This window comes from Drosophila teissieri, chromosome 2R (assembly GCF_016746235.2).
Source record: "Drosophila teissieri strain GT53w chromosome 2R, Prin_Dtei_1.1, whole genome shotgun sequence".
Lineage (NCBI taxonomy): Eukaryota > Metazoa > Arthropoda > Insecta > Diptera > Drosophilidae > Drosophila > Drosophila teissieri.
In genome coordinates this window covers 3,660,887-3,784,948 of record NC_053030.1, presented here as the reverse complement: position 1 = coordinate 3,784,948, position 124,062 = coordinate 3,660,887, and the positions used below count along the sequence as shown (strand labels likewise).

The 124,062-nt window shown below is 40.9% G+C and overlaps 29 protein-coding genes, 1 long non-coding RNA gene and 1 other non-coding gene across 67 annotated transcripts; 14 read left to right on the top strand and 17 right to left on the bottom strand.

The window, feature by feature from the left end:
- The first annotated feature begins 2,502 nt into the window (after nucleotides 1–2,502).
- On the top strand, nucleotides 2,503–8,281 carry LOC122613103. The gene is made up of 9 exons (XM_043787111.1): nucleotides 2,503–2,795; nucleotides 4,408–4,553; nucleotides 4,613–4,807; nucleotides 5,213–5,304; nucleotides 5,378–5,515; nucleotides 6,180–6,334; nucleotides 6,532–7,198; nucleotides 7,279–7,377; nucleotides 7,443–8,281. The coding sequence occupies exons 1-9, from the start codon at nucleotides 2,782–2,784 to the stop codon at nucleotides 7,992–7,994; spliced, it is 2,058 nt and encodes a 685-aa protein (XP_043643046.1). The 5' UTR covers nucleotides 2,503–2,781; the 3' UTR covers nucleotides 7,995–8,281.
- A 67-nt stretch (nucleotides 8,282–8,348) lies between these two features.
- LOC122612836 lies at nucleotides 8,349–9,967 on the bottom strand. Its single transcript, XM_043786688.1, has 3 exons — nucleotides 9,465–9,967; nucleotides 9,130–9,398; nucleotides 8,349–9,071 (listed from the first exon to the last, which is right to left on the bottom strand). Exons 1-3 carry the CDS (start codon nucleotides 9,778–9,780, stop codon nucleotides 8,409–8,411), a joined length of 1,248 nt encoding a protein of 415 aa, XP_043642623.1. The 5' UTR covers nucleotides 9,781–9,967; the 3' UTR covers nucleotides 8,349–8,408.
- Nucleotides 9,968–10,122: 155 nt separating this feature from the next.
- On the bottom strand, nucleotides 10,123–12,002 carry LOC122612835. Of its 2 annotated transcripts, none has more exons than XM_043786687.1 (3): nucleotides 11,893–12,002; nucleotides 10,855–11,129; nucleotides 10,123–10,794 (listed from the first exon to the last, which is right to left on the bottom strand). In XM_043786687.1, exons 2-3 carry the CDS (start codon nucleotides 11,074–11,076, stop codon nucleotides 10,141–10,143), a joined length of 876 nt encoding a protein of 291 aa, XP_043642622.1. In that variant the 5' UTR covers nucleotides 11,077–11,129; nucleotides 11,893–12,002; the 3' UTR covers nucleotides 10,123–10,140. The 2 variants fall into 2 exon arrangements, with proteins under 2 accessions (XP_043642622.1, XP_043642621.1); XM_043786686.1 differs by lacking the exon at nucleotides 11,893–12,002 and adding an exon at nucleotides 11,182–11,748.
- Nucleotides 11,808–13,431, bottom strand: LOC122612837. The gene is made up of 3 exons (XM_043786689.1): nucleotides 13,132–13,431; nucleotides 12,859–12,997; nucleotides 11,808–12,803 (listed from the first exon to the last, which is right to left on the bottom strand). Exons 1-3 carry the CDS (start codon nucleotides 13,282–13,284, stop codon nucleotides 11,923–11,925), a joined length of 1,173 nt encoding a protein of 390 aa, XP_043642624.1. The 5' UTR covers nucleotides 13,285–13,431; the 3' UTR covers nucleotides 11,808–11,922.
- Nucleotides 13,432–13,786: 355 nt separating this feature from the next.
- LOC122612376 (sodium channel protein Nach) lies at nucleotides 13,787–16,261 on the bottom strand. 2 transcript variants are annotated; one of them, XM_043785946.1, is made up of 8 exons: nucleotides 15,862–16,261; nucleotides 15,438–15,787; nucleotides 15,245–15,371; nucleotides 14,890–15,174; nucleotides 14,739–14,826; nucleotides 14,538–14,623; nucleotides 14,001–14,482; nucleotides 13,787–13,938 (listed from the first exon to the last, which is right to left on the bottom strand). In XM_043785946.1, the coding sequence occupies exons 2-8, from the start codon at nucleotides 15,598–15,600 to the stop codon at nucleotides 13,787–13,789; spliced, it is 1,383 nt and encodes a 460-aa protein (XP_043641881.1). In that variant the 5' UTR covers nucleotides 15,601–15,787; nucleotides 15,862–16,261. The 2 variants fall into 2 exon arrangements, with proteins under 2 accessions (XP_043641881.1, XP_043641882.1); XM_043785947.1 differs by lacking the exon at nucleotides 13,787–13,938 and having other exon boundaries at nucleotides 14,403–14,623; nucleotides 15,438–15,589; nucleotides 15,673–15,787.
- A 27-nt stretch (nucleotides 16,262–16,288) lies between these two features.
- LOC122612377 lies at nucleotides 16,289–17,709 on the top strand. The gene has a single exon (XM_043785948.1). The coding sequence runs from the start codon at nucleotides 16,311–16,313 to the stop codon at nucleotides 17,574–17,576; it is 1,266 nt and encodes a 421-aa protein (XP_043641883.1). The 5' UTR covers nucleotides 16,289–16,310; the 3' UTR covers nucleotides 17,577–17,709.
- A 205-nt stretch (nucleotides 17,710–17,914) lies between these two features.
- Nucleotides 17,915–21,729, top strand: LOC122614349. Its single transcript, XM_043788918.1, has 3 exons — nucleotides 17,915–18,164; nucleotides 21,238–21,466; nucleotides 21,565–21,729. Coding segments are annotated over exons 1-3 (324 nt in total). The 5' UTR covers nucleotides 17,915–18,162; the 3' UTR covers nucleotides 21,658–21,729.
- A 90-nt stretch (nucleotides 21,730–21,819) lies between these two features.
- LOC122612201 (WD repeat-containing protein 75) lies at nucleotides 21,820–29,199 on the bottom strand. Its single transcript, XM_043785648.1, has 7 exons — nucleotides 28,945–29,199; nucleotides 28,498–28,881; nucleotides 27,720–28,374; nucleotides 27,478–27,656; nucleotides 26,240–27,414; nucleotides 25,809–26,179; nucleotides 21,820–22,268 (listed from the first exon to the last, which is right to left on the bottom strand). The coding sequence occupies exons 1-7, from the start codon at nucleotides 29,034–29,036 to the stop codon at nucleotides 21,909–21,911; spliced, it is 3,216 nt and encodes a 1,071-aa protein (XP_043641583.1). The 5' UTR covers nucleotides 29,037–29,199; the 3' UTR covers nucleotides 21,820–21,908.
- On the top strand, nucleotides 23,695–25,659 carry LOC122612202. Its single transcript, XM_043785649.1, has 2 exons — nucleotides 23,695–24,042; nucleotides 25,307–25,659. Exons 1-2 carry the CDS (start codon nucleotides 23,953–23,955, stop codon nucleotides 25,448–25,450), a joined length of 234 nt encoding a protein of 77 aa, XP_043641584.1. The 5' UTR covers nucleotides 23,695–23,952; the 3' UTR covers nucleotides 25,451–25,659.
- Nucleotides 29,200–29,547: 348 nt separating the features above from the next.
- Nucleotides 29,548–30,877, top strand: LOC122613358 (malectin-A). Its single transcript, XM_043787496.1, has one exon. It carries the CDS (start codon nucleotides 29,739–29,741, stop codon nucleotides 30,768–30,770), a length of 1,032 nt encoding a protein of 343 aa, XP_043643431.1. The 5' UTR covers nucleotides 29,548–29,738; the 3' UTR covers nucleotides 30,771–30,877.
- Nucleotides 30,878–31,468: 591 nt separating this feature from the next.
- Nucleotides 31,469–31,627, top strand: LOC122613754. Its single transcript, XM_043788119.1, has one exon. It carries the CDS (start codon nucleotides 31,476–31,478, stop codon nucleotides 31,602–31,604), a length of 129 nt encoding a protein of 42 aa, XP_043644054.1. The 5' UTR covers nucleotides 31,469–31,475; the 3' UTR covers nucleotides 31,605–31,627.
- An 86-nt stretch (nucleotides 31,628–31,713) lies between these two features.
- Nucleotides 31,714–59,895, top strand: LOC122613750 (sodium/hydrogen exchanger 3). 26 transcript variants are annotated; one of them, XR_006325703.1, is made up of 23 exons: nucleotides 37,091–37,523; nucleotides 42,021–42,500; nucleotides 43,216–43,432; nucleotides 45,296–45,559; nucleotides 47,564–47,763; nucleotides 47,867–47,987; nucleotides 48,173–48,311; nucleotides 48,370–48,587; nucleotides 48,650–48,942; nucleotides 49,005–49,130; nucleotides 49,471–49,658; nucleotides 50,091–50,229; nucleotides 50,709–50,723; nucleotides 51,843–51,899; nucleotides 51,992–52,078; nucleotides 52,145–52,226; nucleotides 52,995–53,117; nucleotides 53,827–54,042; nucleotides 55,505–55,717; nucleotides 56,306–56,648; nucleotides 57,408–57,674; nucleotides 58,582–58,812; nucleotides 59,390–59,518. XR_006325703.1 is itself a non-coding variant. In XM_043788091.1 (22 exons), exons 3-22 carry the CDS (start codon nucleotides 42,105–42,107, stop codon nucleotides 59,880–59,882), a joined length of 3,930 nt encoding a protein of 1,309 aa, XP_043644026.1. In that variant the 5' UTR covers nucleotides 37,091–37,523; nucleotides 37,584–37,610; nucleotides 42,021–42,104; the 3' UTR covers nucleotides 59,883–59,895. The 26 variants fall into 26 exon arrangements, 22 of the variants coding, with proteins under 22 accessions (XP_043644028.1, XP_043644026.1, XP_043644032.1 ...); XR_006325705.1 differs by lacking the exon at nucleotides 57,408–57,674; XM_043788091.1 differs by lacking the exons at nucleotides 57,408–57,674; nucleotides 58,582–58,812 and adding an exon at nucleotides 37,584–37,610 and having other exon boundaries at nucleotides 59,390–59,895.
- Nucleotides 59,896–62,016: 2,121 nt separating this feature from the next.
- On the bottom strand, nucleotides 62,017–70,031 carry LOC122613753 (intersectin-1). 5 transcript variants are annotated; one of them, XM_043788113.1, is made up of 12 exons: nucleotides 69,915–70,031; nucleotides 69,303–69,693; nucleotides 68,842–69,231; nucleotides 68,235–68,674; nucleotides 67,886–68,159; nucleotides 67,679–67,826; nucleotides 67,350–67,616; nucleotides 66,371–67,261; nucleotides 65,835–66,083; nucleotides 65,480–65,753; nucleotides 65,249–65,422; nucleotides 62,017–62,345 (listed from the first exon to the last, which is right to left on the bottom strand). In XM_043788113.1, the coding sequence occupies exons 2-12, from the start codon at nucleotides 69,464–69,466 to the stop codon at nucleotides 62,017–62,019; spliced, it is 3,600 nt and encodes a 1,199-aa protein (XP_043644048.1). In that variant the 5' UTR covers nucleotides 69,467–69,693; nucleotides 69,915–70,031. The 5 variants fall into 5 exon arrangements, with proteins under 5 accessions (XP_043644048.1, XP_043644051.1, XP_043644049.1 ...); XM_043788118.1 differs by lacking the exon at nucleotides 62,017–62,345 and adding an exon at nucleotides 64,218–64,830; XM_043788116.1 differs by lacking the exon at nucleotides 65,835–66,083.
- Nucleotides 70,032–70,768: 737 nt separating this feature from the next.
- On the top strand, nucleotides 70,769–72,767 carry LOC122613444 (probable ATP-dependent RNA helicase DDX47). 2 transcript variants are annotated; one of them, XM_043787630.1, is made up of 4 exons: nucleotides 70,769–70,824; nucleotides 70,884–71,083; nucleotides 71,146–71,404; nucleotides 71,592–72,767. In XM_043787630.1, exon 4 carries the CDS (start codon nucleotides 71,633–71,635, stop codon nucleotides 72,680–72,682), a length of 1,050 nt encoding a protein of 349 aa, XP_043643565.1. In that variant the 5' UTR covers nucleotides 70,769–70,824; nucleotides 70,884–71,083; nucleotides 71,146–71,404; nucleotides 71,592–71,632; the 3' UTR covers nucleotides 72,683–72,767. The 2 variants fall into 2 exon arrangements, with proteins under 2 accessions (XP_043643565.1, XP_043643564.1); XM_043787629.1 differs by having other exon boundaries at nucleotides 70,776–71,083.
- A 138-nt stretch (nucleotides 72,768–72,905) lies between these two features.
- On the bottom strand, nucleotides 72,906–76,381 carry LOC122613442 (protein deadlock). 3 transcript variants are annotated; one of them, XM_043787627.1, is made up of 3 exons: nucleotides 76,162–76,381; nucleotides 74,816–76,099; nucleotides 72,906–74,761 (listed from the first exon to the last, which is right to left on the bottom strand). In XM_043787627.1, exons 1-3 carry the CDS (start codon nucleotides 76,330–76,332, stop codon nucleotides 72,929–72,931), a joined length of 3,288 nt encoding a protein of 1,095 aa, XP_043643562.1. In that variant the 5' UTR covers nucleotides 76,333–76,381; the 3' UTR covers nucleotides 72,906–72,928. The 3 variants fall into 3 exon arrangements, with proteins under 3 accessions (XP_043643562.1, XP_043643563.1, XP_043643561.1); XM_043787628.1 differs by having other exon boundaries at nucleotides 74,825–76,099; XM_043787626.1 differs by having other exon boundaries at nucleotides 72,906–76,099.
- Nucleotides 76,382–76,753: 372 nt separating this feature from the next.
- Nucleotides 76,754–79,374, bottom strand: LOC122612577 (transcription factor E2F2). Its single transcript, XM_043786288.1, has 5 exons — nucleotides 78,873–79,374; nucleotides 78,701–78,810; nucleotides 77,627–77,885; nucleotides 77,116–77,455; nucleotides 76,754–77,049 (listed from the first exon to the last, which is right to left on the bottom strand). Exons 1-5 carry the CDS (start codon nucleotides 79,170–79,172, stop codon nucleotides 76,946–76,948), a joined length of 1,113 nt encoding a protein of 370 aa, XP_043642223.1. The 5' UTR covers nucleotides 79,173–79,374; the 3' UTR covers nucleotides 76,754–76,945.
- A 460-nt stretch (nucleotides 79,375–79,834) lies between these two features.
- LOC122612579 (M-phase phosphoprotein 6) lies at nucleotides 79,835–80,582 on the top strand. The gene has a single exon (XM_043786291.1). It carries the CDS (start codon nucleotides 80,032–80,034, stop codon nucleotides 80,518–80,520), a length of 489 nt encoding a protein of 162 aa, XP_043642226.1. The 5' UTR covers nucleotides 79,835–80,031; the 3' UTR covers nucleotides 80,521–80,582.
- Nucleotides 80,491–82,311, bottom strand: LOC122612578 (ubiquinone biosynthesis O-methyltransferase, mitochondrial). Its single transcript, XM_043786290.1, has 4 exons — nucleotides 82,152–82,311; nucleotides 81,920–82,096; nucleotides 81,328–81,860; nucleotides 80,491–80,704 (listed from the first exon to the last, which is right to left on the bottom strand). Exons 1-4 carry the CDS (start codon nucleotides 82,262–82,264, stop codon nucleotides 80,574–80,576), a joined length of 954 nt encoding a protein of 317 aa, XP_043642225.1. The 5' UTR covers nucleotides 82,265–82,311; the 3' UTR covers nucleotides 80,491–80,573.
- Nucleotides 82,312–82,355: 44 nt separating this feature from the next.
- LOC122612576 (5'-3' exonuclease PLD3) lies at nucleotides 82,356–84,184 on the top strand. The gene is made up of 3 exons (XM_043786287.1): nucleotides 82,356–82,485; nucleotides 82,610–82,797; nucleotides 82,885–84,184. Exons 1-3 carry the CDS (start codon nucleotides 82,452–82,454, stop codon nucleotides 84,178–84,180), a joined length of 1,518 nt encoding a protein of 505 aa, XP_043642222.1. The 5' UTR covers nucleotides 82,356–82,451; the 3' UTR covers nucleotides 84,181–84,184.
- Nucleotides 84,185–84,258: 74 nt separating this feature from the next.
- Nucleotides 84,259–86,706, bottom strand: LOC122612575 (exonuclease mut-7 homolog). The gene is made up of 3 exons (XM_043786286.1): nucleotides 85,884–86,706; nucleotides 84,835–85,814; nucleotides 84,259–84,771 (listed from the first exon to the last, which is right to left on the bottom strand). The coding sequence occupies exons 1-3, from the start codon at nucleotides 86,651–86,653 to the stop codon at nucleotides 84,644–84,646; spliced, it is 1,878 nt and encodes a 625-aa protein (XP_043642221.1). The 5' UTR covers nucleotides 86,654–86,706; the 3' UTR covers nucleotides 84,259–84,643.
- A 640-nt stretch (nucleotides 86,707–87,346) lies between these two features.
- LOC122615327 (nucleolar complex protein 2 homolog) lies at nucleotides 87,347–89,856 on the top strand. The gene is made up of 2 exons (XM_043790370.1): nucleotides 87,347–88,418; nucleotides 88,478–89,856. The coding sequence occupies exons 1-2, from the start codon at nucleotides 87,402–87,404 to the stop codon at nucleotides 89,750–89,752; spliced, it is 2,292 nt and encodes a 763-aa protein (XP_043646305.1). The 5' UTR covers nucleotides 87,347–87,401; the 3' UTR covers nucleotides 89,753–89,856.
- On the bottom strand, nucleotides 89,757–90,363 carry LOC122615329 (NADH dehydrogenase [ubiquinone] 1 alpha subcomplex assembly factor 2). The gene has a single exon (XM_043790373.1). The coding sequence runs from the start codon at nucleotides 90,259–90,261 to the stop codon at nucleotides 89,809–89,811; it is 453 nt and encodes a 150-aa protein (XP_043646308.1). The 5' UTR covers nucleotides 90,262–90,363; the 3' UTR covers nucleotides 89,757–89,808.
- On the bottom strand, nucleotides 90,255–92,084 carry LOC122615328 (5'-3' exonuclease PLD3). Its single transcript, XM_043790371.1, has 2 exons — nucleotides 90,728–92,084; nucleotides 90,255–90,670 (listed from the first exon to the last, which is right to left on the bottom strand). Exons 1-2 carry the CDS (start codon nucleotides 91,937–91,939, stop codon nucleotides 90,401–90,403), a joined length of 1,482 nt encoding a protein of 493 aa, XP_043646306.1. The 5' UTR covers nucleotides 91,940–92,084; the 3' UTR covers nucleotides 90,255–90,400.
- A 255-nt stretch (nucleotides 92,085–92,339) lies between these two features.
- LOC122613410 (probable aconitate hydratase, mitochondrial) lies at nucleotides 92,340–96,322 on the top strand. Its single transcript, XM_043787568.1, has 4 exons — nucleotides 92,340–92,493; nucleotides 93,610–95,247; nucleotides 95,313–95,816; nucleotides 95,882–96,322. The coding sequence occupies exons 1-4, from the start codon at nucleotides 92,461–92,463 to the stop codon at nucleotides 96,068–96,070; spliced, it is 2,364 nt and encodes a 787-aa protein (XP_043643503.1). The 5' UTR covers nucleotides 92,340–92,460; the 3' UTR covers nucleotides 96,071–96,322.
- Nucleotides 96,323–96,663: 341 nt separating this feature from the next.
- LOC122613411 lies at nucleotides 96,664–97,648 on the top strand. Its single transcript, XM_043787569.1, has 2 exons — nucleotides 96,664–97,298; nucleotides 97,361–97,648. The coding sequence occupies exons 1-2, from the start codon at nucleotides 96,744–96,746 to the stop codon at nucleotides 97,556–97,558; spliced, it is 753 nt and encodes a 250-aa protein (XP_043643504.1). The 5' UTR covers nucleotides 96,664–96,743; the 3' UTR covers nucleotides 97,559–97,648.
- A 21-nt stretch (nucleotides 97,649–97,669) lies between these two features.
- LOC122613412 (GMP synthase [glutamine-hydrolyzing]-like) lies at nucleotides 97,670–98,509 on the bottom strand. The gene is made up of 2 exons (XM_043787570.1): nucleotides 98,053–98,509; nucleotides 97,670–97,953 (listed from the first exon to the last, which is right to left on the bottom strand). The coding sequence occupies exon 1, from the start codon at nucleotides 98,415–98,417 to the stop codon at nucleotides 98,115–98,117; it is 303 nt and encodes a 100-aa protein (XP_043643505.1). The 5' UTR covers nucleotides 98,418–98,509; the 3' UTR covers nucleotides 97,670–97,953; nucleotides 98,053–98,114.
- A 46-nt stretch (nucleotides 98,510–98,555) lies between these two features.
- LOC122612332 (GMP synthase [glutamine-hydrolyzing]) lies at nucleotides 98,556–102,085 on the bottom strand. Its single transcript, XM_043785877.1, has 9 exons — nucleotides 101,978–102,085; nucleotides 101,612–101,916; nucleotides 101,078–101,378; nucleotides 100,916–101,012; nucleotides 100,401–100,770; nucleotides 100,137–100,329; nucleotides 99,676–100,077; nucleotides 99,423–99,614; nucleotides 98,556–99,365 (listed from the first exon to the last, which is right to left on the bottom strand). Exons 1-9 carry the CDS (start codon nucleotides 102,065–102,067, stop codon nucleotides 99,264–99,266), a joined length of 2,052 nt encoding a protein of 683 aa, XP_043641812.1. The 5' UTR covers nucleotides 102,068–102,085; the 3' UTR covers nucleotides 98,556–99,263.
- LOC122615352 lies at nucleotides 101,448–101,584 on the bottom strand. The gene has a single exon (XR_006325805.1).
- Nucleotides 102,086–103,260: 1,175 nt separating the features above from the next.
- LOC122612333 lies at nucleotides 103,261–104,094 on the bottom strand. The gene is made up of 2 exons (XR_006325609.1): nucleotides 103,755–104,094; nucleotides 103,261–103,578 (listed from the first exon to the last, which is right to left on the bottom strand). It is a non-coding gene; the product is annotated as an uncharacterized LOC122612333 (long non-coding RNA).
- A 261-nt stretch (nucleotides 104,095–104,355) lies between these two features.
- LOC122614046 (protein MCM10 homolog) lies at nucleotides 104,356–107,178 on the top strand. Of its 3 annotated transcripts, none has more exons than XM_043788508.1 (3): nucleotides 104,356–105,658; nucleotides 105,720–106,909; nucleotides 106,996–107,178. In XM_043788508.1, the coding sequence occupies exons 1-2, from the start codon at nucleotides 104,488–104,490 to the stop codon at nucleotides 106,886–106,888; spliced, it is 2,340 nt and encodes a 779-aa protein (XP_043644443.1). In that variant the 5' UTR covers nucleotides 104,356–104,487; the 3' UTR covers nucleotides 106,889–106,909; nucleotides 106,996–107,178. The 3 variants fall into 3 exon arrangements, with proteins under 3 accessions (XP_043644443.1, XP_043644442.1, XP_043644441.1); XM_043788507.1 differs by having other exon boundaries at nucleotides 106,977–107,178; XM_043788506.1 differs by having other exon boundaries at nucleotides 105,720–107,178.
- A 407-nt stretch (nucleotides 107,179–107,585) lies between these two features.
- On the bottom strand, nucleotides 107,586–123,020 carry LOC122614044 (proto-oncogene tyrosine-protein kinase receptor Ret). Its single transcript, XM_043788505.1, has 6 exons — nucleotides 122,701–123,020; nucleotides 112,768–113,540; nucleotides 110,649–110,814; nucleotides 108,863–110,571; nucleotides 108,666–108,806; nucleotides 107,586–108,605 (listed from the first exon to the last, which is right to left on the bottom strand). Exons 1-6 carry the CDS (start codon nucleotides 122,765–122,767, stop codon nucleotides 107,757–107,759), a joined length of 3,705 nt encoding a protein of 1,234 aa, XP_043644440.1. The 5' UTR covers nucleotides 122,768–123,020; the 3' UTR covers nucleotides 107,586–107,756.
- Between the last annotated feature and the right edge of the window lie 1,042 nt (nucleotides 123,021–124,062).

Genomic DNA, 124,062 nt, shown 5'->3' with positions numbered 1-124,062 from the left:
CGATGATTTCCATTGATCTGTTAACCATTGATCTGCCACAGCAAATCATAATTGTTTCGTCCAATAAAGTGCTATTTGTAAACCTGCCGAACAACTTCCGACTTCATAGAGCCACATTCCCAACGCCCGCAAGAGAAAAAAGACAAAAACGCACTAAACCTTATGGTTGATGCCGAAATGACATTGAATTTTGATTATATTGTCTCTGTCTTTCATTTCAATTAACATAAATGCTCTAAAGCCCTATCGTGAACATCTGTCATGTCTGCCCCTATGTAAAATGTTGTAAGAAATTCGATTGATCATTATCGTCGCTCTGGTGATTTCTTGCTTCAATACAGTACAGATTTACAAAGTAAGACAGATCTTAAGCCAATTAAACTTGTGAAGGCGGATTGAAACACTCATAAATTTTGCCAAAAGATTATTTACATATAAACCGAACAAGGCAGCCTTTACCATAAAGAGAAGAAACTTTATCTTTACTTGAATTAGTACATAAATCGCAAGTAAAAAGGCCAAACAACCGACAAATTTTGACCAAAAGCTGTTATATTTAGCCAGAAGGTCTATCTGTAGAAACTCGTTGATTTGACGAGAGCAGCCACTAAACCCCTCTATAGATACTTTGATGAAGTGCACACGTTCGAATTAAACGGCTTGTTATAAGTTAAGATAGTTTGCATTTTATTGCTTTGGTTTTAATGACCACGGTCTGCTTGATTGTCCACAGGAAACCAGTTTCATTTAAGACGAATTCGAAAAAGGCTTCTACAGCCAGCTTCACTAGTTATTAGTTTTTCACCGAAAATAGAACTCTCGATAGGATACGATTCTATGCTTTTAACCGTATGTTGATCTCGTTGATTACCACAAGGTCTCCGATCAGGCTTGAAGCCGTCTTAACTGTTTATTTTAGCCGTCTCTCGCATTTGTTTGTTTCAAATTTTAGCACAAGTTGCGGGAGTCGTTTGCACAAGTCAAGGTCGCCTTCTCAGGCAAATGCGAGATCTCACAACTTTGAATATAATATTCTTTTAGGTTCCGTTCTTCTCAGTATATAGAAGGTTGGTATTTTTAAAAGATGAGAATAATACTTTGTACCCAAAATATAATACAAGAATCCTAGCTTATGATACCTGATACCTGATTGGTTTGTTTTAACATTTTAAAAGTCACAATACAGAATTGTATGTACTTTTACTCATAACCACACAAGCAAAATTCTTTTATGTGTAAAAAGAATACAAAACGCCCTAACTATGTTTTTATTCGTCATCTAAGCTAGGCATCTTGATGATATTTGTATTACGTAACCTTAATTTTTGTTAGTTCTAATACTGGAAAGACAAAACCGCACACATACTTTACCTTAGAGAGGAGTAAAATATTTAAAATTGAGGAGTGGTATTTAGCAAAACCCTTGATTTATTGTCTTTTATCAAAAAAGTCTTTTTTTATACCCGTTACTCGTAGAGTAAAAGGGTATACTAGATTCGTTGAAAAGTATGTAACAGGCAGAAGGAAGCGTTTCCGACCATATAAAGTATATATATTCGTGATCAGGATCAGTAGCCGAGTCGATTTGGCCATGTCCGTCTGTCCGTCTGTCCGTCCGTATGAACGTCGAGATCTCATGAACTACAAAAGCTAGAAAGGTGGGATTAGGCTCACAGACTCCAGGGACATAGACGCAGCGCAAGTTTGTCGATTCATGTTGCCACGCCTACTCCAACGCTCACAAACCGCCCAAAACTGCCACTTTTGAAAAATGTTTCGATATTTTTTCATTTTTGTATTAGTCTTGTAAATTTCTATCGATTTGCCAAAAAACTTTTTGCAACGCCCACTCGAACGCCCACAAAACCGCCAAAAACTGTATGTGCTGAAGACTCTCCTTCGCACTTCGAATAGCTGAGTAACGGGTATCAGATAGTCGGGGAACTCGACTATAGCGCTCTCTCTTGTTTTGTATTGTAGTCTTGTTTGAATCATAAAAAGTTGTCTAGACATTAGTATTTAAAGATATATGCTATAACCAGACTTTCTAGCTTTGTCGAGTTGCACAAAGATATTCTAAAATATTAAGTAGGTATACGATTTATTAGCTTTGCTTAAAGGTTTCTTATATTTATTTCATTTTTGGTTTTAAAGAAATGAGTATATTTATAGCAGAAGGTGCAGTGAATTCAAAAATAAAGTGCATTTGCTATGTAAAACGATTGCACTTGTGCAGCTCTTGCGTAAACCAAATGCAGATACCCTCCGCATTTTTCACCCCACCCAACACACTTTCCCATTTCCCCACCAAAGAGCAGAAGGCAAGCCAACCAACTGTAAACGTAAACAACTTCCACTGCGCAGGACAGTTTGGGATTGAATCCGAATCTTTATCCGATTCCGAATCCGAGTCCGGTGGACAGCTGTGCGTCGGAATCGGGCGAAAGCTGCTTGGGCGGCGGAGGAAAAGCTTTAAGTGAACATTCAGTGGATTGCGGCCAATTTAATCGAGCGGTTACGCGTTACCTGTGTGTTTCCCTCATATTTTACCAGGTTACGTGTCGAAAGCAGAAGTTACCTCTTATACGTGTTGGCTAATTAGAGGCCAAAGCTGGAGTGCTCAAGAGTTGGAGTATCAAATAAAAAAAAATATAACACCTCTAAAAAATGGCAGACACTGTTGGCCACGTTCTGCCACAAGACGAGCAACAAATCACATTTTGAACGTGGGCGATTGCCAGCTGAGTGAAATCCCCAGTAACCTTAGCGACAGCGACAACAATGTCGAGTGGCAGGTAGGATTCTTTGTCCATATTCATTCATATGGCATATATGTACTCGTCAGCCATTTCGACCATATCTGGCCGTTGATTTGGCCGATATTTGTAATCAATAAATGGATTTTTGATTGCCATGTGTGTGGGTATTCTTCCTCGTTCTTGGACTCCTTGTTCTTGTTTTTCTGTTGTCTTCTGTCTGGTATTCGCTTTTCTTTTGTTTTTCCTCTGGCGGCGTCACACTGACTGGCTTTTTCGCTGCTTTTTTCCTTGGCACACTTAAGTGCCCGTCCAATGTGCGTATACTTGATATATTCATGCACAAGTTTTCTAATTCTATGAAGATACGGAGACAATTAGAGACACAATTTCTTGGTTTAAGATATAGGAAAATAGTTCTTGTATACTGTGTTAGTTCTTGTAGTTCTTGTAGTGTTAAGCTGTCTATAAAAAATGCGATTGCATTGGCTACCCCCATTTTAACATAATAAAATGAATACATTTTTTTCTCTTAACATGGTCCAAAATCAGTTCGGATAATTCCGAAATCTTAACTCATTACAAAAATTACCACTCCCAGCTCAGCAAGGCCTAAGAAACCTGAGAGCCTGCCAGCTGCTAACCATGTTATTGGGAAAATAATAAAATCCAGCTGCCTAAAATAAGCACGAAGAGCACACATAGTTAGAAGCAGCATAAATTGGCCATGAAAAGCAAGGAAAATGAACCGCCTCTGTGTAAGCTTCAATTCCAATGGTTTAAGAGGATATTCAAAAACAAACAAAAAATCAGGCTATGACTCATGGCATCCGAGAGGAGGCAGAGCCATCAGAGCCTCAGAGCCACTTTCCTCTTTTCATTCCTACATTCATTGCAACCACAACCATCTATTCAAATTTGTTCTAGGAAAGTTTATTAGTTTAGTAATTTTCCAATAAAATAAATAAGGATTTTTAAAACATTTTTACATTCTTAAAGTATAAAATCATTTTCTTTTAGTGTAATCCCTACCAATGTCAGATTGGCGCCCAAAAATTACAAGGCAATTGAAAATGTACTCGTCCTCCTGTTTGTGTGCTTGTAAACGTGGTTGCGGTCTCTTAAAGTTGTGTGGATTTTTGTGCGCCGTGTTTGTATGGGTGTCTAACCACAGAAGTCATATCCTGCCAAAGGTGACAGAGTCCTCAGTTTCATTAGCCTGGCAGGCAAATGCACTTTCGCGAGTAAACTCGGTCGAAAAAGTTAAGCCGAACCATATTTATTCTCGTCGGTATATTAAAACCAATCGAATTAAAATAAGCTGTGCGAACTTTGATCTACAAATTAAATGATTAATTTCAATTAAAAGTAAGCGGGCAATTTAGTCTTCATAAACGCTCAGAAAAAAATAATAATAATAAAAAGCTCATTTAGAGGCTCCCGCAACCACTTAGTTTTCTGGCAGCATATATAAACATATATATATACGAGTATATATATTTTTTCCCTGAGAGTCTTAAGCCATCAGAAAAGTATAAGGAAATCAGCAGCCTAATTCGCACGATTTGGTGGGCATTAGTTCATTTCGGCAGTTCCTCGCAGGCACTTTAATTTGATTTGCCTCCGTGCGTCCTTTGAATTATCCTTGCAGCCTGCTGGACGTGCTGTGCAGTGGGAGTGGCGCCCGTTTGGCACTCGGAGCCTCGGTAATCTCCTATCTGATTGTCTACAATGAGGCTTCCGCTCCCAGCCTGCTGGTGGCCGTTGTCTTGGCCACCGTTTATGGCACAATGTCAGGTGGGAGTCAGGTGGAAAACTTCGTGATTATTCCAAAGTAAGTTCATTTTTTGTTCCAGCCCGTTGCAAAACGAGTCTTCGCAGCCTGCAAATGCCGTATGTGAGGGCCACAAATAAATTCGACTTTGGCTGTTTGTTTTTGGCCATCTGGCTAGATGCACTGGCCGCCGTGTGTGCCTGCGCTGCTCTGGCCAGAACCCTCAGCGCCTGTTTGGATGCCATGACCGGGGGTCTGGCCAGGATTCTCATATTGGGTGAGTGGTAACAGATGTTTGCATATAAAGTAACAGCTACATTTGTTCAAGAAATAACAAAACCATTTAACAAGAGATACGGACCTTATAGTAAAGTGTTAATACACATTAATATTATGATCTTATGATATTATGAACATCATAACTGAAAATAATTAAATACCATATGACTTTCTAAGAATCAATATAATAAAATCAATCAATAAAAAAATTCTTTAAAATAAATATAGCTATTGAGTTTTGCATAAAAAAAAAACTTGAAGTTAAGTATCATACTAAGTATAAATCTTATACTAGTTTACACCTGCGTATTTTATTATCATACACCTTTTTGAGCATATGCTCAATATTTTGGCGCGAACTGTGCCGCCCGACCTGTAAAAATATAATGTTGCCTACTTTCAGGCCGCAATGCACCCACGAATGAGCCGTGGCCGGATGTTCTTGGCGTGTCGGTTGTCTTCCTCGTCACAGGGATGTTCATGCTGGGCCTGGAGGTGGGTACTCCTCCGAATCCGAGTCCAAATCCACCCACTTATCTCGACACTCATTGCAATTACGTATTCACAGCACTCGAGGGCATTTAGCCTCATTCTCACTCTTGGCATGTTTGGCTTGAACGCCATTTTAAGCGCCGTCGGCTGGTGGCGGGGCGACATGTTGGCCTGGTCTACGGATAGCTACTTTCAGCCCGATGGCATTAGCAGTGTAAGTGGACGTAGCCGTAAAGAGCCCATACCATCTAGAACTTCGATACTGGGTCAGTGCACTGTGCCAGTCTGCGCATTGTTTTTATTCGTTTTTTTTTTGTTTTTTGTTTGGTGGTTTCCCTTTCTTGTTTGTCAAGTCCCATCGATTTTCGCTGTCGTGACCGGGAACATTTGCGTGACCACAGCTGAATCCACAGGATACGGGCTTTTGATTATGACACGTACTGCTGCGTTTCGTTTTTGTTTTTTTGCCCCCTTTCAATGGCGTTCTTTGGCAGAAAGCCGCCAGTCAGACAGCAAAAACTCTGAACATTTATAGCTGCTCATTTTGCCACAATAAGTAATACTCTAAATTCTTGATATATGAGCTTTGTTTGAAAACGACAAACTACAGTATATACTTTATATTATTATTTGTATATATATATATTTACAGTATTTTCTACGTATTCTAATTTTTAAGTTCATTCTTTAGGATAGTACTCTCAAAATTATAAGTGCCTTTGAAAAACTTTTAAACATTTTCCCAAAATAGTATGTGCCCCTGTCTTATAGAGTACTCAATTTATGCACGGGCAAAACACAATGGTAGACTTGTTATTAGCTTAGCTGCTATTGGAATAATTATCCGGCTGATAACTGGTTCTAACCACCACCATCAGGTCTTCCTGGCCACTGCCCTGCTCACGTACTCCTTTCCCGGCGATTGGCCCCAACAACATCGAAGTGGACGATTCACGGCGACCCTAATTACGGGATTGGTCAGTACGTCGCTGCTGCTGACAGCCATTTGTCTCTCCACGGTGGTGCACTACAAGTGAGTCTGATTATGCGATAATATTGGAGGAAGAACAAATTAAACAACTGATATCAGTTTCTGTGCGAATATGTAGTATTTACCTTGAGCTTGTACCAGAGATATGTTTATATGTGATTTTATGTATTTGAACAATTAGAAGTGCTTGACTTAAATATTGATTGAAATATTTTAAAACTATAAAAACTTGCTTGCAGATCCCAGGAGGACTATGTAGCTGTGCCCTTATTCAATATTCTAGACGAAAACGGCTTCCATAAGTTGATTCCCGCCTCGGCTTGCATGTTGCTTCTAACAAGTTCGGCGGCATTTCTTGAGCTTTTTCCAGAACTATATGGAATCGTTGTGCGATTGGCCACCTCGGAGTGGAGGATACTGTCAAAGCAGATCAGTTATGAGAGCTCGGAGAGTGGTAACCCCGTGCTGGCTGTTTTCATCGCCGGCAGCATGTGTGCTATGTTGGCATTCGCCTGTCCACTGCAGCATCTCAGTTACACTTTAGCCGCTGGCCACATGGGTGGAGTATTCCTGCGGGTCCTTTATCTTCTATACATCCCTTACAGACCCAAGTATATGGCGCCCAGCAGCGAGTCTTCACTGTCGTACAGTCGTCTATCCACAGCACCGATTGCCAAGAGCAGCAGTTACAGCAGCGCCGCAACTTCCAGTTCGAGTCGCTTAAAGAGAAGTCTCTGGAAGATCGGTCTACCCAAGCACAGTAACCTAAAAAAGCCGAAAACCAAGTCCAGAAACAAACAGGAGGTTGAAAAGGAGTGGCTACTCCTGGGCGAACCCACCTCGCCATGTCCGCAACGAGAGGGCAGGGATGTGGAGTCCACCATTCTTTCCGATGGCGAGCCACCGGTGAGTGCTGTGTGTGATAAATCTAATATATATAAGGTATCAGTCAATTAAAAATACATATTCTTACATCTTGCATGAAGCCATCTGACTTTGAGTACCCAGATAAGTTCGATAAAAGTGACTCGGACACCTCCACCGATATTGATGCCATTGTGGATGAATATCGTGAGAAGATTAAGGTGAGAGCATGACATAAATGACTGTAAATAAAGTTACTAAATATAAAAATTTCCTTACATTCCAGGTAACCACTGCTGGTCCTTTGGAGCGCAGTGTTCGAGTGCCAACAGTGAGTTCCTGGCGCGTGACCATTTTCGCGATTGTGGTTATTGGATTGGGCATTGCGCTATGCATTGCCGGACTCATGATGCACTGGGCTCCGGCAGCGTTAACCGGAGGAATTGGGGTTCTTATCGTGACCATAATGATGGGTTTTATACCCAAATACACGGGCAGTGTGATCAACGTGAGCCCTGTGATTTGTGGAATGTCGCTGCTAATGGGCGTGATCCTGTTCAGTGGTTGTGCTATCCATTCCTGGCCGGGATTGCTTATCTGGCTGATGGCAGGACTCATACTGGTGATCAGATGCGATAAATACTGCTGTAATTGCTTCGAGCACACCACCATAATGAATGCCCACCTGATACCTAGTGTCTCGGGAAAAAGTAACCCCGGTTCCGCTACGGGATCGGCATCAAATTTAGCGGGTCCTTCCACCAGCATCCGGATAGCCAGACCGCCAAAGGGAATGGGTGGTGTTGGGTTGCCACAGCTCATCAACGAGCCCAGATGACAGTCGGAGTCCTCGGAGGAAGAAGGCGAAGACTTGTTCCACGAGGACTTCAATGTGCGCGACTTTGACGAGGAGGATGACGAAGATTGCTGGACTGACTAGCTTGCGCCTTTTAAAATCCACTTAGGAAAATATTTACTTGCTATGCGGATGCCCAGGATAATGGTCTAGCTTCGAGCCACATATGCCTACAATTTTCTAGCTATCTAAATTGATTGTCGAAATTTACCAATGTATTTAAAAATCTCTAGATAGGCGATTCTTTGTAACACTAGGTTCAGAATAAATGAAATTTTTCGAAACGAAAATGTATCTTTAATGTGTTTTATCATTTCACATAGTCAAAGTTCCAAATATATTTAAATTACCGAAAAGCTGCATTCCACTCTTATCTGAAGAGATTATAAAAGCGTTTTAAGTATATAAATTCTTATTCTCCATGAGGTAATCCACCAGTTCACTGATAGGCGTCATTATGGTCTCCTCGTAACCAGGTTGAATCTCGATTACTCTTAGTAATAATTCACTCCGATCGCAGTTGAGGTAATAGTCAAACTTCTCCGGTTCTTCGGATCGCAATCTATTTGAAATACTGGGTGACATTTTGGTCTGAGGTTCGGTAAGAGCCCAAATAAGAAGGGCTGCCAGCCGAGTTCTTTGGCACTCTTTTCTAAAGTCATTTTCTGTTATAAGATCCTTGTCCAAGCCCAGACGATCAAGGTGATGCTGTAGACACTTATAATAGTGCTCGAGGCACTCATCATAAATCGCCCTTCTGACTTCAGCAGAGGCTACTATATAGAGAAGAAATAAAACATCTAAGGTGGGAGAACAGTACTGAGTGAGTTGAAAATCCACTATGCAGCAGGCATTGGGTAATATTGAAGATTCATTGTCGAAATGGAACAAAATATTACGATCCCAAGTATCCCGATGACAGAGCACATTTCTTGTATCCTTTGAGGGTGCTACCAGTTCTTCAGCTTTAGTTAAAAGATTGTAGAGTTTATTTTGAATAAAACTCTGAGCTTTTTTTGTTTGAAAATGAGGATGACGTGCTGCTAAGAAAACAATAGCCTATGGAATTTTTAAAGAGTTATTTGCGGTTTTCATAATTTGTTACCCATTTACAAACCTTGAGTCCAGTTATGTACCAAGAGTTATTTGCATCCAAATGTAACTCGATAAGCACATTTTTGTAACTTTCGTAGATCTTTACATTTTCTTTTTCTTCCCAAGCAATACTAGCTGCATGTAATTCAGATATGTGTTCCAAAACCAGTTTATAATGATCTAGGGTATAGTTTTCATTGGCCTTAAGATGTCTGTAGTCCTGGGTTAGGTCTTCTAACACAAGGATATCATTCCGACTGTGGTAACATTTTGGATAAAGCTTCTTTGTGGCTAAATGGAATAAATGTTCGATAAATACGACTTTCTAAATTATATACGAATTTTTAATAGACTTACCATATTTCTGAATCTTAGGTAATAACTGGCAATATAAAGCCGACTCCTTTTGAAAAACTCCCTTGCGTTCGCATTCTTCTCTTTGTGGCATATTTTTACGGGGTAAGCTTTTAATAAAATAGTTTAGGAAATATTTCTTCTTGTCGCCTTTAACCTTCACTTCCAAATGCAATTTATAGTACTCTCCCATATATCCCATGAGATCTTTAGGTCCTGCATCCACATGTGAGCTTACAAGTGTCACATTCTGTTTCTGGACAACTGAAAGAGTTCTCTGAGCTATCAGAAGGCATTCCTCTGAACTTAGTAAATCCATATTTGCAGTAGAAAAATATATATCTTGTCCGCTGCGCTTCCAGATTTAAACTAGAATGGCTCCAGAACCTTACCGATATAACTTTAAAATTCTGGGATAAGATAACACCAGTTATCTTAACAGAAAATAAATTAGACAGATATCTGCCTCCATTTAGGGCAATGACCTACAAAAGCAATGGTACAAGTGTTTACGTTTATAAGTTTATGAACTTATAAACAAAAATCTTCAAAAGTAAGAGATAATATATTCGCATAAGGGAAGAATAATAATGGGCAAACAGATAGAGCTGCAACTGATAGGATCGCGAGTGTTACCAGGGGGACAGCAAAAGATAGCACGTAGGACAGAGTCGTTTATTCAGTTTAGTTTATGATATGTCAGGGCCAGTAAATCCCCCACACACTCGTACATATAATCTGCAAACTCTGGATAATCTTTCATCAAACGGAGAACATCTGCATTGCGATCCACATTGCAAAAGCGATGGAAGTCTTCCGGGAGTTTATCCTTTAGGTTTTTCAGATAATTCTCGGGCAGGCGGAGTACGGTAGCAGCTATGCAATTGTAAGTGACTCCAAATAAGGAAAAGTCCTTGAGAGATTGTTCAAATTCCTGTTTACTCAATTGCTCTTGATTGGGATCGATACCCATTTCTCGGCATTCCACAGCCAATGCGTCGTAGTACGTCTCGATTAGACTACCTATCATCTTTTTTCGGCTAGACGGTTCCAAATTAAGATAACTGACCAGGTGAAAATCCATAGCAGGTGGGCTATATCGGCAGAGTTGGAAGTCTACCAGCACGGACCTCTCTTCGTAGGGTTTTTCCTTGTGGTAGAATACATTCGCATTCCATGCATCGCGATGAACAAAGACGTTCCTATGAACTGGTGATGGATTCACCATCCAGTAAACCTTGTCCAGGCATTTAGGCAGCTCATGTGCTATAAACTCCTGCGCTTCCGGATTATCCAGGACATCAGGATGGGTGGCCGCAACTGCCAACACAGCCTGAGCAGATCAACATATTAAAACGTGATATGTAAATAATAAAAAGATGATCGTACATACCCTGAGGCCCGTGGTATACCATTCAACTCCCGGATCAACAGACACTTCCTTTAGCCACTTTCTGAACTCAACGCCAATGGTTTTTCCATTCTGCTTTTCGTAGGCAATACTACTGGCATGCAAGGTAGCCAAGGATTTCAGAATGGGTCCCATCTGGTTCTCATTTAGAAAATGAGTTCCAGAGGGTAGTGCAACATATCCCATGTCCTCCACATTTTGCATTACGAACAGATCTTCTCGGGTGAAATAGCACTTAGCACTCCACACATGGTTAGCTGAAATAATAGATATTATTATTTGGGCCGCAAAAGAAAAACGAAAGCTTACAAAATTTCTTCAGCTCGTTTAGCAAATCATAAAGCTTTATTTCCTTTTCAATGAGACCCATTTTTTCCATATATAATTCCATACTCGCATTTTGGAATATCACCGACTTGACAAACAGTCGAGAGGTCTGTACATCTTTCTGATCCTCCAACAGATACCGGAGGTACAAGTGAAAGTATTCACCCAAAAAACCAGTATGTTCCGTTGCGGGCACTATATCAAAATTAAGTAAGACACCCTGCTCGTTCTTATCGGCCAATAAATTTGCTAAAATCTTGTTACACTCTTCTAAAGAAAACAGCTCCGTGCGGCTTTTTCGCGTAAAAACGGTGCTATATGGTTCCTTACTCATTTTTAACGAATCAGAAAATACGATTGAACTGCTCTCGAGTTAATGTTATACTGGTTTCATTTCCATTTGGCTTTGCTGGCTTAAGAGTGGAATGTTACTCTACAATAATGGGGTTTATATGACTTAGTAAACAAAACATTCAAGAGAAACCATATTTTTTTCTATTGATACTATTTTTAATCGATGTCATTAAGACATATGTATATATATTCTTATTAAACTACTTCATATTCATACTAAAACTCTTTTCGTATGTAGCCTACATAAATAAAAGAGTATTAATGTTTCGTTGAGAGGTTATATTTTTCCTTTTTCTTACAATAAAGTGTTATCATCTAGCGCACTGGAGGAACTCTTACTTATCAGTAGTGTCGCTTAACGAGACTTCCTCACATGTTCGCCCTGGCCAAGGCCATTTCCATGACATCCACACAGCACTCTTCCATATAGGTAGCGAATTCTGGGTTAGTTTTCATATAAGAGATTATCACCTTACTGCGGTCCACATACTTAAAATCATTTGTTACGAAATCGGTGGGGACCTTTACGACCGTAGCAGCTACAGCTCTGTAGACCACTCCAAATAAACGCAATTCTTCGTATGATTCCAGCAGCTCTGACTTTGAGATCGCTAGTTCCTCAATGCCAAAATCTGAGAGATTCATCAACAAATTTGTATGGTAAAAATCGATGACTGTCTTCTCCATTTGCTGGCGTTTGCCTGAGCTCAAATTCATGTAAAGACAAAAATTGAGGTCTGATGCTGGGGGGGCGTAACGACAGGTCTGAAAATCAATCAGTAAAGCCGGTCCAGAATTTTCCGGAGGAAAGAAAATGTTTCCAGCCCAAAGATCTCGATGGCAAAGGACATTCCTGTATTTTTTTGAAGGTGCCGCTTGCTCATAGATTCTCTCCATTATGGCCAAAAGTTTGTTATCGATGAAAGCTTGCTCCCTATTTCCCTGATATTTGGAAAGACTTCGAACGACAGCTAGAACAGCAGAGAGTCCTGTAGTGAACCAGGCAATTTCAGAGGCTACTGTGATCTCTAACAAGTTATCACCATAGGTTTGACCTATATTGGTTTTGGTCTGATGTTCGTAGACCAAACTGGCAGAATGAAATGCGGCAACTGATTTCATTAATTGTTTCATGAAATCCCTATTAAGTTCTGCGGATCCAGCTGCTCTAAAACCCTTAAGCTTAATGTGCTCCAGAACCATTAGATCTTTTCGACTGTAAACGCAATCAGGACTCCATTTTACGTTGGCTAGAAAGGTGTTCGTCAACTTATTTAAATTTTTTGCGTATCTGAACTTACTTACAAAGGACTTGTAGTTTCTTTAGGAGAGTATCGTACAGCCAGGACTCCTTTTGGAAAATAATTTCTTTCGCCAGTTCTGCACTTTGCTGGGGCATAGCCTTTACGAATAGTTCTATTTCCCTAATAATTTCTTCTTCCTCCTAAGAGTAGGCAAGTGAATATTATTGATGTAAGTTACTGTTAATCGTTGGCTATCATTTACGATAGCCACACTTTGCCATTTGTATCTCCAAGAGATAAAACACTGACTTTGTAATGTCAACATCATACTTACCTGGCAATACCTTAGCGTCAGTGCGTAGTAGTCCCCCAGATAACCGATCGCACTGAGATCCCTGATCAAATGATAGTCCAACAGCTTGACTCTTCCTGCATGACTCTTAAATGCATTTTCCAATATTTCTTGACACTCTCGGCGACAAAGCATTATGTTGCGTATACGTAAGGTGGGCGTGTTACGTATACGTTAGGTTAAGCAGTCGCTCTCTTCGTTCTAGAAAGCTAATGGACTGAGGCGACTTTTCCGAAGCTTTCCACTCAGCCAGGTATAGCTGGCGTGCACAACTGAGCAGAAATAGAATTTCGTTCAGTTTTTATTTTCTCTCGGTAACATCTTTTCAATTATCAGCTGTTCAGCTTCAATTGTAGTAGAAATGAACTACAGTATAAATATTATCTGAGCGATAAGATTACGAGTGTGATATTCAATACAAGATTATCATTAAGTGTGGAAATAGTTGAAAAAAAGTTATAGTTAATTGGATTTAACATATTACATTGAAAGGAAAAAATATGTTTGCTGCTCTCTAAAAAGCAAAGAAGCGGATATGTCAGCTTTTTTAAGATTTTGAATCTTTTACAATGATTTTCAGATTAATATATCATTTAATGAAGCTTAAGTTTACTACAAGTAAATACTAAATGTTTATTCATTGAAATCTCTTGGGTATAATCAATCGCTTTAGTCGACGTTTCTCGTTTATATACGTCGTATAAGGGCGTATAGTGATGTAGTAAAAAATCTCCACAAAGCTGAGAAGACTGGCGCCCACAAACAAGCCAGTGGTGCCACCAATGGATACTAAAAAAAGGATGTTTAGTTTTTAGAATTTTAATGATATTACACACACTCATTTAACTCACCAACTAAATCCAGTTTGCCGCGTACCAAATTTCTTTTATAACGTTCCGTCGGTAATTCTATGAGGCCCACTTCGATCCTGGATATGGCGTTCTGACTTCCAGCCATATTTTCTTTGCTATCGTACACCGTAGTGATATCCACTTCCGTACAAGAGGGCAGGCAATCGCAGACCAGGCCCTTTCGACCACGGAGCTTCGACCATTTGGCGATGATGACCGAGAGATCCTCGTAATTGCGATTGAGGCACTCCAGACCCTCCATGTTGCACAGCTGCCAATCGGGGGAGTTCGGGGACAGGTGACTGGAGCAGTTGCACAACTCCATCTGGCGATCCTTCCGGCATTGGACCGTGCAGGCACTGTAGCTATAGAACTTGTGCACATCCAGAATGTTCTCATCGGCGAAACGACAATTCCTCTGATGGACACTGGTCTGGCGGATCTCTTCATCGTTCTCAATGTCGCGCTTAGTGATATAACGCCTGAAAATGAAAACCTTGCGCAAATGAATAGCCATGTTTCACGTCATCTACTTACACAAAGGAGATATATGGGCCTACAACTAGGAAATCCGTTTTAGGGGTTACCAGTGTGGGAACCTCTTCGGTGCCAAGAATAAAGACCTTTTAAAGAGAAAGCAATGCTTAGTTCATAAATACATTTGCTAATGTGAGCTTTTAAGTTTTCAAAGCACACTTTTAGGTTGTAATAAATTAATGTGTTACTAATTAACTTTACCGTGGCCTCAGTGTGCAGTTCCATTTTCAGGGCGCCCGGTCCACTATTCCGATTCGAATACATATTTAGCTTGGGCATTTTGTGTTTTCTAAAAGTGTAAAAAGCTTAATAAAAGTTTTAAATGTTTTTAAGTAACTTATTCCAAACCAACCCAGCTTGCATTGAATTAATGGCATAGCAAATCCCCAGCTCAGTTTCCATGCGATGAAAGTACTTGCAGCACTCAAATGGTTTATTATTCCACTCGCAATTGCTGATTGAGTCCAAACAACTGCTTCTAACTAATTCCGCATAATACGAGAAATTGGAGTAAAAGCATGAGGCAGTCACCTCCTCGCCACTGCATTCGTGGACTGTGTGGTAGGATTCACCGCGGAAGAAGGCAATCTCGCTAAGAACCTCCTCCAAAGTGAAGTCGTGATCAGCGCCCCACAGTCTTAAATTAATTTGATGATACTTTTAGCATTACCAATAGCACTACCAATTGTGGTCGATATTCCACTTACTGTTCAGCCACCTCTTGAATTCGATCCATATTCTTCGATTCGCAGACTATAATGGCAGGAAAATTGGTATTCCAATCGCGAAACGAACTCTCCACAACGAAACTGATGGCGTTGTTCTCAAATGCGCCTGAGAATAATACAAGTTAGATGGCTGGATGAGATCCCGGATCTGGCAGTATCTCCAGTCACTTACTTAATGAGGCTTTGATAAGCAACCAGGAGGCGTACCAAGAAGCAACGAGACAAATGACCCAAAACATCCTTTCTATCCAACTGGCATCCTTGTCCACTATAAACCGGGCTCCATGCAGAGTGGAGTTCTTCAGATACTCCTCTATAACTCGGCTAAATCTCATTACGATTGTGTCCCGTTGAAGTCCGTTCGATTAGTGTTTATTTCGAAACTATAACTGCAACTTCACATATACCTCATTAATGGACATAATCGGTTATTCATCTCAATCGATTCCCTCAGCTGTTGATTTTCCCAGACTTCCAACACGCACAAGTCCGAGTATTAAATTAACATTTGCCTACGAATTACTGTTAGGCGGATTAAACACTGTTTGGTCCACACAAATAACGCCCAAGATTCACAGATTTTTTGATAAACTTACCATATCAGCATTGTTTGTCGACAACTGAGAAGTCCCGTCGGGCTGCGTAGAAAGCATTATTTTTTTGGTTTGAATAAAATTATTATAAAGGAGTAGATATTCAACAAATTATTAAAAAGTATATTTGTATTATAAGCAATTATTTAGGAATTTACACGAAGTACAGCTTCATTACGTATTTTCACGAAATTCCTTTGGGTTTCATCAGGTAAGCGCCTGATTCGCTCACCCCAGAATCTGACCCCTAATTTCTCGATCCCAGTCTAGGCCAAAAGCAAACACCCCAACTTGGATTTCAGCTAACGCTTTTCAGAGGTTGCATTGCACACTTCTACTTCTATATTTGCTGACTTTATCTTGGAACGGTTTACAGCAGTAAAGATTATACTCGCACAGTGCGGATATAAAAGGTTAATGCCACCCTCGGAAGTCCAACAGTTGACTTGGAGATGGCAACTGCTTTGGAACTGAGTCCCACCGAGGTTCGCGGCCTGTGCCAGCAATACTTTTATCAAGATATTCCCAGTTCGGAAGCGGGCTTCGATGTAATCAACTACACTCTGAAGCCCACCTCGGATGCTCCAGCCGGATACTTGGGTAGCCACCTTTACCTGCACGTCACCCTGAAACTTCACAATTCCGAGGAGGTCAGGCAGCTCACATTTTTCTCGAAGTCGGCACCCGTTGGGAATGAGTCGCGAATGGAATACTTAGAGGATTTTGGAGTATTCCAAAAGGAAATCGCTGTTTATCAGAACGTTCTACCCGATCTTCACAAAGCCTGTGCGGAGGTGGCGCCAAAGTGCTATTACGCGGACAAGAATCTGCTGATCTTTGAGAACCTTGCAGATCAGGGCTATAGAATGGGTGCTGGACGGGATGGTCTGCTGACCTACGATCAGCTCCATTGCTGTCTAAAAACCTTGGCCGCCCTGCACGCGGGTTCCATAATCCACGAACAGAAGGGACAAAAAATAACACAGTCTCAGCCCAAATCGGTGGTGGAGAATTCATATCCCAGTGATGTGTCGCCGGAACATCTGAGGATGGTGAACTTTCAAAATGCCTGTCTGGTGCTCAAGGAGTTCATCAAACTGATACCCAAATATCAGTCCAAGTTGGATTACGTTTTGGAAAACTTTACTGAAAAGATGTCCTTCATTTTTGAGGCTGTCAAGACCTCGGATGTGTATCAAAATACCATACTTCACGGCGATTTGTGGGCCAATAATATCATGTTTCAGTATGGCAGATATGGCGAGGTTCCCCTGCAGTGTCGCCTTGTGGACTTCCAGTTGGCCAGATATGCCCCACCGGTCCTCGATGTGCTGACTGTTCTTACCATTCCTACTTCAAAGGAGTTCAGGGACGCCCATCTGAGTGAACTTCTGGCGGAATACTACCGATTCATGACCGAGTTCCTTAAGCGTGCTGATTTGGATATAGCTCGTTTTATTCCAGAACAGAGTTTCTATGAATCGGTGGAAAAGTTCCGAAGTGTTGGCCTGATCGAAAGCTGTTTGTTCAGTCACTTGGTTATTCTACCGCCTCACTGCACTCAGAAACTGACAAGTTCTGTCGATGGGTTTAACGACTTTTTCACTAAGAAACGCATTGAGATTTGCCTGGAGGCTTTTAACACAGATGAGTTGTACAGGAGTCGTTTGGTCGACATGATTGAAGACTTTGTAGATCAATTTGTTATACATAACTAGATTGGAACGAATTAGTTTTACAGAAGCCATTTGGTAAGCACGACTAACGATTTTGTAGATAAACTAACAACATTGTTCATATCCTGTGAATAAAATTATATACCTATACACGTTTTTTATACCATAAAATGAATCCTTAGTTTTGACACAATGGAAGAAATTGACTGTTTTCGTTAGAAATAAAAAAAAAAAGTGCAGTTTCGTGTTTATATATTATTTTTAGGTCTTTATTATCCGAAATTTAATTATAGGCCTACAATATTTGATAGCGAATTCCTCAACCCCTGCGAACTTAGCTTTTTCTCATGCTTCGTTGAGTTTCCGTTTCATTTTCGTTTAGCCTCTCTTTTTGTTTTAAAAACTTTCAAGTTGTGTCCAAACCTGCCAGACGATTTGCAGCTTCGGCCAGTCTCTGATTGTTGGTTAACTCAAATTCAAATTCAGTTGCCAATTGGCCGCATTGAAGTCAACAAGTGTCTTGGGCTCCTCGATAATCCAAACCGTCTATCCGATTTTTCGAACGAAAATCCATTCAACAAAAGCCGCCTTTGCAAATATTTTTATCGAGTTTGGACAAACTGACAAAATGTGAGTTTAATTCGGTGCTGCTTAATTGGATAAAAATGGTTTATTCAAAAAAAAAGTGCTCTTTAAAGTGTATCAATGTGATCAAATAAATGAAGCTTGATAAATTATTTTTATCATTATTCTTTCTTACCATTTGAGCAGCGAACACAACCGGAAAAACTATTTCCATCATTTTGAGATCTTACAAAATATTTCATAATTTTACCAAATCATTATTTAAAAATTTGATGCGCTTGTCACCCAAAGAGGCAAGAAAACTGACAGCTTGTGTCTACTACAACAGAAATTGAAAAAAACAACATAAACAACTTGACCTATCACAAGAGCAAAAGCAACTACAACAATGACTGACAAGCATAAAATGTAAAAAATACCCAAAGACGGGAGTACTCAACACATAATTTAGTTTAACGGTCACGTTTTTTTAACAAATGCACAAAAATGTCCAAGAAAAAAGCGTTGCTAAAAACCAAACCGAATTCATGAAAACCAGCCATAATAAACCTTAAAATAATAATAACAATAACGCAATGCACAAAAAACTGTTACGATTGTCATGCTGAGTAGTGCCTTCAACTAACCCGCGCGAACCCCCCAAAATAAATGCCAAAAGTCTAACCCACTTACGCCATTTGGCTAATAAATATGATCCACAACGAGCGCATATCAATATTGACCACATACGTTGCAAAGGGGCGTGGCAGTTAAGAGACGTGGGCGTGTCAAGGGGCAGAAAGGGGAGTTACGTTATGGTAGCGCATACTTGATCACAAAACCTGACACAGTATTTCTGTATCGGTTGCTATGAAATTAGTATCTGGGCTTTATTGAATACAAATACAAATATAATTTTACTATCATTCGACTCACTTTGTATTTTGCACAGTGATTAAACAATTAAGGCAATAATTTAACAAAACTAACAATAAAGATGTGTAAGTATGTCTTTATCTTCGTCAAACACTCTGAAGTAGTCGTTTTAAACAATTTTCATGGCAACACCCTTTTCGAAATATTACGAGGAACGTTAAGACGTGTAATACAAGAGGTTTAATTAAAAACTTTAACTCCGTGGGGAAACGAAGTGGACATAGACTAGGGAAACACCATCCTCGACGATGGCAACCTTGACACGGCTTAAAAAGTTCACACGTTCGAAAATTAACGATCACTTGCTTCAGTTGCCGGCTAACTTGTAATGAGCGTCTAGTGAACATGGCATTGGTCATCTGATCTGTCCCATTTTTCGGGCACCAGCGCCAGTTTCGCATCAAGGTTCCTGCGAACTTTCACCTCAACTGAGCTTAACCCCATTCTGAGACTCGGGGTTTTGATCCTACTCAATATGTAAGCTCTTAGAGAATTCTATCAGATGCGTGGAGCATATTTCCTCATCCTATGCAAAATAGTATAAACAAATTTGTGGACATTGTAGCACTGTAGCACAACAATGATACACAATACGTCAATCTTTGTCAATTAACCACATGACCCAAATTGGGAATGCTGGAATGGAATGGAGCGACGTGCTCACTATATCTATATACATATATCGTATATATACATATTGCTGCAAAAAGCGAAAACTGCAGCGACGCGACGCGACGCTGACGCCAATTGGATTCCATTGACCTAATCAGACCCAACAACAAACCTCGTAGTTGCAGATGACAAGTCAGTAGCCGGGGTCCCAGATCGGTATACAAAATAACCACGAAAACCTGAAAATGCCAACACATTTTGGACCGCGACTGGGAAGGCTGCGCTCTTTTCGCATTCGCAAAAAGGCAGAATTGCATAAGATGGCCGGTAAAGCGTCTTGTATAGCAACCGCAACCGAACTGCAGCCAGCAAGTCAGGGGACATCACTTGGGTGTGCTCACAGGGGCGCGGAAATGGGGGGATCCTGAGGAGGGTGGCTCACGCTACTGAAATGGGTGGGTGAAGATCAAGGGTTTTGAAAAAAGGCTGCCATCACGACAATTTGAGAAACTTCTTCAGACTTATGTGCATATTTTAAATCTGAGAACTAAGCCAAGAATGTAGATACCTGAATGTAGATATTATCATTGGGTCCTTTATTCCTTTTAATAAATGTATGCACGCACGGCAAACATATGCATTGAGTTGCATTGAGTTGCATCATTAAATTGTATACCCATATTTGAACGAATAAAATTATAATTACCATCCAGGCATTGGCGATCTCTTCGCCTTGTAAAGTGCTATGAACCATCGGCAAGCCATGAGTTGGCAGCTCGACCAAAGGGCGGCCAGTGAGCCGGACTTTTAGTTTAGCCAACTGCGAAAGCGCTTGTGCCGCAAGTGGCAATATCAAGTCCAAAACTTACATAATCGGCCAGAAACGAGCGGCGTCGGTCGCCACTGCCGGTTATCCAATGAAAAGCAAAGATCAGGGATCTTTTTTCAGCCATGACGCTGGAAAATGCATGTATATCTGCAGTATAGTTTTCCTCCTTGGAGCACGCGACACCTAGGAAATGGCAGTCACATGACAACTGAGTTTTGCAACAGCAGACAAACAGATATCTTCGAGTACCAGTAGTAGTCAGTCGCCGAGAAATCTTATAAAATCGATCAAAATATGAATGGATTTGTACAAATTAATCTAATTAGTCTTTGGCTACACATTTTTACGCCTAACATTTCACATAAAACATAAATTTGTTATAAAGGCACATTAAAAAACTATATATTTAGCATAATACGAATGTGCTACAAATGTATTAAATGCCTCTGTGTAAGCAAATCTGTAAATGCATTAGATCTTGGTTCGTCATACGGGCGTATGACTGTGATATATATATAAAGCCCCGTCAGCTGACTTGGTCAACAAGTTGTCCCGCTCCAGAAAATGAAAAGCGGTCATTTAGGCGTGGACTGGATGCGGGATTGTGCATGGGGGACATGCGTGTGTGTGCGTGACAGGCGGAAACGTGTATATGCACTTCACAATTATGTAATGATCATCGTGATAGTATCTTAAGCCAAGCAAGTGGAATCTACCAGTCAGCCGAACTCAAAGAGGCGTGATCTTCTCATCCCATTCAAGGTGCCTCCAGCCCAGTCGCTTTATCTGGTCAGCGTTCATTGTGACGGTGGTGGCTCTATCCGTAACGATTGAAGCCAGGCCCCAGAGGAATCTGCAGCACATCGCCGTGGTGGAGAATGCCGCCTGGGAAAAGTCCCTTCCGCAGCAGTTCCAGAACCCATTCTTCAATACCCCAAGGGTAAGGGATGCCCTGGCCAGATCGAGTTGGTTTGGACCCGGTGAGGATGTGGTGAGTGTCAAATGTTCTGTTGGTAGCATTACACCGTACATAAAATGGGAGTAGCATATAGTAATTATAATTAAAATATCTTCTAACTTTTCGTTTAGGTATATGACCGCCAGGCTGAAAAAATTCCCCGCATGGAAATCTACAATGTGTTGTCTCATGCTGGTCTGATACCACGACGGCGTTTCCTTTAAATTGTGAATATTTCAATACCACGTTTCTGCTATAAAATTATGAAAATAAAAGTCAGTCATTAGTTTAGGAAACATGAGTGGTATGATTTTGTGTTGGTATGTGGATCAGAATTTGCAACTACATGTCATATAGTGAACCTGGTTTCCATGTAAAAAAACAGCTTTTTGTATTAAAACTTGTATTGTCTTGTCATATACAAAAATAGAAGAATTAATAATTGTTTAGGAACAACTAGTATATTTGTTTACGTTCAAATCCTCAGTTTGGTTCTCAGCGCCGTGATGACTCTTAATCGGTTATCCAGACCCTGTATGTCAGTTTCTCCCTCCAGCGGCAAATCCACCAGCTTTTCATCTAGCTCCAGCAGCGTTTTCCGGGTGTCCAGCGTGTTCTTTGCCTCCTCACCCTGCTCCTCGTCGTCGTGCTCTTCATCACTGTCCCGGTGCGCCACTCCATTGCCATTGACGGTTCCCCCATTGGTCAAGAAGCCAGCTTTCGCGGCTGATGATGAGTGCCTCGAGTTGGAATCCGCCGGAATCAGCAGCGATTTAACGAATTCGCCACAAATCAGGCTCATGGCAGGCATAGTGTGGGCGGAAAGATTGACAAACTGTAACACAAAATAAATCATTAATTGACATTGACCTTGCTGAAGTTCAAAAGCTGTGATACTAGTGGCTAGTGCTTAAAAGTAGCTATATCTATCTGTACTTCCTTGTTTAAATTAATTAACATTAAATTTGTATAGTATTATTTATGAATAATTAGATTAACTACTCAAAAAATGTCCAATGCTATTAACGAAGTACTATTCCACGCTTGTGAATTAATTATTGACCTCATGTATTGCAGAACTCCATCAATGTTAGTATGCCTCGTTAAGAGCACTTTCACGAGTGCTCATAACTATTAATAAGGCGAAGAACCAGCACTATTGTCTGTAGGTAAAACTGGATTTTTTGGGTGTCGAGATTGCGGTTCAAGTTCACATGATTGTTGTTCGGCTTTCAGTTTTGTCATTGCTGAACGTCTTTTAAATGTGCCGAGTGATATGTGTCTATTAACCTTCGCGCAAGCGGTTGTCGCCTATGGATATCGTTGATCCATTTTAGTGCAGACAAAATTAGACAAAACAATCCAAGTGCACAAATGTCTGTCAGTTTGTAAAGTGGCAAAGTTGCAAAATTGCAAAATATTATTGTTTTTTCCAGGAAGAGGCACTCATTGATGACTCAAAGCGATAAGCCAGAGTTCAGTTCAGCTTAGTAACCGACTAAAACTGGTATAAATCCTCGAAGAAATACGGTAATTGGCGAAAGTAATTAAGGCAAGTAGCATTTTTCTCGTAGTAACAGTGACGTGAAAGTGTACAACGCCGAATTAAGTACTATTGGGGAAAACAAAAGTGTCTCAAGCACGCAATGGAAAATTATTACAATGGAAAGTACGAATCTCGAAATATGCTTTATTATATTTCAGAATAATAGACATGATATTTGGTTATTACAAATTATAGCATTGTATATTTAAGTACACTTACAATCCACAAAAAACAAACAGAAATCAGGAATCAGGAATAATTCAGTTTTAATTTCTTGTTTTTACTTAGCATAAACTTGACTTTAGAGACCGAAATTTCTTTTTTTAACAAGCATTGGCTCTTCGTAAATCATGTAATGTTTTTTCTACATTCTTTTAACCGAACGAAGGAAAAAGGTCTTCCGGATTTCAAAAAGAGAAGAGTAATATATACTGTTTTATGACACTGTATTCAGCATTGCATCCCACGGTGCAGCGGTGGGCAGTGCGTTTGCACCAGTCCCTCGTTGCCCATTCACAATGGAAGTAATGGCAAGTGCACAAGTCATCAGAGCAAAGAGCACAAAAGAGCGAGCTCGGCTCGACTCACAATAATAATAACATAACAAAGAATTCGGAGAGCGGACGAGGCCGAAGCTCGTGCCGAAGCCGAAGTGCGGAGCTGCGAGTATAAATTGCCGAGAGCCGCAGCGACAGCTCAACATTTTACCGTTGTGCTCCGCAGCAACAACCGTTATCCGGAAAGAAGACAGCCGGAAGCGCGTGCCACTAAAGTTTACGGAAATAAAGGCGGACAAAGGCTCATCCTCGCCTGCAACTGACAAAGTGCGAGAACCCAGATTAAACGATTTTCGAGCGACTAAAAAATAAACAACATTTCGAACGGTGCAGTGTGCAAGGCAAAGACATTGCAGAACTCCACAAACACTTCTCCTCTGCACCCGTATCCGGAAACGGATTGGGAAAATCGGAAAATGTGGCCCAACTTTGTAGCTGTCGTTTCCCTACTGTGTCTTGCATTCTTCGCATGGGCGAAAGCTGGACCTGTGCCAATTGTGAATGAGGTGAGCGGATGAGAGGGACCCAAAGGGCACGGCGAAAATGGAGTAGTACAGCAGGGGGCACGAATTTGGGGCAATGACTTCACTCGCGTTCCAAAATAAAATGGATGCCAGCTGCACTTTGCAGGCAGTGCAAACTAATCGCTAATTAAAAGTGGGTGTCGAGTACCTCGAGAAAAACAAAATGCAGAGTGCCATCTTAATTAAAAGATTGCTTTTGAACTAAAAACAGCGGGGGATTATAGCCATAATAAGAAAACATTACATAGCACGTCAAGGTTCAGCATACTAATAAATAATTTACGTAACATCTACCACACATTTCGTTTTTAAGAGAAACTCCAAAAAATATATACAAGCGGGGTTACTTCTACTTCCAAGATAAGCACTAGTATTCATTTCAAAGTTATTACTATATTTAAAACATAAAGCTGCAACCGTAGGAAATGATCATTACGTAAAGCCGATTTTAGAATAGAAGAAAAGGAAATTAGGGAAAGCATCTGTTATTATACCGTGTATGACAAACGTTTGTAACGTGTAATTAATCTTAAGTTCTAAATAAATATAGGAGAAAAGACTTTTTTCTTTTGAAAACACACCGAGACAGCCGTTTATATAATATTTTATATGGAAACGATCCCTTATCAATTCTCATGAAGACGACCCTTGATGGAATAAACAAAGCAATAAATTTATTATAAAAATAACAACTGATTACTGCAGTGATCTTTGGAAAGGACTACCCCAAATTTGTGGAATGTGCTCGAATGCTATGCAATATTTTTGGCTAATCATAGTCTCATTTAGGTATCATGTGAGAAAACGTCTACTGTTGAGATGCCCTCCAGCAGATATTTTCAAAAATCTTAACCACAAGAGCTTAAATCGCATATTATTCAGTTGCTAGGCTGCTTTAACTCACATCACTTACAAAAGACACAATTGAAAGGCGGTTCCAAAAATAAATCGCGCTTCGGGAAAACTACGTTATAAATCTGAATGGAAATTATTTAAATTGAGTTAAACGATGGTTGGGCGCAGATAACAAAACACAAAAGAACACCGCAACGAAAAAAAAAAGGCACAAAAATATGGTACTTTCGTGGTGAAAAACGTTGCCTTTAGATTGAGGGAAAACAACATGTAAATGCCATAGAAAAACACTTCTTCTCTCCTGACACATTTTCATAAAATTATATCGATCTTCAAATTACAATAGTACGATAAGATTAAGTTAAATTCCTCTATATAACGCCTCTTTCAGCACCAACAATTGATGCCAAAAGTGCCTCAATGGCACTGTCTGCGCTACTTTAAGCATGATGTCCTGATGATGCGTCGCTGTCGCCATTTACGAGTTCCTACGGCGCCGCGACTGGGCGATGTTCTCAAGCGAAAGAAGAAATAGTATAAGACCCACAGACAATCGTCCCCAATACTCAAAACGACTGAACCAAAAGATCAATTAAAATAGCATTTTTTAAAGGATTTCTAACCAGACCAAAGCTAAATCAAATATATACTACCAAATATACCATTTCTGAAACTTATAATAAGTCTTACAAATTGTACTTCATAGTTAAGTAAGATTTCAATAAAACGACTAAGAAAACTTGTTAAGCTTTAGAAATTTGAAATTTTGACTGGGTTGAAAGATCCTAACAATGGCAATAAAATCCATTAAAAGAAGGTGTTAATATACTTTGTACTAGTACTTAAATTGAATAAGATAACCGCATTCAAAGCATTTTAAAATGTAAACTTACCGCGCTGACGGCACTGTGTTCTTTCCTTCCCACGATCAGTGGACCGTGTTTCTCCAGGGACTCCCCGGAAACCTGCTGTGGCTTGATAACATGGATTCCGAAAGTCGCGTGCTTCAAAATAATATCCGTGGTGGCGGGCTGGGAAAAACAGATCGGTGTAGGCGCATCATCCGATGGACTCTGACCCGGTAGCGCCAGGTACGCGATCTCCTGCGAGTGGGTCAGCATTAGCAGCGTTGACTGCGCCTGCCAGTCCACATTGATGGAGCTCTGTCTAGGCTGTCTCCTAGGCAACCAGGCCAAACCATGTGTTTTGGGTAGATTACTGCGCTGATAGAGGGGCAGCGGAACACTTGGTTGGAACACATGCACTAAAGAATAAAACGTGATTGAAATTAATTAAAAACTTATAAAGGCCGAAATAAACTTACATTCATCATTTTTAGTTATTACAGCCATTAGGTTAGTGAGCGGATCAAAGGCCAGTTGACGTACAGATAGTTTTAAGCCCGCCTGCAATCGCAGCGTCAGCAAATTCCATATCAGAACCCTAGATTCAGTGCAGACTGCCACCAGATGAGCCTGATCCCCGGCTCCAAATTGCACGTGTGAAATCTGCGCCAGCCCTTGCAGGGGAGCCGCGTTTATAGGGATTTTCTTGGTTTTCATGTTGGCTTTACTACTGTCATTTAGCTTAGACTTGCCTTTTTTTTCCTTTTTTGGCTTACTACTCTCATCCAGCTTTAGGACACTGAACAGGTTCATAACATCTTGCGGCACCAAGTTCTCGAAATTCTGCCGCCGATTGTTGACATGACTTAGTCGCTGCTTAGCTTTGTAAAAGTGTCGCGGGTGCAGGCGATGCAGTCGAAACTCCAATTTGCGTAGTCTCAGCTTCGTGGCTTGTGGAATCACAGCTCTTTGCTGGAGATGCTGCAACAACCTATGCCGATGGGCATGTGGGACGGAACATTCAACTCCAAAGCGACGCAGCAGTTGCAATTTTTGATGCAAACCGAGTTCCGGCATTTTCATTATGTACTTAAATACCGTCTCCTTGCTGGAATTCTCTGGTTGACTAACAAGCTTGGCTTTGGCAGGAGGACCAACTATTAAATCCTTCGCCTGCTGTATTAAATTTTCATCATTACTATTTATCAGAGCCTTTAGCAGAGCCCACAATTGCTGCCTTTGCTGTGTAAATTCTTTTCTCGCGCCATTAATTTGAGTTTGGGCCAATCTCAGTTGAGCTTTGGATATAACACCATCTAAGCCAGGAGGGCAGCTGAGAGTTTGGAGGGGAAGCCGTGGGTTCCTCGCATCATAGAGCGCCAAAGTGTTGCCATAGCCAACGGCCAACAGAGACCCGTCCTGGGAAAAGCACAAGGAACCAATCGGAAGGTTTCGATAGCTAGTCTGCGCCAGACAACTCCACATTATTCCGCGCTTATAAATGTTTTCGGAATCCGTAAGGCCCCACACTTTAATTACGTTGTCTTCACCTGCGGTGGCACATCGCAAATTATCCACTTGGAACTGATTGGAAAAGATTATAGCCTTAAAACCATTTTCATGAGGCAGTTCAATTTCCGTGTTTAAAATGTAACTGCAAGGAAAAATATAAATTTATTGTTTATTGATCTAAATGAATTTTCAGCTTTAAAGTTACCTTTGTAGCCTTTCATTATATTGCCAGAATTTCAGGCGCACTTCCGCAAAGTTCACCAGATCATTGTACACCTCTCCGGTGGCCATCCAATTGATATTGAAAGCTGCTCTAGTAATACGCGTTTTGTAAATAATGTGATTTGCCTCCTCATTATGAACATTAGTATTCACCACACGAAGCTACGAAGAAAGATATATCATATTTAAATTAAAACGTATGCATGAAATTTAATAAGCACTCACATTATACAGCAAGCTCTTGGTGTAAGCCGAATAAAACTGTAAATGTCCTGATCGACCATTTAGTACCAAAGTATTGGTCCTTGGATTTAAACAGAGTCCCAAAGGGAACTTACTTTGTCCCGTCTTATCCTTGGTTTCGTACGTAAAATGCTGAACAGTGGATTTAATTATGCATTCACTACCGCTAATCAGCTGAATGGCATTGTCCTCCGTGCAAACCAGTACATTCTCGTTGTCATCGCTGACCACAATATGTCGGATCACACTGGACATTCTGGGCAGATACTTGCGATAGCCAGGCGAGGCCACAGCCCACTTGACCAAGACGCACTCATGTCCACCGCTGTAGATGCTCACGCCAGATGGCGAAAATGCGAGACTGGTCACCTCCGTGTGATGCCAGTGAAAGAGCGTGTTGGTCATCGAATCTTGTTTTTCAAAATCGCGCCAAACAAAGATCTGCCCCTCGGAATCTGCTGTTGCTGCCACCATTTCGCAGGGACTCATTTTCACACAGGTAATAGTATGTTGTTTGGCGCTCTTGTAACGGCAAAATGTCCAGTTCTCATAGTTTACGAAATATATGTAAAAGCCCTGAGCCAGAATAATGTTTTTGAACTGTCCTTTTCCCACGTCTACAAGGGGAACGCGAAGCCTGCAAATTTAAAAAATATTTAAAGCATGTCCAATATTCCAATATTTGTCAAATTATTAGTAATACTTTTTGATGCCTTAAGATAAGATATCACTCGGAAAAAATCCGAAGATGGGAACTCACTTCAGCTTCAATCCGCAGTTAACATCGATCTTTTCGCCCGTGCTCGTATTAATCACAAACCAGTTGACCTGTTCGCCAGCCTTCCCCTTAGCGGTGACAAAGGCGCAGGCAGTGTCGCCACCTTTGTACAGATTCATAAGGTGGCAGGTTAGAATAGTTTCTCCATTACCCAGCGTCAGGGACACGGTTTTTTTCAGCACACCAGCCCTCCAGTTCCAACGAAACAGCTCTCCGGTACTCGTACACCCTATCAGCAAATCCGGCTGCTTCAGATCCAATTCCAAACTGATCAGTGGCGCCGTGGCTTCATCCAGAACTCGCGTAAGTTCTCCCGTACTGGTGGCATATACCTGCACCTTTGTCAAACACCGCACGAACATGAATCTGTGGAACAAGAATCAGGGTGTTACATACTTAGTGCCATATAATACTAGTTTAAATAATAACCTTCCATCGGGAGAGAATACGGGCGCATGTTCCACAATGTTGCCGCCTGCCAGAAACTGCAGCTCCAAACGGTCTTCGTCGTCAAAGTTCATGATTTTCCAGCTAAGCACTTGATGCTCTGGTAATCCGCAGTGCTTCGCACTGTCTGTTGGCAGAAGTTTTACTAAATTAACGCTTTTTTAACCACTTTCCGTTGGTTATTCTACCAGCAAAATTCAATCACATCAATGCACGTGTGGCTCAGTGTGCCCGCAGAGTGGGCGCCAAGGAAATATACTGATGGCAATATACTGAAACATCTCAAATAGTGTTAATGGTCACTCTTGGGAGATCACAATATTAAAATTAAAATTAAATAATAATTAGGATAAAAAGTAAAACTCATTTTTCTGAAATGTTTCAATTTTTTTTTAACAATAGATACTGGAAGCAACTAGTATATGGACAAGAAATATGCCATTCAAGCAATACAAAAAATGCACGCGTTATTTTCTACATCAATATGTTATTTAATTACGCTACAATCTGTTCATTCCTTGATTAAAACAATATTGTTAGATATGTATTATGCGTATTAAACAATTTAGTAAAATACCGATGTTCAAAAGTACTAGTTCCAACGAACAGTTCTCTGGTTCGACTCTGAGAAAAGACTGCACTGTATAGAAATATATTTGTAAATGGATTTATTCCGGCCCCGAAAATCTTTCAGTAATAGATAGGCGACGGAATTTGTGGGGATTTCATACCGGAAAACTAGACGCCTAGAATAAAGGCTCCACGAAGCAAGGAAAATGCTCCGGCGCACAAAAACAACAACAAATGCTGGCATGTGCAACGTAGCATGCAATAAGGGGATTTTCCGAAACTACTTGCGAGCAAGTGGCCAAAGGACCTGGATGTCGGTGCTCCTGGTGCTAATCCTTATCGGTACCTGTGCAGTCGCGGAACCCTTGAAAGTTATATACGCGGTCAACGCTGGCGGGGATGAGCACACCGATCTTAATGGCGTTCAATATGATGCGGATCCTCTCAAAGGGGTTGGAATAGCTTCTGACTATGGCAAACACCTGCTGATGATCGGCCGGGTACAGGAACATGACGAGGTGCTCTACAGGACCGAGCGGTATCACACCACTACATTTGGGTACGATTTACCCAGTGATGGTGATGGAGATTACGCCTTGATAATGAAGTTCTGCGAGGTGTACTTCGATGCGCCACAGAAGAAGGTTTTCGATGTGCTCCTAAACCGCAAGCACACGGTAGTCCGTCAGCTGGACATATACAACCAGGTGGGCAGGGGCTCAGCACACGATGAGATCGTGTACTTCAAGATCAACAACGGACGGTTGAACTATGAGGGCGAGGTGTCCGATGTGCGAAATGGCCGCCTCCGACTGGACTTCATAAAAGGGGCACTGGATAATCCCAAGATCAATGCCTTCGCCTTGCTCAAGGGAGACATCTCCTTGGTTCCGCGAATGCATGCCTCCGAAGCGACTGAGAGGATCAAACCGGAGGGTAAGCTGAATGCAGAACCGAAGATAGGACAGCAGGCAGAAAGGGTGGTGCGCAACCAGCGGGACGACATCGATGAGGATGACGAGGATCTTGACGACGATGAGTTTGAGGAGGAGCTGTCTGAGCAGCAAGTCGACAAGCTGGGCGACGATCAGCCTTTTCAGCAATCGGACACAAAGAGGTCTTACAGTGGCCCCCGCCAGCCGAATCCGTACTCCATGGACGACTCATCGATCCTGCTACCAGTTTTCATCGCCATCGGAGCCTTTATACCACTGTTGTTCTGCCTCTGCAAGCTGTGATCTCTATCCGTTGCTCATTCAACGATCTCGGCCTGCGTTGATTTCCTGCTTAGTGATTTTGTGATTTTGATAAAAGACTTAATTATATACTTATCGCTTAGTTTGTACGTTGTGCACTCCATTGAGGTCGGTTCCCTTATTCCCAGGATGCAAAGCTCTCTTAACGCCCTGTACTTTCCATCTTTGATAAGATATTCTTTAGTGTTCTTCTCGGATACTTAATCGTTGAGTCACTTGATTGTTCTTGATGTTCCCGGATCGTTTGACCGCTTGACTCGGACAACGCGCGCACAAAGTAAAATCGGTGTTTGGGATGTGTTTTGCTTGGGAACTGTTAGTTTTGAATGACATTCAATAAAATTAGCCTTGTTTGTTATTGAACAAAAAGCTTACGATTATTATAATGGTGGCCTGGATTGTGCTGAAAATTGATTCGTTTGCTAATGGTGTTTCAGCCACATAAAGTCTTGAATCTATTTAGAGTTTTCGATAAATGACTTTCTGGGAGCCTAATATTAAATATGTATGTAAAATATTTGTTTCCGTGTACGACTGGTTCATTTTGCGAACCAATAGCCGGTCTATCGCAAAACAATCGGAGCGAGTGCCATTCCTGGCGGATGTCCTGTGGGGGCTGGAAAATCTAGAGTTGCGTCGCGAGGAAAATTCAGTCATCAGCGCGTCTCCATCGAATCGGCAGTGAAAATGTGCCAGCGGCGGTTCTTTAGCAGCAAGTACACCAGTTTCCACAAGAATCACATCAAGTTATTTGCCGTTTACATGAAAACGGCGAATTTGATGCAAAACTTCAACGTGCTAAAGCGTTCGCTGTAAGTGCCGCTGCCTCTGCCGTCGCCCCTCCCCCATGCAAAATAAAGAAAATTAACATAAAGTTGATTCCCGGCTGTGTGAGCTAGTGCTTTCAGCATAGTGCTAAATGCAAAATAAACCCCCTAACGGTGGAGTGCAAAGTTAAAAATGTTGGAACGAAATAACCCCAAAAAGCTGGTAAAAATCGTTGATAAGATATATTAGGAGTAAAAAATCCATTTAGGCGTGTCTAGTAAAATAACGGTAAGTTTCTTCCTCTCTTACATAATAATTAGCTTGTGTTTGATTGTGCCGCTTTGTTAAATGATATGAGAATTTCATAAAAACGGAACCCGAAGTTTTGTGTTACATTAACCGACTTTTCGTCTCGTTCCTTCACAATTTGACTTTGCCAAAAGCAATGTCCTCCGAAGAAATACATTCTGACATCAGGTGCAGAAAATTTTTTTATCGGTCTCTCCAATTTGCCGTTACTCTCTCCCAAGCGCCTTCCAAGGAAATCGGCAAACATATGTTTTTGGGGCTCTCCTGTGCGCATGTAACGGTGCCTAAGCTAAACAAAAACAAATTGTCCATGCCGACGCCATTTTTACGTCCAAGTTACCACTGCAACTCGAAACAATAACAAAAACAATAACATCTGCATTCAGCTCTCAAAAGCAGGCAACACTTCCTGTATTTTCGGTGGGTGTCTGGTGCGCGAGCAAGAGTGCGTGTGTGTGGGAGTTTTATATAATGCGGAAGACATCGCAAGCGATTTTTTATTGTCGTTGTTGTTGTTGTTGATGATGCGTTGTGTCATGCGGACAATGCACTATGGGGCGAACGACCACTTTTGGTGAAATAAACCCATTTTTTAAAAGTCGTTAAAAAAATTTGTTGTAAATTGAAATGTATTCAAAAAACATCAATCTATCATGTTGCGTACTTGAAATTTTAAAAGAGGGCGCCACTGTTCAGTGAACAGCTGTTTAGTCAGCTGTTTCGTTTGCGCTGCCACACCGATAACCGAAGTTTTGTTAATCGCTGAAAAATCTTTCAACTTTGAAGTGACAAAAAGTGCATAAACAAATATCAAAATTGTTACTTATAACATGAAATCCAATCCTTGTGGTTTGTAATATGTGTTTGTGATCGTCAAATGTTGAAATTAATTGTGGTGTCCCAATAATCTTCTGTAAGTTCTAACCCTAATAAAACACAACTTTTGTAGTGTATTCTAATTTTTAAATAGAGCTACAAAGTGAGTCCGGCTCTCTCCGGCTCTAAAACCTGTTATATGTTGTAGAGTTATCAATTCTTAGTATATGCTATAAGGATAAATGCACACTTTTGCACACTTTCTCCAAAATTTAACTTTTAAGGGACTAACCTCAAAGTGAAAAACAGCAAATTGTTCGAGAAATAGAAAGAAAAGACGACGAGTAATGCAAAAAATAACGCCCTTTTTAGTTGTTTTAAAGCTTTAATTCGTGGATGGCGATGAACGATAGGTGTGAAACATAAATATATTTATTACAATAAAATTCTAGTTCCGTAAATTTTAGGTTTTTTGGGAAACATTAGTTTTACAAACATATTTATGCTATTTTAAAGAAAAAAAACTGTGAAGCAAGAAGAAAAACTTCAATATTTTTTAAAAACAAGATAAGCAACCCCCAATTGTTACTTTATTGGTTTATTTAAAGATTATATTTTAAATTTTTTAGATCAAAAAATTTTTTTCTGTACACTCAAAAAAAATTTGTGTTGTTTTTTTTGTTTGAAGGCAAAACCACGCCCATTTTCCTCATTATATACTATTTTATCATGAACATAAATCAAAAACAGAACTTAAATATGTGCTTCGTTCTCGAGTTATTAATTAATTCACAAAGTGTCGTTCGCCCCATAGTGCAATGGCTTTAATAGAAAAGGCCACCTTCTGCTCTCAGCCGTTTGTAAATGCAGTAAATATACTGATATTGAAGTGACAAATTAATCTACATTTTATGCAACATTTAAAGAAAATAACATACATATGTATGTACACTGTACATAAAGCTTTCCTGAGTGAAACTCCAAGATGTGCTTTTATTCTTTGCTGTAACTATTAGCCAAGCAATAAAAACCTTCACTCTGTGAGCGAATATGGCTTTATATATTTTTTTATACAAAATCAGTCATTCCAAGCCAAGCGGTTTGTCTCCTGACAAATAGATTTTATTGTAGTTCACATTATATTGGTGCGCCAAATCCATAACTACGTCCACTTGTGTACTACACACAATGTGTAGCCCCAAAAAGTTAAAACCTGGTTGGCTTTTTCTATTTCAGTCAGTTTAGGGCAATAAATTAAAAATAATAAAAAAGACATGATAGTTTTGTTGTGTTTGATCATAAAGTGTTCTAATTTCGGAAATATTTCGATTGAAATACGATATACGATATTTCTTGAATGTTATAACAATTGTATTATTCGGCCAACATCAATTGTTACTTGAAGGGTTGTATCCAGACTTGTTTACTGCTGTGTTACTGTGTCCTTTGTCCTACTTCCATGGCCATTGGAAACGTGGTATGTGTTACAAAATTATTGTATTCTGTTACCCATGGCTTTCAATCTGTCTGATGAATGGTAGCAAAGGAGATGGAGGCGCTGTCTGATTTACTATTTCGGCTTGTTCTGCGGCGTGTCCTTGGGAAAATCCTGGGGCTTACATAATAGACGCTAGCGGGAAAGCTTTGAGGCTTGCTGGGCGTTATTACTATTATTGCTATCTTTTCAGCTGAAATTTTAAGCCGTACACACGAACAAAATATTAAGTCTAATGAACCTTTAGTGTATATGGGCTCTGCTCTTCAGCAACCACTTTCGGTAAAACTTTGACAGCTTTTCGTTCAAAGCGCTTTTATTTATTTTTATTTTTATTTTTATTTTTATTTTAACAAATTAAATTTAGAACTAAATTCTAAACCTAATATAAACTTAACGAGTGCTAACTGCTTGGGCCTTCGACTCGATTAAAGCGCTTTTGTTATCTTGCAATTGACTAAATTAATGCCTTTATGTGTTTTGAAAGGCTTTAATTTTAACACACATACTTTTTCTATACAATCGCCACTAGTTTTACAGTGTAATAATGGTCCATAAGATCATCGTTAGGGACATCCAATCAAGGCTGCAGACGACGAAGTTTCGCCAAATGATCCCCCATCCTTTGGATTCCATTAAGTGCACTTTGCTGCAGTCGTTCAAGTACAAGGATAATGTGCACGCCGCAGTCTCTGTTTCGTGTTTTCAGACCAAGATAATAGAGCTGCACCCACGCCATCAGCGGCCACTGTGGATCGATATTATTGAAATGCCACGTTATTGAAATGTTTGCATCAAAAGTGCCTCTCTCACTTACTTGCACCATGCCCCTTGCAATTAACAAGGAATTACAATCATGTTGTTATCCTTGCTCACAGACCTATCCTGTGCCACCAAAAAAAAACCATTTACATTGCAGGAATATCGGTTTTTCTACCCTTTGGTGGTCAACTTCACTGCAAAAAAAATGAACTACGCAACAGTGGCCACAATGCTAGGCCATTGCCAACAATGTTGTTTGAATTTAAGCGGGTTGGCTTGCGTTTGCCGTTATTTTGAGTTATTATAAGTTATTATATTATTATTAATAATTATAATTTATAATTATATATTATTATAACTATTATAACTATCATTTAGCCCCATAAACTAGTTTGAAACCTAATCAGTTGGGCTATATTTATACCCATTACTCGTATAGTAAAAGGGTATACTATATTCGATAAAGTATAAAGTATATATAAAGTATATATATTCTTGATCAGGATCAATAGCCGAGTCGATCTGGCCATGTCCGTCTGTCCGTCTGTCTGTCCGTATGAACGTCGAGATTAAGCATACAGACTCCAGAGACATAGACGCAGCGCAAGTTTGTCGATTCATGTTGCCACGCCCACTCTAACGCCCACAAACCGCCCAAAACTGCCACGCCCACACTTTAAAAAAATGTTTTGATATTTTTTCATTATTTTATTAGTCTTGTAAATTTCTAACGATTTGCCAAAAAAACTTTTTGCCACGCCCACTCTAACGCCCACAAACCGCCCAAAGCTGCCACGCCTACACTTTTGAAAAATGTTTTGATATTTTTTCATTTTTGTATTAGTCTTGAAAATTTCTATCGATTTGCCCAAAAACTTTTTGCCACGCCCACTCTCCCATGTGGTGTTTATTTGGGCTAGTTCTTGGTGAGCGGTTCTTCTCCAGGTTGCTCTTGGCCTTCCTACTCTCCTGCTTCCTTGGGGGTTCCAGTCTAGTGCCATCCTCACTATGCTACTCGGGTTTCTGCTGAGACCGTGCCCTATCCACATCCATTTTTTCTTCCTTATTTGGATGTGAATCGGGGACTCGTCTGTAACGCGCCACAGTTCTGTGTTGGCTATTCTGTTTGGCCAGAATACCCCACATATGACTCTCAGGCATTTGTTGCTGAAAGCCTGTAGCTTCTGCGTTATTTTCTTCGTGGCGAGCCATGTCTCACTTCCGTATAGCATTTCACACACGCATTGTAGATCCTGAGCGTTGTTCGTCGGCTGATTTGTCGGTCTCTCCATATGCGGTATAGTGTCCCAAATTCTGAGCGGGCTTTGCCAAGACGACTGGAGACATCATCATGCACTCCACCACTGTTGGATATGATGCTGCCAAGGTATCGGAAACTGGTAACGAACTCGATTGGGTTCCCATTTATGTTGATGTTTCCTTGGCTGGAGTGGTTGAAGCGCATAGCTTTTGTTTTCGCTATGTTTATCTCGAGCCCTACGCTGCTGGCTATCCTGACGAGGTCGTCACTTTTCCTCTGTATGACGCCGAGTCTGTGCGATATGAGACAGATGTCGTCTGCGTAGTCCAAGTCCTCAAGGTGTCTGGTGAGGCTCCACGTAATTCCGCGCTTGGAAGAGCATACTTCGCTCATTAACTCGTCGACTACGATGTTGAAGAGGGGTGGTGACAGCGGGCATCCTTGCCGAATTCCGGTGTTCGTCTGGAAAGGTGCACTAGTTTTTCCATTGTGCAGTACCGCCAGGTTGGCATCGTCATACATCGATTTGATGATGGCGATGAGATTTGCAGGTACTCCTTTTCTTGCAAGTGCTCGCCATATTGCAGCTCTTTCAACTGAGTCGAACGCCTTCTTGAAGTCGAGGAACAGGAGGTAAAGCGGGGGCTGTAATACAGCTTAGTAAATATAGTTAGATGGCTCAGCGATATTTACTAAATATTTATTGTTTACACTATTTTTTTGCCATTTGGTTTTATTTCTATACATATATTCGTACCCCTCTTCCTATATTTCTTCTAACAGCTGTTAAGCGAGTGTGACTTACAGACCCATGCTCTGCTAACAGCTGGAACACCTCTGTTATCGGACCGATTCTTTTGAATATATTTTCCTCCAATTCTCGCATTCCGTTCTCGGCTGTAGAGCGCGCAGCTGTTTATATATAACCGGCTAGGTCGCGAAATTCGATTTTATATTAGAAATTATTTGGGAACTATTCGGATACGTTTCGGGAAAATGGAAATATGTAAATCGAACCGAAAGCAAGCCGTGTTTTTTCTTTACTTTTGAGTTTGTGAGTTTTTGTAGTGTGAAAACAAGATACATATGTATGTATGTATGTATGTATCTGCGCCTCTTTAGTCAATAAATATTAATGCACATTGTGCAGTTGGACGGGCATGAATTAGAAAGCATTATTTATTGCAAACATCTGCAGTGCGAATCAAAACAAAATCGGAAGCGCTCCGAGTGAGAAAGAGGAGAGTGAGAAAAGCAGTGAAAACGAAATAACAGCCGGCTGATTTGTTGCGGAAAAGGAATACGAAGAAAGAAGAAGAAAAACGTGCGTAAAGATGATAAGTCTACACTGAAAACCAATATTAAAATTAATATTAATTAACAGTTTGTACTTATCAAATATATTCACGAGGTATGGTTAATATTGTACACATTCTGATGTAGTTTTTATTTTTTTAAGATACAATAACTGGAAAAATATCTTAAAAATACATTTTTCCAATGCAGATACCACGTAAGTAAGATAATATTGCGGGTTATACAGATGTTTGTGCTGTATTCCTCATGTATTTATAGAACAACTTCTATATTTTTCACGTTTCCACAAGACCGTTTTTACTCTATTACATATTTTCTGACGTCCTCAGTGAGTGCATTCGAGTTTATTTTGGTATTTTGCCGGCTCAATCGTTCTCCTTGTTTTCAGTTCTCCATTCGTCTTGCCCCACTTATACCTCCACGCTTTTAAATCCGAAATCCCAAAGTATGATTCTATGCACGGGTGTCTTTTTCACTACATACAAAACATTTGTAATTGTTGCTGTTGCGGCCTATATGTGCCTACATATTTGTTGTTGCCAGCCTGATAACATGGACCAGCATGGCATCATACTTATGTTTCTTGATTCGATGTTTTTCCACTGAGTCTTCCAATTTAAAAATGCTTGTATTACTAGATCTTAAAATTCTCATGCTAAGAGACCAACATTACTGTATGAGTCGAGAAACACGTTTCACTGTATATAGCTGTATATAGCGCAAACATAAATTCATACAATATGTATGTACATACATACATCAATATTGCGCATTGCTACACAGGCCTGTCAAAAAATTTTTCAGAATTAAATCGTCAATCAAGTTGATTTTATTATCAATTATCAGCCAATAAATTAAGATATGAGCTATGAAAATGAATGTAAACGGTATACATTTATTATCTAACGTGTTTCATTAATTATAAGCCCGTACCTGTGTAGGTGCTGGTCATTAGCCTTGTAAAAATGATAGCAATTATAATAACTCCGAGCAAAGGGAAAGAGCCATGAATTCCTAAGAAAATTGGTTCCTAGGTTCCTATTTGTTAAAAAACAATCCATTTCAATTGACATTTTAGAAACGTGTGGCTGCTGACCAGTGCATATCATTAACAACAGTAAGTACTATAAGTTCCAAACCTCATTTAGATAATACTGATAAAAGGTGACATGTCTTTGTACGACCACAAAATTCGATTTATCATAAGTCTACAACTTTGACTCTAAGTCATTAAGCCTTGGCCACAATCGAACAATAATTCCTTTTGTTTGACCTGTAAACAGTTGAGCAATATCTCAAGTAGTCCGATCGTATGCATTATATCCCGAAAATCCATTTAGGAATACGACGAAAAATATCGAAAATTGCCTTTTAAGCTTTTAATTACGTCCAGTCGCCCAAATGCAAGAAATATTTTATCAGAGCGGTGATCTCATTTAGGAATTTGCTTCCTTTCTAGATAATAACTAAAGTCACTCAAGTACGTTGGGTTTTAAACTTAATTTATAAACCAAATGCACAAGTAGAACGAGTGAGGTTTCTAAAATATGATTACAGGCTGTTAAAATAAGACATTTAAAATGTATTTTCAAATAAACAGGTGCTGCATGCAAAGTCAGTCATGCCAGCAAATAATCAATGTACACTTCCCCTGACTCTTGACTGCATAATGGCAAGAGATATTAAAACCGATCGTTGAAAATAAGCAATGCAAATATGTGTTCTTATCTCTCCAAACTGTTAACTGATAACAATAACGATACAATATGTCATTACCCGTTTGTTTACCACCTGCTGTCATCCGCTTTCCAATTTATTCCGTTCCAATGTATGTAAATACAATGGAATCGCAACAGTACATTTACATATTTTATTCAGAAGTTGTTCACGACTCTAAAATAATTTTCCTAGACCAATCGAATCCATCCACACATGGATAATTATTTAAACTCGTAAACCGTAAAGTTCAAGTTTGCTACGCCGCAATTTTAAGAAACCCATGTGTAGGAAAATGTATGGATTCAACGATATATTTTGTGCCTGCTAAGCGCAATAGTTTATTTTCCGGCCAAGTTAATAGTCCCCAAGTTCGCATTCTGTATAATCGCCTCTAACCGGTTCGAGGGGCTTTCGTTCAGTTCCATCTCTGCCGTGTGCACGCGCTGATGCACTTTTCAGAAATCAATTGGTTTTGATTTGTTTACAAATAATTTCGCCCTGCAACTGCGATGGCGTAAACCATATTCCCTTGATGCCCATGCTATCGATTAGTCTTTGCCGAAAGCGTAACCCCAAAACGGTTGGGCAAAGTTCAGGTACCTGTGCAAACAAACAAAGTTGACATTAACGTGCGGCACTGACAGCTGCAAAACATTTGCTTAACGATCCTTAACTAAAAGGTAAATTAGCGAAGAGAAATCAATAAAACTTTATATTTCTTTGTAGTAATCGAAAATTTCTTCCCGCTTGTAGTACAGTCACTGGAAACGCAACTCGTGCATGTACCTGTTATTGTAGAGTAAAAGGGTATCCTAGATTCGTTGTTAATTGTGTATGAGGTAAAAGGATAAATACAGAAATATATATTCTTCATCATCTTCATTACTAGCTAAGTAGTAGCTGGCCTTGTCCGTCCGTATAACTATAAAACTATATGAAACTATATATGTATGTACATATATGACTCCTTCGGTTTTCTAATTTATTTTTGAATTTTGCCACACCCACTCCAACGCTTGCAATTTTCAAATCTTAAATTTTCTAGATTCTGTACATTACAAAAATATTGGCATATTTAAATATCTTTGCCACCATATTTTCCTAAAAAGTCACTCAATTGGCTGCTGGCCAAAATATACTTAAGGCATATGCGTATTATATGTATGTATCTATATATTCCCAATTGGATATATTCAAAAATATAGTATAGTTCTATTTGAATACAACGACCTAATGTAAATGTAAATTAACCTTTCAAATGTAAATTAATTACCGCTGCCTAATCCTGAACTCAGATATTTACGTTTTTATCGATTAGTCGCCTTATGAGCAAAAATAAACATGTAAGTTTATGAAGGCGGTAGATAGCGGAAGGGCTTCGGCGGAGAAGCAATCCGATTTACATCTTAGCCCCAAGGTGGCTAAAAGTATAAAGTAAACTCAAATTAAATATTAACACATTTCGGTGGTGTCTGGTGGCTGGCGATGTGCGAAGAAATCAATTAAATCGTTGCTCAGTTCTTAAAAGCACAACGCTGTAAACGATTTTGAAAGTTTCATTCCACTTTTTATTTTCCGAAATTTTAGAAAATTTCAGTCTAGTTATAATTCGCAAATGATACTTTAGTTTATTGTCTTAAAGTTTTAAGACGCCTGCCTAAATACAAAATTTATTTTTTTTAAATTTCTATCAAAGTAAAGTAATAAATAAATTCTGCCGTCTGTTAAGCATTAACCTTTCCAAAAAAGTCGATCAGTTGCCCAACTGTTAGTGGATTGTAATCAACGTCACTGATTTTAAAATGGCCAATTGAACAATTGAATTTGGAGACGGGAAAAATGCATTGAGTTATCATCTAAAATTGACTACTAATTTTATATAATTAGGTGGCCGACACTTATCCCAGCAGATAGCGAAACAAACGGATGCAATTGCTCAAGTCGGGACAATTACAGAATCCGACTCGTACAATGCCCTCAGATTTATCAGCATCATCAATTACAATCGTTGTACAGACGAATTGCTCAATTGGGAACCTTCAGTTATTCGGCACCCGACAGATAAGCTTACTGCTGCTGCTAATAAATTTTCGCCAATAATGCAAATCAGGTCTTATCGCAGACCAACTGACAGTTGCCATTATATTTACTCATGTGTTTACCTCGCTTTATGGCCATATTGACTAATGGTATTAAGTCGCTAAATTTGCACGGCGCTAAGAGCACTGGATCTATCCAGTTCGAAAAGCAAATATTGTCTACATGAATGCCTGATAATTTCTTTTTAAAACTTTAAACAAGTACACAAACATTCGAATTAACATCGGAAATAACCAGGAGCCTTTTAAATTTGGATGAATGGAATAAACATAGGTTGCAGGCACAGATTAAATCATTTACCAACTAATATTACTTATGCATTGCAGACTTAACAGGGTTTATCATTAATTTTATTGTGAATGAAAAATCACGTGCCACACAGATAATTTAAAATGCGATTCGATTTTAGCACATTTTTATTTGCAACTGTTCCAAAGAGAAGGAGCCAACAAATCAAAGAGAGTTAAGAAAACCCCACGGGTGCTTGATAGATAAATATAAATGCGTTATTTAATGGAGTATATATGGATTTCGGCCAGAAGTCTTCATGGCCAGTGAAATCCGTGGGTTTTAACCAGTTTCAATTGGTTATTGTGGCAGGTCGGTCGACTTGAAGAGTGATAGTAATAAAAAGGAAGGCAAGATAAACTTATTGAAATTGATTTACTCTTTTTTCTCCTGGTAGGTAAGGAAACGTAACAGCTAAAAAATAAACCTGGCTAAGTAGCATGTAGTATGCCAGGATCATAAAAGTGAATATAGGATCATAATGAGCATCCGCACGGAGCAAGATTACGACAGTGCCACTCCGGCGCTGCAACAGCAAATGAATTTGGCCCGAAGAGCCTGCTGGAGGATCAAAACCTCCAGCTCGGAATCCCTCTTCAAAACTATAGTTTCTGCAATAACAGATACAGATACAGAAGCACCACTACCATCGAAAGATAAAAACAAAACGAGAATAGAGCCACAGACAGCGCCCGCAAACCGCAACACATCCTGCACATCCTCCAACTGGCGGGGTATGATCAGCAAAAGGATGCTGCTTATTTGCGCCCTAGTCCTGATCCTTGAAATTGCCCAGGCCCGGCCCAACACGATTGCTGTGGGAGTGGCTTCGGGAAAGGTCAGCCAGGATATTGTAGATGCGGTCACCCAGCTAAATGTGAGTACGGCAAAATTGCAGTCCAAAATTATAAAATAAAATTATATGCTGAACATGTATATAATCACAATTCATAACTATTGCAAAAATTATAATTTGATTAACCGAAGCTTAAGAATTAAATAACTAATTGTCGTGTGAATCTTAATTTACAGTCCCTCAAAGGTCGTAAACTATATTCTTAAGTGCACTCCGTAGACGGTGATGACACATGCACAATTTTATTTGGAAAATTGAAGTTTTATCTGATATATGCCACTGTAACACATTTTCAATTTTTTTTTTTATTTATGGGCTATATTGTTTTCTTTGTTTACTGACTCACCAAAACTGATTAACCCCAATTCGCAATTAAATATGCATTGATTGGCTGACATACATATGTATATCAAACATTCTGGCAGTTAGCTCACTGACCTAGATCAAAGTTTCAACCGAATTTGAATAGGAATTGTCGTCACTAATAATAATCATTTTCATTTTGAATGGCGTGTTACCAAACGGTTAACGGAACCCCTGATATTCCCAACCCAACTGATCTGGATATTATATTCCGCAATTTATACAACCATGTAAACATTTGATGTTTTCCTTTGTAGGTGTTGGTAATTTATTAGTTGCATCGCGCATTTATCCATTTTCCGCTCCGTGTTTGCCAATTAGAAACACCGCTAATATCCAAAATATTTCTCTCTTCCTTCCTGCCCAAAACCAGCTGCGCCGGTCGACGCCCGTCGATGCGGTGGATGTGGGCCTGGATCCAACGCCATCGGTGAGGCTGTTACGTGCCGAGCCATTGAAATCCGGTGACCAGGATGGCGGCGAAAGCCACAAAATGGAGCGGTATCCCCTCTCCAGTGTGGACTTTGCTCGTGTAAAGACGCCGTTCATCATCGGAATCTGGATCCTTTCGGCCAGTATAGCTAAAATCGGTAAGTAAACTATTCGCCTTGAAAATTGATTACTCTACAGCTGAACATTAAATTATTAGTAACACTTAAAGCCGCTTATTAGCAAAGGCTTTACAGTAATAATAAACATAATTTGCCAGGCAAGCCACGAGTCCATTTCCTGTGAAAGGAAATGCTCCTGGGCGTGGGTGACTTTTTTCCTTTTGCTCTTGTCATGCAAAATCAATATGGTTTATGTAATTCCTACGACGACGCCATCATGCAGATTTGCGTCAAGTCGGCGACGTAACAGCGTGGGCCGATGGGTGCGATTCGTGGCAGAAGGACATTACATAACCCCTCAGTGGATGTGTGCAACAAGCAGCAAGAATCGGGACCTTGACCTTGCCCCGAGCAACAATTGGGTCCAAAGGCTATGTATTAATCACTTACCTTGATTCTCGACCGCTTTCAGGCCTCTCGAGACTTCATTACCAATGCTTTCAGTTTTGGTTTATTTATTACTGTCCCCCGTGTCGGCAATTTAACACTGCCCCAGACAAGTTTATCGGTGGCCCTGTCCATAACCTTGACTGCAGGCGAGAGAAAATCCATTTTCCTCAACAAGGGCGCTTGCCATGTTTTTTCGGGTCCTTGTTTCCGATTTCATTTCTATTTTTGAGTGGACGAACGCTCGGATTTATTCGGCGCAATCGGATAAGGGCCAAAAATGTAGGCGAAAATAGACTGCAAATGCCAGTTGGCCAGAGCAAACTAGTGGGAAGGTCGATAGTAAGATGAGAGGCTTGGCACTTATCAAGGAAATGAGCTCCCCGATAAGATAAAACTTCTTCGAAACTATTAAATCATTGACAGATGTTTAATAATTTTAAATTATTCGTACAGTAAAAGGGTGTACTAGATTCGAAAAGTATACTAGAGTTGAAAAATGTTTTAATTTTATTTTAATTTTTTTATTTGTCTGGTAAAATTTTTCCGGTATACCAAAAACATTTCTTTGCGCGCCACTTCTTACGCTTAAAAAAACGCTTACAACGCCCACAATTTTGTCCTTTGTTGTGTTTTTTTATTTTAATATTTGTTTTGCAAATTTCGACCGATTTCCCAAAAAAATGACATTTCTCATTAGCACTTCCTCTAGCTGAGTAACGGGTATCTGATAATTAAGGAATCGTAAAGTAAAAGGGTATACTAGATTCGTTGAACTCTGATATCTTTGGAACAAATGCTTCGATTTAGATTTAGATATAGATTCAGATTTGACATTGAGTTTGGGTTTCTGGTCTCGGACATTACTTGTTAACGTGGCTGGTACACATTGATATATCGATTTAAATATATATATATTCCTCGCAAATGGAATTGGAATTCAAACTTCTTGTAATGATATTGCTTATGACAATTGTAGTTTTTGTGGCTTTTGCACACGTATATATATTGTTCCAGGTGACGTTGACTGGTACTGGAGAAGTACTGCACACGTTTGCGTCCTAATCCATCTTGCTAAACTAAAAATAAACTAAATGTCCGCCGGCGATCGCTGACTCCTCGGCAACGGCGTTTCCGACCTTAAATATTCTTAATCAGGATCAATAGCCTTGATTTGTTGACAAATCATAATTATCCCTTTACCCTTGAACCCAGCTGTCTAAAAAGCTTTAAAGGGTATAACTTAAAAGAGACCCTGGGAAAAAACAACAAACTTTATCAGTATTTTTATGGAAAGGTTAAATTGTAATTTGTATGCCAAGCGAGTATAGTAAATTAATGAAATATGTTTATTTTTAGTTACACCACCCACGCCATTTTAGCCATTGCGTTGTAGAATGTTCGTGTTTACCTAGTATATTTACCTTAACTTATATATCTAACAATTTATTTCAGGCTTCCATATGACGCCCAAACTGCATCTAATATTTCCGGAATCGTGCCTGCTAATTGTCGTGGGCGTGGTCATTGGCGTGGTGCTCTATTTCTGCACCGATGTTGCCGTCTCCCCGCTGACTCCCAATACCTTCTTCTTCTACATGCTGCCGCCGATTATCCTGGACGCAGGCTACTTTATGCCCAATAGATTGTTCTTCGACAACCTGGGCACCATCCTGCTGATGGCGGTGGTCGGAACCATCTTCAACATAGCCACCATCGGTGAGTGCGGTAACCCGAGATGGATTCGGTGCTAGCCCCGGGCGAGTTGTGCTGTCGTTTATTTGATGACTAAGTAAACAGAGGTGGCCGATTGGTTATACCATTCATCTAAGTCAATCCATTGAAGAATGGCCAACGAAGATGTCGTTTCAACTTGTCGATTGTGGGAGGTCATTTAATTTGTTTGCATTGTTAGGGGCAGTACATGAGTACACTCAACATAATTTTTTAATGGCCAACAAGGGTTTTATATAGTCTCCATTGGATTATAACAAGAATATCCAAGAAGAGATTGGCCTATTTAAAAAGCAAGATGTTTATGGAAACCACTCAATTAATATTTTATAATTATACCCGTTTCTTGTAGAGTAGTCGATTTCTCCATGTTCGTCTGTCCGTCCTACTGAACTATTAAAACTAGAAAAATAAGACTCAGCATGTAGATGCCCCGCCCACTTCAAACTGCCCAAAAAATGTTTTGAAAAATGTGTTAAAGTGTTTTCATTTTGTTATTTGTCATTTAAATTTCTATTGATATGCTACACCTTAGAAATTATTTTGATTTATTGTTTTTTTTTTGCCAATTCCTATCGATATGCCTATCGATATATGTTGAAGTTTCTCAGTCTCACTGACCATAGCTGAGTAATGGGTATCTGATATTCGAGTAACTCGACTATTGCGTTTTATCCTTGTTTTTATAACAAAACTTATAGAATTCTCTGTAAAAATGTAGTTTCTCTCAACTCAAGAAATTCCTCTCTAAAGTCAAGAAAAGGTTTCGTAAATCAAGAAAATTGTTCCTATTGAAGAAATTATTGATGACAAGCTTGTATTCAAGACAAAAAAGATGAATACAAATTTTTTCGATCTCCTAATATTTTCATGTCAACATTTGTGCTTTCAATTATTGGCACACTTGTTCACATGTGTTATTTGTACTTCCTGAAGTGTAGCAAACTACTGAAAAATAGAATTACAATATTTTAAATCAATTGAAGTACCCCCAATCTAGCAATTATGAAATGTGAACTGTGAACAGCACTTGTAAAATGGTTGACAATTACAAAGGTGTCAGCAACGCCAGCAATTGGACACCTGATACCGATGAGTAAACAGAAGCGGAATCATCCGAAATATACATTTTAAAGCGTCCGCCTTTTTGTATCCCCTGGAAAACAAAGTCATTGTCTAAGTGGGCGTATATTGTTTTCTACTTCCAATAAATTAGGCTACATCCGAGGGGGAATAGGGCGGCGGCCCTATTAGATTCCCGCTTTCACCAGATTTACACAGACTGTAGCGAAACATGCGATGTGAATACTAGTGCTGTAATAACAAAAAATAGGGAACAACGCCGGGTGGGTGGACAGGGGTGGTCGGCGTCAGTTAGATGACTGACCGAAACCGCAAACGGACCACGGGAAACACGTTTGAGTGGCCATAGTTACCCCAAAAAAATCCAGACTTGGCAATTACTTATGTTTAACAAACTGCATTACATATCAATGAGCACACAGCGCGATTCATTTGGAAAAGACCAAATTTCGCTTCAATTGTCAATTTAATAATATTTATTAACTTTTCTGTTTACTTAAAGGGTATCTCTAAAAAAAATTATTTATGATATGACTCAGATAAATATACATTTTGAAATAGTTTGTTAGCAACTAATTGACGACAAGTAAAATCGTTGGAAGGCTTTTGCAGCTTACATCATTTACTGGCGCCACAAATGGTGCTTATTGAAGCAATATTATTGCGAACATTCAATTTGCGTCTTTGCAAATTTAATTATTCTTGGAAGAACACGCTTATCAATTGACTTAAGTGACTTGGAGATGCATTTCGAAGACAACAATGCAATGCCAATGCCATCGATTGGCCAGTATCTAATTAAGTCTGAGAACGGCTTCGGCAAATTGATGGCTGGAAATGGATGACATACCCCCTACGCTCTCTGATTTTATTTATAATACCATCTACTGTTTTTCTCCCTTGAAGGTGGCTCGTTGTACGCCTGCGGAAAGATGGGAATTTACGGGGAAAGCGAGACTCCGGGTCTAATGGACGTGTTTCTATTTGCCTCACTGATATCCGCCGTGGATCCGGTGGCCGTTTTGGCCGTATTCGAGGAGATACATGTGAACGAGATCCTGTACATTGTCGTCTTTGGCGAGTCCTTGCTGAACGATGCTGTCACGGTAAGATGGGTTTATTGATTGCGATTGTGGGCTGGTTATGGTAGCAATTAAGTCAACAAGTTTACATGGTTAAGTGAATTTGAGTCTTCCTTCTGCCCACCAGGTTGTGATGTACCACATGATGGAGTCCTACAATGAGATAGGCTTGGACAAAATCATCGCCCAGGACATCGCCAGCGGTGTGGGTTCCTTTTTTGTGGTTGCACTGGGTGGCACTGCCATAGGTGAGTGCACGATTTTGACTCGGATTGCTAAATTAATTACACTTTGCCTAGCCAACCATACACAGAATAAATACTTGTCTAAATATTTTTAGTTGGTGATAGAACTTTTCAATCTCTGTCAATAAAATTAAATTTACCAATTAAAATCAAGAAGCACTTCATTTGATATTGTTCTACAATATTAGGCATCATCTGGGGCTTTCTTACTGGCTTGGTGACCAGATTCACCGATCACGTGCGTGTCATAGAACCCATTTTCATATTTGTGATGGCGTACTTGGCCTATCTTAATGCGGAAATATTCCACATGAGCGGCATTTTAGCGTGAGTTTTCTAAATATTCCAAACCTTTACCATTTTAGTAATAACACTTATTCCACAGCATCACTTTCTGTGGTATCACAATGAAAAACTATGTGGAATCGAATATTTCACAAAAGTCGCATACGACTGTTAAATATGCCTTAAAGATGTTATCCAGTTCGGCGGAGACCATTATATTTATGTTCCTAGGCGTGGCCACTGTGAACAACATGCACGTATGGAATACGTGGTTTGTGGTATTGACCATTGCCTTCTGTTCAGTTTTTCGTGTAATTGGTACGTATTTTACAATGTACAAAAACGAAGTTTATATTTAATTCTATTTAATTTTGGTTTAGGTGTCATTTTGCTATCGGCCCTTGCAAATCGCTTCCGTCTGCACAAATTGTCCCGGGTGGATCAGTTTGTGATGTCCTACGGAGGATTGCGTGGTGCTGTGGCCTTTGCCCTTGTACTGTTAGTGGACGAGAATGTGGTCAAGCAGAAGAACATGTTTGTTACCACAACGATAGCTGTGATTTACTTTACTGTCTTCCTGCAAGGAATCACTATTAAGCCGCTGGTGAAAATCCTTAATGTGAAGCGCGCTAATAAACGCAAGCCAACCATGAATGAGCGCATTCATGAACGGGTCAGTTATCTACACAGCTTTAGAGCACATCGATTCGTTTACTTAAGTTTGATTTCTTACAGTTCATGGATCACTTGATGGCTGGAATTGAGGATATAGTGGGCAAAACGGGCAACTACAATGTGCGTGATAAGTTCAAGCGTTTTGACAATCGCTTCATTCGTCCGCTGCTGATCAGAGATCTTAAGGTATTTTTACATCTAAGTTGATAGATGCGTTTAGAACGGTCAAAACTTTTAGAACATGAAATCTCTAAGCCTATACCTGAACTGCCATTAGGAAATTAATGAATTGCATTTATTGGACCACATTCCCATGCAAAGCTATGAACGAGCATTGAACAAGAAGAAAGGGGCGAGTACATCAAATGCAGATGAACAGAGCCGAAGGCAACGTCGCAATTCAAGTATATCTTTCAGAATGAACCCTTTTAGAAACATAAATGATATGATTTAGTAAAGGGAATATTAATAAAAGTGAAGTCGAGTTTGTACCGATTTATTTTTGTTGCTTTCCATTCTAATGTAGGGAGCTGAGCCGAAGATCATCGAGACGTACTCTAAACTGACAATGCGCGATGCCATGGAAGTCATGAGGCGAAATCCATCCACTATTGGCCAGATGACGGGAACCGAGTCGATGAGCGCCCTTTTCCGGAATTATACCAATAACTATATTGGCGGCAGGTGGGCACCGCCAACAATATACACCACCTGGTAAACGAATTTTGGATTGAATGATATCTTGCCTGTACTCACACCAAAACGATCGTATATTGCATGAGTACGAATAAATTCAAAATTTATGTAGATTATATACCCTGACTTGAGCATGAATTGCACAAATCTTTTGTTTAAGGAATTTGGCAACAAACAAATTGAACACAATGCAAGCAGGGGCGTCGCAAAAGTGTTTCATTCAAGCTCAAAATCAAAAAGCAGTTTGTCGTTTCTAGCTAAAATCGTAGTTTGTGAAACGCCTCTTTGTAAATCATTAAGTGTATTTCTATGTCTCCGTATATCTAAAATTCGTTTAACCACTTCTTTAGTTTTTACCTAAATCTAAAATCTAATCTAATATGTAAAATTAAACCTTTCTCTTTGATCATTAATTATCTTATACTGATACTTGTGTAAACCATTCTTCAGTCCCAGTCTAACAAATCTAGACAATACCTGTTCACGTAATCTGGACATGGCTGAGCTGGATTATAATCCATCTAAGAAGGATCTGACCGATGCCAGGATCCATCATCTTTTGGCCGAAGAACTGAAGCCTTATAGAAGGGTATGTATCGGACGAATTTTTTCTCACGTCATTTACAATTCACGTTTTGTAACAATAAACTTTTGGTTGGATAATCTAAAGCAACCAGTTCTACCTTAAAGCCCCCTAAGATAATCACAGACAAAAGTTATTTCCTTAAGTTGATACTCTATATCTGCCGATTAATGTCTCCACATCTTCGCTCTATAGTAGTCACATTCGATATTTCTTTTTTGTTATGTACTATGGGCATTTAGTTTTCCACACTCTTCGCTTATGGCTCTGAATATAAATATTTTCGTCTGCCTATACACATAGATGATAAATATAGAAATATTTCTATATAGATATACTTCTGATTAATCGATTATTTAATTTCTTTCCCGTTGTTTCGATACTCAACATCAACTACTCGACAACGTGTTTAAATAAATCAAAACTGCTTCAAACTTTCGTGTGCTTATCAAATCAAAAATAAAAATTTCAATATTGCGATAAAGGCCTCAATACAAATGGTACGAATAAATTGGTTAATGGTTTTGTGTTTAAATTCATTTGGTCTGTTTCCTGGTTAATTTTTATAAACTCCTTTCGTATTAACTAATAAAACTTGTTTGTTTAAATGTTACACGTTGTGTGTCTGTATTGGTGTTATTTTATATTAAATTATGCTAAGCTAATGAAACTAAAAGTAATTATGAGCTACAGCGTTTAAACTATTTTTTGAAACATAGGACAGCTAGTTTTAGTTTTTATTAATAATAATATTTCATAATGATAAATAATTTGTAATTTGTAATTTGTTCCTAGGAATAATAATTTACTTTAAAAAAAATTATAAACTATTAGAAATTTACTTAAAATCAATATAAAAATAAAAAAGATTTGAAATAGGATTCTTGCAGGTTTTTTTCAAATGCTATACTTGTTATAATGTACAAAATATTAGGAACGTTAACCAATTAGTTACTAGTGTTAAATATGAACTGGTCAACATTTTATATATAACTACTATCAAACATATTGAAGGTCTTGCTTGATTTTATTTTGATCTAATTAATAGAATTTTTAATTATGAACTTTACTCATTTTTGTGTCAATGCAGAATGTGAATGTGTATTAATAATAACACAACAATTGTTTCACAAGTTGTTTAACTAATTGTGTCGCAAGATATCTAATCTTAATGTATTGTTATTAAAAAACTATAATAAGTCACATTGGCTTATAATCTTGAATTTATCCTTTAAATACATTGTTTCCTTGATTTCTTTTTAATTTTTTAATCTCATTGTCCAAGCTACATCAATTATTAACATATTTTGTCTGGCAGCTTTCGCTGTGTTCACCACCCGTAAATCCTAAACACTGGAGAGGAATATAATTTTGGCTTAGCACATAATAAATATTATCTCTACTCGTAAGATGTACAAATGTTTATTGAAAGCCGTTACTTACTCAGTTCATGTTCACGTTAGTTAAAAGCAATTATCGTAACATATATTAAATTTATTAAAATGTATCTGTCTTATCCGGCAACCCAAGTAACCTGCAAGGCCACATCTCTCTAATTAAATTATTGTGCTGCCATTTTATGATTTCGATATTAATTTGCTTTGTCGATGTTTTTACAGCACCGTCGTCTTAGTTATAGCCGACACGCAGTAGATGACAGAGACTTGTCCACCCAGGTAAGTACCTGTTCACCCAAAACACCAGCAACTTCCTTCTGCCACTTTGTGAGAGTTGAACAAAGGCTAACCAAATTATTGCTCTCTTGCAGGTAAATTACAAGATGCAAATGAACTTCAGGCGCATGTTTAATGATCGAAAACATCACAAACGCAGCAAACGTGGTGCCAGCAACAAGGTAAGCGACTTAATTTATTTTGTACTCGAAGTATTCTTTTTTAATGGATATCGGCACTATCCACAGGAGGCCAAGGAGAACGTTAAGCAGAATCATGTATCTTTCCATGACTTTCAGCAGAACGGCACCACTAAGCAGCTGACCAATGGTACGGAATCGAGTTCAAACCATTCACGAAAAAAATCGTACAGAAAAAGACATACTCACAATTCACTTAACAAATATCGTAAATTAGAAATAGGTAAATGACGCTAAAATCAGCAACAAATTTTTATCCAATCGAACAGCATATTGTTTCAGTCAAAAACATCTCCAATCAGTTCGTAGAGTTAAATTTTATAAAGTTCATATTATTTTCTTTATGTTATTCATTGTACAATGACCAGCCTGCGTTATTTTTGAGCTATTCTTAGTTTGTAGTGAAAAGTGTAGTAAATTTTAAGTTTCCAGTACAGTTTCATGCGTCATACTAACCTAATTCACGATACTTTTAGTTTACTTGTAAAGCACCCTACTAGAACCCAGTTATAATATGTTCTTTATAAAGGAGTTTGTTGGGTGGATTTTGGCAAAACCACGTTGTTGTATCGCCTCATGAATTTTATTTCATTGTTAAAAAAATGAATACCTTATACAAATTCTTTAAGCCTATTTCCAAAATGAATTTTAAAGGGAAAAACATTGTAAAAATTGGTATTATTTTGGTAACTAATTTAATTTCATCCGAATCCTTCTCTTTCTCCCCTGCATATCGCTTCCTTTCAACTGATGCCGAAAAACCACACACATTTGGCCAAACACCAAACACGAAATTTGTGCACTAATCGAAATTAATAACCCACCCAACCTGCAATACACACACATAATTGTCCCGACTTGCCCAATTATTTGTTTACTCATCCCGAACCATACATAGACTATATTAACAATGTGCTTAATGAAACAGCCGAAGAGTGCCAACAGAATCCCAACGAGATCAATGTTGTTGGCCTGAGCGACGATTGGGATGATGGCCTGACGTTCACCGCCAAATCATCACGTAAGTGTTCTCATTACGCCCGTAAGCCATTCTTATTTGAAAAACAATTTTTTTTCTTCTAAAAACTAACATTTGTAAAGAGCAAAGAGGTTGTCTACATAGAGCATAGGCAGCCTCTAGGTGTTTATGGTTATCTGCCGACTTCTCTCTACACATATCCTTGCTTCAACTGCTCTGTGTGACCCACTTTTCTCTACATTGTTAGCTGTCATATGGCAATACTTGAAATTTTCCATATATTCTGTTTGCTGCCCACCTTGTTTGTTTTGATCACACAAAAATGCCATCATTTAAATAATCGAATCTATTTTTGACTGTAAAGAAAGAAAACTTTAAAGGTTGTATGAGTATTTGTACAAAAGTCGACTAGTTGAGTAGCGAAACACGGTTTCTGTAAAAGATGTTCTCAAACTAATTGAATAACACAGATTTAAGACCAAAGAATATTTTTGTGGGGAAAGCGTTGTTTGTCCTGTTCATTTTCTGTTTATTGATTTTATTTGTACTGTATTTTTCCATTTGTTTTTATCCTACCCCCTAAGAAGAACCTATAAAAAGCTATATCAACGAACTTTCTACATATATTTCTTGTTTTATGCCTTTCCAATTATCTCGAAAACCAATCACATAAAAAAACCAAACCTAAAAAATGTTGCTGGGCGCAAAAAATATACACATATATAAAATGATTCCAAAAAATTACGATTAGCTGACTCGGATCGTGCCAATAACAATTCCCTGATAGCCCACATCCAAAACCTGCCGGGTTTCGATGCCTCCAAGGCCCGTATCGTCGTCCAGCACTATGCGCCAAGGGCCGACGACAATCCGGACACAGATCTAGAGTCCCCGGAACAGGCCATTGGGCCCACGGCCGCCGAATTGATATTGCCGTGGCGGCGGGATCGTTCATACCAGAGCATTGGTAAAGACATCATATTCAGAGCAACCATTCCACCCACAAATAGATCAAAACAGCAACAACACCTGCAACAATCGTTTTGAATGCTATATATAGCTCACTTTTCGATCATTTGCGTGCTGAGATTCATGGTCATATTCGAACTGAAGCTTTCAAAACTAATTTGGAAAGATATTAACATCTTCAACTTTATTTTCCGATGATAAATACCAAGGCTTTTTTTTATAACTAACATACAAAAATATTTAACTTTTGTCGCTTACCACTAAGTCAAATCAAAATAACGGGTATAAAAAGTTTTTTAGGCCTTTGTTTTTTGCCTTAACATTACTTTGAAGCAAAACTCAAATGTTACATACCCAGGGTCCAATAAAATAGAAAATCATCGACTATCTCACCTACACACTCATGCATTTTACAGCATTACGTATTCTTAGAAATTATATGAAGCCATTACCTTGTTAAAAGAGTGTCTTTTACTTGGTTCAATCTAACTTACTCAGCAATGCGCAATTTCGTCGATATTTCTGTTACCTATTCTATTTCAGTTAATCATTTATTATTATATTTTCTCAACGCGATGAATTCTAATGCCTTTATTTCCATTCCCAACTTATAAGCCGTGTTTAGTGTTGCCTAACGTAGCTGCCCATACAATTAGTAATCATTACACTTTGTTTGTGCGTCGTTAACGTAAACTTACTCGTAGACGGCAATTGCCATTGATTGGTAGAAAATTCTAGTCCTCGAATTCAGTTGAAAGTTGTTATTGCCAAAGCTCGAAATAACCTGCATTTACCTCCATTACCTAAAACCACTTGAAAAGTCACATCAAGAAACAATTTAGTTATTACAAATTACTGAAAAAGAAGAAGCGTCGTAACAGAGCATGGCATTTTTGTGCATGACCAAATTTTTGTTTAATATTTTTAATTTGTTTTTACTCTTCGAAAACAAATTTATAATGTGTGGATGTTTTTCATGAAATGGTCCTCGGAGCATTAAACCTATGCAGAAATAACCCTTGCTTGGCAAAAAAAATCGCAAAATATCAACAAATTTAACTTAGCTTAAATGGGCCTGTCTGGGTAGACCCTTTATATATATAATGTAATATAATGCATATATAATGCAATATATATATATATACATATAATATAAATCAATCTGTCGCCAAGGAAAAGTGAAGACTTTCATTTTGTTCTGTGAAGCCTGATTTATCTTTAGTTACATGCACCTTTTTTGTCTTTTGCCTTATTCCTTGTGTCATCGACTACGCTTGAGTTTTAAATATGTTCAAAATATACGCAGAATTGGCCAACCACCAAGCAATCGACAGCTGAAAACCAAAACAACAGTTAAAACTGAACGCTGCATGCAAAGCAAAGCCAATAGTTTTATTTTTCCCTAAAATATAAACATTTTCATACATTCATATTTCTCGAAATTTGTGTTTGTGATTTAGTGGCCGAACATCCCATTCCCGAGGAGGATCGTAATCTGTCCCGCGAATCCGACGGAGAAAGGCGTGTGGCCACGCCCACCGCCACGGAATCCCAGTTGCCTTGGAAAAGGCAGGGTGACGAATGCACGGATGCAGTGCAGCAGAACGAGTTCCCCGCTTGGGCCTCCAACAAGGAGTACTTGGCCTACAATTCCCCCAGTGCAACATTCCTAGGTAATCAAAGGTTTTTTGTGACAATACACACAACAACTTCTAAATAGTTCTGAGAGGGCTCTTCTAAGATTCTTCTGTCTATACTGAATAATTATGTCCTCAGTTTATTACTCTTTGTGAATTGGCAAAACTACAGGAAAAAGAGTGCTACTTGATTTTGCATTATTTTTAATTTCTCTAGTTACCCAAGATACCTAAAACTTGGGAAATACATAACCCTAATCACATATAATAGATACAGAAACTTTAAATGTATAATTAATTCTACAAAGTTCCGTAAAGTTGTTTATTATCTATGTAAGCTCAAGCAAATTTTTATATATCAATGTGGCTTCTTACTTGTCTAAATGTAAAGTGATACCCGATGGCGAAATTGCACCCAATTTTTATGTGTCTTTACTGATTTGACGTTCATTTCGTTGGAGCTTTCCTAAATGTTCCTTTTTCTTTCTCTCTTTTCCCCGGATTGGTTTTCCCCGATAACTGTTGCCCACTTGTACACCCACAACCCACAACGTTTCACACGATACACGACACGTACTCCCTGTAAAAACTACTGAAAACGCGTTCAACGATCCCGCAACAAAGGTGGTATAAACAAGCCTAAACAGCCCAAGTCCGTCATAGGTCTCTTCCGACGTGAGAGTTCCAGTTCGAAGGCCGGGAGCGTTGGCATCGGAAGCACTGGAGCCATGGACTCTGCCGCCACTGGCTCCGACACGATGATGGTGCCCATGTCCAGCCAGCCGCCCAACACTCCATCGTCGTCCATGCACAATCCGCGGCTGGACAAGCGCTCCCAGTCGATTTCGTCCAGTTCTCTGGGCGCCGGAACGCATCAGATAGGTCCGGACGGTCATTCCGGCCCATTCCCGATTACGGCCAGTCACCGGCGGAACGTACGCAGGGGCTCCATGCTTGAGCTAAGCGGGTAAGTTCTATGTTCACTTCGTCAGACACCAAAAGTCTGCACACATTATTTTCAATCTTTATGGTTTTGTGGAAAAGTAATCAAGTTCTTTGCGTTTTCTATCAAACTGAAATGGGTCTTAGATAAAGCTAGCCTAGGCGTTCATTAAAAGGCCATAAATTAAACGGAGTAATATTTGTAAGCGTAATTCTAAATTAAATAAATCTTGCTACTAATCCTAAAATGGTAATATAAATATTGGTAATATTGTTCTTAAACTGGGTCATACATTCCGGGTAGAAAAGTCCTGTTGACGGAGTTCTGTGCACTTTTCCCAAAGTGCTAGCTAAAAAACCCATTTCAGCTATAGTTTCTTAATTTTACGCCTGTTCATTAAAAGCTTACAAATACTTGAAACACTATGATTTGTTATTGGCTTACCTTCAAATCTTAAAAGTATTTAGTAGCTTAGCTTTCATACTTTCCTGCTTTTAACCTTTTAACTATTTTAAAGTAGTACAAATTTTTATTTTTTCATTCTTAAGCTGTAATAATTATTCCAACCAGTTTTCAAGCGTATTTTCCCAGGTTCCGAATAATCTTTCCGCTTACTCTCCACGCCAACTTATCCACTTCTTTTCTTCAGTTGCACCCTTTGTCGCTAAGTAACAATATCGCTTACATTTTCAATATTATACTCCAGAAGCCCCTATTCAGTGTATGTGGATATTGTGTGGTTGAGCCTCGTCTGTGTCTTTTATTGTGATGATTATTTTACAGACTCATTGCAACTGGACGAAGGCCCAGTAGAATTTTACAATTTAGTACGGGAGCAACTAATTCACTAGGGTCAGCCATGATTACAAGCCCTTCTCCTCCACCTCCTACTACTTCAACAACAACAACTACAATAAAACCTACAAGCACATCAACCACCAAGAACAACACCACCAACAATTCAACAGATACAACATCAGCAAGCGCGACAAACTCGACGACAACCTCTCCGAAATCGGAGGAAAACGCTACATATACGTCCCATACAAAGTAAAGATCTAAAATGGCAGCGAACCCAAAATGTCTTGACCAACCAAACCGACCATTAACGAAATTCAATCCTTAGTGAAAAGAAAGTCAATTCCCAAATACCGCGTATACTGACGTGCATACGATAACTCCCGATTTTAACCACACTGTACTGTGTACTGTACTGTGTACTGTATATAGAGCCACAGATCAGTGCATATCATTGTAGAGTAACTGGTTGTACCCTTGTAGGATACATTTTGCCAACGCTCTCTTTTTTGACTTCAACCGAAATTACAGTACAGGAGACCTTACTTGAATCGATTCCGAAATATTAATCTTGCAATTGGCTTTAAACTTAATTTCCTGCACTCACTCAACACAGATATCTGAACTAGCCCAACAAATTTCGCCGTTTTACCTACTGTACATACATAACTTTGAAATCAGGTTGTTGTTAATTGGTGATGTGATCGATTGATTTAGTGACAGGCAATATTTTACTTTGCATAAATTATGCTGGGCTACTGCAGTTGTTGAATTTTGATTGAGTTGTACCCATTCTTTGTATAACAGTCCTAGTACAGTAATAAAACAAGTATGCGACTGTAGTACAACCTAATTATTTATTTTGTTCATTGAGTTTTGTGGTTGCACTTCGTTTAATATATTTTATACGAGCCCTGACCACTATTAATTCGCACGGCTGGTGTTTTTACGCATATGCAATGTTTAGCACACAATATATGTGAAGATAATGCAGATAACACATACAAACATATATTTTTCTGAAAGATAATTTACTTGTTTACTTGTTTGTGAGTAATTCCAATCGGGGAAAAAAAAATTCAAACTAAATCCCTAACTATAACTGGTTAATGAACAAACTAGATTGGTCAACAATTTGATGAAAAATTATACTTTTTAGCGGCGTCTTAATTGAATCTGATTAATTAAATCCGAAACGAGCACAGAGCCAGTGCACTTAACTAGGTACACTGTACACAAAATGCACAAACACACCATATCTCTACACGCACACAAGCACACACTGACACCAAACTGTTATACAATTGAGAACACCTGTGATAACTTTCCCTAGACACAATTTCTATGCCTAAGGTGTATCTATAAACGGCTTTAATCACACGAACTATGTGTAAGTATTAGAAGAAGTATCTATCCACAGTGTTATACGCATAAGACAGTGCCTAGGCTTAGCACAACTAACAATCGAACCTTATTAACGCCTACACTCTTCTCTGTGCTAATCCGAATTTTTTTACTTAATCTAAATTTACAATAAAAATTCAAACAGCGGACTCAAAAAAATTGTATCGTACCCATTTATAAAGTGCAGTAGTGCAAAAAGTTGAATGTTAAGTAGAACTGTTATACTGTGCCTTAAACATGACTTCCTTGTGAGTTTTTCTTACCATCTTCTTGTTCCACTTTAATTTGCTTAAATGTAGTGTTTAAAATATATTTAAAATATTTTATTATTAACTTATTATTAATTTACGTTTTTTACAAAGTTTTATATAAATATGCATACCTAAATTAGATATAGCCTCTCATGCTAGCATTCACCCATACGAATATCCAAAAGAAATCATTAGCCAAAATTTATCACAACTTTGACATTAACTTTTTTCGCCTTCTTTTCACATCATCCCACCATCGACCACCAACACCCTACAACCACCGCACACTCCACACGACACCTCCACCAACAGAGACACAATACCAGAGGAGTCGTCGTACCAGCATGGACACTCCAAGTCCTTGTGTGAGCCGGCGGACTCGGATGAATGGGAGGGAGCACCATTGTCCACAGCTGGTGGAGCGAACAGTGAGCTTTTAATGCGAATGAGCGGGAGGGAACCCCTCCTGTCACGCCCATCCAACACGCCTCGTGCTCAGATCCGTCGCATGAACGCCGGTGCGGTGGGCGGGGCTGGCGTGACTCATGCGGGCCGGAAAAACCAGGTGACCAAGGCGCTGTTGGACTACGAGGATTCCGAAACCGACTCCGATGAGAATGATGATGATGAGGACGAGGACTTTGATTCCTACGATGACGAAAACATTGTGGTCACCACTTTTACAACACCGGCCTCGGGCAGAAGATCGGGATCTAGTCCAGGATCCGGATCAGAAGCCAACACCGCCCCTACCACCACGACTAGCATTAGGCTGACCCGCAACAACGACGAAAGCATCATTTGAGTATCAAGCACGGATGGCGACGTGAAGGACGATCTGGAGGATGACGGGCCATCGGTCTCGGCACCACCATCTCACAATTCAAAAAGTTTGCGGCTGCGTTTATTCCCGTACGAAAAGTTCTACTAACTAACTCCTAAGCACACAATTAAATGACCTAGTTCATAAGAAAAAAAGTGGAAAAAAACGTTGAAAAATTGTTTCAAAAAAGGTTTATAACAAACAGCTTTATAATTATATTAACACATGAATCGGACAAATGCATATTTAAGGGAGTAGCAAAAATTGTATATAACACCAGATTTAAATATCTTAATTCATTTCTTCTTGGTCGTTTAAGTCGCTTTTCAGAATATTTAACTTCCATATTGTGTTTAGTCCCGATCAATTGTTATTATGTACCAGAAACATATATACAAAAAAATAATTTAGTAATTTCAGTTAATGTGTTTCATAATAACACGGAAGAAAATAAATTGTTTAATAATTAACACAGCGTAGCCAAAGTTCATATTAAGCTTACAACTAAAGTTTATTTCTTTACTTGTAATTTAGAAAAATTTACTAACTGAAAATCACATTGCGATTATGTGTTGCATACAGTACTTAGGCGCGTACTTTTGATAATGCAGAGTTTGGTTCCATTTTAGCCTTAGTTATTAAAGAGTTTTAAGCAATTAATTTGTAAATAACCGCAGAGTTAATACTAAAAATAATGCAGTAAAGTTGTTCTCAGCTGGAACTGTTACTAAACTTGCATCATTCATCACTATAAATAAAGTTTAGGAGTATTTCGAAACTGTTTTGGAAACAGCAATAACCTTTGGAACTGTATGAGTCGGAGACGGTGCTGAATAGACGGTTTTAAACAACAGTTTTTCTATTGTCTTTTCTATGAGATCTCACATCTTGTTGAATTTATCCAGCCTTCCTTTATTCCAGACTTCGTAGAGACAGTTCAGCAAAACTTTAACTTACCCTAACTATGAAATATATACAAGTAGAGTAACTGGTGTGGACAGGAAAACGGACAGAGTTATGTAATTTAAAATTATTTTTATAAACATTTACGAACGATAACGTTAAAATGCCCAATGGATCATGTTTGAACGAACGAGAGTTTTGCAAGAGCGTCTGTGTGGAACTTGACTGCATGACTAGGATTGAGCTTACCAAGCATAAAGGATATAAACGTGCTCAAAGCCCACGTAAAGACTAGGAATAGTTGAAACAAATAGATTTACTATGCTGACATAGATTTGAAGATGCATTAGAAGAACGAACTCTAATTACCAGACCAGACCCAACTGGACACACTGAGCCAACTGAGAACACAGTTGCCGATATCCAGAATGGGACATATGCTGGAACCTACCTACCTAAATATACTTGCGTGGACTGCTAACGGTAAAGAGTGGAAATGGAACACATACCTACCTACTACGATTAACACAAAATAAATATATATATTTTCACACTCACGGGCAACACGCATAGTACCGACCTTTGATTAATCCATCTACATACCTGTAAACGTAGTAGTTTGTAATCCCTTTAGGATCTATATAAGAATGCCTTTGGCCAAATCAGATAGAATTTGTTTTCTTAGTATTTCACATTTTATTTTTATCAGTAAGACAATAAGCAGCTAAAAGATAAGCTGACTCTTGGAAATTGTCATTTTGAAAGAAATCATTAGAGAGAAAACCTTAAAGTCAGAGCTGTGTTATAATATAAATAAAAAAAATAAATTTTTCAACAGAATTTCAAAGTCAACATCAATTGTGGTGTCAACATTTTTTATTATGGACGCTCGCTCATAAATTACTTGCTTAAGGAAACTAATATTGAATTCAATTCCTGACTAAATCGAGAACGTGTTTGCAATTTTCATAGCATAGGCCCTAAGTTGTGCATACTTAAAAACCATAAATAAATATTTTTAGCGCAAGATAAACAAAAATGTAGTAAAAACACTCGATGCAAAACCTAAACAAAGAATTGTAAATTGTTAAACTGATTTTAAATAATTTATAAGAAAATTTTACTAAAAATAAAATTACTGAGGAAAGCAAAACAAACTAAGCCGACGCTTGCAATTTATCAGCTGAAGATAGTTGTATAGGTGTGTTTTGTTTCACCAGCAACGCCACGGAGCAAATCGTTTTTTCTGCATTTCTGGCTGCCAGTCGACCACCACTGTTTTACCAACCAATTGATGCCCATTTTGCTTAAGTATGGACTTCGCCAACAGCTCATTGCACTTAAACCGGACATAGGCACATCCCATAAGTTGGCCATCCCGCCGCTTTGTTATGTGTACAGCTTGAATAGTGCCCTTCACCTTATTGTTGGATACATCTTCGTTCTCACAACCCTGGTCGGTATAACATCCGCGCCACTGTTGCCATAAGCGCTGCATTCCTTTGGATCTTCTATCACCGGCACCTTGACCCGGCTCAATCTCTGTGGGTTAACAGGCATTATTATTATGAGTACTCTTTTAAATGCATTAGTGGGTGTACAAACCATTAAGTTCGCAATTGCAATCAATGAATTCAATCTACTTATTTAACAAGAGGACGCTATAGTCGAATGTCACGACTATTACATACCCGTTACTCAGCTAGGATATGCAAAAGAGATGGAGATGTGCAAACAGGAAAGCGAGTGATGTAGCAGGCAGAAATCGATAGCTGCAGATGGCTCTTTTTAATTGCCTTTTAGGTATCTTGTAGAAGGCTTTTAATACCGATTGAACATGATTGATACGTAGATAAGAATTGGTGGTCTAAGCAAAATATCATTTCTTAAGAACATGAGCGTCAGCCATTCCTCACCGTAATGGACGATTGTCTTAAGAGTGCGTTACAATGGTTAAAACAAGCCTGCGCTGCGTAGGCCTTACTTGAATCTACATTCCTAATCTACTTCCCGAGATCTCGGTCACGAGATCTCGACAGCCGGACTGGTCATATCAACTGGTCTAAAGATCCTGAATGCACTCACTTTCTGGGGATGGAATCTCCTTCTACTTGTTACATACTCTTTAACGTATATACTAAACCTTTTAATTAATTGAATTGACCATTATAAAAACGTAAGCATTCTGTTTGAATTTCTTTTATACATTTATTGCACCAAGTATGTGTAATTTGTTATTTTCATATTTTAATTTAATATTTTTCCTCTTTTCATTTTATTTTTGTCTATCTTTGAAACTGATATTTTTCAATGCTTTATGGTATTTTTTGTTTTGTTTTTCTAGAAGAATTCACGTTATATTTACTCGAATGCATTGTGTGTCTGTAGAAGATTTCTTTAAGTTCTCCACAGCTCAGCTTGTATATAGGTAAATATATCGATGGTCACCATTTCGCATTTAAAGTGATTCCTAGTGTAGGTGAGTGTGCTTATGCATTTGATCGGGATTGCGCCTCGTCAGTAATTCCGCTTAAGCATTGTTTACAATAACAAACTTTTGTAACGATTAAACAAATACGCTTATATGTATGAGCATTATATGTATGCAGGAGTGTATATGCGGGACGCGGAATGTACGAATATCTCCATTAACATTTTTGCTTTGTTTTTTCTAAAGAAATTGTAGTATTTTCTGTATATATTATATTATGTATATGCTTCCTTTGTGGTTCATTTAAAGTTATTAGTACAATATATATGTGGAATTAAACAACCCAACATTTGCTACATAAAAATGTGTCTATGCTTGTAGAAGTTCCCCACCCAGCCGCCGATTAGTTGGGATTATAGCACCAACTGATCACAACCGTGCGGGGCTCATAACGATTCTTTACTTAGCTTTCATTTAATATAGTTATAGACGCATAAGTAGTCGTGGTATGCAATAACAAGTTACGATTAGGTAAGTCCATGTATGGTGACTGTTTGGTTATCATTTTTGAAAGGCATTCGATAGTGTTTCTTCATATGAACGGGATAGCGTAGATACATGTGGGTGATTTGTTAAATATACTAAATGTAACTAGCATAGAATAATTCGAACAGCATAACGTGGCTCTCTATAATATCCGACTGTCAATCCAATCAGGTTAAAAAAACTATGTGTGGATTTTGTACATACTTAACTTTTACATTGCAAACAAATGTAACATTTATCAATGAGACAACGCACGGTTAATTAATACAGTTATGGCAGTTGAGACAAGCACTTAACTTAGTCATTTAATCAAGTATGTTATTTTAAAATTTAAACTGAAGTTAAGCTACTACAAATATATTTCCCGTTATTTCCATTAATCTTGATGTCTTTATAATGATATAAGTAAATGGTCATCATGCTTAATATTTAGTTAACAATAATATTAACTCCCTCTTTTGGTTTTAATACTTTAAATATATACAATTACATTCGGATAATATATGAAAACTCAGAAAACCATCGTTATAGATACTATTTGCGTATTTGTGTAGCATTCGGAGAAAAAAAAACGGCTGAATATTCTGGATTTGATCGATAAACACAACTACATACAACGAAATTTCCAGTGTCATTTGATATCCTTATGTATATTGTAGTTTGCATATGCAGATTATTATATAAACCCTTTAAAATGTGACTTACTAGAATTCGGTTGTATTTTACGTTTGATTTGTTACGAACGTGAAAGGATTTTATAAATGATTTCAGAGGAGATTTGGTTACTAATTCTATCAAGTTAAGGGAATTTTACTCCGAATAGGATAAACATTTTGAATAATCTTTCAGGTTGAACGATGAAAGAAGCCAACTTCTTGGGCTTGCAGAATACTGTATTAATTCCGGCTAGGTAGTTACGGAGGATATTGATGCTGCTGATCTTAAGTTAACCCAATTCCGAAGGGATCGTGTAGGTTCTTTATCGGTATTTTTGTAAGCAAGTGCTTGCTGCCGCTTACAGGCCAAAACCGAGGCCTCGTTATACGTTTCCTGTTGGCCATTAAGATCGAAATTGCATTTAATTCTTTTAATTTATGTACAAAATACAAATATTAAAATACAAAATATAATTAAGCAGACTGAATAAATACATAAATGAATTGACACTAGAAATTAGCTAAACGAAAAAAAGAAGTCGCTAGGGATAAACTTAGGAGTAAATCTAAAAACTAAATAATCACAATTAACAATTAGATACATCTTGGGAATATTGCAACAAATAAAAACTAAAGAGGGGGGTTTCTATAGCGAAAGGCGAGAACTTATTGGCATTGATAATTCGAAAATAATAGTAAAAATAACGTAATATGTCTACGGAATGTGTAACTAGAGAACTGAGCTACGCAGAGAGCTGGATCGGCAGGTGAGATTCACTGTTTGGTGATGCCATTAGCTTTCGCTGGCTTACCGGACGTTACGAAGGGTCCCACATAATTGCTTGGGAAAAGGCCGGAAAGGCCATTCAGCTCGCCACGCCACCACTCTGGCTCATCCCGACCCAGAACGCTAATGATATCGTCTTTATCAAACGACAGCTCGTCATCATTTTGTGCTTTGTACGGATAGAGTGCAATGACCTTGTCTGTATGAAAAACGATTTAGATAAAATCAAAGATAAAATGAATATTACAAAACCAACCCAAGATCTGCTCAGTCATCTCTATACGACTTCCGGAAACTGGAGTATTTCGTCCGCTATTGCGGCCGCCTTGGAGAACTTTTACATAGGTGGCCGGGAACCATCCGATCTGGCGCCGGCGGCCCTTTGCCTGCAGCTCACCTTCCCACCAGCCGGAGTCCGTCTTCTTACGGATCATTATCAACTGGCCTCTCGTCAGGGAAAGCTGTTCTGTGCTGGTTGCCTCATAGGGCGCGATTACTTGTGCAATCTCAGACCGCTTGGCCCGCATTCCCTGAAAATTATTAAGAAAAAAATGCGGGTTAATCAAATGAAACTATAAATGAAATGGTAACGGGCTGTGTCAACTATTTACGGGTGTCATGGAAGAGGTGCGTGACATGGGTCGGCTGTAGCTCTCGGCAGGCTCGCTGCTTTGTGTTTTGGACTGTGTATTGATCTGGGAAACTTCAGTGTCGAGGTCTTCGTGCGCATCCTCAGCGCCAACGCCTGGGCTTGAAATCGCCTGTTCGCTGGGCTCCTGAACAGGCAGCGGCTCGTAAAGCTGCTCCTGTACCTCCACGGGAGCAGCGGTGTAAGCAGCGTTGCCGTTTAGCGTCGTCTCCTGGGTCAGTGCAAGTGTTACAACGGTGGCAAAAAGCACAGCACATGAAAAGCATTGGATTAGTAGATGAACATGAGGGCAACGGTTAGACACGACTCTGGACATTGGGAAACTACATTAATATTTCTCTTTTGAACATAAATAATATGAACAATGTTTTAATATAATAGAAAATGTACACGGTTTTGTGAACTTAGTATTCTTAGAATTCTTCATTCTAGTTCCAATCGATTTAAAAAGCAAATGGCTCCACACTAATCTATATTACTGATAAGCTATCCACTTACCTGGTCCATAGATTCTACCGGTTCTACAGCGACTGTGCTCGCTGTGCCCACATCTGCCTTCTGGACATAGTTTGAGGGGAACATGCCCGTGCGACTACCAATGGTACCTGTCCACCACTCACCCTCCTTCTTGATGACCATGACCATCTCACCGGCACCAAAGCTCAAATCGCCCTCCTCGGCGGACTCATAAGGATATGCGGCTATGTAATACTCGACATCGCCTTTGGCAATCGGATCTTCGGAAGCTGCTGAAACCGAGGTGGTATTGATATTGTCATTGTAGGTGTCAGCCACGGTAGCCCCTTGAACATCAACCGGAAGTTCGACAGCGGCTACAGGAGCAACTTCACCGACTTCTAGTTTCTCCACATAGGATTCAGGAAACCAGCCGGTGTGGCCATTTATCTCGCCAGCCAACCATCCCGGCTCAGCGTTCTGCTCCAATGGAACCAGAATAATGTCACCAGGCACGAAAGTAATCTCTTCGGCGTTGCGAGCGTTGAACTCGTATACTGCTTGATATTTGACGAATCCCTCTGGGGCCGGTCCACTTAAGTCCACAGCTGGAGCTGCCAGTGCGGAGATGTCATTGCTCACCACTGCATAAGGGTCGCTTGCAGTTGTTCCCGTCTCCCCCCAAGCACTGGAAGTGCCTGTGTCCCAGGCAGAGGTTACGCTACTCTCGTTCTTTCGATTGTACTTCAATTCCAGCACTGAGGTGCGCTGCACATCGTATTCCTTGTACAGATCTTCGCACTTTGTGATTAGGGCGGAAAGCTCGGCCTTGAGCTCAGACATCTGTTCTTCATTAGTGTTGATGTCCTCCTTCTTTGACTCAATATCTTTACTAATATTCACGACTTTGTCCTTTATTTGCTTGATAATTAACTGTTAAAAAAGAAATACATGTTTAAAGAAAATAATATTATGGAGATCCCGTTTAAAACTAAGACTTTTCGGATATGCCAAAGCTCACCTGCTTGTGGGCAAATGCTGCATTCAGTTGCTCTTGCTGCGCATTCTCCCCTCCCAAGGCAGCGCCGCTAGCCTTGCTCTTGGCATCCCACTTTGCTCTCTCCTGGGTGAGCTGAAGCAGTTTGGCGTTCTGCTCCTTAATGCGTGATTTTAGCTGCGACATTTCAGACATGGAAGTGTCGCGCTGGGTGCGCATCCCGTCGATTACGGTCTTTACGTTGGTCACGCCAGCGCGAGTGTCGCAAATTCTCTGCGAAAGTTCTTTGATCTGTAATAAGCCGCGTTAGTTAGATTATCCAGTCAAGCAGGTTAGTTATAACCGAATAATACTTTTTCATTTAGTGTGCTCAGCTCTACATTAAGCTGGGTGTTGTGTGCCTTCTGCTTAAGAACACGCTCTTGTTCCTTCTCCTTCTGTGCGTTCATTTCAGCAATTCTAGCCTGCTCCCATTCCTGCTGGCGCTGCTTCTCCAGCTCCCTGATGCAATAGAAAATGTATGAATTTATTGTCGCTCAAAGCAAGATTAATGTCCTCACTTTCTGGCCGCCTCCTTAGCCTCCAGTTCCCGCTTGCGCTGCTCCTCCTTCTCCATCTCAATTTCTCGTTGGCGTTGAAGCTGTCGCTCCAATTCCTCCTGCTGCTTACGCTCAGCCTCCAAACGAGCCTTTTCACGCTTATCAGCCTCTTCACGCTCCTTTCGCTCTCTTTCTTCCCGCTCCTTACGCTGCTGATCCTCCATGATTTTGCGCCTACGGTCCAACTCTGCTTGACCCCTAACATAGTTCTCCTTACGCTTGTCTTCGAAGGAAGCTGGGGAACGCATTATCACATGTGTTTATAAATGGACTATAAACAACTTGGCAAAGGAGTTAATTAAGCACTTACTTTGTCCAGGTAGTCCGGCTGTCGGGTCAGCATCGATGACTCCCACTCCGCCCTGGGACGACACAGATGCGTGTCGAGAGGCCGGCTGTGAGCCAGGACGGGACACTATCCCAGAGACCGATCCCGGCCGTGATTTTATCTTGCGCAAGTTCGGCGGTACCCAGTCTTGGGGCAAGGTAACCGGAATTTTCTCACCAGCCATGGCTTTCTCGCACAGAAACATGGCAAGAATAAACTCGTCGCAGTTCAACCGTCCATCGCCGTCGATATCAGACAGCGTCCAGATTTGGGCCAGCGTGACCTGGGGTAGCTTGCTCTGTACGAGAACGCCGCGTGCCTGGGATCCAGTTAAGTAACCAGATCGGGTGCGATCATTGGCATTGAACACCTGCGTGTATTTGCGCTTCTGGCCAGCTTGAACGGCCCATTCTCCTTGGTTGCTAAAGGGACAGAAAATTATTGAGGAGTTAAGAGCAGATACGATTTAATACATTTGTTTTTACTGATATTTTTTTTAATTAAAAAAATTAGTCATTCAATTCTAAAATTAAATTAATAATAATAATATTAAATCATAGATTGAATTTTAATTCTAAGTGATGCTTACACAGACTCGATAGAGGGCGCCCGCTCCGAAATGGACATGTGGCGACTAGGTGGATTGCTGGAGGGGGGTGTGGGGCCAGGAGGCACTGAGACTCCGGGTGGTGAGATGACAGCAGCCGCAGCCACCGGAGGAGCCACAACGGGTGCGGGAACAACTGTGGCGACTGCCGGACCCATTCCCTTGAGTGGATCCAATGGGCTCATGGAGCTTGTGGAGCCACGTGGCGTCAACGAGGGAGTGTTCTGGGCATCGCCGGAAAGGGACGTCAGCAGGCTAGGAGGTAGAACCTTGGGCACGTCCATGCCGCGCAGCTTGAGGTTGATAAGCTTGCAGGCTATGCTGAACTCATTGATGTTCATCTTGCCGTCGGAATCGGTGTCCGCCAGAGCCCTGGAGATAAGAAAATGAGTAAGAATTAAAACTGTAATCGTTAAATGATTCATGGGGCGTCATATACATACCAGATTTGGCCAAGGATCAGTGGCGGCAGCTGGGACTGCAGAAAGAATCCTTTAGCCTGAGCGCCGGTAACGAATCCTGCCTGCGGCTGGAGTGCCTTGAACTGTTCCTGGTACTTCAAACGCTCCCTCGGGGTCACCGCCCACGCATCCACCGCCGGGTTCATTTTGGACAAACACTTTATCCTAGTTTCCAGAGAAAGCTCTACCTCTTTATCGTCCTTGTTCCGTATGTGTGTGTATTAGTGCGCTCTTTTCGGCCACTTTTGAGTACACATCAAATACACGCTCTTTTGCTGCTCACTCTTTTCGCCGCTCTCTTTACTACGTCTATCTCCTATTAAGTATCCACCACCACCCCCACAAATTTTCACAATGGATTTTTATGGTTTACCTGTAAAGCATTTGCAAAAGTATTAAGCGATCTCAATGGACAGGATGTAATATTGGATCACCCCCTTTACTCGCTTTCAAAAGGTATTAGTTTCTCTTTAGTAGGCGTTTTCACTTTTCAACCGGATAGTCACAAACTGATAAGTGATGATTTGGTATGGTCTCTGCAACGCACAAGTTATTCCCATATATACCCCTTCTAACGTTAATTTTTGGGCTTACTTTGCATCGGTCAAGAAAATTTTGTATTTGCGTAAATTTAATCAATATTTTATATGATAGGACCCGATATTAAAGAACGATAGGCTCCGATAGGTTCAGACTAATAATCGAAGGAGGGTGACCGTCTATTAATTCTGTGATTGTGGCAAGCATGTGTTGGAAAACTCAGCAATCTAGTTAGTTGTGACCGTTCTGCATCGTTTTTGATATTGCTGCTAATCGATTTTTAAATAAATGAAACAAGTATTGGGTAAGCAATATCGTGAAACTCATAATTCATTTTGGGCACTAGTACGAATATTCTTCTTCAAAACTTCACCAAATCGTTAAAAATAGACAAAAAAAAATATGTACAGGGCAGTTTAACTATTAGAACTATTTATTCTTATATTAAATATTTTAAATTCCTAAGTAAGCAAAACATAAAATAAACCAGGACGCATTAAATTTTTTGAACGGACTTCATTTAAATATTAAAAACTGCATTAGATGGCAAAGAAGCAATTTTGTATGAAAACATCTAAATACTTAAGAATATTTATTAATATTAATCTGAAATCTATTACCAAACATTATCACAAATTGTAATAAAATGACAGAATCAAAATATTAAACCATTATTATTATCCTTTTGGTTTCCGAAAAATAACGATTTTTGTATATCACAGTTCCAATATCACAGTTTTCTTTCCGATAGTTTAATATCGTTGCGCTGTGTGAATGAGTTACAAGCATTATTAAGCGGCAGTGGGCATGAGCTATTTGCGAAAATAAGCTATCGAAATTAATCATGTATACCATAGTATCTGTAGAGCTTAAAAAACCCAATTATATCGATACTATCGTAAGTAATTTACTATTTCCATTTTACCGTCCCGATCTCTTTCATTTCGACCACGTGCTGGAACTGGTAATATCCGTATCGTGAAATTTGGTGAAACTCATGTAACAAAATGTCGGAAACTTCAGAGGACGAACAGACCCAATTGCAAACCAGTGGCGAAGAGGAGGATCTAAGTAGCGAGGAGGAGCAGGAAGATGAAATCGCAGATAACGATTATGAAGAAGAGGACGACGAGGCGGCACAAAATGGCGAATACGATCCATCAAAAGACTCCGACCCGGAGGACGACACAGCCGAGGATCAGAAGCTAACCTGGAAAGATCTCGTATGAGCCTTACTTCCAATTCACTTTCAAATTCATTATAATGTTCACATATTTTTTCGAAGGGTCTCAATGAGACTTTGTGTCAAGCATGTGACGAATTAAAGTGGAAGTCTCCTTCAAAGATCCAACGTGAAGCCATTCCTGTAGCCTTACAGGGCAAGGATGTGATTGGTCTGGCCGAGACCGGTTCCGGCAAGACGGGAGCCTTCGCTCTACCCATATTACATGCCCTTCTCGAGAATCCGCAGCGGTATTTTGCCCTCGTGTTAACTCCCACGAGGGAACTGGCCTTTCAAATTGGCGAGCAGTTTGAGGCCCTTGGTGAGTTTTCGCATAATTTATTTTCTTGTACTTCGCAGTGATGTTAAAACTGTTTTGATTTTGTATATCAACGAAAACATGAAATTATTATTTTCTTATTCGTCACTACCTCTGAGTAAAAAAACTTCCCATTTATCGTATTCTTAAATTGAAATCTGCCAAACTCATGCTAGCTCTGTTTTTCCAGGTAGTGGGATTGGCATAAAGTGCTGCGTGGTTGTCGGCGGCATGGACATGGTAGCCCAGGGCCTTCAATTGGCCAAGAAGCCGCATATTATTATTGCCACACCGGGTCGCTTGGTTGATCACCTAGAAAACATGAAAGGTTTTAACCTTAAATCTATTAAATACTTGGTCATGGACGAGGCGGATCGCATTCTTAACATGGATTTTGAGGTGGAACTGGACAAGATCCTGAAAGTATTACCACGTGAACGACGAACCTTTCTGTTCAGTGCGACTATGACCAAGAAGGTAAAAAAACTGCAGCGCGCCTCCCTCAAGGATCCCGTTAAGGTAGAGGTGTCTAACAAGTATCAGACGGTTGAGCAGCTGCAGCAATCATATTTGTTTATCCCTGTTAAATACAAGGATGTGTATTTGGTTCATATCCTCAATGAACTGGCAGGCAACAGTTTCATGATATTTTGCAGCACATGCAATAACACGGTTAAAACAGCATTGATTCTTCGTGCGTTGGGATTGGCTGCTATTCCGCTGCACGGTCAAATGTCGCAAAACAAGCGACTGGCTGCTTTAAACAAATTCAAGGCTAAAAATCGGTCAATACTCATTTCGACAGACGTGGCCTCCCGCGGCCTGGACATTCCTCATGTGGATGTTGTCGTCAATTTTGACATACCAACACACAGCAAAGACTACATCCACCGCGTGGGAAGAACAGCAAGAGCGGGTCGCTCCGGCAAAGCCATCACCCTCGTGAGCCAGTACGACATTGAGTTGTATCAGCGCATCGAACATCTGTTGGGGAAGCAACTACCACTGTATAAGTGCGAGGAGGATGAGGTGATGGCCCTTCAAGAGCGAGTGGCCGAGGCACAGCGCACCGCAAAACTGGAGCTAAAGGATCTGGAAGATACAAAGGGTGGCAAGGGTCACAAGAGGGGCGGGGACATCCACGATGATTCGGAGAACTTCACGGGCGCACGCAAACGCATTAAACCGATGGGCGCCGTTGGCGGCTCCCACAAGCCTGTGGGTGGTGGAAGAAAGAGTTTTGGCAAAAAAAACTGGAGCAAGGGCAAGCAGAAGAGATAGGTCTGATCTGTATAAAATATAAAGTCTCGATTTTAATTAGTGCTACTCTAACTATAATGTAATAAAAGTTGTTAATAGAAAATAATACTGAACTTTATTGATAGTTTCGATAATACAAAATATTTTTAAAAATCATGTAGGAATAATCATTTGATAACTTCATTGAGATTGGCGTTTATCAAGGGAGATGAAGAGATTATGATAAATGTCAAAACGGAGCAGATATTTTCCATTAATTTAATTAGCTCAATCATGGTATTTTTTATTGTTCGAATATTCATTGGAAAAATGAAAACTATGGTTCTCATTTGAGTTATAAGCGGCTATTGGCGGATGTCTAAAATTACACGGCTGAACGGCAGCAGATGGTGTAATAATCGAGGAAGGACCAGAATCCGCTCCTGGCGGCCCCTGACTTGCGCTCGTACTTTCATTCTGTCTGTAGCTTTTCGATGTGCTGCTTAGAATCGACATAATAGTTTCGTTGGTACAAATAGAATTTGGATGTAGGGTGATCAACTTAAGGGCGTTTGAAAATTTATCAGAGCGGTCTACGGAAGATTTGAGTATGGTGATCAAGTTTTTTTGGGGTATCTCAAAGTTATAATCCTGGTCCAGCTTCATGAGCTTATCGCAATAATCGTCCCAGTTAGCGTTGCACAGAATATTTAGCGTCATTAGCATAAAATCGCGATACTTATGCGCTTTGCATGGCAACCACACATACTCCATAATGCATTTCACAGCCTCTTTCTGCATGCCGCACTTATAGAGGGCTTCATAAGCGTGTACCAGGAGGGGAGCTGAAATGCTTTTGTACAACCGGCAGTCGGCCAGCATGATTAGCAGATGCTTCCACAGGTGGCGAAATTCGAAGATGTCTACAAACGAGGTGTAGTAGGTCTGAAACAGGAAAAAGCTTCGTATCGTCTGTCGGTAGAGGTTTACCAGGGTGTCCTCGTGCATTCTGAACAAACGTCTCTGGACTTCGCCCAAACTGCGCATTGTATGATCACAATTGAAAGAGATGCATCTGTTGTCCACGCTTTGCATGCACCTTATCCCAAAAACTTCTTCAATCCAGTTAACATCTTCTAGGTTGGAGGCTGACGTGGGAATGGGTACTTGTGGTATAAACTGTGGGCTGTTGGTGCACGATTCTGGTGCTACACGATATGGTGGAGCAAATACTGGCAATATTTCTTTGGACCGTCGGGCAGCGGTTGCTTCGTCGCGTTGCTTGCGATTGGATTCAGCGAACGGGGGATCCGCTAGTGAAGACGGCACAGCCACCTTGCTATTCTTTTCCAACTCCTCCATTTCGTAGAGATACCGCATCACGGAGGGGTGTGTCTTCAGATCTTCAGCACTTAGTTTTGGAATTCGAAACGATTTTATCTTTTGTACTTGTGGAGCATCTTCTTTTTCGATTGGCTTAAGTGTTTCTGTGGAAGGCTCGGGTTTGAGTATCTGCTCCGCCGTTTTCTCTATCGGTTCGAGCTCATCGTCGAGTCCATCCCAGGAGGCAGCCATCGAGAGCACATCGTCATCGTCGTCCTCGTAATCCAGCTCTTCATTTCCTCCCATAAATAAGTCCATCAATTCGGATTTGCCTACATCTGCTGTCGATGGTCTCGTCAGATTCTCGAAGAACTCGCTGGTGTGGACTAGCTGGGTATCGATCTCGCTGGGTGTTTTATTATTTAAATTCTCCAGACAGCGATCAATCTCCTCCACCTCACGGAATATCCCCATTGGTATGTCATACACGTCATCGTGTTTTAACTCGACGCTGGCCCCTTCGCCGCCCACGGGACTAGATAGTTTTATGGCGTCAACCAGTGGCTGATCCACATCCATTTTGTTTGGTGCGTAGTCTTGTGGTCTCCGGAAGTTATCCTCATCGCCAAACATATTGTAGTTGTGCTCGTAAAGCACATTGTATTGATATTTTGGACTCCCGCATGTACTATCGATTTTTTGGCCCAAATCCTTCTGAACGTGATCATGAATTTCTGAGCATTTCAAGTTGATCGCAGTCTGTGGCATATGGGCAGGCATCAACGTTTTGGCACTTATCTGCGGTAACAAAAGGAAGTTGTTAGGCAACGTAAATACCATAAAACTGCTTACTGATTTTACACCATTGTTCCTCATTTTGTTTGGCGGTGTGTTCCTTTGAACTTGAGATGTCGATGGCTTCTGCTGTCCAGATGCTTTATGGAAGTTTTTGGCCTGCTGACTGATCTTTTCGTGAATGGATTGCTTTCCCTTTGTCTTTGAAAGTTTTTGCAACTGAAGCAACGTTGTTTTTTTCTGATGTGGCCTTTTAAGCCTCTGTTTCAGCTGTTTGGGCTGTTTTTTAGGTGAATTTCGCAGTGGCTTTGCTTGAGTCGTCTCGCTTCTTGGTTTTATAGTTAGGAGCTCTGCTGAATGCTTACCCTGCTCGGTGAAATTAGTTTTTAATGATGGCAGCCTTGAAGGCTGTGCTTTTTTATTATGTGTGGGCCGTCCTCTTTTTCGCTTCACTTGCTCAGGTGCAGGACTGCAATATTTATGAGTCAACTCTATCTTGTGGGACAGATCAAGGGCTTTCGGTTTATCACGATTTATCTTTAGCAACCACTTTGAGAGCGGCAGTTGGTCATCGCAGTCGTCGCTTGATTCCTTGGACTCGTTGTTGCGCTTAGATGGCGGTGGAGGCTTGGGCTGCTGTTTGTTCTTAGGTTTGTCGCCTGAATTCTGTCCCTTACCGGTTTTTAGTTTTAAATATTGGGGATTATCTGTGGGAACACACGTGTTTCGACGCTTGATTATTTTGTCTGAAGGAGCTTTGTAATCTTGTGTGGGACTAAATGAATTTCGACGTTCTGTTGTCTTGGACGCACTGTTCTTGGGATTTAAGACAAGAACATCTGGAGAAGCACATGAATCTTTCGTCTGGATGGTACTTAAGATTGGAGCATGAGGCGATACGTCTCTACACTTGAAAACATTTCCATTGCCAGCACAAACACTTGATTCTCGGCTTCTGCCGACAGGTTCACATGTATCTTGGCGCCGCTTCGTACTTAAGAGTTTGGAATCTCTGCGCTTGGAAATTCCAGCTTTGTAGGAACTGACAGTCGAATGCCTTTTGCCCTGTTTCCAGATTTTAGCATATTCGGATGCACCAGGATTTTTATTCGAAACACTTGAAGATCTTTCTCTATTACCAGAATCAGAACCTGTTGAATTTACTACGGTATCACGGGACTTAATGGAACTTGGAACTTCACACGGAGGAAATTTTTTGGAACTGGTGGGTTCCAGGAAAACAGCGGACTCTGGAATTGTGGCCACCGATCCCGTATGGTTTCCCTGCAGATCTTTTCTCGGTCTGACCAAGAACTCTCGTCTTAGAGGTATGCTAGGATCCTGTTGATTGATTAGAAACAAATAAGCGAGTAGTCCTCGAATAAAATGTGCAGAGTTCTTACGCAGCTGGTTTGGATACAGTAGGGATTTAGCCAGCTATCAAGGAACCCTTTGAAAATAGTATTCCATTCCTGCTCTGACATGGAACTCGTTCCCAACGAGGTCAGAATTTGCTGCCAGCAGGCCAGTTTTTGGCGCATCCTCATTTTTGACGAGATTTTCACGATCACCATACAATACTCCTTTTTTCTTAAGACATGTGTTTGCAAATTAACACTAGCGGTTCTTTCCAGTGTGACCATGAACTCGTGCACAACGGTAGTTAAATACCAGATGATCAGAAGATGATCAGAAGGCCTTTTGCCATTTTATAAACAAATTTATCTAGTAAATAATTCAGAAATTTCAAATACTATATTATGACTAGTTAAGTTGAATCCTTATTAATTATTCTGACATCATTTGTATGTGTCCACCCACACACATCTTTAAAAGTTTTGGTTGTGCCGTAAAGATAAACTTAAAATAGAAAAGGTACATAAATATGCATTTCTTGAAAAATATTTGTACCAAGAGCATTCTAATTGCAAAAGACTTCCGCTTGAGTCAAATAAACCCCACACAACTTGAGTTTAAATCAAATACACAACCTACAATGTGTGCATTTATGAATATATTGGTTTTGCTGTTAGTGTGGTGAAATTACAAGTTATTAAACTAATTAAAAATTTCTAGACGATATATAGAAACCAAAAGTCAAAATTGTACTAATCATAAATATTTGCACAACGCACGCGGCCAGTTGCAGTGTAGCTACAGTCCTAAGGTGTACATCCCGCCCCACAGTTATGAGCACTGAACGTCAAACAGCTCACAGATACCTTCATCGCTTTTTAACGCAAAGTTGAAGTCTTCCTGCGGTGGATTAAGCTGAACCAGCGGGGGGTTTTCTGCAACATTGAACAGGATCAAGTAAAGCATGGGATCCTTGAAAATGGCAAGAAAACAAAACAAACCTAGATTCGGATCATCGGGATAAAATCGGCGAAGCGAGTGCCCGGACAGATAATTTTGAAAGATTATCTTTGCCGTTAGCTCGTTCTCCAAGAGTTTCATTTCATCCTTCATCTCGGGATTGCACGAGTAGCCGTGCTCGTCGGTGATCACGTTTCCCGTGCATACTGGAGTGTTACCATCCTCGCTCGAGTGCGACGACGTTGAAGGTGAAGGCGTGTCCAGACGGCGATAGTCAAAGAACCCGTCCGCATCGTACGGATTTGTGGTACTCTTTCCTTGGTTCGTCACCAGGCGAATGTCGATTGTGCTGCCATTATCCAGCGACACAGCCAGCTCGTACTGTAAAAATAATATTTTCTTTAATCACCTATTTTAAGAAAAATGTACACTTTCCTTCGTTGAAACCAATCGAAAAACACATAAAGTAGTTCAATGATCTTCAATATCAAAAAGTTTATACAAAGGAAGATTTTAAAAAGATTGTAGAATATAGCAGGAAGTTAAACCTACATGATTTCGCTTGATATCTACTTCCTCGTCATAATTCGGTATTGTGAATACGGAATCATCTCCAAAGATGTCCAGCAGATCATCACGTGTCACATATGCATACGACCTATTCGAGGGATCCTGCATAACATAACGCAGGTTGCGCTGTGCATACTCCAGTTGCCTGTCTAGGTCGTCCTCCACCATTTTTAGGTGATTAGTCCGGCTACGTGCCAGGTCGTAGTCCTCCTGGTCCTTGGCATTGTTGAAGCCCCCGCCACTAGAATATTCACATTTTTAATAATTTTTAATGAAATATTTAAGTGGAATTATACTTTAAACAAGAGAGAACGCTATAGTCGAGTTCGCCGACTATCTGATACCCGTTACTCAGATGGTGAAAGTGCGCAGGACACACAACACTCAAAGTTTTTGCGGTTTGTGGGCGTTAAAGTGGGCGTGGCAAAAAGTTTTTTGGCAAATCGATAGAATTTTACAAGACTAATACAAAAATGAAAAAATATCAAAACATTTTTCAAAAGTGTGGGCGTGGCAGCTTTTGGCGGTTTGTGGGCGTTAGGGTGGGCGTGGCAAATATTTTTTTGGCAAACCGATAGAAATTAAGGAGACTAACACAAAAATGAAAAAATATCGAAACATTTTTCAAAAGTGTGGGCGTGGCAGTTTTAGGCGGTTTGAGGGCGTTAGAGTGGGCGTGGCAACATGAATCGACAAACTTGCGCTGCTTCTATGTCTCTGGAGTCTGCATGCTGAATCTCAACTTTGTAGCTTTTGTAGTTCCTGAGATCTCGACGTTCATACGGACGGACAGACGGACATGGCCAGATCGACTCTGCTATTGATCCTGATCAAGAATATATATACTTTATATGGTTGGAAACGCTTCCTTCTGCCTGTTACATACTTTTCAACGAATCTAGTATACCCTTTTACTCTACGAGTAACGGGTATAAAAATATGAAAGTAAATTCCACCTGTTTGTATAGTATTTTGAAGTGCTGAAAAGCTACACCTCATTTTGTTTCTGCATTAACATGTTTAGTTAGAGTTCGCAAAATGCAAATGATGTCTTACCGCCAGCGCACTAGGGAGCAGTGTCTGCCCTTATCTATTAGTCCAATGCCCTCCAACACATTGGTAATATCGTATATTCGGCGCTTCTGCACGTCCAAGATTTTGGTTGCCTGCAGAGGGAAAAATTAGACGATATTAAAGATAAGCACTTAATGGTAAGCAGTTATAGTACCGCTTTCAGGTCGATGGAGCCGTCGTTGGCTTTCATGAGATCCACGAACTTCTGTGTGAGCAGGACCAGTGAGCCCACGGAGCGCTGTTGTCCAGGCTGCGATTGCGATTGTAAATGCGAAGGGGACTTAATTGGCGTGGGTGGATCTGGAGAAGTGTCCATGCTAACGGGTGTGGACTCGTAGCTCTGCGACCGGACCGAAGCTTCAGCGGAATCCACCTTCATCATCATAACCGAAGAGGAGGTGCCCGCTGCGGAGTTGTCTCTTTTAACAATACTCGCGGTTTTGCGCTTGTACATGACCCACAATCGACAAGATGGCTAAATTCCCGTCCTGGTAACTCTTTGTGTGGCTGCAATCGATATGCAGCGATCAACAAGCCGGAATTAATTGCACTTTGGAGCGAAAATTAAATGAAAATACGAATGTTGGCGCTAGGTTTGCTTTCCGCCATTTATGTCATTTTTTTCATTCTCCCTCTATTCTTCGTGTGCACTACGCAGTGTGGCAAAGCGACGCTGCCACGACGATAGTAAATCGATTAATCGATGTTTGTGCACATGTACAACACTATATTTGAAACAGGACAAAATTGTATATTTTCTGTTATTTGATTTATCTTTATCTGCAGTGCATTTAATACCTGTATTACACTTAGTATTCGTCTTCAGTCACACAGATCATCCAGTAATTTCTACTTGGTCGCAAAATTAATTTGTATTAAAAAAATGTATCTTAAAATGTTTATAATAATTTTTTCGTATATCAATGGTTAGCTAGTCCTTAAGATGTATTGTCTGATAATACTGCTTCTTGTTTCTTTTTAGGATCTCCGTTGCTTTCTCCGCAAAAGACAACAAGGTATTTGCATTATTGTATTTGTATTAATTAATTACTCGAATATTTGTCACTGCTTAAAAGTTAGCCAAAAAACGAAAGGTTTTCAAAGGTAATTTGAATATTTACTTTAAACATCGCATCAACAAAAGGGAGCGCCACGTTTTCTAGCTAAGCTAAACAACGCTTTGCAGCACTGGCTATACCCGTTTGTTTTGTTCGGTCATTCTGCTTTGAAAAAAAATAAACGTGCCTAAGGTTTTCGCACTTATATTTAAGGTGAAAGGTCTTTCTACTTTATTGTTAAAATATAATAAGAAAATGCCAGCCAAATCAAAGCCAAGACTTTCGCGTGGTGTCCTGGACATGAAGTTTATGCAGCGCACAAAAAATAAAGTAGAAAAGGAGGCAGACGATGAACAGAGTAGAGCACTGTACTCCAACGAGATCAACCAAAAGATGCTTAATTCCACCTCGAATTTTATGGTGGAGTCCAGCTACTCAATATGCGCAGGCCTGATAGACGGACGCCTCAGTTTCCGGGGTATGAATCCGGAGCTGGAAATTCTCATGGAACAGGAGCTGGCAGAAAAAGAGGGCCGCGCGAGGCCGGAGCAGCCCAAGGAGGTCTCCGACCAAGACATGGTGAAGGCTTATTATGCCAACAAGGCGCCGACGGTCACCGGCAGCATGAGCAAAAAGTTTAACACCAAAAAGGACTTTAAAAGAAAGAAGATCGGCGAAGACAGTGGAAATCCACATTCCACGAGGAAGCAAAACTTTAAGAAACCACGATCGGATGACGATTAGTTTACTACTTAGTTTACTACTGACTTAGCTCTTAGTTAAATAAAAATACGAATTCAATTGTATTCGCGCTGTGGTTGTTTCACCGCATGCAGGGCATAGCACATCTGGTTGTTGTTGATCCAGCGCCATGTGTTGCTCCAAAAATCGTAGGTGCTTCCATTTACCATCACCGTCTGACAATTCACTGCAGGTAAACAAAAGAAAAATAGTATTGGAGTTGGTAAAAGGAAAGACAAAACAAGAGAGAACGCTGTAGTCAAGTTCCCCGACTATCTGATACCCGTTACTCAGCTAGTGGAAGTGTGAAGAAGAGTCTTCATCACTGACAGTTTTTGACGGTTTGTGGGCGTTAGAGTGGGCGTGGCAAAAAGTTTTTTGGCAAATCGATAGAAATTTACAAGACTAATACAAAAATGAAAAAATATTAAAACATTTTTCAAAAGTGTGGCCGTGGCAGTTTTGGGCGGTTTGTGGGCGTTAGAGGGGGCGTGGCAACATGAATCGACAAACTTGCGCTGCGTCTATGTCTCTGGAGTCTGTATGCTTATTCTCAACATTCTAGCTTTTATAGTTCCTGAGATCTCGACGTTCATACGGACGGACAGACAGACAGACAGACGGACGGACAGACGGACATGGTCAGATCGACTCGGCTATTGATCCTGATCAAGAATATATATACTTTATATGGTCGGAATCGCTTCCTTCTGCCTGTTACATACTTTTCAACGAATCTAGTATACCCTTTTACTCTACGAGTAACGGGTATAACTATCCTGACTATAAAGCCTTATTAGATAAACTTACTTGTATCCAAGATGCGCTGAACGTCCAATGGCGAAATCAATTTGTCCCAGTGATGTGTTCCTCTGGGTACCAGACCTAGAACATACTCGCTAAGGACTACGCCGCCGAACCAACTGGGTATAGTTTTGTTCAGAGTGGTGATGAAGATGGATCCTCCAGGCTTTAAGGTGCGTATACTGGCCTCCAGCAGTGCCACTTTATCGTTGACGTGCTCCAGAACTTCTGACACTATCACCGCATCATAGCATTCGCAATTGGTCTTGGCATGTTGATCCACAGGCTCCATTTTGTACACCACTCTGTTGGCCAACTCTGGACTGGAGCATTTGACGTGCTCGCGAGCCGCCTGTATTAACTTCTCGCCAAGATCTATGCCAGTCACCTGGGCACCAAGGCGCGCCAAGTGTTCTGTGAGCAATCCTCCGCCACATCCGACCTCCAGAATATTTTGACCAAACAACACCTTGGTGGTCTTTACGTAACCTGGCTTAACAGTGCCACGCGAAATGATGCCATCTCTGATGAAGGGAACCCTGAAAGGTGCAAAGGTCTAATCAATAAACCTTTTGGACATAAAATCTGTATAGCTTACCTAATCTCATTCAGGGCATGTAGAGCACTCATGGCTCCATTTTGGTTCCACCACTCTGAGGCGTGATTCTCATGGTGCCGCACTTCCTTTTGGGTGACAGCATCCAGTGGCTTCGCCGTGCTGCTGCTCCTTGTCAATTTGGGCAGGATAGCAATTGCTGGCAAATGTCTTAGCTTGCTGGAATGCAAACATGTAATGTAATCTATTATCGCAGTTTCAAAAATAGAATTACCTGCTTTCAAACAATGAATTTCGCAGCATTTTTGCGAGAAAAAAAAACTGTGATAAAAAACAGCTGACTTTGTTTCGTTGCCACAACAAACGCATGGGCGCACCCAAAAACATGAAGGGGCTTGACGACTGGCAAAATTAAAAGTTATTTATTATTTGGCATTTTCTATTAATTCTAGGTCATTTTATTCTGTTAAAAGTGTATATATATATTTATAAAGACAGAAAAACTACGCCCCTTTTTCCCATACGCAAGTACGCAGTTAAGGAATGAAATTTCTGTGAGAAAGGAACAAATGGAATGGAAACGGGGCACTGTTTACAGTTCCGATCGGGTTAGTTATTTATCATTCTTTCTAGCGCCTATCAAAAAGAAAACCCCAAGCTCTATCAATCACTTGCCATAGCGATAAGGATAAGCAAACTTTTGTGGCTAATCGCAGGTCTTGCTATTTGTAGACATGCCGGAATACAAGAAGCTTGAGGACCAAGAGCCAGATGTGGAGAATGCCACTTGCACTGTCCAGAACACTGCTCCCGTTCAGGACGCCGGGGAGGGACAGAGGCCGGCGGCAAACCAGCAAGCGGGACAAATGGTGACGGTGTCCTTGTTCATGCTTCTTTTCCTTGGCAGCTCCTACTTCCAGGTATATACATACATATGTACATACTTTATATAAGATTTCATACGTTAGCATTTTTTTTATTTAAACCACTTATTACTTTTTCTGCAGCCGCGGCCACGACTGCATCAATACAAAGGGGGTAGGGGTCATGGTCTGCAGGAGAAGTTTGACTGCAACATACAACTGGTAGAATCCATACCCATTGGACTAACATATCCCGACGGCAGTCCGCGGTTCCTGAGCACCTACGAAGCTTGGCTGAAGTTATTGGAGGGCGCAAAGACCTCACTAGACATAGCTTCCTTCTATTGGACACTGAAGGCCGAGGATACGCCCGGGGTGTCCGATAACAGCACTCGGCCGGGCGAGGATGTCTTCTCAAGACTCTTAGCCAACGGAAATGGCGGAAGCAGGTCGCCCAGGATCAAAATTCGCATTGCCCAGAGCGAACCCTCTAGTGTGTCACCCAATTTGAACACAAAGTTGTTAGCCAGCGCTGGTGCTGCCGAAGTTGTGAGCATCTCGTTTCCTAAGTACTTTGGCAGTGGAGTGCTTCACACCAAGCTGTGGGTGGTTGACAACCAGCACTTTTATCTGGGCAGCGCCAATATGGATTGGCGGGCACTGACCCAAGTCAAGGAGATGGGCGTGCTAGTCCAGAACTGCCCAAGACTGACCAATGATGTGGCCAAGATCTTTGGAGAGTACTGGTACCTAGGCAACAGTGAAAGTTCTCGCATTCCCAACTGGGACTGGAATTACTCGACCGGCTACAATTTGAAACAGCCCATGCAGCTGCGTGTAAACACAAATATTACTATGGAGGGCTTCCTATCTAGCTCACCCCCTCCCCTTTCAGCCTCGGGACGAACAAACGACCTGGACGCTATCCTTAACACTATTAACTCAGCCATAACTTACGTAAATATTGCGGTTATGGACTATTATCCACTGATCATTTACGAAAAGAATCACCACTATTGGCCGTTTATTGACGACGCTCTGCGAAAGGCAGCTGTAGACCGGGGCGTGGCTGTGAAGCTCCTTATTTCGTGGTGGAAGCACTCCAATCCCAGTGAGGACCGGTATCTCAGGTCACTGCAGGACTTGGCTTCCAAAGAAGACAAAATTGATATACAAATACGTCGATTTATAGTGCCGACTGATGCGAGCCAGGAAAAGATTCCCTTTGGTCGTGTGAATCACAACAAGTATATGGTTACAGATCGAGTGGCTTACATCGGAACTTCCAACTGGAGTGGAGACTACTTTACGGACACCGCTGGTATTGGCCTGGTGCTAAGTGAAACCCTTGAGACCGAGTCCACTAATACCCTTAGAAGCGATCTGCGAAATGTTTTCGAGCGAGACTGGAATAGCAAGTACGCCACACCGCTGGGATAATCACGCAATGTCGTTATTTGACTCCATTTATATTATTTCTCCCAATGTTATTGAAAGTAATTTAGCACTCCACATTTGTTCAATCCTATTTATTGCTTTTATTCCGTTTTGATTATGCGGGAGAGTAAACAAGAGGCTCGTTTTACGGCCTTAACAGAAAATACAAATAATACACGTATTTATGATTTGGAATAATGTAAGTATTTAAAGTAAGGAGATACAGTGAGCATGAAATCATAACGTAATAAAATTCATTTTTTCATATCCGACTTGTCACATAGTTTCTTTCTGATTTGTAAAATGTGAACAAACTGCCTGGCTATCACTAAATATATGTTAAATACTCTTTGTAACTACATATAACATTTGGACTTAATTTAAGTTGGGCGAACGCCTTTGTCGTTTTCGTGAGAATCGCTATCCCTTAAAAGGGGCATGAATATAACAGGGACCAGCCTCTCAATCACTTAAAATTGGCACCCCGCCTGAGAAAGTTATTGCTAGCGATGCTCTTTTCGATAGCCACATGTATGGAGGAAACGCGTGAAATGAGCGTGTTGTAGATCAGCAGCAAACATCGCGCATCCATGGCTGGAAAAAAGTAAAGTAGTAAATTAGTCTTGCTAGATTCTGGGGAGCCAATCCCCGACTCACCGGCATAAAGAATCTGCTCGCGACGCAGCGGTCGATTGGCCCAGTTTGAACACTGGTTTGATTTGTTCAGTTTCTTGCCAAGGCATGCCAATGAGAGATCCGTGAGGGCGTCTCCTGCCCGGTTTACATTGCCAAAGGGAAGCTCAACGCCGAAGCGCTGCTTTTTCAACTCCAGCCATAGGCTGCGAAGGTCCAAGTAGTGGTGAGGCATTTGAAGGCGCAGATGCAGGGGCAATGAGCGCTGCAATACACTGAGATCACTGACCATAGAGAAGCCAACCTTACGGATGTTCACGTTGTTGAAGATATTAGCGCCCAGCAAGCGCCAGTGTTCCGAGCATAGGCTCTCCCTTGCCAGGCAGTCGATCAGGTAGACATTGTGGCCGGTGGCGATCTGTAGCACGCACAACTGATTATCTCCGCAAACGCTCTGCATCCATTCAGAATCCAGGTATATGACGTACTCCTGCTGCAGATGGTACAACATGCGATCGAACTGTTCAGCCTTGTCCACAATGATAAGGCACTCGTCGGGCAGGTCCATGGTCAGGTACATATCACATCTACTTGCGGCGCAGCGGTCCTCGCTGAGGGATTCCCAGCCTGACGATTTTCCAGCGCCATTTTGCAAGACCTGCGTCTTGATCTCCAGCGGACAATCTTTCGGATCAATATTAAACTCCTTGTACCAATAGATGGCCTCAGAATGAGCTCCAGCCGAGGCCATATACATTACGAAGTCCGTGCGCAGCGCGTAGTCATAGGCATGGACGCTCACCAGCTCGCGGAAACTGGCCAGGTTGATGCGCGCCTTCTCGTACTCGCGGTAAAGGTAATGCAAATAGCTGCACGTTTTTGTGAACTTATAGTTGGGCGTGACAGTGTCGTCGAAACCATACTTCTTGGCTAGACGCGCCACAATCTTGGCAATAGGACGATAGCTGAGCACGTGATGAGAGATTTTAAGATTCTTGTACCGACTGCAGGTTAAAGAGACCATAAGACCATAAAATTAGCTCAATTTCAAGACCACTTAAGTATATACTTACTGGAGTAGATGCTCACAGAGCTCTATAACTGGCTTTTCCTTGTGCAGCAACGAATCCAAAAACTTGACAAAGGGCAGCCGCTGATGTGTGGCATAGTCTAGATACTCCTCGGCTAGTGGTAGTTTCTCGATTGCAATCAACGGGAATGCCAGTTCCATCATGTCGAACTCGTGCGTCAACTGCAGACTGATGGACCACTGGGTTACCTCTTTGTACAACCCGTTGTCCAGGAGTTCGCGCAACTTGGGAAGCAGTAGGTCGCGGATCTGGCGTAGACTGTAGGCATGGATCACAGCATTGTTAAGTGCCAGCAAGCCGGACGTCTTGACAAAGTTAAAGGCTATCATGCTGGTGTTGGGATCACAGCCCTCGCCAAGCTGCGGAAAATCTTTGTGGAGCTTGCATACCGTGTCCAGCACAAAATGGGACAAGCTCTTCGGCTTGATGTTGCTGCTGTCGGGGCAGTTAGCGAAGATCTTTAGGGCCAGCAGTAGGGGATCCTGATGGCCCATTAAAGCCTTTCCAAATTCCTGGCGCAGATGCGGCGACTTCTTCTTGCTATACATGTTCCACATATCGCGGAAAAGCTTGAAAAACTCTTCCGCCTTTACGTCTAAAGTGGCGTCAAAGTTACAGCCGTCGATTCCAGCACCTGTCGTGATGTCCTCCAGGCGCTTTATCTTCAGATTGGTCATTAGATTCTCCATCTCCTCCTCGTCCGACTCCATGCCGGCGGGTATTGCGTTGTACATGTGGCTCTTGAGTGCCATTTTTCACTACTAAGCGAAGCAAGTGCAATTGCCAATTGCAAATGCAATTGACTGTAGAGGTGATAAAACATCGATGAAACCATCGATTTAAAAAATTATCGAAAATCATCGAAGTTTTAGTATTTGCCTGCGACTTATGTACCTAGTCACCCACAACAACAAAGCCGTCGGTAGTTCTGGATATTTGGCGGATTTTCTGTTTTTTTAAGAACAAAAGTTTTTTGCAGTGTATTGCGTTCGTTATTGGTAGAACACAACATATACATATACATATGTATGCTTCTATTTATAAATAGCAATTGTTTATACAGTAATATAAGGATTTTTCTCTAAATGATAGCTACATATGTACATATACGAATTACGAACTACGTACTTTTAATTATAAAATGTATTTATTGGTAATGTTTGGAAACTTGCATTTTTATTTATTTGTATAACTTTAAGCAAACAAATTGCTAAGACCATTATATACCAACTTATAAATATTTCAGTTACTATAATTTATTGCTAAAGACTCAAGGTGGCTGATAACTCAATCGAAAAATTTTATAAACAGTGTAAATATTGTTAAGCAAATAGCTTGCATTTTAATGAAATTGTTAAAGCTTGCTTATTTTTTGTTTCATTTCTTAGCTGCATATTAGTAGTAATTTCCCAACACAATGGCAACACTCCACATTTCACCAAAGTGGCAACTTCGTTGAACGGCACACGTGCATTTTTGTTTTAGTTTGCACGTTGAAAAATGAAGCTGGCTACGAAAAAAGTAAAGACCCTTGGCAAATCCAAGCCTGAATTAAACAAAAAGAAGCTCGCCAAGGATGCCTCCAGGAAGACGAAACCCCCAAAATCCTCTGCATCGAAAGTTATCTCTAAAAACCCGAAGCAGAAAGTCGCCGACCCAGTTAACAATGAGAAGCCCACAAAAAAGAGAACCAAGAGATCCCACAAAGAGCAGCTCGAAGGGCTAAAAGATATAGACCCAGAGTTCTACGATTTCTTGAAAAAGAATGATAAAAAGCTACTGGACTTTAATCTACTGGACACAGATGATGATGATGAAGAGGGGGAGGTAGACAATGAAAACACAGCGACAAAGAAAAATAAAGACGAGGATGATAACGAGCAGTACCATAAACCCACCGAAGATTTGGAGGTGGCCAGCGATGAAAGTGACTTTGAGAACGAGGAAGATGATGATGCGGCAGCTGGAAGCATCCAAAAGATCACCCTCAACCTGTTGCATCAGTGGGAACAGCAATTGGGCCAGGCTAACGTATCCATTGACATTGTCCGCAAGGTTATCCAGGCTTTCAATTCAGCCCTGGCCAGTATCTCTGCCGACGGAGTAGACGGAGGAGAGAACCAGCCTAATGCTGCCGCATTTAAGGTAGTGGGGGCAGCTGCATTTAATGGAGTAATTCAGCTCTGCGTAATCCACCTGCAGCCTGCCATTATTCGATTGCTGGGTGTTAGACCCAACAGCAGCCTACCGCTGCACAAGCACAAAAAGTGGGTTAAGGTGCGCGGCTGTTTGCGCTACTACCTCACGGATTTGATTCGTCTGGTGGAGCAGGTGTCTAGTCCAAATATCTTGGGCGTGTTGCTGAAGCATCTGCATCAAATGTCCGGCATGGTGGTCCCATTTTCGGCACTTGGAAAGACCATATTAAAGCACCTGGTTGTCTTATGGTCCACTGGAGATGAAACAGTTCGAGTTCTGGCCTTCCTCTGCATTTTAAAGATAACGAGGAAACAGCAGGTAAATTCTTTGAACTAGCTAATTTTTGTATCCCCTGCTAATGCCAATGAATCTTCTAGGCGACTATGCTGAACCACGTTCTAAAAGCCATGTACCTGGCCTACGTGCGCAATTCGAAGTTCGTGTCTCCAAACACTTTGCCAGGAATCAACTTTATGCGCCGCTCGCTGGTGGAAATGTTTGCATTGGATTTAAACGTCAGTTATCAACATGCCTTTCTCTACATCCGTCAGTTGGCCATTCACCTGCGAAACGCAGTGATCCTTAAGAAAAAGGACAGTTTTCAAACGGTTTACAACTGGCAATTCATTAACTCGTTGCGCTTGTGGGCGGATCTCCTGGGCGCAAGTGCGAATAAACCACAGCTGCAGCCTCTGATTTACCCCCTTGTTACCATTGCCACCGGAGTGATTCGGCTGATACCCACCGCTCAGTACTTCCCATTGCGATTCCACTGTCTTCAGACCCTAATTTCTCTGTCCAAAGAGACGAACACATATGTGCCGGTGCTTCCACTCATTGTGGAGGTATTAAAGAGCAACACCTTTAACTGCAAGCACTCGGCGGTATCCATGAAGCCACTGCAGTTTACCTGCGTCCTTAGACTTAACAAAGGACAGTTGGCGGAAAATGGCTTCCGTGACGAAGTAATCGAGCAAGTGTTTGGGCTTCTGTTGGAATATCTCGCTCACGAGTCCGCCTCACTGGCCTTTAGCGATTTGGTGGTGCCCACTGTCATGGCCATCAAAACGTACCTTAAAGATTGCAGGAATGCCAATTATGCTCGGAAACTTAAACAGCTTCTTGAGAAGATTCAGGAAAGCGGCCGCTTCATAGAGCAGCAACGTGGTAAGAGTAGCGTCAGCTTTGACATAAAGGATGCACAGGCGGTCGTCGCTTGGGAGCAGCAGCTCCATCTTAAGCGCACTCCACTGGACGTCTACTATGCCAGCTGGCTGAAGACACACGAGACCAAGAAGCGACGACAGGCGGCGCAAACGGATGAAATTAATGCGGACTATGATGTGCCCAAGCTTAAGAAACTACCGGCCAAAACCGGAGTACCTGTGAGGAATGAAAACGGCGAGGTAGAACTCTTCCCCTCGGACTCGGAAGATGATGACAATGATGGCCTACATTTGGGATCAGATGATGATGACGATGAGGATGTACAGAATGAGGGGGAGGTAGAAGTTGAGCAGCCTAAAGCCAAAAAGAAGAAGAAGGAGATGCCCGAAAAACAGAAATTGCGGCTAGCAACTGTGGACGATGAATACGATGAGGCGGGTGGAGCCGTGGATATTGTTAAAGACTTAGATTTGAACGAATGGTAGAACATTTAAGATCAATTTAACTATATTTACACATTAAATTAACAAAAAAATAATAGTTATTTCTCCGGCGGCTCCTTGCCAGGAATAAACTCATACTCCTTGTATTTAGGAAAGGTTCCAATGGTAGGTCCGTCTACCTGCTTGGGCAGTGCCTTGTCGTCCTTGCCCTTGGCGTATGTTGCTTCCAATTCGGCGGCGTTGCGTTTCTTCATGTCCATAATCTGAAGATTTTTCACCAGCTCCTCACGGGTGGGCGGCTCTTCCCGGCGACCACGTAGCCACGCCTCCCATTCGGCTGTCAGCTCCTGGTCAAAGGCTTCCTTATCCACTGGTTCAAACCACCGGGAAGCCTTCCTCTTCCCAATCGAAGGATTTGCAGGAATTTCGTAGTACTTATTCCCGAAATAGTCTTCCCCAATATAGTCCCCACGAAACTGACGAGGTCGAAGGGATTTCCAAAAATTCTTGAAGATGATGCCGATTACATCGCGCGTCGGCTTGTTGGCCATGCTTAAATGTTAGCTTTATTTTAACTCGATGGTGTGGAACTTAAATTTACTTTAGGTTTTGAGGTTAGGTCTGACGATTGTTATGACATGAACAGCTGATGGCTGTGTTGCAAAATGCCGGCGGGTTTAAAAGCGGAATTCAAATTCGTAAAGTTGGTTTCAGGGGCAGGGCATAGGGACTAAACCAATCCCGCAGAAAAATTGACATTAAATCTGTACGGAGACTATTATTGTTGAAGTCCATCTCCTGGAGGACTAATCCAATGCCAGCTGAGTAAGTAAAATGCTCTCCCGACAAGCTAGAGGTGCCAATAAAGGCAACGCTATCGGTGACTAAGTACGAGTTGCAGTTAACCCTTCCGCCGGAAATCTTTTCCAGTTCATCAGTAGTTGGCACAACAAATCGTCGCTGCAAGAGCAAAGCATTTCTTAAAAAACCTGGCAGTACATTGTATAAACCCATTACCATTTGTATATCCACTTTCTCCGTCATTTTGTTGAGCGCCTGTAGAGACCTTAAGAAGTGATCCTCACTGGGATCGGAATACTTCCACCACGAAATAAGCACCTTAATGGCCACACCCCTTTCCAAGGCAGCTTTACGCAAGGCATTGTCTATCACCGGCCAGTATTCCATTTTGTCACTGCGTCTTAACCGAGGAGAATATTCCATTAAGGAAAGGTGTATAACATCAGTCGCCTTGTCGATAGCTTCTAAAATGGCATCTAGCTCTTGGGTCCTTCCAGTGGCTATCAACTCAGGTGGCGAGGTGGATAAATAGGCTCTCATTGTATGTTTTTTGTTGATGCTTAGCAAAGAGGGTCTTCTTTGATTAATGTGCGTGTGGTACATCCACGGCCACTTCTCTGGGACTTCATTGTTGCCCAGGTACCAATAGGCCTTGAAGATCTTGCCCAGATCTTGAGCAAGATGAGGACAATTCCTGGCCAGCACACCTAGTTCCTTGCGTTGTGTAAGCGACCGCCAGTCCATGCTGGCTGTGCCCAAGTAGAAGTGCTCCCCGTCCACTAGCCAGAGTTTAGAGTGCAGAAAATTAATGCCCACTACATCGGCTGCCCCGTAGTTAGCCAAGATACGGGCATCAGCATGCCAAAGGCTATCCTGGCTGCGATTAACCACAATCCGCACGCGCAGCTTGGGTCTGCCGGCATCTCCATTCGACAGTAGCTGTTGAAAGAGTTGATCTCCAGGCCGGGTGCTGCTGTCGTTGACGTCCAAGCCGCGCAGTGTCCAGTGCGGAGAAACGATGTCCAACGAGGTCTTTGCCCTGCCTAGTAGAAACTGCCAGGACTCAAAGGTGCTCCTTAGTTGGGGGTGGCTTTGCCCTTGGCTGTAGTTCAACCCCAACGGCAAGCTCTCCACCAGTTCGAGTTGACATGGTAACGGCTTCTCCACCCGAACTGGGCTGTTTCCGTTCTCGTTTCGACGGTAGGTCTCCCAAGGTAACAGAAGCACAATCATCACCAGAACGAAGAGAATAAACACTGGTATGATGTAGCCGTGATTACAGAAAACAAAATTCCGCTCATTCCGAAGCCCAAAACCGCAATTGCAACGCCGGCAACAGGATGTGGTCAAAGGGGTTGGCTCTTCTGGTTCTCTGGGCACTGGCTGGTACTCCCCAGGTATCTCTTGCACTTCGCGACGCTCTGACATAGCAAGGGGATCACGACTAGTGCTGACTGACCATTGTCAAACATTTTTCACAGCCGAGCCTATTTATTATTCGCGCAGATGTGGTAAAGTATCGTCCTCCCACGCAAACAAACGTACAGTGTTGGGCAAGAAAACGTCGGTCGTCTGCGCTGTCTGCTAAAAAAAAAGCTATAGCACATACAAAATCAGGTAATGTTAAACGGTAAGTTCCATAATTATTCCAACCCATAAAAGTCGAATTATTCTTATGAAGAAAATAAATTTACAATATATTTAGTTCTGAACTAATAGACTTCCTATGGCACTTGTGTATTTCACGGCTCAAATTTGGCGGGAAACTAGCCGGCGGGAAAGCGCTGACGGGTATGCGCGACGCCTGCAAACACTGGTCGCCGTGGTAAAGAAGTTAGTCTGTCTTGAAATCTTCCGGCTGAGAGGGCTGAAAATTTTGACGGCTTCAAAGCTTTCGCTGCAGTTTCAATTTCGTCGGGTTTATATTGAGTATCCCTTAATCAGCGACTATGGCTGCGAGATTGATGAGCGCCAAGGCACAGGTAGGTTCTAGCGCGGCTCCTGTGCCTCCAGTCAACCCAAAATTTAACCACGCACATATATACGTTTATGTATATAATCTATGAATGGAACCCCAAATTTAAAGCTGTGATAAAGACAATTACAAAGAGAACTGCGCGAAAGTTTGCTAAAAATCGTTGCCAATTTTTTACACACACAGGATGGGGGCAGCGAAATAAAGCAAATTTTTCGCACAGCGTTTTCTAACCTAAAAACGTAAATTCGAAGTGGTTAGGTAACCGAGTTCGTAGTGTTTGTGATTCTACAGTGCAGCAGTTCTACACAGCAGTGTATCATGCTAAATCGGTAGCCCACAGCAATTAACAGCGATTCGCGGCGTTCGGCGGTGTTTGCATTTACATAATCGCTAGGGCCCAGTTATTTAACCAGAAGGCGAAAACCCTCTAGAGCATACATATATCTTCGGACGGAGGACCGTCTTATCTGTGACAGGTTTACTTACACTTTGATAATGCCCGTACTAAATATAGCGTAAAAAGATTCCGCTGTTCAACTTGAGTATCACGCGCATTGGAGGAGCTTCGCCCTTCAAGTGGGGTATTTCCACGCCAACTTCGAGAAAGGCTTCACTGTACTCTGCCAACAAGTTAACGACCTATTTGACGTATGTAAAAGTCATTGCAATTGTTGCGATTTGTTTGCATATACATATGCACGTACATTGTTGATTACATTTAGTTCTGTGGACCGTACTGGCGAAATAACTACGTGAGGGCAGTTCTAGACGAGCCAAGTCTTTAAATTTGGTGATAAGTGGTTGGGATCGCTATCGTGGCCATACCGAAAACCGTCGCGAATGCCCAGTTTTTCTACAATTTGAATCAGGTTTTCCTTCAAAACACTTTAGAACACTTTGGCATCCACTATACCGTCGATAAAAAAAGATTGCTCACGCCAGAAGGTGTGCCTTTTAAGATTTACACATTTCTTGATAAAGGAATTAATCTAATCAAGCTCCCAATCGAATTAATCAAATCTACTAGAGTGCGCGCTGTACATAATCTAGAGAATTACATTGTACTAATTACTCAATCTTGATTGCTTAATTAAACACTTTAACACTATCCGCTTTCCAGGTGTGCCGACTGGGGAAACATGTTGCGTCCGAAGCCACAATGGTGCGCCAGTTCCACGCCTCCTGCTACACCGCCTCCAAGGTGGCTCTGTCCAAGTTCGACTCGGACGTCTACCTGCCGTACGAGAAGCTAAACAAGCGCCTGGAAGTGGTGCGTGGGCGCTTGAACCGCCCACTGACTCTCTCCGAAAAGGTGCTGTACTCGCATCTGGACGATCCTGAAAATCAGGACATCGTGCGCGGCACTTCATACCTGCGCCTTCGTCCCGATCGCGTGGCCATGCAGGATGCCACCGCCCAAATGGCTCTACTGCAGTTTATCTCCTCCGGACTGAAAAAGGTTGCTGTGCCCTCTACTGTTCACTGTGATCATTTAATCGAGGCCCAAATTGGAGGACCCAAGGATTTGGCCCGTGCCAAGGATCTGAACAAGGAAGTATACGATTTCTTGGCCAGCACCTGTGCCAAGTACGGGTTGGGCTTCTGGAAGCCAGGCAGCGGTATCATCCACCAGATCATTCTAGAGAACTACGCTTTCCCCGGCCTGTTGATGATTGGTACTGACTCACACACCCCCAACGGTGGCGGTTTGGGTGGCCTGTGCATTGGCGTTGGTGGTGCTGATGCCGTCGACGTGATGGCCGACATCCCCTGGGAGCTGAAGTGCCCCAAGGTGATTGGTGTCAATTTGACTGGAAAGATCAGCGGTTGGACCTCGCCCAAGGATGTTATCCTGAAGGTCGCCGATATCCTGACTGTCAAGGGAGGCACCGGTGCCATTATTGAGTATCACGGCAAGGGTGTTGACTCCATCTCTTGTACAGGCATGGCTACCATCTGCAACATGGGTGCCGAGATCGGAGCTACCACCTCTCTGTTCCCCTTCAACCAGCGCATGGGTGATTACCTGAAATCGACCGGCCGTGCTGGCATCGCTGCAGAAGCCCAGAAGTACCAGGGCAAGATTCTGTCCGCTGACAAGAATTGCGAATACGATGAGCTGATTGAAATCAACCTAGACACCCTGGAGCCCCATGTTAATGGACCATTCACTCCCGATCTGGGCCATCCCATCAGCAAGCTGGGCGAGAACTCGAAAAAGAACGGCTACCCTATGGACATCCGTGTTGGTCTTATAGGCTCTTGCACCAACTCTTCGTATGAGGACATGGGTCGCTGCGCAAGCATCGCCACGGATGCTATGAGCCATGGCCTAAAGTCTAAGATCCCCTTCAACGTGACTCCTGGATCAGAGCAAATCCGTGCCACCATCGAGCGCGACGGTATCTCTGAGGTGTTCGACAAGTTCGGCGGCACCGTTCTGGCCAACGCTTGCGGTCCCTGCATTGGACAGTGGGATCGTCAGGACGTTAAGAAGGGCGACAAAAACACCATTGTCACTTCCTACAACCGAAATTTTACTGGCAGGAACGACGCTAACCCGGCCACCCATTGTTTCGTCACCAGTCCCGAGTTGGTCACCGCTCTGTCTATCGCCGGTCGTCTGGACTTCAACCCACTGACCGACGAGCTTACTGGTGCTGATGGCAAGAAGTTCAAGCTCAAGGCTCCCTTCGGCGACGAGTTGCCCGCCAAGGGCTTTGACCCCGGCCAGGACACATACACTGCTCCACCACCCGTAAGTGCATCTAATTCCGAAACTGACTAATAGTGTTGTTAAAAATCAATTTGGAAATCCCACAGAGTGGCGAGAAAGTCAAGGTGGCTGTCGATCCCAAGTCGACGCGTCTGCAGCTGCTGGAGCCCTTTGACAAATGGAACGGCCAGGATCTAACCGATCTGACTGTTCTGATCAAGGTTAAGGGAAAGTGCACCACTGATCACATCTCCGCTGCCGGACCCTGGCTGAAGTACCGTGGCCATTTGGATAACATCTCCAACAACATGTTTATCGGCGCCACCAACTACGAAAACAACGAGATGAACAACATCAAGAACCAGCGCAACGGTTCCTGGGGAGGAGTTCCCGATGTTGCCCGTGACTACAAGGCCAATGGCGTTAAGTGGGTGGCCGTTGGCGATGAGAACTACGGCGAGGGTTCGTCCCGCGAGCATGCCGCTTTGGAGCCTCGTCACCTTGGTGGCCGTGCTATTATCGTCAAGTCCTTTGCCCGTATCCACGAAACCAACTTGAAGAAACAGGGTCTGCTGCCTCTTACCTTCGCCAATCCCGCTGATTACGATAAGGTTTGCGACTCTTGGCCTTCTTCTTCTGTATCTATAGTTTTCATCCATAATTTGTATTCCAACAGATCCAGCCCACGAGCAAAATCTCTCTGCTCAACCTGAACTCCCTGGCACCAGGAAAGTCCGTTGATTGCGAAATCAAGAACGGCGACAAGGTCGAGAAGATCAAGCTCAACCACACCCTGAACGACCTGCAGATCGGCTGGTTCAAGGCCGGCAGCGCTCTTAACCGCATGAAGGAGCTGGCCCAGTAAATGGCCCTGAACCTACTTAAAAAACCCAGTCCAGAACCCTTATCCCAACCACCTCCCTGTTGGTGAACTCACTCAAACTCACAACGGAAGCAATCGAGTTATGGTATTGTTATTCAATTTTATTCAAATTGTTTTTATTATATTTTGAGTATATCGAGTGTGCTGTTTTAAAAGTTAATTATGTAACCGAACGATAGCGAGAAATTGTAAGAATTTTATATATACATATAATTATACACAATTTTATTTTAATTCTTGCTATACATGCGTTTTCTTCAATTTTTCTTATTTCAAATTTGTCCAAATGCTCTACTATTGCCTCGACGATGAAACTGTGCGAATAAAACTCAAGTAATATGTATTAAACTGATTCTTTCATTTAATAAACAACATTTTAAAACGAAAAGCGGACAATAAGCTCTTTACTATATCCCGTGCCCTCTATTTTATTTTTCCTTCATTATTAATCTAATTGTAACAATTATAAGACGTAAGACACAACAATAAGTTGATAAATATATTATATAGTGGAGAATAAAGCATAATATCAATAGATACATATGTTTTGGAAAAACTACTGGGGCAGATTACTTCATTAATCACCCTTAGCTTTTGGAACATATGTCGAATTGTCAATAAAATCGAAATTATTAGTAAATCCAATTCTAGGACTATGAAACGCAGAGCTCAAGGAAAAACTTCATTTGCTTCCACCACTGAATTCTTTTCACTCACCGATAAGCTTTCGTTGGGGAAAGGTCGAGCCCTACCAGCTGCAAAGCTAAAGCGTCAGGAACAAAGTACAACGTCCTTTGACTCCGGTACAGGCTACTACTCTTACACTGACGCCACTTCTTTGCGAAAGAGTCCTATCACCTTCTCACCTAGCCCAGAGTTCTTGCAAACCACCAAGACTAAACTAAAGTTAATCGCCTTGTATGAAGATCACAAATGCTTATGGAATCAGTGTAACAAAGATTTCTTCAATTTTGAGCTCAAGGACCGAATCTGGGACGCGATCGCCAATGAAATGAAAGTGGACTCCCCATCTGGGTTTTGGAAACATACGATCCACAAGCTTCGCTATAAAGTTGATCTTGGGCGCATCCAAGAGCAGGGCGCGAGGTTTTCTGGTGAATCGCCGCAGCCAAGACTTTTTTATTCAGATAAACTCTTATTTTTAAATCACATGTTTGACCGAGAACAGGGAAAACCCCTTCGAAAGATTGTAAGTTTATAGTTAAGCAACAATAGCACTTAAAATTTTTTCCACATATTTTTTTTAATCAGCCGATGAACCTCAAGCATTCGGGACCTACTCTTGAAACAAGTCCATCTAGAAACCTGCGAAATATTCAAGAAAATCCAAGCAAAGCTACACCTATTAGAGAAAAGATGGCGTCGCTTGAGAAGCTAAGAAATCACCAAAACAGCATGTTGGTTCTTTCCCGCGAAGCGTTTCAAAAAATTCAAATATTGACAAGTTAGGGCCCCTATTTCTTAAGAAAAGCAAAAAATAGGCCGTAGGTCTCGGCTTGCAGATACTTAAAATAAAAATGCAATGCAAACACATTTAAATCGATTTTTCGCTTTATTACATTTCTTGTATCATAATGGTTTTTGTTTTTCTGGTTTTGCCATTTTTTTAATATAGACGTTTTATATAACAATTCATAGTTTTAGCTTACAATATTTTTGTTTCGTATTCTTACAATCTTTTGTTTATGCCTTTTGCCACGAAAACACTTTCCTCTCTAGCAAATATACAATTTGTTATCTTGCAATTATTTATTAATATGTATATAATATATATATTTTTTGTATATAACTAAAAATACGTAAATTAATTGATTTTGTTTGTTACGTGGTTTGTAGGCACATTCCTTTTCTCAAAAGGAACAAAACATGAAAATGTACATAAGTGTTATTGGCAAATAGTTTACTATCTGTTTTAGATGGGTCTTCCGCCCATTGGTTTTTACCTGATCAGATCCGTGTCATTGTGGTGCGTTTTGATTGTTTCTGCATTCGTGCTCACCATGTTCTAGGCGGACTCGATTAGATCTGGTCGGAGGGTTCCCTGAGCCAACATAACTTCCTCGGGCTTTAGTTTTAATTCGGCTACTACATCGTTGGTCACTTTGACGAATATATCACCAATTATTTTGCGTTTCTCATCCGGATTATATGTCTGACATAACATAGGCGTTTCCACCACGGAGTACTGTCCGGTCCTCTTGACTTGCGTAGTGCTTTTAAGGAACGTGTAGCCTTCTTTTCGGACGATTAAATCGATGCCAATATCGCGCAGTGAACGCTCCACCTTTTCACTTTCGTTCTTGCGCATGAAACCTAGGAGTAAAGATTAAAATATAAAGTATATACAATTAAAAATACGAATTATATATATTTCTTAAGAAAAGCAAAAAATAGGCCGTAGGTCTCGGCTTGCAGATACTTAAAATAAAAATGTAATGCAAACACATTTAAATCGATTTTTCGCTTTATTACATTTCTTGTATCATAATGGTTTTTGTTTTTCTGGTTTTGCCATTTTTTTTAATATAGACGTTTTATATAACAATTCATCATTTTAGCTTACAATATTTTTGTTTCGTATTCTTACAATCTTTTGTTTATGCCTTTTGCCACGAAAACACTTTCCTCTCTAGCAAATATACAATTTGTTATTTTGCAATTATTTATTATTATGTATATAATATATATATTTTTTGTATATAACTAAAAATGCGTAAATTAATTGATTTTGTTTGTTACGTGGTTTGTGGGCACATTCCTTTTCTCAAAAGGAACAAAACATGAAAATGTACATAAGTGTTATTGGCAAATAGTTTACTATCTGTTTTAGATCTTAATTCCACAGTAACTACACATACGTGTATCATCGATATAATGAACCTGAATTGTTTTTAAATTTCGAAGCGGCAGTTGCAGTTCTGTATTTGCGCCTCATAAATTGCTCGTTTAACGTTTCTCTTTAAAAGGCAGGAGCAGCTGCGATGGGCTCGAAAGCAAGGGTCGATCCATCCACCGTTGGATCTTTATCCCACCTGAACGTCCATTGATTAGTCGTTGTCCTCATATCGAGCGCCCGCCGCTTATTGGTTGGTTGAATATTTTTTGTCTCATCTACTTCTATGAAATGGCTGTTAAAAGTTTTGATTTGAACGCATCATTCCCACTCGGTGGTGCCCGGTGGCTTGGCTGTCAAGTCGTACAGCACCCTCGAGATTCCGTCCAGCTTGGATATATCGTGTACAATTTGATTTAGGACCTGTGAGCAGATAAAGGTTTAATATTAATTTTTCGTATAGATTGAACATTGACTCACTTGCAATGGCAGTTGCACGGAGCCGGGCTCAGCCGGCACACCAGTCATAAAGTCGTTCGTTATGAACGGGCGCAGCACTACCGACCTTCTGCATGAGGGTGTGCGGTTAATGGGATCGCGGTCAAAGTGCACGGGTATGAGAACAACAGGCATCTGAGAGATTTTCCGGTATAGTCCAGCTTGCATTATGATCTAAAATGGTTGTGATATAATAAATTTCATTTTTTACCTATGACAAATTAAATTCACTTACTTCATTGGCAATAGCATCCGCTTGCCTTAGCTGCGAAAGAACTACCGTATTCAGTGTGGTGTGCGTTATATCCGTCACTAGGTACTGCACGGGTTCGCCAAAAATGTAGCACACCCTGTTCACGTTGTGCAGTATGCGCGGTATGATTTTAGCCAGGAAGAGAAGGTCCTGCCAGTTTGGCTCCTGGCTAGTTGAAAGACCTACTACGTAGCTGTATGACCGTTTATCACCTTGCACGCCCACGGAGCGGATGGGCAGCAAAGTTGCCTGAATCTGCGAGTTCGCAGAGATACGCAATAGGTCTTTCTGTTCTGACTCGCTCGTGGTCCCTGTTACGCGGTTGATTAGAGCATGGTTCTTCTGCAGTTTATTCTTGTAGTCTACAATCACGCGTATAATAACCTACAAATAAATAAAGAATTTATTAAAATAACTTTGACAGCTGTTTATTGTTAGCATGCCTGAGTCTCTGAGTAGTCCTTCTCCATGTATGCCTCCTCGGCGCAGAGGACGCGGATCGCCAGGCCAGGACCTGGGAAGGGTTGTCTCTCCACAAGCTCTTGGGGCAGTCCAAGATCATTGCCTAAGTCGCGCACTTCATCCTTATGGAAGTCACATAGCGGCTCAACCACACGTCCTGCGTTACGAAGCTCTCTAAAAATTAATTAAGAGAAAAAAAGCTAAGCAGTAAAACTAGATTGGGTCTTCCGCCCATTGGTTTTTACCTGATCAGATCCGTGTCATTGTGGTGCGTTTTGATTGTTTCTGCATTCGTGCTCACCATGTTCGAGGCGGACTCGATTAGATCTGGTCGGAGGGTTCCCTGAGCCAACATAACTTCCTCGGGCTTTAGTTTTAATTCGGCTACTACATCGTTGGTCACTTTGACGAATATATCACCAATTATTTTACGTTTCTCCTCCGGATTATAAGTCTGACATAACATAGGCGTTTCCACCACGGAGTACTGTCCGGGCCTCTTGACTTGCGTAGTGCCTTTAAGGAACGTGTAGCCTTCTTTTCGGACGATTAAATCGATGCCAATATCGCGCAGTGAACGCTCCACCTTTTCACTTTCGTTCTTGCGCATGAAACCTAGGAGTAAGGATTAAAATATAAAGTATATACAATTTAAAATACGAATTATATAAATTCGGCCTTTACCGATTATTAATTTAAAATTCTATTCTTAGAAAATATATAAATGAATAAATTTCACAAGTCTTAACTACTGCCATACCATTATCTACATGTACGGCAATTATCTGATTGGGGTACAAAGCACGGCGGAGCAAAGCTGCACAGACACTCGAATCCACGCCGCCGCTGACTAGTAGCTGTAAAATGAAGATTGCATTTAAATATTTATGTCTTATATAAAAATGTAATTTCCTAAACTCACCAACACTTTATTACTGCCCACTTTCTCGCGGATGTAGCGTATGCATTCCTCCTTTCGACTACCCATGGTAAAGTTAGGCGTCAGTTCGCAGATTTCGTACAGGAAGTTCGATAGCATCTGTTTGCCATTGATAGTGAGGTCCACCTCAGGATGGAACTGGACGCCGTAGATGCGGAGTACTTCATTGTAAATAGCTGTCACAATGCGGTTTGTGGACCAGCCACCAATCTTCAAATTCTCGCCCACTCTCTCAACGCTATCACCGTGGGTTAACAGCACCGACTGTGTGCGACTGAGGCGACTATGGAATACGAAAATGTTGTTATTTAATTACAGGTAAGATTAGAATAATAAAGTGTAATTATAAATAATATGTTATGCCACGTGTAGATCAGTTTATAAACTGCTCTAAACTAAACTGTTCTTGGCTTTAAAATTGTTCTGGCAGCATTGTATCAGCGCTTAGATAAACTCATTTCAACCTAAACACTTTCTTGTTGCTGCTTATTATGGGATTTATTAGGCCAGGCTCACCTAAAGAGGGGACACGAGGTCTCGATCTCGATATTTTGTTGGCCATCCTCTCGTACATCCTTCTTGAGCACTGTGCCTCCGAACTCTTTGTTTATTAGCTGCATGCCGTAGCAGATGCCCAGCATAGGTATCTTAAGCTTGAACAGATCAGGATCATAGCTAGGTGCATCCTCTGCGTAGACTGAGTTGGGACCCCCGGAGATGATGATGCCTCGATAGCCATTGTTGCGTATCGTAGCCGCTGGGGTGTCCAGTGGAAGGATATCCGACTCAACGAGGAGTTCGCGTACCTTACGGTCGATAACCTAAGGAGAAATCGGGACAATTTTAAGGAGAGTTTTAAACTACTCTGGGTTTTAAGCTCACCTTGCCGTACTGTGCCCCAGCATCAAGTATAACAATCTTATCGTGCCGCAGGCCGTTCTCTGCTGTGCCCAGAAATATGTTTGAGTTCATTTCTTTATCGTTGCAGCACTGCAAAAAGGAAAAATTTGAGTGTCAGTCATGCAATCGCAGAAACAAACACCAAATCTCGACTGGCTGGTAAGTTCGCTTCTGCGGCTTACTTATACTCCAATTGTGGCTGCAATCGACGCTACAGAAACAAGGCTAAAATCTGGCTAGGAGGTGGGGAAAATAGGTTTTGGATTGGGGCAATCGCGGAGATTGAGATTCAGGCAGGTACAGATGGCTCACATACCGGCAATATCTTGTGGAGCACTCGCAGAAACATTCAACATGCAGCTGGCCAGGATGCTCTACGATAGACAATAAACATTGACAAAGATTTTCTTGTCACAGAAAGATGATTTGTGCAATGTGGACGGAACACACACGCCTACAAAAAATGATTCGCTGTACATGGCGACGATTGTTTTCTATTATGATGGTATTATGATTTTGACCAGATAACCGTGTGCGTATAAATAAGCTGATGACTAAATCATAGATACCATAGGAAAAAGTGCTCCAAATGATCATAGTTTGGTTATTTTTTAATAATATAATATAGATATAATTTTGTTAAACAGACTGAATTTTGATTAACATGAAAACCGAATTTTTGTGCCAGGAGTATCTGTCAATGCTGTATACTTCTATATACTATAGTAGAGTATTAGATCATGAAAGTTTACAGTGTCTTTCGTTATTACTGGAACTTTACTAAGTATTTAATTAATAATTATACTCTTCAAGAACTTAATTTAAAGATTTATATTTGATCTATTTATATACATATATTATATGTTTATTGAACTAATTAAATTTTGAATTAAAAGAAATATTTTGTTCATCAAAGGATACAAATAATTACATTAAATAAATTCTTAAAGTTGCGATTTTCCGGAACATGCATTTCGGATTGCCGAAGTAATCGGCGACTTAGTATAGAATACGAATTTCGATACATGAGGATGAGGATCTGAGGAGGAAACGGACCGTAAGTGGTTGCGGGCAGTGGAAGAGATGCCGGCTACTAACTGCCAGATGACAGGCGAAAATGCAAAAAAGAGAGTGACAGCGAAAGCGAGAGCGAAAGGTGGGAGAATAGAAATGGCAGGTAAACGAAAAGAGCTGCAAAGAAAAATTCAGAAAGAATGGCAAACAAAAATAAACAACAATTCAGGAGACAAATCGACAGTAGCAAGTTTACTTGTTTTCCATTTATTTTTTCGTTAAGTAGAAACACAGCAGCACCTTTTTTCGAAGGTTAGGAGTGCATTAGGTCAATGAAGCGGTGAGAAGTCTGTGATGTAAGCCGTGCTCCTCTTTTGGCTCTCTCTGACATTTTTGATAACAACATACAAGAGGTTATCAGAAACGGCACAAACAACAGCAACTACAACCATGAGGGAGGCCGCGTGGTTGTAATTTGGTACATATGCAGTGAACCCACACACACACGTGGAGCCGCCTACAAGCGGCGCTTATAACCACAAAATGGCCACGGTATGTTTGCAAAACATCTAAAAAAAAAAACCGCAAATGGGGAGAACAAAAAATCGTATCAAAAGTAATGACAAATGCGGTTGAAACCAATTTGCGAATTTGACGGGCGGGGGTGCCGAATTGTGGGTGGAGCAGCGCCGCATGGCGATTTGGCTGGGATCGGGGATCTTTTTCTCCATATTGCGTCTCTCACCTCGTCGTCGTTTTAGCCTGGCAGGCGATTTTTCCAGGGGCGGAATGTCCGTGGGCAAGGCCAGTGACAGGCAGCGCAAAACTTTGTCTAAAGACGAAATTCGCGATCCGTTGTTAGCGGTCCACCGTTTTCCTCCCTCTCGCGGACACTCAGCCAAATTGCTTCGGCTGCTGCTGCTTCTTTTCCGCGTATCCACGGTAGCTCGACACCGCTGGCGAAGGATTCCCTGTGATTTTCACGGCTGCGTTAAAATGGCTGCTTCTAGGCACTTTCTATTTGCTTTTTCGACAGTTTTTTCGCGAATTAAAGCCGAAAGATGACTTATTGTCGAGCGGATGACCATAACTTGGATTTGGGAAAATGAAGCACGCGCGGTAAAAAAAAATACCAAATATGACATTTTTTAGTATTTATAATATACAAAATCAACCAATTGGTTCTCGGTGATAATTATTTCAAAAATAATCAAATACCTATACAACATCACATTTTTTTTTACTGAAAAACTCAAATATAACTTATTAGAAGTACTTAAATATTGTATTAAAGAACAAAATAAATACTGCATAGTAGCGCATCATCTCTGTGTAAACAGTGTTGACAAGCGAGTACTTCCAATTAACCATATAAGGTCTCACTAAGCCCGCCAAAAAGGAATTGGTTGTGCGCTCATTTGGAAAACTAAGAGAAATACCTACAAAAACACGTGAAACTGCTGAATTTCCCAAATGAAATGGGTCCTCCACAGAAATCCGAGAGAGATGTTAGCATCGACGATGAGGAGGAAATACTGGCGCTGGAAAAACTGCTGGGCGCAGCAGAAAACAAAATTCCAAAATCTGCAGAATCAAAAAAATCAAAGCCCGCCGCGCCTATTTTGGGCCATGCGTTGCCTAAACTACGAGAAGACATCAGTTTTGCTAATGCCCTGACCTTCGAGAAGATCGTGAAACCCGCAAAGCAAGGGAAAATTAATATTAGTAAGGAACCAGAGCTGGACTCCTCCGACGACGAGGAGGTAAAGAACTTCTTAGAACGCAAGTACAATGAGTACGGAAGTGATATAAACAAGACTCTGAAGCAGCAGCGGGAGAACGCCTATGAGTGCAAGGTGGCCAGAGAAGTGGATAAGGAGCTTAATAAGACTACCCAGGGGGTTACATCCACGCCGCAACCCCTGAAAAATCCGCACCATCCCATTAAACGCCAGTCGGCCGTGAGCAGCAGGTTTCAACGACCTTCGCCAGCCGCTGCCGCCGTGGCATCCGCATGCCAGCCAAATGCTCCCGTTTCTGCTGTATACACAGATCCAGTCTTTGGACTGCGCATGATCAATCCGCTAGTCTCCAGCTCACTGCTGCAGGAGCGTATGGCGGGCAGGAAACCTGTGCCCTTCTCCGGCGTTGCGTATCACATCGAGCGGGGTGATTTGGCCAAAGATTGGGTCATTGCTGGCGCTCTGGTTTCCAAAAATCCTGTAAAGAACACCAAGAAGGGTGATCCCTACTCCACCTGGAAACTATCGGATCTGCGGGGAGAGGTTAAAACGATCTCACTTTTCCTTTTTAAGGAGGCCCACAAATCCCTGTGGAAAACAGCTGAGGGCCTGTGCTTGGCTGTCTTGAATCCAACTATTTTCGAGAGGAGAGCGGGTAGCTCCGATGTGGCCTGCCTATCCATCGATAGCTCCCAGAAAGTCATGATTCTGGGTCAGTCCAAGGATTTGGGAACATGTCGTGCAACCAAGAAAAGTGGAGACAGGTGCACTTCGGTTGTTAATTTAACCGACTGTGATTATTGCATTTTCCATGTGAAGCAGGAATACGGCAAGATGTCCCGACGTTCGGAACTGCAATCGGCGACCGCAGGTCGTGGGATCAATGAGCTGAGGAACAAAGTTTTAGGTAAGTAGGCTTTTGGTTCAAAGAATACTTGAGTTAACTTAGTTATTTTCTTCCTGTTAAGGCAAAAACGAGGTATTTTATGGCGGTCAAACCTTTACTGCAGTTCCCGCAAAAAAAAGTGCTAAGTTAATCGCCAAGGAACGCGATCGTCTGAGTATGCTGGCTGGCTATGATGTTTCCCCTTTCGCCCATACCGCTAATCACGCTTCAAAGCCCAAAACAGCCGAATCCATTAAAATACCATATGCGGACCGTGGCGGTCCTGTTTCCCGTTTAGCTGGTGGAGTGGAAGCGTCTAGGAAACAAAGAGTCCAAGATCTAGAGCGGTTGCGTCTGCTTAAGGAGGAAAATGAGCGCTTTAAAAATGAAGAGCAGGCTGACGGCCATGTCTTGGGAAGTGGTAAAAAAAAAGAATATGAAGGAGCCACGCCCGATGTCAGCATGCCCACTACACCTGTTCCAGAAAAATTCAAAAACCGCGGCTTCTCCTTTGATGCTAGTTTAACGCCCAAGCTTTCCGGTAGCGAAAACTTTTTCTTTGAAATCAATGTAGGATCTAGCCAGGCGAAAAATGCCAAGCTGAAAGCAGCCGCCTTGCTGAAGAAAAAGCCACTGGAGAAAATCAATCCCAACTCCACACGAGGTAGTGAGAGTGGTAAGAGAAGAGCCATCGATGAACTCAACGAGAAGTTCTCCAGCAGTGCCAAGCGCAAAAAAATGGAAGAGGACGATAGAGAGATGATGCGCAAATCGAGAATCGAGAAAATTATGGCGGCCACCTCATCGCATTCGAATCTCGTGGAGATCCGAGAGCGCGAAGCGCAGGAGGAGTACTTCAACAAGCTTGAACGCAAGGAAGCGATGGAAGAAAAGATGCTGGGAACTTACAAGATGCCATGCAAGGCGGTCATCTGTCAGGTGTGCAAGTACACAGCCTTTTCCGCTTCTGATCGTTGCAAGGAGCAGAAGCACCCCTTGAAGGTGGTCGATGCTGAAAAGCGATTCTTCCAGTGCAAAGACTGCGGAAATCGGACAACCACCGTATTCAAGTTGCCCAAACAGAGCTGTAAGAATTGCAAGGGGTCGCGATGGGAAAGGACGGCCATGATACGGGAGAAAAAGGTACTGACTGGTAGGGAAACTCTATCCGTGAGAGGAGACGAGGAAACCTTTATGGGAAGCCTTGCCGGTAGTGCTAATCTCAACCTGCTGGTACCTGATGATGAGTGAAGCCCGAGTTTTTCGCTATCGGTAATATTTGCTTTATTTTATTACTATTTCAATTAATGTTTAAAATTTAAATAACATACATATGTAGTACATACATGTATTTACAGTCCTCTTGTTTATCGCTTTTTGACTTATAAAAAGGATTTGTCATCGATAAATAAGTATAGTGGTTCGAATGTGAGATGGTTCGTGCTGGATTTAAGATGTACCAGGTGTGCTCACTGATTTTTAATAAATGTTAATCTTATAATTGTATAGCTTATAAGGTAAATAAATTGAAACTTATATTATGACTGGTATTATATTATATGGATATTTTAAATCAACCTAGCTTACTTTTGCAAAGTGTTACAATCTTAAATTGAGTTTTCGTAAAAGTTTTAATTTAAATAAATATCCAAATACAGAAAAGTCCTTGGCCGGCAGACACAATCTGAAGCCCTTTGAAGAACAAATATTCCTTTAATAAATTCAATTTTAAAATTAAAAATAAATTGAAAAAATATTAGTCTGCTACAGTTTGTGTGAAATACATAATTATTTTCGACAACTTTTCATTCTTTTGCCAAACTTGTCAGCTTACAAATAATTTAAGTTTTTTTTTTCAGTTAATTGTTTGTTGTTAAGAATCAGTTTTAAAATATAACTTCTTAAAAGATAAGTTTAGAATTTATGATCAATAAAGCTAAGGCTGTCTAGTTAAAATAGTGAATAAATGCATGCGAGTATTTGAATTCGAAATCGGTTCTTAAAATCCATATTTGGCTTCAGCGTAAAGCTACTTGATTAAATTTAAAACTAAAACTAATCAACAAACAGTTTGAACTGAAAAACAGGCGTGCGATAAGAACTCTGGGAAAAATTATGTCTAGACTGCATCCTCAGCTTGCTGTCCTAAAGCAACCTCCGCACTTTCTTTGAGATTCAGCAAACTAGAGAAACGGAAGGAGATGGTCTTGGAAAGATGTTTTTCAAACTCCCTGCTGTCCAGGTTGTCTGGGATGAGACTCTTGTTGGTCATATCCAGATAGGAGCGACCCCTCTTCACGGGGACAGAATAATGTGGCAATGAGGAGGTCGCTAGAGATCCACTGGTCATGTTGCTGTAGCTGGGAGTACAACTGGATTTTCGAATATTCAAGGGGAATCGCAAATCGTTTTCGTATCGCAAAACCTGTTCCTTGGCGGTAGCATCAATCAAAGGTCGTGGGAAATCGTAGCCTGGTGGAGCAGTCGAAGTCACTGGCATCTCTTCCTCTGACTGATCGTAGCTGGTGCCCTGGTCATGGATGTCGTAGGCTATTTTGGGTGGAGACCAAAGGTGCTGCAACGATTCCGGTTCGCCTAATTCCATGGTTATCAAGCCGAAATCATCCTCACAATAAAGGGGATTCGAAACGGCACTCGTTTCCAGGTCTATGTACTTGGCATTGTTGCCCAATAGCTTTTCAAACTCCGAAGCCAGGAACTTGAAGGAGGGTCTTCCATTTGGCTCATCTGCCCAGCAGGTTCGAACTATGCAGTAGACAGCCTCCGAACAATTTTCTGGTCTGCTCATCCGGTAGCCCGTCTTTAGCAAGGACCACAGATTCTGGGGAGCAATGCCAGGATACGGAGAGGCTCCCAGGGTGATCAGTTCCCAGCAGAGAACGCCAAAGGACCACACATCCGATTTGCTGGTATACACATGATCCGCTAAAGATTCCGGAGCCATCCACTTTAAAATTAATTTCTAGATTACTATTAATTTTAAAGGCGGTTAATTTGGCGGTATTACCTTGACGGGCACACGGTCTCGGGATCTCTTTAAATAGGCATCATCTTCGTAAACATCTCGAGTCAGACCGAAATCTGAAATTTTGCATATCTTGCCATCAGCAAGGAGAACATTTCTAGCAGCCAAATCGCGATGAACCAACTAGAGGATGAAAGGACGTCAATATTTTGGATACAAAAGTAATATCCTTCACCCACCTTTAATTCAGTAAGGTAAGCCATACCCTTGCAAATCTGCCAGGCAAAGGTAAGAACCATCTTAACATTAACAGGCTCAACTCCATCTGCGAAATCTACGCCGGCACTCTCGATCTTCCGGCTGAGTCGAAGATAGCTCCTCAGCGAACCATACCGGGCATACTCGATAATAAGGAGAGGCGCTTCCGACGAGGTGCACGCGCCTAAAAGCTTGATCACATTCGGATGAGAGACCTCCTGGAGGAGCTGAAACTCGGAAAGCAAGGCCATGTACTCCACGGAATTGGCGCCCTTCTTGAGCATCTTTACGGCCACCGTGGTTATTCCCGGCAAGCCAGCGATCTCGGTGGCAAAGCCTTTCAAGACCTGACCAAATTCACCCTCACCCAAAACCGTATCTAGTTGCAGTTTCTGTCTGGAAAACTCCCACTTGGCATCACCACTTTCGAACCTGAAACCACTCTGCAGAGGCATCAAGGCCAGATCTCCGTCTCCCGACTCCGGAGAAGTTTGTTTCGAAGATGTGGTCATCGATTGTTTGCCCAAGCGACGTTGGAGCATCTTCCTCTGCGCAATCAGCAAACAGAGGAGCAGAAGAACGAACAGTAGAGGGCAAGTGATCACGAAAAACATGCACGACCGATCGCACTCGAAACCGGCAACGTTTAGAACACCTAGGAGCAGGGGATCCTGAAGTGGCTGACTCGGAGGAGTACCTTTTCCGCTCAGCAGAGGTTCCGACACTGTTTCGTTCTTTCGTTTTCGGGGTTTCTTCATCTTGGGTTCCTCTTCCAACGGAGCGCACGAGCACTTGCCATTATCCTCGCAGATGCAGGTTCCGGAGGCACTGTAGATCCCCTTCTTATTCTCATTACTCGAATGGGGACCTACAATTTTTACAGCTGGAGTGCAATCCTGCGGACAGGCCATGGGATTCAGTTCCTCTAGGGGATCACAGACATGATCTGGGCAGAACCGAGATTCGGGGACACAGGAACCATATCTAGTGCCAAACATGGCTGAGTTGGATCCCCTCCACTGGCAAGATCCTCCCCCTGTGGCCAAGCCACAATATCGACCGCATTGCGATTGGTATTTAATCTGGGCACAGGTCTGTGATCGGGACTTGATCTTCAGTTCGCAACTAGTATTCTCGGGTCTACCATGAATCAAGTGCACATTGATCACTCGAACGTGCGAGAGTCGTTGCTGATCGATCCAGGTGACATTCAAGAAGTAGATGGTTTCCGGCGCCTCCTCCAAAGCCTGTGGGTTCTTCACAAAGACAATACCCGATGTTGAGGTGATGCCAAAAGCACCAAGTTTATCCTCAACAATATCGAATCGAATAGACCGTAACCTCATCAAGTCTAGAAAACTGTCAGGCTGGACCACTCGAAAACAAGAAAAGGCCGATCTGTATACGGAAACATCCTTCTCGTAATCCACGGTCGGAGGGCTTATAGATCGGCCCGCAGAACCTCCATTGAATTCTTCGCTCTCGAATATGTGTTGTTGACGTGACCGTAGGGGAAGCGCTTGCGGTAATTCTTGGTCAGATTCGTGAAGATTACTCAGATTAATATGATAGCAAACGTTGGCTGTCGCTGACATGGCATCGATACGGCTTTCAATGGTCAGATCACGAGCTTCCAAGGACACACAATAGGGGGTTTCCCGGAAGACACCGTTTCGGGAGAATCGCAGCTCTATTGCACAAAATGTTGTTAATTTTGTTAATGCAAAACATTCTTTACAAATAGGGATAATTTAAAATATAACTTACGACAACTGACGATGGTATGTGGTCTGCCTGTGTGATCAGCTTCGTAGGCGTGGCAGTCGGGCCGAAACAGAGAATTGGAGTCATTGTGGACGGCGTAGACGAGGTGACCATTTGCCTCCAGTGTATCCTTATCCACGTAGATTATTTTCTCACCCGCCTCCTCGTCCTGGGGGATATGAAAAAAATATATGTATAAGTAGCTAGCTTCATTAGCATTTACTGACCAGCGATAATTAAATTCCACTTGGCACCCCCTGGCAAATTGCTGCACTGCACAAGGATGCCCTCTTGGTGATTAGCATTTTCATTCGTGCACAAGGTCAGGCTGGGGTTTTAGATCCTCTGGGACCTGGACATTCCCTGTGAAGTGCTTGACTCACCCCATTCCTAGGCTAAAACGCCATTTAATACATCCCAGTGGTAAGGACATTAGCAGGCTGTCCTCCCTGGAGTAAGTGCTAAGTAGGAATGGTAGCGCTATTTAAGGATTTACACTACAAGGTACAAGAAAGTATTTCCGACCTTATAAAGTATATATATTCTTAATCGGGATCAGTAGCCGAGTCGCCCAGGTCATGTTCATCCGTTGACCGTTTTTATACACGGTACTCGTAGAGTAAAAGAGTATACTAGATTCGTTGAAAAGTATGTAAGTGGCAGAAGGAAGCGTTTCCGACCATATAAAGTATATATATACTTCATCAGGATCAATAGCCGATTCAAACTGGCCTTGTCTGTCTGTCTGCCCGTCCGTCTGTGCATCTGTCTGTTCGACGAGACCTCGGTAACCATAACTAGAGCGGTAAGAAAAAAAAATGCTGATTCTAGAGACGTAGAAAGCGTAAGTTTGTTTAAGAAGAATTCCATGCCCAAAAACCTTCCAAAACTGTCTCGTATTTTGAATTAGATTTGATGATGCTCGCTAATTAAAAACTAGTTTTGTATGTTTTTTAATTACTAATTTTCTTGACGGTCATCGATAGCCCAAACAAATGTCTTCCACTACATAGTTGAGTAAGTCGATAGTCGGGGAAATTGACTGTTCTTTGTTGATTTTAATAAGCAGTCCCATAATATTTATAATTTAAGGAATAACTTTTGTTGTTTAGCTCACTTATGTTCAGACATTTTATATATATTTGTTCGGTATATATGTATATTCCTAGTATGCCTGTCTAGCTTTTAAAACTATCTAAAACTGAATTGGTTTTCATTTTGTCACGCCCATGTTCAGTTGCACCTCAGCCACACCTCATCACATCAAACGCTTGTTCATTTTATTATGGGCCATGTCGGCAGCAATTTCCTTGAAATAAAATAAAATGTACATTATTGTATGTACATTATTTTAATGCTGAGCCACCTGGAGTAATTTGTAAAGGCAGGACTATAGTACAGAACCAATTACTCCAGTTGGAGTAAGAAGATCGCCCTATCTGCACCTGAACTGACAAAGTTCGCCGATCCTAAGGGATAGGCTTGGCTTGTTTTCAACACGACAACATAATTTCCTTTTGTGGCAACTTTAAGGGACCCCGAACTGGACTGCAATACGTGTTGAAGTCACTTGATGATCCTGTTTCCATTCCGTTTCCTTCGGTTTTCTTTCCTGTCTGTCGTGCTCCAATCATAAAAGCCCATAAGCGTTACGCGTTTTAATAGCAACATATGAGTTGGAGAGAAGAAGTTAGAAGAAGAAATCACGGAAGTGGTTACCTTTGTCCATCTACCCCAAAAAAGACCTTTGGGGTCCTTTGAGTAAGAGGGCTTGGGTGTCGACACCCAAAAAAATTTAAGCTTATAAAAAATTGTAAGAGTTCAAATCATTTACGCATGTGTCTGAAAGTATTTTGACAAACCTTTTTAAAGCGAAATAGGTGGTACAAGAATTCTTTTATGTTCGCTAAATATTTTTCGAGTGCATCCGACTTGATTGCGTGTCTAGGCGGCGTTCATCATGGGCGAATTCAATAAACCCGCACCCAGTGACCAGCCAGACAGCCGGCAGACGAACAATCAGCCTGGTGAGGGTCTGGTTGGTATGCCCCTACCCCTGAAATTTTCCTTCCGTGTCCCACTCCTCCCAAATCCGCTTAACCCCTGAAACTTTTAAACTTACCGCTTGAAAGTAGGGCTGTTCCAGATAGAAATCGAACTTGGAATTACTCTCCTGCAACTTGGGTCCATTATCATTGCGATCCAGTAACTTGATATCCAAAATGCGCGAGAACTTCCTCTGATCCCTGCTGGACAATTTAACTGAGCAGGTAATCCTGGCCTGCAGCTGCCCGGCTTTGGCATTCAAGCCATAAAGCTCATCGTGGTCCAAGGGTTGTCGGGTGTAGAGTCGATTTTGTTTCAAAACAAAATGGGAACTACCGGCGTTGAGAGAGTATTCCAGAGATACATGAGGACACAGATACTTCGCAGCCCGGGAATTAAGGGCTCCGATAAGTACGGGTTCAAATAAATCCTTGCGCCGATATGGACCCTGCGACTCGGCTATACTGTACTGAGCACTGCTCCAGAAGCAAATGTGCTCCAGTTCTGAACAGTAATCCCCCATGGACTGGGGTGTAACCTCCAACGACAGATGCGAAACAGGCAGCAACTCGTGATCGGGTTGATCCCTGGGAAATGCGGTCACCAAAAACGTGGCACTTGAGTTTGGCGAGCGGTAATCGGTGCGCATATAAATCTCGCCGGAGGAACTGTTTATCCGTAGCAGTGGATTCTCCTCCAGGCTATACAAGAAATCACTGGCCAACCGGTTGTTCTCCATCTGCAGGACTTGGAACTGAGCCAGCGGGATCTTGGAGAATATGCTCTCCGATTCCTCATTGATAGGCAGATTGAATTTCACCGACGTGCTGGGAAAGTAAACATCGACGGCTGCAATGGAGCAAGAGGGTGGAAAAATCAAGTTAATGTGTATGGCGTCATAAGGGATTATGGGGTGTGTGTGTGTCTCATAGTTTGTCATGCTGCCACAAGTGGTTGAACACAATTGACCCACTCACTTTAAGTGGGTTTCCAATTCCATTTGGGGCTTAACTTCATTAACTTCATCGACTAGCAATATGCAGCTGGGAAATGTAGGTGAAAATCCAAGTATCTTTCTTATTTTTGTTTATTGCAACGAAAAAGATTATAACCAATGTGCCACACTAAATTAAATATATTTCCAAGGGGTGTTATCAAATGTTGGCTTTATTTGTACATCTTCTGCATTAACGGAGGTGCATACGCTGACAGTCGTTAATTAATCCAATCAAATATAGTTTAATAAACTTGGGCTGACCTTAATAGATCTGGCAATAGTTCTCTACTCCCCCTGCAGACCAAATTGAACAGGGGCGTATGCGTAATTTGATAAGAGCTCCATCCTAATGACCCACGATTGTTGTGTCCGTGTGCTTGCATACGAGTCAAAGTCCAATACAAGCGATAAATAAATATAATACAGATATTAGTTATTAGCATATGGGTTATCAATATGACAAAGCCAGCACCGCCCTTCCGATTTCACAGGGCTGGAACCTTTGTTGTCCTCCCAATTGAAGTATCGGCGTCATTGGGTTGCGTATTGATTTTGTGATAACGGTTAAGTTTTTGTTAGCCGGAAAAAATACATCCCCAGGCATAATTGGATACAAATTTTCCTCGCCCTGTGTCCGAGAATTTCATGCCCCAAATTATATGCCACAATATTAGTACTTAACATAGGGGGAAACCAAAACGACAAACTCGTGTCATGTTATGGAGTAAATCGTTTGGCGTATCTTGTTGAACAAATAGTAATTAAATGCATTGAACTTTAACTGATTTATTTACAGGGATGTTTGGGAAGTCTATCGACTCAATTGGATTTAACGTTGGTTTACGTTTGGTAATAGGAAAATATTATTTTTCGACTTTTATATGTGTATAAAGTACTTATATCTGTTTAATTTCGGCGGTTTTTTCTTTTAAAAAAGTTTGTAAACTAAAAATTGAATGTCTATTTTACAGACGAAGCTTTTAAGCATTTACACTAATTTACGCTAATCTAAAGTGATTACCCCGCATATAAATTTAGCCTCTCACTACATTCCGGAGGAAAGTGTAAACAACTGGAATACATGAATAAAAAGCTGCTAATTGGATGCCCACAAAGCAAGCGATGGTACATGTACTAAATGCCTGTTAGGCCTTAGCCTTCGAAAGGTAACCAAACAGAGGGCTACAAAAATGGAGAGGACGGATCTCGGTATACCGGCAATAGCAATCTACAACAGTGGAGGGAAAATCGCTTCTCGGCTTAAAAGACCTTTTGGCATATAACACATTATAAATAATAAAACCTCATTTGTTGACGCTCAGGCATGCGAAAACGCTGATAAAATACGTAAATGAGGGGGTTTGAGTTAAATATGTGCTACTCAAACGTGCGCGCATTTATAATGACATTTTAAACGCGTGTCCTTGGCGAACAACGTAAGGCTTTTGAGGCAAGGACCAACGCACAAATATATACTTATGCCGTCAGCGTTTCTAATGAATTATGCGGGTATTATTCCGTCCCTTACTTCCCAGATTCTTGCCAAATGGTGGCGCCATTCCAGTTTGTGGATGAAGGGTTCCGTCCAAGTTAAGTACCAAGTGCTTTCCTTCACAAAAACTAATAAACTTTTACTTTACTTTACAAATTTTAATTTATGTTAGACCACAGATATCATTTTTTACAACCAATCGGAAAGAAAAATATATTAATAATGATATTTCGATAGCATAGGACTTTTCCTTTTCGCTTTCGCAGGAACAGGCTAGCACTTTTCTTTTTGTGTTAGAATGAGTATTTTGCATGAAACCGTTGAGTCAAATAAGCTGAATTAGACGGAACTTCTGTTCAACAATCTTATACCGCCCATTTGCTTTAATCAGTCCCGAAGTAAATCTCTAAAAAGGGTCAATTTTTACTCCCCCAGGAATCAGAGCTCAAAGACAATTAAACCTGTGACAGGCGAGAGGGTTAAGCTGGTGATTAAAAAACACTCCCCCAAACCACACGCAAAACGCCACCAAAAGTCAGAAGCTGTATGAACCAACAAAGCGTTCATGAAAAAAAAGGAAAAAGAAATGGCACAGGAATGGACTAAGGTTATCTATTAGGTGGTAAATTAAAAGGCCAGTAAATGGCGCATTAAAAAGTGGATAAAACGTGGCCCTTAAATTAGGGAGGAACTGGATAACCCAATGGGGATTTTCTGGGGTGATTGGACTCGTTGGAAGTGTTTACCGAACAGAAAAATGTTTAGGATTTTATTGTAAAACAAATAGCAAATATCAATAAATACAGATCTAATAGAATAATTTCAATTTAATAAAAATAATATAAATCTCAAAGTTGGTACTAGAGACCTAAGGTTAGCCGAATATAATGCATATTATGAAGCACATTCATGCTAATGTGTCGTACTTCCCATATACTTTCTCTTTCAAAATGATAAAGCGACTAAAAACACAATAAAAATAGCTTTAAAATATGCTCCCAAATAAGTTTTCACAGTGTACAAGAATCGCTAATGACAGCACTGTCAACAATGGATGGGCGGCGACTCGGATCCTGACACGGCCATTAGCTGCGCCTGTGTACCTGAACTTGGTGGCCACTGACCAGGTGAAATGGAGACTCCGAGTGGGGTGCGGCACCGGGATGAAATGTCAACTAATTTTACATAAGCTAATTAATCTGCCCGAATTAATTGACATCGCATCGAATTAGGTCGGCGGTTGTTTGTCCGTCTGTTTGATCATTTCCAACTACAAATTAACCTTTCGGAGTTTACAGTTTTTGTACGGCTTTCGTGCTGAAAATGACTCATTTGGGTCTGCGGATAATATGGTGTTTTCCAGCATCCGACACACATTTTTTGTCTACTGCTGCGTAATGAATACTTTGTCTCTGTCTGGGATTCTTATTTTTTTCGCAACACTTTTCCCATTCCCTTCCATGTTGCATTGTTATTGTCATTACTCATACGTCGCGTACGCCAGACGTGGTTTTCTGTTTTCCTTGGCACTGACTGCAGTTGTATGTTGCCGTGGCCAATCTCAGGTTCTGGTTATTGTTCAGATTCGCATTATTAAATCCACTACACACCACTCCTGTCTTTCTACTTTCACCCGATCGAAGTGTGCAGACAAATTGTCTTGAATGTTTTTCTATTTCCTGTCCTGGTTGTCCCTGAAATTTCTCTCTGCTAGAGCTGAAGCAATTTAAACATGTTGAGCCCAAATGGCAGTCACTTGTCCTTGTACACTTGTCAAACACTTAAAAATGACACACAACATTTTCAATTTTTCAATTTAACATGTACAAAAAGTTAAATGAAATAATCTCCGACAATCAAAGTCAAGCATCTTAAGATTTGTTTTTTTATTAATTTTTAAGGTAGTTTAAAAATGGCTTATATCTTTATAATAACTTCCTACATAAAGATAAAAATAGGGTACCTCCATCAACCAGACACAAATTGCTGTTGTTGACTTAAATGCAATTTTCATTAAAGTTTTCCTTTTTAGTCTGGCACACAGAAGTGCACAGTCATTGTGGATAAGGAATTGAGGAAAGTAAAGGAAATTGCAAATAATCGCAGACTAGAAGTCACCAGGCGAACTTCAAAGATGTTGTGCATTTGGCATTGAGCGAGGGGCGACACTCCCGTTCAGACCACTAAGACCACTTCCAGAAATAACTGACTCTGGACGCTGACGCGGACTTCCTAATTGCTAGCTGTCAGCGAGTAGAAGGCATATGTCAAAGTCAATGGCCTCTTTAACTGTATGCTAATACCGGCTAATTAAACTGGGCTTATTAAACTGACGCAGTAAAAATGTTTAAAGAATTCAAGGAATTCAAATGGATTGCCTCAGAAAAACGCAATGAAACTTTTCATTTCCCTTAAAAGTCTCCTTTTTATTCACCTTGCAAATGCTGTATTTGCACACAAGAAAAGAAGTTCAATAAATAATGCAGATTTCAGACTCCCACTTAAAGGAACTCAATGCGAGTGCTTTATAGGCGCCATATCTGTAGCTGAATCACGCGATTTCTGGGATCTCAACCCGGGTGCGACTGTTGGACAGCCAGTGGCAGACACAGATTTCATAACTGCGAATGGGTTTTCGTTTTGTTAATATTTTGCTATGCAAAATACCTACCGGAGTAGAAGACAGCGAACCAGCCTTGACTGTCTGATAAATGTGCCAAGCCCGCTCATAAATCCAGCCAATAGGTGTGCAAAATATGAAATACATTGCAAATGTTTTGTGGCAGGCTTAGAGATTTTTATGAAGAGAATGGAGACTGGCTTTAAGGCGTTTAAACTAATGGTTTCTTGTGAGATTCAGCAATTTAAATTGAAGTTAAAAGAAATACAAATATCTGTTGAATACTGCTTGCGGCTTTGAGCCACTTTTTCGCTTTTATAGCAAAATAAATAAAAGCGGGTAGTTATATTGGTAAGATCGATGGCCGTACTATATAATTTTCTTAATTCCGTAAATAGCTTGGGGTCAGTTATTGTCAGTTTTTGCAAAAGCATAAGACCGGTCATTGGGCAAAACTATCTATTCAAAGTCATGAAACAGCTCGCAGAGTGCGAGGAACGTATATAAAACATAAAACGAACGCTGGCACACACCTATTGACTTAATTGATTGCACATATGTACAAAGGTTCATGAATTTCTGGCGGGGAAGGTGCAAAAGGCAGCTGCGGGGACTTAGACACCTTTAACCCGAGTGACTGATTGACCGGCGATTCATATCACCACATTAGGTTTTATTCAACTAAGCAGAGCTTAAAGGGGAATTTTTTAGCGTCAGCTGTCTTGGAATGGAACGCTGTGGTAGTCATCCCCCGAAAAATATGTGGTATGTGACTTCGCAGCGTGATGAATTAATTTTTTGGGCGTGTGCTCACACGTCATATACGTAATACACTAACAAAAATATAATTTATCTTAATACGTTGGAATAAATATTATATATCATTATATATAACAATAATAATAATAATATGGAATAAGTATAAATATATACAAGCACAAGACTAATAAATACAATTACTAAACAGTAAAATTGCCCATACTGTACAAATATTTCTCTGTTCTTAATTTAAGGTAAGCATCGCGTTTAAGCAAAGTAAAAACTCCTTAAGAAAATAAGTGATGTGATATTAGAATATTTAGAAAACCGTTTATAATCAAGAAGAGACGAAATGAATTTATTAAATAAAATTCCAATTTGTAAAGAATTGTTCCCAGTTTAAGACATTGATGAAGCAGACTCAGGGAGTTCGTCGGTAGTCCAGTCCATCAGCGTCAGACAGTTGGTTGCAAAGTCAAAAGCGAAGAGCCAGGCCCATATATCGCTTACCCAGTTGTCTAAACGTCAGTTCACACCTGTGGCAGTGGAATGAAAACAAGAGCCTTGCTGGTAGCATTGAACGCAATGGGCTTACAAATAGGAGCTAAGGTGCAACTATGGGCACGCGAAAAAGAAATAAAGAGCACCCAGAGTTCCCCAACCTGAAAAAGCCCAAAAAGGAGATTGCACTTTATTACAGCACTTATGAAAACATCTTTGGTTGTATTACCACGGTGCCAATATTGGTGTTAAAGTTATCTCGTAGATTTGCTCACTGGCACTCGATGCAAATTAGGGTAATTGCCTTTTACGAGATTTCTATTTGCAATAGGTACTAGGAGAAAAGGGGTTAATGGGTTTTACTACAGATAAGTTTACTATATATTGTCCGATTTGTATACCCAAATAATGTTACAGTAATTTGGTTTTGAATTTACAACGTATCATTGCTAGTTTCAATGATTTACAACATAAGCAAAAAGAGTTTTAATGATCATCAATACAAGTTTTCAAATAGGCATTGCTTTCTTAATCTTCGAAGAATTTCTGTCGGTATTTCTGCAAATAAAACTGCAAAGCCTTTGGCACTTCAGTCGGTTATAAACAGTGTTGGGGAGTACATAGATACTTGTACCTAGGTACGTACCTAGATACAATTTTTTGGTATCTTTTACCTTACCTAGGTATAACAAGAGAGAACGCTATAGTCGAGTTCCCCGACTATCTGATACCCGTTACTCAGCTAGTGGAAGTGCGAAGGAGAAATTTCAGCACTGACAGTTGTTGGCGGTTTGTGGGCGTTAGAGTGGGCGTGGCAAAAAGTTTTTTGGCAAATCAATAGAAATTTTCAAGACTAATTAATAAATGAAAAAATATCAAAACATTTTTTAAAAATGTGGGCGTGGCAGCTTTGTGCGGTTTGTGGGCGTTAAAGTGGGCGTGGCAAAAAGTTTTTTGGCAAATCGATAGAAATTTACAAGACTAATACAAAAATGAAAAAATATCAACACATTTTTAAAAAATGTGGGCGTGACAGTTTTGGGCGGTTTGTAGGCGTTAGAGTGGGCGTGGCAACATGAATCGACAAACTTGCGCTGCGTCTATGTCTCTGGAGGCTGTATGCTTACTCTCAACTTTCTAGCTTCTATAGTTCCTGAGATCTCGACGTTCATACGGACGAACAGACAGACGGACAGACAGACGGACAGACGGACGGACAGACGGACGTGGCCAGATTGACTCGGCTATTGATCCTGATCAAGAATATATATACTTTATATGGTCGGAAACGCTTCCTTCTGCATACTTTTCAACGAATAACGGTATAACTATCTTAACAATTTGTAAAAGAACCCAATACAGTAAGATGTCCGGAAAGGAAAATACAAATAAAAAGGAACTACCTTTTATTTTAAATGGTTAATATTTTAAGCCAGATTGAAAATGTGTATAAATAAAACAATAAAATTCGACGAAAATTCGACTGGAAAATTTCTGTGCTTCGGAATATACAAGTTCGTTTATACTTTTTAAATTAAAGAACATTTTGTTGACAAAATCAAATTTTGTAAACTGTTAAAAGGGTATTTCCTCAGAAATAATTTTAAATGTATTTTAAATGTATATTTTTACATACATACGCACATAGAATTTTTTTCATATGAAAATGAACTCCCAAAATTTGAAAAAGATGATTTTGTCTATAACGCGCATTTAATTTAGAAAATTTAAAAAATGGTGCTTTGATGTGTTGACGTTTTCTTATACCAAATCAAATCGTCTTCTTTTATTTCATACATATACATATGTATGTGTGCTTATTGATGTAGCCATTCATTTTTACATACGCAATATTTGCACCAAAATTGTTATACCCGTTACTCGTAGAGTAAAAGGGTATACTAGATTCGTTGAAAAGTATGTAACAGGCAGAAGGAAGTGTTTCCGACCATATAAAGTATATATATTCTTGATCAGGATCAGTAGCCGAGTCGATCTGGCCATGTCCGTCTGTCCGTCGGTCCGTCCGTATGAACGTCGAGATCTCAGGAACTACAAAAGCTAGAAAGTTGAGATTAGGCATACAGACTCCAGAGACATAGACGCAGCGCAAGTTTTTCGATTCATGTTGCCACGCCCACTCTAACGTCCACAAACCGCCCAAAGCTGCCACGCCCACACTTTTGAAAAATGTTTTGATATTTTTTCATTTTTGTATTAGTCTTGAAAATTTCTATCGATTTGCCAAAAAACTTTTTGCCACGCCCACTCTAACGCCCACAAACCGCCCAAAACTGTCATGCCTACACTTTTGAAAATGTTTTGATATTTTTTCATTTTTGTATTAGTCTTGTAAATTTCTAACGATTTGCCAAAAAACTTTTTGCCACGCCCTCTCTAACGCCCACAAACCGCCCAAAGCTGCCACGCCCACACTTTTGAAAAATGTTTTGATATTTTTTCATTTTTGTATTAGTCTTGTAAATTTCTATCGATTTGCCAAAAAACTTTTTGCCACGCCCACTCGAACGCCCACAAAACCGCCAAAAAGCTGTATGTGCTGAAGACTCTCCTTCGTACTTCGAATAGCTGAGTAACGGGTATCAGATAGTCGGGGAACTCGACTATAGCGTTCTCTCTTGTTATATCCGTTACTCGTAAAGTAAAAGGGTATACTAGATTCGTTGAAAAGTATGTAACAGGCAGAAGGAAGCGATTCCGACCATATAAAGTATATATATTCTTGATCAGGATCAATAGCCGAGTCGATCTGACCATGTCTGTCTGTCCGCCTGTCTTTCCGTCTGTCCGTCTGTCTGTCCATCCGTATGAACGTCGAGATCTCAGGAACTATAAAAGCTTAAAGGTGAGAATAAGCATACGGACTCCAGAGACATAGACGCAGCGCAAGTTTGTCGATTCATGTTGCCACGCCCACTCTAACGCCCACAAACCGCCCAAAACTGTCATGCCTACACTTTTGAAAATGTTTTGATATTTTTTCATTTTCTTATTAGTATTATAAATTTCTATCGATCTGCAGAAAAACTATTTGCCACGCCCACCCTAACGCCCACAAGCCGCCCAAAACTGCCACGCCCATACTTTTGAAAAATGTTGTGAAATTTTTTCACATTTTTGTTCGTCTTGTAAATTTAACTCTATATACCAAACAATTTTTTGCCACGCCCACTCTAACGCCCACAAACCGCCAAAAACGGTCAGTGTTGTAATTTCTCTTCGCACCTTCACCAGCTGAGTAACGGGTATCAGATAGTCGGGTAACCCGACTATAGCGTTCTATCTTGTTTTTACCTTTTACCTTTACCTAGGTACAGAAAAATGTGAAAACCTTTTACCTTACCTAGGTACATATTTTTCTAACTACCTTGTACCTTACCTAGGTAAAAATATAGCGTACCTGTCCCAACACTGGTTATAAACGGGGTTTATTGTTTTCTATTATTTCAGAAGAATTTACATGACTTGTAATATATTTTTATTGAATAACACAGAAAATTAAATGCTTCTTAAGATGCATAAATTCAGATTGAATGAATTGATAAATTACCTAATCTACCATATTGAGTGATAAAATTTAACCTTTTTGACATCTTTAAATTGTGTGTAGCTCTCTTACCTGCACAGTTGTTATGTTGGGCTATCATTGTGAGCAGAGTCACAAAAACAATAGCAGTAGACGCCATCGTGGTTACTTTACTTTAAATAAGTCAGTTATCAGTCGGCTCAGTTTTCACTCACTCGTATGCGCACATTACATATTTACACATATTGAACGTAGTTTTTAATTGTCGCCTTTTGTTTGGTGTTTTTCCATGTGTTTTTTTCTGTTTGGTCTTCTTTTCCAATGCCGTATCCAATTCGCCACATTCGATTCCGCTACAAACTTAATTACTTTTGATCACAAATTGATAAGTAGCATTTATCAATTGATGTGCGAAAACCAGAGCAGGAAATATGAAAAAGAGCAATGAGTATGGCAGATATACAGTCCACGAACATTAATAGTTTTTCGTTTTTGGTGCAGAACGTAAGTTTATTAAAACAAGCAATCGAAGATTAGATACCCTAGCTGATTTTATAAAAATCAAACGTCAAAATTTTTAGGGAATCCAGTTTTCGTTTATTTTGTAATGAATTTTTGAACAAATCAATGTACCGTCTATAAGGGTATGAATGGTAATTATTTTTATTGATAGAGGCGCCCACACTCCCGTTTGTCATTGAAGCAATCTAATTTATCACTATATTAATTCAGCACAAAATTTTCGACAGCCGCGAAAATACGAATTCTGATTACTGCAATTCAAAATGAGCTTGGAATTTGTTTCCCATATTGATATTGTTATTAAATGGTCTTTGTTCGCTATTTTTGGCCAGCGCCAGGTGAGAGGCTTATGGGCTTGCTTTCTGTTTTAATTTTTTTATTCGACATTTTTTACAGGGGTTCTAAAGTCGAACGCCTCAAGTGCGCGGTGTTTTTTTGTTCTTATTGATATTAATTGTTCCTTTTGCTGATTCACTTCATGTCAAATCGCCTTCAGTTGGCTCAATGGGCTTTTAAGTGGAATAATTTAAATTAATATTTAGGCAAACAATGTGGGCTTACTTCACAGTTTTCTCTGGCTGCCTTACTTCAAAAAGTTTAATGGTTTTTGGGACAGTTTCGGCTTTCAAATTACGAAAAAATTGCCGGGAAAAGGCAAAAAATGGTAGTGGAAGTGCGTGTACTCTTACCACTCCATACCATACAGAGTACTCTATGAACTCCACTCCACATCGCATCAGTGCGGATTGATGGGTGGCATGTGTGTGGTATCCAGCGGTGCACGGTAGGTGTGATAAAAAGAACCCGAAAGAGACAATTGCGGCGTGAATTACCCTACCCGCTGGCCAGGGGAATGGCAATGGAAGATAGCACGCATAATTCAAACGAGCCCAAAGTCAAACAACGTGATAAGCAATTCACAAACACTGACCG

Bases quoted from the DNA above. Each gene is read 5' to 3' on its own strand.
- LOC122613753 (XM_043788113.1), bottom strand. From the start codon at position 69,466: ATGAACCCGGCGGTGGATGCGTGGGCGGTGACCCCGAGGGAGCGTTTG. The intron at 67,827-67,885 runs GTGAGGACATTA...CTATTGCATCAG, and splicing joins GCTAAGGAGGCGGCCAGAAA to GGAGCTGGAGAAGCAGCGCC. The intron at 67,262-67,349 runs GTGAGCTTTGGC...CTTTTTTAACAG, and splicing joins CAGCATTTGCCCACAAGCAG to TTAATTATCAAGCAAATAAA.
- LOC122613358 (XM_043787496.1), top strand. From the start codon at position 29,739: ATGCTCCGGCGCACAAAAACAACAACAAATGCTGGCATGTGCAACGTA.
- LOC122614046 (XM_043788508.1), top strand. From the start codon at position 104,488: ATGGGTCCTCCACAGAAATCCGAGAGAGATGTTAGCATCGACGATGAG. The intron at 105,659-105,719 runs GTAAGTAGGCTT...CTTCCTGTTAAG, and splicing joins GCTGAGGAACAAAGTTTTAG to GCAAAAACGAGGTATTTTAT.
- LOC122612376 (XM_043785946.1), bottom strand. From the start codon at position 15,600: ATGAGATTTAGCCGAGTTATAGAGGAGTATCTGAAGAACTCCACTCTG. The intron at 14,624-14,738 runs GTAAAGTTAATT...TCTCTTTAAAAG, and splicing joins AACTGCACACTGAGGCCACG to GTCTTTATTCTTGGCACCGA. The intron at 14,483-14,537 runs GTAAGTAGATGA...TTTCATTTTCAG, and splicing joins GGCCCATATATCTCCTTTGT to GCGTTATATCACTAAGCGCG.
- LOC122613442 (XM_043787626.1), bottom strand. From the start codon at position 76,332: ATGGTGATCGTGAAAATCTCGTCAAAAATGAGGATGCGCCAAAAACTG. The intron at 76,100-76,161 runs GTAAGAACTCTG...ATCAATCAACAG, and splicing joins ACTGTATCCAAACCAGCTGC to GATCCTAGCATACCTCTAAG.
- LOC122612577 (XM_043786288.1), bottom strand. From the start codon at position 79,172: ATGTACAAGCGCAAAACCGCGAGTATTGTTAAAAGAGACAACTCCGCA. The intron at 78,811-78,872 runs GTACTATAACTG...TTCCCTCTGCAG, and splicing joins GCTCCATCGACCTGAAAGCG to GCAACCAAAATCTTGGACGT. The intron at 77,456-77,626 runs GTAGGTTTAACT...TTATTTTTACAG, and splicing joins TAGATATCAAGCGAAATCAT to TACGAGCTGGCTGTGTCGCT.
- LOC122615329 (XM_043790373.1), bottom strand. From the start codon at position 90,261: ATGGCCAACAAGCCGACGCGCGATGTAATCGGCATCATCTTCAAGAAT.
- LOC122613411 (XM_043787569.1), top strand. From the start codon at position 96,744: ATGAAACGCAGAGCTCAAGGAAAAACTTCATTTGCTTCCACCACTGAA. The intron at 97,299-97,360 runs GTAAGTTTATAG...TTTTTTAATCAG, and splicing joins GAAAACCCCTTCGAAAGATT to CCGATGAACCTCAAGCATTC.
- LOC122613103 (XM_043787111.1), top strand. The intron at 5,305-5,377 runs GTGGGTACTCCT...ACGTATTCACAG, and splicing joins TGTTCATGCTGGGCCTGGAG to CACTCGAGGGCATTTAGCCT. The intron at 7,378-7,442 runs GTGAGAGCATGA...CTTACATTCCAG, and splicing joins AATATCGTGAGAAGATTAAG to GTAACCACTGCTGGTCCTTT.
- LOC122613754 (XM_043788119.1), top strand. From the start codon at position 31,476: ATGTGCCAGCGGCGGTTCTTTAGCAGCAAGTACACCAGTTTCCACAAG.
- LOC122613410 (XM_043787568.1), top strand. From the start codon at position 92,461: ATGGCTGCGAGATTGATGAGCGCCAAGGCACAG. The intron at 92,494-93,609 runs GTAGGTTCTAGC...TCCGCTTTCCAG, and splicing joins TGATGAGCGCCAAGGCACAG to GTGTGCCGACTGGGGAAACA. The intron at 95,817-95,881 runs GTTTGCGACTCT...GTATTCCAACAG, and splicing joins ATCCCGCTGATTACGATAAG to ATCCAGCCCACGAGCAAAAT.
- LOC122612837 (XM_043786689.1), bottom strand. From the start codon at position 13,284: ATGCTTTGTCGCCGAGAGTGTCAAGAAATATTGGAAAATGCATTTAAG. The intron at 12,998-13,131 runs GTAAGTATGATG...GCCTACTCTTAG, and splicing joins TGACGCTAAGGTATTGCCAG to GAGGAAGAAGAAATTATTAG. The intron at 12,804-12,858 runs GTAAGTAAGTTC...ACACCTTTCTAG, and splicing joins AAAGAAACTACAAGTCCTTT to CCAACGTAAAATGGAGTCCT.
- LOC122612332 (XM_043785877.1), bottom strand. From the start codon at position 102,067: ATGAACTCAAACATATTTCTGGGCACAGCAGAGAACGGCCTGCGGCAC. The intron at 100,078-100,136 runs GCATGCTAACAA...ATTTATTTGTAG, and splicing joins AGGACTACTCAGAGACTCAG to GTTATTATACGCGTGATTGT. The intron at 99,366-99,422 runs GTGAGTCAATGT...ATCTGCTCACAG, and splicing joins CCGTGCAACTGCCATTGCAA to GTCCTAAATCAAATTGTACA.
- LOC122612377 (XM_043785948.1), top strand. From the start codon at position 16,311: ATGGCAACTGCTTTGGAACTGAGTCCCACCGAGGTTCGCGGCCTGTGC.
- LOC122613750 (XM_043788093.1), top strand. From the start codon at position 42,105: ATGAGCATCCGCACGGAGCAAGATTACGACAGTGCCACTCCGGCGCTG. The intron at 48,943-49,004 runs GTCAGTTATCTA...GATTTCTTACAG, and splicing joins ATGAGCGCATTCATGAACGG to TTCATGGATCACTTGATGGC. The intron at 56,649-59,389 runs GTAAGTTCTATG...CTCCACCAACAG, and splicing joins TCCATGCTTGAGCTAAGCGG to AGACACAATACCAGAGGAGT.
- LOC122612835 (XM_043786686.1), bottom strand. From the start codon at position 11,533: ATGAGTAAGGAACCATATAGCACCGTTTTTACGCGAAAAAGCCGCACG. The intron at 11,130-11,181 runs GTAAGCTTTCGT...CTATTATTTCAG, and splicing joins AAACGAGCTGAAGAAATTTT to CTAACCATGTGTGGAGTGCT. The intron at 10,795-10,854 runs GTATGTACGATC...TGATCTGCTCAG, and splicing joins GGTATACCACGGGCCTCAGG to GCTGTGTTGGCAGTTGCGGC.
- LOC122612576 (XM_043786287.1), top strand. From the start codon at position 82,452: ATGGAAACGGGGCACTGTTTACAGTTCCGATCGG. The intron at 82,486-82,609 runs GTTAGTTATTTA...TGCTATTTGTAG, and splicing joins CTGTTTACAGTTCCGATCGG to ACATGCCGGAATACAAGAAG. The intron at 82,798-82,884 runs GTATATACATAC...CTTTTTCTGCAG, and splicing joins TTGGCAGCTCCTACTTCCAG to CCGCGGCCACGACTGCATCA.
- LOC122612578 (XM_043786290.1), bottom strand. From the start codon at position 82,264: ATGTTTTTGGGTGCGCCCATGCGTTTGTTGTGGCAACGAAACAAAGTC. The intron at 82,097-82,151 runs GTAATTCTATTT...TTTGCATTCCAG, and splicing joins AATTCATTGTTTGAAAGCAG to CAAGCTAAGACATTTGCCAG. The intron at 81,861-81,919 runs GTAAGCTATACA...TGCACCTTTCAG, and splicing joins CATGCCCTGAATGAGATTAG to GGTTCCCTTCATCAGAGATG.
- LOC122612202 (XM_043785649.1), top strand. From the start codon at position 23,953: ATGTGGCCCAACTTTGTAGCTGTCGTTTCCCTACTGTGTCTTGCATTC. The intron at 24,043-25,306 runs GTGAGCGGATGA...CGCCTCTTTCAG, and splicing joins CTGTGCCAATTGTGAATGAG to CACCAACAATTGATGCCAAA.
- LOC122612201 (XM_043785648.1), bottom strand. From the start codon at position 29,036: ATGAACTTTGACGACGAAGACCGTTTGGAGCTGCAGTTTCTGGCAGGC. The intron at 27,657-27,719 runs GTGAGTGCTTAT...CTTTCTTCGTAG, and splicing joins CCAAGAGCTTGCTGTATAAT to CTTCGTGTGGTGAATACTAA. The intron at 22,269-25,808 runs GTAAGTTTACAT...TTTGTGTTACAG, and splicing joins AACACAGTGCCGTCAGCGCG to TTTGTCAATCTTTCCGCCCA.
- LOC122612836 (XM_043786688.1), bottom strand. From the start codon at position 9,780: ATGGATTTACTAAGTTCAGAGGAATGCCTTCTGATAGCTCAGAGAACT. The intron at 9,399-9,464 runs GTAAGTCTATTA...TATTCCATTTAG, and splicing joins ACCTAAGATTCAGAAATATG to CCACAAAGAAGCTTTATCCA. The intron at 9,072-9,129 runs GTTTGTAAATGG...AAAATTCCATAG, and splicing joins GGTACATAACTGGACTCAAG to GCTATTGTTTTCTTAGCAGC.
- LOC122613444 (XM_043787629.1), top strand. From the start codon at position 70,868: ATGTCGGAAACTTCAGAGGACGAACAGACCCAATTGCAAACCAGTGGC. The intron at 71,084-71,145 runs GTATGAGCCTTA...ATTTTTTCGAAG, and splicing joins AGCTAACCTGGAAAGATCTC to GGTCTCAATGAGACTTTGTG. The intron at 71,405-71,591 runs GTGAGTTTTCGC...CTGTTTTTCCAG, and splicing joins CGAGCAGTTTGAGGCCCTTG to GTAGTGGGATTGGCATAAAG.
- LOC122614044 (XM_043788505.1), bottom strand. From the start codon at position 122,767: ATGGCGTCTACTGCTATTGTTTTTGTGACTCTGCTCACAATGATAGCC. The intron at 110,815-112,767 runs GTAAGTTTAAAA...CATATCCCCCAG, and splicing joins AACAGCCCTACTTTCAAGCG to GACGAGGAGGCGGGTGAGAA. The intron at 108,606-108,665 runs GTAATACCGCCA...TTAATTTTAAAG, and splicing joins GAGACCGTGTGCCCGTCAAG to TGGATGGCTCCGGAATCTTT.
- LOC122614349 (XM_043788918.1), top strand. The intron at 21,467-21,564 runs GTGAGTGTCAAA...CTTTTCGTTTAG, and splicing joins TTGGACCCGGTGAGGATGTG to GTATATGACCGCCAGGCTGA.
- LOC122615327 (XM_043790370.1), top strand. From the start codon at position 87,402: ATGAAGCTGGCTACGAAAAAAGTAAAGACCCTTGGCAAATCCAAGCCT. The intron at 88,419-88,477 runs GTAAATTCTTTG...TGAATCTTCTAG, and splicing joins AGATAACGAGGAAACAGCAG to GCGACTATGCTGAACCACGT.
- LOC122615328 (XM_043790371.1), bottom strand. From the start codon at position 91,939: ATGTCAGAGCGTCGCGAAGTGCAAGAGATACCTGGGGAGTACCAGCCA. The intron at 90,671-90,727 runs GTAATGGGTTTA...TTGCTCTTGCAG, and splicing joins AGAAAGTGGATATACAAATG to CGACGATTTGTTGTGCCAAC.
- LOC122612575 (XM_043786286.1), bottom strand. From the start codon at position 86,653: ATGGCACTCAAGAGCCACATGTACAACGCAATACCCGCCGGCATGGAG. The intron at 85,815-85,883 runs GTAAGTATATAC...TTTAACCTGCAG, and splicing joins CTCTGTGAGCATCTACTCCA to TCGGTACAAGAATCTTAAAA. The intron at 84,772-84,834 runs GTGAGTCGGGGA...ACTTTTTTCCAG, and splicing joins CGAGCAGATTCTTTATGCCG to CCATGGATGCGCGATGTTTG.
- LOC122613412 (XM_043787570.1), bottom strand. From the start codon at position 98,417: ATGCGCAAGAACGAAAGTGAAAAGGTGGAGCGTTCACTGCGCGATATT.
- LOC122612579 (XM_043786291.1), top strand. From the start codon at position 80,032: ATGCCAGCCAAATCAAAGCCAAGACTTTCGCGTGGTGTCCTGGACATG.